Source organism: Oncorhynchus clarkii, chromosome 11, assembly GCF_045791955.1.
Source record: "Oncorhynchus clarkii lewisi isolate Uvic-CL-2024 chromosome 11, UVic_Ocla_1.0, whole genome shotgun sequence".
NCBI lineage: Eukaryota > Metazoa > Chordata > Actinopteri > Salmoniformes > Salmonidae > Oncorhynchus > Oncorhynchus clarkii.
Genome location: NC_092157.1, coordinates 12,725,445 through 12,869,623, shown reverse-complemented (window position 1 = coordinate 12,869,623; position 144,179 = coordinate 12,725,445). Strand labels below are relative to the sequence as shown.

Here is a 144,179-nt window from a genome sequence, read left to right as displayed (position 1 = left end):
GCGCAGAGAGCATCATGAAGAACAAGGAACACACCAGGCAGGTCCGAGATACTGTTGTGAAGAAGTTTAAAGCCGTATTTGGATACAAAAATATTTCCCAAGCTTTAAACATCCCAAGGAGCACTGTGCAAGCGATAATATTGAAATGGAAGGAGTATCAGACCACTGCAAATCTACCAAGACCTGGCCGTCCCTCTAAACTTTCAGCTCATACAAGGAGAAGACTGATCAGAGATGCAGCCAAGAGGCCCACGATCACTCTGGATGAACTGCAGAGATCTACAGCTGAGGTGAGAGACTCTGTCCATAGGACAACAATCAGTCGTATATTGCACAAATCTGGCCTTTATGGAAGAGTGGCAAGAAGAAAGCCATTTCTTAAAGATATCCATAAAAAGTGTTGTTTAAAGTTTGCCACAAGCCACCTGGGAGACACACCAAACATGTGGAAGAAGGTGCTCTGGTCAGATGAAACCAAAATTGAACTTTTTGGCAACAATGCAAAACGTTATGTTTGGCGTAAAAGCAACACAGCTCATCACCCTGAACACACCATCCCCACTGTCAAACATGGTGGTGGCAGCATCATGGTTTGGGCCTGCTTTTCTTCAGCAGGGACAGGGAAGATGGTTAAAATTGATGGGAAGATGGATGGAGCCAAATACAGGACCATTCTTGAAGAAAACCTGATGGAGTCTGCAAAAGACCTGAGACTGGGACGGAGATTTGTCTTCCAACAAGACAATGATCCAAAACATAAAGCAAAATCTACAATGGAATGGTTCAAAAATAAACATATCCAGGTGTTAGAATGGCCAAGTCAAAGTCCAGACCTGAATCCAATCGAGAATCTGTGGAAAGAACTGAAAACTGCTGTTCACAAATGCTCTCCATCCAACCTCACTGAGCTCGAGCTGTTTTGCAAGGAGGAATGGGAAAACATTTCAGTCTCTCGATGTGCAAAACTGATAGAGACATACCCCAAGCGACTTACAGCTGTAATCGCAGCAAAAGGTGGCGCTACAAAGTATTAACTTAAGGGGGCTGAATAATTTTGCACGCCCAATTTTTCAGTTTTTGATTTGTTAAAAAAGTTTGAAATATCCAATAAATGTTGTTCTACTTCATGATTGTGTCCCACTTGTTGTTGATTCTTCACAAAAAAAATACAGTTTTATATCTTTATGTTTGAAGCCTGAAATGTGGCAAAAGGTCGCAAAGTTCAAGGGGGCCGAATACTTTCGCAAGGCACTGTAATTCAATCAGTTATCGGTTATTCAATCTATAATCTCCATCAGTTTGATATAACAATTGATCAGTTAATGACGTTTCATATTTGATCCTTTCAGGTTTGTCTTCATATGTACATGTCATTTCATTACATATTAACCATATATCAATTGCATAATTGGCCTGTGATGATCTGTATGGCCGGGATCTGTCACGCCCTGACCTTAGAAAGCCTTTTTATGTCTCTTTTTGGTTTGGTCAGGGTGTAATTTGGGTGGGCATTCTATGTCCTTTATTTCTATTTGTGTTACTATGTGTTGGCCGGGTATGGTTCTCAATCAGGGACAGCTGTCTATCATTGTCTCTGATTGGGAATCATACTTAGGTAGCCCTTTCCTTTCAGTGTGGGTAGCTAACTTTGTTTGTGGGACTTCGCCCGGTTAAGCTTCACGGTTGTTTTGTTATTTCTTGTTTTGTTGACGACATTTTAATTAAATAAAATAAAATGTACGCTCACCACGCTGCACCTTGGTCTACTTCCAACGACATCCGTGACAGAACTACCCACCACCAAGGGACCAAGCAGCATGGTAAGGGGGACTCATGGACTTGGGAGGAAATCCTGGACAGTAAGGGACCCTGGAGGCAGGCTGGGGAATATCGCCGTCCCAAGGAGGAGCTGGAGGCAGCAAAGGCGGAACGGCGGCGATATGAGGAGGCAAGTCAGCAAAGCAGGCACGAGAGGCAGCCCCAAACATTTTGGGGGGGGGGAGCACACGGGGAGATTGGCGGAGTCAGGTTATAGACCTGAGCCAACTCCCGTGCTTACCGTGGGGAGAGAGTGACTAGTCAGGCACCAGGTTATGCGGCTCTGCGCCGTGTGTCTCCAGTGCGCTCTCATAGCCCGGTGCGCTCTCTGCAAGCTCCCCGCAGTTGACATGCTAGAGTTGGCATTCAGCCAGGAGGGATTGTGCCGGCTCAGCGCTCCTGGTCTCCGGTGCGTCTCTTCGGCCCAGGTTATACTGCGCTAGCTCTGCACACGGTATCCCCAGTTCGCCAGGAGAACCCAGTGCGGCCTGTTCCAGCTCCCTGCACGTGCCGGACTAGAGTGGGCATGCAGCCAAGAGGAGCTGGGCATGCAGCCACAGCCCGGTTCGACCTGTGCCTGCGCTCTGGAGGTGCCAGGCTAGAGTGGGCATTCCGCCTGGAAGAGTTGTGCCAAGGCTACGCACCAGATCTCCAGTACTCCCCCACAGCCCGGTTCATCCTGTGCCTCCTCCAATGACCAGGCCTCCAGTAGGTCTCCCCAGCCTGGTTCATCCTGTGCCTCCTCCACGGACCAGGCCTCCAGTAGGTCTCCCCAGCCTGGTTCATCCTGTGCCTCCTCCACGGACCAGGCCTCCAGTAGGTCTCCCCAGCCTGGTTCATCCTGTGCCTCCTCCACAGACCAGGCCTCCAGTAGGTCTCCCCAGCCTGGTTCATCCTGTGCCTCCTCCACGGGCCAGGTCTCCAGTAGGTCTCCCCAGCCTGGTTCATCCTGTGCCTCCTCCACGGGCCAGGTCTCCAGTAGGTCTCCCCAGCCTGGTTCATCCCGTGCCTCCTCCACGGACCAGGCTTCCAGTAGGTCTCCCCAGCCTGGTGAGTCCGGTGCTTGCTCCACGGGCCAGTCCGGGGCCCGCAGCGAGGGTGCCCAGTCCGGGGCCGCAGCGAGGATCCCCAGTCCGGGGCCCGCAGCGAGGGTCCCCACACCAGAGGCGCCACCAAAGTGGGGTGAGCTAGAGGTGGAGCACCAGAGCCGCCTCCACGGATAGATGCCCACCCGGACCCTCCCCTATAGGTTCAGGTTTTGCGGCCTGAGTCCGCATCTTTGTCACGCCCTGACCTGAGAGAGCCTTTTTATGTCTCTATTTTGGTTTGGACAGGGTGTGATTTGGGTGGGCATTCTATGTTTTGTTTTCTATGATTCTTTATTTCTATGTTTTGGCCGGGTATGGTTCTCAATCAGGGACAGCTGTCTATCGTTACTTCTGATTGAGAATCACACTTAGGTAGCCCTTTTTCCTTCCTTCAGTGTGGGTAGTTGACTTGTGTTAGTGGCACTTTGCCCTCGTAAGCTTCACGGTTGTTCATTATGTTGGCGTCATTATAATAAAAATAAAATGTACGCTCACCACCCTGCACTTTGGTCTACTTCCAATAACAGCCGTGACATGATCATTTTCCATTTACATTACACAATAGGTTTGAAACATGCGCTCCGCGGTAATAACTATGAACAATAACTGATGGCCCACTCTCAAGAACGCAACAGATAGTTCAGATGAAAGGGAACAGCTTCAGTGGATTTACGTTGATTCAGAATGTTTGGATTAGACAGAGCTAAGGAAGAGAATGCAGCGAGGCCGGGCGACAGCGATTTCCTCCTTTTAATGAGTTGAGATCTGTCGGACATTTCCACCTGACCTAATTAAAGCGCCCCTGGCCCAGCTGAGCAAGTGGCCATGAATTAAAGGATGATTCCACCAACTCCACGGGCCTTTTCTACAATAATAATAATACATGCCATTTAGCAGACGCTTTTATCCAAATTGACTTACATGTCATGCGTGCGTGCGTGCATACATACATGTTACGCACAGGTGGTCCCAGGAATGGAATCCACTATCCTGGTGTTGCAAGAGCCATGCTCTACCAACTGAGCTACAGAGGAGCACATTTTTAGTTTGGTTCACTTTCAATGGAGTAGATGGTTGTGTCACTTCTGGAGTTTGGCCTTGTGACCCCAATGCTGTGCTCCAATGAGCAAACCACTACTCCACCCTAATCCTACCTAATCCTATCATTTATAATAAAAAAGCATTTGTCTGAATCTACTAATCCAAGGTGAGTAGAGTGTGGAATGGAACGGTATAATAATTTTTACTTTATTCAGTCATGAGTGACAAATGGGAAGGTTTTGCATTTGAGACTTACATTGGTTCCATTTTGCAAGCAACTCAATCAAACGCAACTGAAGTAGGCTATTTGAAAGAAAACAAACACTATTTTAATTCCAGTGTGAAGGAGAGTGAACAAGGGCAGAAGGAAGAGAATACTTTTTGGAAGGGAATGCAGCCCATGACTGGTACAACAAGTCCACCACAAGTCACTATGTCTATGACTAGCCACTTAAAAGTCTGGTGAAGTGCCTAGAGGATTGTATTGATTCTGCTTGGGCTCATCAAGGAAGATGTACTCCATCGTCTGCATGTCAATAAGGTCTGCGATTAGAACCTCTGGGAGTGAGCGCTGATTAGTGATACCTACTCACTGTGATCTTCTTGCTTTGTTGGATAGCCAGAAAGGAGGATGTGTGTATGCCATGCATTGGATGAAAAGGTACTAACTAGTATAACAGTAGCTCATTAGTATAACGTGGACTTTTGGTTCTCAGTTGACTGTTTGAATGGTGTGTCTGTCATTTATTTTGAAACCTCTTCTTGAACATCTCTAAGGGCTATGTTGTTATAAATGAAGATGTATGTTGATCTAGCTAGGTCCTTTTCAAACTCAGATTTGAAAGGTCGTCTCTCCTGTCTTTGTAGCAGTGTTCAGATGCTTACTACAACAATAAAGGATTATCTTTGTTTTAAAACAAATAACTTTCCAGCTATACCTATCCTCCTAACTCCATTACTGCTGATTCAGACTTACACAATCATCTCTTAATCATCTGAATAACCTACTGTGTTAAATGAGGCCTCTCCTCCTGGTTACCCTAGTGACCATATCCCTCGTGCATCCCGCAAAGGCGGAGGTGTTGCTAACATGGCAAATTTCAATTTAGAAAAAACAAAATCACTGCGTTTTCGTCTTTTGAGTTTCTAGTCATGAAACCTGAAATCTATGCAGCCTACTCAATCACTTTTTATAGCTACTGTTTACAGGCCTACTGGACCGTATACAGCGTTCCTCACTGAGTTCCCTGAATTCCTATCGGACCTTGTAGTCATGGCAGATAATATTCACATTTTTGGTGACTTTAATATTCACATGGAAAAGTCCACAGACCCACTCCAAAAGGCTTTCGGAGCCATCATCGACTCAGTGGGTTTTGTCCAACATGCCACAGTCTGGACCAAGTTTTGTCCCGTGGAATAAAGACTGTAGATCTTAATGTTTTTCCTCATAATCCTGGACTATCGGACCACCATTTTATTATGTTTGCAATTGCAACAAATAATCTGCTCAGACCCCAACCAAGGATCATCAAAAGCCGTGCAATAAATTCTCAGACAACCCAAAGATTCCTAGATATACCTTCCAGACTCCCTCCACCTACCCAAGGACGTCAGAGTACAAAAATTGGTTATCCACCTAACTGAGGAACTAAATGTAACCTTGCGTAATACCCTAGATGCAGTCGCACCCGTAAAAACAAAAAACATTTGTCATAAGAATCTAGCTCCCTGGTATACAGAAAATACCCGAGCCCTGAAGCAAGCTTCCAGACAATTGGAATGGAAATGGCGCTACACCAAACTGGAAGTCTTCCAACTAACTTGGAAAGACAGTACTGTGCAGTATCGAAGAGCCCTCACTGCTGCTCAATCAACTTAATTGAGGAGAATATGAACAATCCAAAATGTATTTTTGATACTGTTGCAAAGCTAACTAAAAAGCAGCATTCCCCAAGAGAGGATGGCTTTCACTTCAGCAGTGATAAATTCATGAACTTCTTTGACGAAAAAGATCATGATCATTAGAAAGCAAATTACGGACTCTTTAAATCTGCGTATTTCTCCAAAGCTCAGTTGTCCTGAGTCTGCACAACACTGCCAGGACCTAGGATCAAGGGAGACACTCAAGTGTTTTAATACTATATCTCTTGACACATTGATGAAAATAGTCTTGGCCTCTAAACCTTCAAGTTGCATACTGGACCCTATTCCAACTGATCTACTGAAAGAGCTGCTTCCTGTACTTGGCCCTCCTATGATGAATATAATAAACAGCTCCCTATCCACTTGATGTTGAAAAAGCCAAACCTTGACCCAGAAAATATTTTAAAAACTATTGGCCTATATCGAATCTCCCATTCCGCTCAATGTTTTTTGTAATAGATGTTGCACAGCAACTCATTGCCTTCCTGAAGACAAACAATGTATGCAAAACGCTTCAGTCTGGTTTTATACCCCATCATAGCACTGAGACTGCACTCGTGAAGGTGGTAAATTACCTTTTAATGGCGTCAGACCAAGGCTCTGCATTTGTCCTTGTGCTCCTAGACCTTAGTGTTGCTTTTGATACCATCGATCGCCACATATTTTTGGAGAGATTGGAAACCCAAATTGGTCTACACGGACAAGTTCTGGCCTGGTTTAGATCTTATCTGTCGGAAAGATATCAGTTTGTCTCTGTGGATGGTTTGTCTTCTGACAAATCAACTGTAATTGTTGGTGTTCCTCAAGGTTCCCTTTTAGGACCACTATTGTTTTGACCTCTTGGTGATGTCATTCGGAAACATAATGTTAACTTTCACTGCTATGCGGACAATACAAGGCTGTACATTTCGATGAAACATGGAAAAGCCCCATAATTGCCCTCCCCGGAAGCCTGTGTTTCAGACACAAGGAAGTGGATGGCGGCAAATGTTTTAATTTTAAACTCAGACAAAACAGAGATGCTAGTTCTAGGTCCCAAGAAACAAAGAGATATTATATTGGATCTGACAATTAATCATGATGGTTGTACAATAATCTCAAATAAAACTGTGAAGGACCTCAGCGTTACTCTGGACCATGATCTCTCTTTTGATGAACATATCAAGAATATTTCAAGAACAGCTTTTTTCCATCATCGTAACATTGGAAAAATAATAAACTTTCTGCTAAAATCTTGACTAGAACCAAAAACTTTGATCATAGTACTCCAGTGCTAGCCTGTCTACACTGGCTTCCTGTAAAGGCTGGGGCTGATTTCAAGGTTTTATTGCTAACCTACCTATTTTTCCAATTTGGTCCTGCCGTACATACCTACTCGTACGCTATGGTCACAAGACGCAGGCCTCCTTACTGTCCCTAGACTTTCTAAGCAAACAGCTTGAGGCAGGACTCAATTTTTATAGAATGGTCTGCCTATCTATGTGAGAGACGCAGACTTGGTCTCGACCTTTAACCTTTCTGGCGGATGTTCCGCTAGTGACCCACCTCGACAACATCCGGTTGAAATACAGAAATTGAAATACAGAAATAGTCATAATAAACATTCATAAAAAATACAAGTGTTATACATCGGTTTAAAGATTAACCTTTTGTTAATCCAGCCGCTTTGTCAGATTTCAAAATGGCTTTAAGGCGAAAGCATACCATGCGATTATCTGAGGACAGCGCCTCGCTTACAAAAGCATACAAACATTTTACAACCAAGTAAAGGAATTACAAAAGTCAGAAATAGCGCTAAAATTAATCACTTATCTTTGAAGATCTTCATATGGTTGCAGTGACAAGAGTCCCAGCTCCACAATAAATGTTTGTTTTGTTCGATAAAGTCCCTCTTTAAAACCCCAAAACTCTATTTGTTGGCGCTTTTTGTTCAGTAATCCACTGGCTCCAAGGCGGTCAAAACATGCAGACAAATACATCCTAATAGTACCGGTAAAGTTTGTCGAAACATGTCAAACGATGTTTAGAATTAATCCTCAGGTTGTCAATTGTCTAAATAATCGATAATATTTCAACTGGACAATAGCGTATTTAATAGAAAGGAAAAACAACGAAGGGCGCGCAATCGTTCACGCGGGCAAACCAGCTCTGCATTCTTCCTCAGTCCACTGACAAAAAGGGTCTCATTCTTCTTTATTTTTCAGAAAATAAGCCTGAAACAATGTCTAAAGACTGTTGACATCTAGTGGAAGTCATAGGAACTGCAATCTGGGTCCTAACCCATTAGATACTGTATAGGCATTCAATTGAAAATACCCACATCAAAACAATCCCACTTCCTGGATGGATTTTCCTCAGGTTTTTGCCTGTCATATCAGTTCTGTTATACTCACAGACATTATTTTAACAGTTTTGCATATTCTAGCTTCTGGGCCTGAGTAACAGGCAGTTTACTTTGGGCACGCTTCTCATCCAGACGTCGAAATACTGCCCCCAAGCCATAAGAAGTTTTCAGTCTTTCAGTAGGTCCTATAATTGAGTGTAGTCTGGCCCAGGGGTGTGAAGGTGAACGGAAAGGTACTGTAGCGACGAACCGCCCTTGTTGTCTCTGTCTGGCCAGTTCCCCTCTCTCCACTGGGATTCTCTGCCTCTACCCTATTACGGGGGCTGAGTCACTGGCTTACTGGTGCTCTTCCATGCCGTCCCTAGGAGGGGTGCGTCACTTGAGTGGGTTGAGTCACTGACGTGTCCTTCCTGTCTGGGTTGGCGCCCCCCTCGGGTTCGTGCCGTAGAGGAGTTCTTTGTGGGCTAGACTCGGCCTTGTCTAAGGGTAGTAAGTTGGTGGTTGAAGATATCCCTCTAGTGGTGTGGGGGCTGTGCTTTGGCAAAGTGGGTGGAGTTATATCCTGCCTGTTTGGCCCTGTCCGGGGTTATTGCCGGACAGGGCCACAGTGTCTCCCGGCCCCTCCTGTCTCAGCCTCCAGTATTTATGCTGCAATAGTTTGTGTCGGGGGGCGAGGGTCAGTCTGTTATATCTGGAGTATTTCTCCTTTCTCATCCAGTGTCCTGTGTGAATTTAAGTATGCTCCCTCTAATTCTCTCTCTTTCTCTTTCTCGCTTTCTTGTCTCGGGGGACGTGACCCCTAGGACCATGCCCCGGGACTACCTGGCCTGATGACTCCTTGCTATCCCCAGTCCACCTGGTCATGCTGCTGCTCCAGTTTCAACTGTTCTGCCTGGACTCTCTCTACTGCACCTGCTGTCTCTAATTCTGAATGATCGGCTATGTAAAGCTAACTTACATTTACTCCTTAGGTGCTTACCTGTTGCACCCTCTACAACCACTGTTATTATTATTTTTATCTGACTCTGCTGGTCATCTATACACATTTGAACATCTTGGCCATATTCTGTTATAATCCCCACACGGCACAGCCAGAAGAGGACTGGCCACCCCTCAGAGCCTGGTTCCTCTCTAGGTTTCTTCCTAGGTTCTAGCCTTTCTAGGGAGTAATTCCTAGCCACCGTGCTTCTACATCTGCATTGCTTGCTGTTTAGGCTTTTAGGCTGGGTTTCTGTACAGCACTTTGTGACATTGGCTGATGTAAAAAAACAAAGGCTTTATAAATAAATGTGATTGATTGATTGATTGATACTGGCTGTCTTTGACAGTATTGGTTGAATTAGTTCACAGTCTTGTTGTGCATACCAGAATATGTTTTATCACTGACAGTTCCAGAAGAATCTGATTAACATCAGATTCAGAATATTTCCCACACCTCCAAGCTCTGTCCACATGGCACCAAAATAATGTTGTCTCAACTGGAAAAAAGGCAGCACTACAGATTGATTGCCTATCTATCTGGAGCTCCAGCTCATTCTCAATCCTTGCTGGAAGTTCGATCAGATAGCACCCCATCTGTGGCTCCTTGCCTAGAGGTACTCTGTATTTTCAGCCCAATGATGCCCATCACCCTTAGACATGTCTTAGATTACAGCAAAAAGAGCCTCAGGCCTTTTTCATACTGAAAGTCTAATCCACCACCCCTTGTTTTCTATTTCTCCTTAGCCTCTGGGATCTCCTCGCCCCCCTCAACTCCTCCAACACAGTCCGTCAAGCAGCCGCCGGCGTTCCTGCTGGAGGCCTATCGGAGCGAGCCGGAGAGGCCGGAGGCACGGATGCGCTCCTACTCTTCCCCGCCAGACACCGGGCAACGCTTCAGTCTACCCTGCATCAAACCACCCATGACTCCCTCCGCCCCCATTGCTACCTCACAATCACAACCAGTGAGTACTACCCCACTGCTAAAACACCCCTAAAGGGTTTCCATTGAAATAGGGTGCAACTGAACAGTCTAACTCATATTCCTCTTCTTCAACTGCACTGATCTGACAACACAGGATAGTTGAAAGCAATACGGCAATGGTTGGTTTTCACTTCTCCTCTCAGATGAGTGCAGATGAGGATAGGAAGCCAACTGAAGACTATTGATTCACCTATGAAGTCAGCCCTGGTGGTTGTCCCCTCCTGTTATGCATGGATGGAAAGCAACAACTCACGGCACAATGCATTTTTCCCCGCATGTGACCTAATTTTCTGTGTAGGCCTATGTACTGACATGTACAGTGCATTCGGAAAGTATTGAGACAACTTCCCTTTTATCACATTTTGTTATGTTACAACCTTAATTCTAAAATGCATTTACATGCAATCTACACACAATAGCCCATAATGACAAAGCGAAAACAGGTTTTTAGAAATGTCTGAATACCTTATTTACATAAGTATTCAGGCACCTATGAGACTCGAAATTGAGCTCAGGTGCATCCTGTTCCCATTGATCTTCCTTGAAAGGTTTCTACACCTTGACTGGAGTCTAACTGTGGTAAATTCAATTGGTTAGACAGGATTTGGAAAGGCACCTGTCTATATAAGGTCCCGCAGATCTGACAGTGCATGTCAGAGCAAAAACCAAGCCATGAGGTCGAAGGAATTTTCTGTAGAGCTCCGAGACAGGATTGTTTCGAGGCACAGATCTGGGTACCAAATAGGGCTATCTTCTGTATACCACCGCTACCTTGTCACAACACAACTGATTGTCTCAAACACACTAAGAAGGAAAGAAATTCCACAAATTAACTTAATGCACATCTGTTAATTGAAATGCATTCCAGGTGAGAGAATGCCAAGAGTGTGCAAAGCTGTGAAGGCAAAGGGTGGCTACTTTGAAGAATCTCAAATATATTTTGATTTGTTTACATGATTCCATATGATTTATTTCATAATTTTGAAATCTTCACTATTCTACTATTCTACTATTCTATTCTTCTAATAGTAAAAATAAAGAAAAACTCTGAAATGTGTAGGTGTGTCCAAACTTGACTGGTACAATATATACAAAATAAAATTTACACACAAAAAAAGAATGGCAAAATAATTGTTGTGTGTGTGTGCGCACCTCTATCAGTTAGTTACACATACAGTGCATTCATAAAGTTTTCAGACATCTTGACTTTTTCCACATTTTGTTACGTTACTCATTTCAATATTGATTAAAATGTTGATTTTTTCACATCTACACAAAATACCATAATCACAAAGTAAAAGCAGGTTTTTCGAAATTTATGCAAATGTACTTTTAAATCACATAACTATTCAGACCCTTTACTCAGTACTTTGTTGAAGCACCTTTGGGCGATTACAGCCTTGATTCTACTTGGGTATGAAGCTACAAGCTTGGCACACCTGTATTTTCTCCCATTCTTCTCTGCAGATCCTCTCAAGCTTTTTCAGGTTGAATGGGGAGCGTCGCTGCACAGCTATTTTTAGGTCTCTCCAGAGATGTTTGATCAGGTTCAAGTCCGGGCTCTGGCTGGACCACTCAAGGACATTCAGAGACATGTCCCAAAGCTACTGTGTTGTCTTGGCCGTGTGCTTAGGGTTGTTGTCCTGTTGGATGGTGAACCTTCGCTCTAGTCTGAGGTCCTGAGAAGGTTTTCATCAAGGAACTCTCTGTTCATCTTTCCCTCGATCCTGACTAGTCTCCCCGTCCCTGCCGCTGAAAAACATCCCCACAGCATGATGCTGCCACCACCATGCTTCACCGTAGGGATATTGCCTAGTTTCCTCCAGATGTGACGCTTGACATTCAGGCCGAGGAGTTCAATCTTGGTTTCAGCAGACTAGAGAATCTTGTTTCTCATGGTCGGAGAGTCCTTTGGGTGCCTTTTGGCAAACTCCAAGTGGGCTGTCATGTGCCTTATTCGTAAAAGACCAAGTCCATATTATGGCAAGGACAGCTCAAATAAGCAAAGAGAAAAAACAGTCCATCATTACTTTAAGACATGAAGGTCAGTCAGTCCAGAAAATTTCAAGAACTTTGACGGTTTCCTCAAGTGCAGTCGCAAAAACCATCGAGCGCTATGATGAAATTGGCTCTCATGAGGACAACCACAGGAAAGGAAGACCCAGAGTTACCTCTGCTGCAGGGGATAAGTTAATTATCCTCAGTTACCTGACTGAGGATACCAGAAATTGCAGCACAATAAATGCTTCAGAGTTCAAGTAACAGACACATCTCAACATGAACTGTTCAGAGGAGACTACCTGAATTAGGCCTCCATGGTCAAATTGCTGGACATTAGACTAGTGGAAATCTGTCATTTGGTCTGATGAGGCCCAATTGGAGATGTTTGGTTCCAACCACCTTGCCTTTGTGAGACGCCGAGTAGGTGAACCGAGGATCTCCCCATGTGTGGTTCCCACCGTGAAGCATGGAGGAAGAGATGTGATGGTGTGGGGGTGGTGCTGGTGACACTGTCAGTGATTTATTTTGAATTCAAGGCCGACTTAAACCAGCATGACTACCACAGTATTCTGCAGTGATACGCCATCCCATCTGGTTTGCACTTAGTGGGACTATCATTTGTTTTTCAAAAGGACAATGACCCAACACACCTCCAGGCTGTGTAAGGGCTATTTGACCAAGAAGGGGAGTGATTGAGTGCTGCATCAGTCAACCAGGCCTCCACAATCACCCGACCTTAACCCAATTGAGATGGTTTGGGATGAGTTGGACCGCAGAGTGAAGGAAAAGCAGCCAACAAGTGCTCAGCATATGTGGGAACTCCCCCAAGACTGTTGGAAAAGCATTCTAGGTGAAGCTGGTTGAGAGAATGCCAAGAGTGTGCAAAGCTGTCAACAACTTTGAAGAATCTGAAATCTAAAATATATTTTGATTCATCACTTTTTTGTTTACCTCATGATTCCATATTTCATAGTTTTGATGTCTTCACTATTATTCTAGAATGTAGAAAATAATGTTTTTAAATGTAAATTGTAAAGTATTTTTGTCAGTAATGCATTTTTTGTTATGTATCAGACAGGAAGACTAGCTGCCGCCTTATTGTGCATCCCATCTGTGAATGCAGTATAGTGGCAAGACCTGGGTCAAATATGGAGGTCAAATTCTTTCAACCTAGAGTTGCCTTGGAATTTGAAAAACTGTCAATGGAAACCTGTTAGCTTCTATAGTGGCAGGAAGATGCTGAATTGTATTCAGAATGGTTTGGGCAAACCTCCTAAGGAACTGAAAGCAGGGGGTATCTAATACATACAGTCTAGTCCATAGCTAGGTTAAGACAGGTTAAACCAGGGGTACTCAACTCTTACCCTATGAGGTCTGGAGCCTGCTGGTTTTCTGTTCTACCTGATAATTAATTGGACACACCATGTGTCCCTGGTCCAAATCAGTCCCTGATTAGAGGGAAACAATGAAAAATGCAGTGGAACTGGCTTAGAGGTCCAGAGTTCAGTTTGAGGGGGTTAAACTCTGCTCAATAGTCCTAATCTGATTTGTGCTGCTGGCTTTCTCTCACTCTCATTTATTTATTCACTCACCCCTCTCTATCTTTCAAATGTGCTGTTTTCACGTTTGGTCCCTTGAGAAAGTCAGAATGTCCAAGGGCAAAATTTACTTGTCGTCTCCCGCATAGGCCATCTCTGCAGGGTTTAATGGCTTTACTCAGCAGATGTTAATGGCAAGCCAACATCACTCCTCAGAGGGCTGAAGACTGTGGTCTCAGTTTCATGACAAGTTTATCATCTCAGTTTCCCCCAATTTACACACACGTGCGCACAGGCACACAGACATTGGTTTCTGAGCGCAGAGTGCTTGTTGTATGATGGCGCCCATATAGGGTTAAAACTTGCTACAGCTGTACAATATGACTTCAGAAATGTTTATTCTGGACTGTGTAGTGAAGTCGTTTGTGCTTTGTACAGTTAGGCTAAGCACTGGAGTTGTGTGCGGGCATGACTCCATAGAAAGCTGAGGCTCAGTAAGGTACAAAGAGCATTTTGTTCATCCTCCAGCAGTTTTAATTGGTTATTTAACTTGAATTAAATTGTTTTGTCCCCGTGAAATTGCCTCTCAGAAATCCTCACAAGGGTTTGGTGTCCCTCTATCTCTGCCAAGTGATTCACCGGTTTTACATAGCCAGTGGAGAGACACTAGCCTGCTCCCAGATCAGTTTGTACTATCTTGCAAACTTCTATGGTCATTGTCATGCTGTTTGCCGTGGCAATGACAATGGCAGTTGGCTCAAACAGATCTGGGACCAGGCTAGAGAGACTAGATGACAACCACAATGCTCAACACCTTCTAGAGATATCTGAAAAGTCTCATCTCTATCTTTCTCTCCTCCTATAGATAACTTTCCACATTCCACACATCACTGTTTTAATATTACACTGACAGGTCCAGCACCAAAGTTTTGATTGATCATGGCACATTCTACATCGTGAAGTGTGAGTCTGAAGAATGTGTTGTCATCTACATACAATTTAATGAATCGCTGCATTAACATTGCCTCCTTGGTAGATTCATTTGTAAACGGGAAGACACTCCGTTCAGCTTTGCCTTGAAATTAAACAAGAACGTGAAAAATGTAAACAATGTGAAATGTTTTCAATCATTTCCACATATCATTTGATTTGGGTGAAACACTGGAGATGAGTACAAGTAAATGACTCATGCTCCACATCCACACCTTTACTCTGAGCTGTTCAAAAATAACTACAAGAGACATAATTTGTTCTGATAGACATAACCAAACATTTCAAAAGCAGTTACAGCTCTTACTAAATATTCACATCAAAGTTTGACTTCTTACGATGTTAAATGTTTTAGGTCATTTGTTTTCCTCTAAAACAGTTCTCATGGTTTGTTCTCCAATGAGTTCTGGTGAAGTTGGGGCAGTTTGTTTTGCTCACCAGAGCTTCTGTTTGTCTGCCACGCCCAATGAGTCATCCCAGAGGAATTTGGTTATGATGGCCTAACCCCCCCTCTCCTCCAACCCAGATGTTCCGCACATTTCTGCATGCCACCTACTGCACCTCTGCCAAAACAAACCAGACTAATCAGAATTGACTGGCCCTCTAATGTATAATTGTTCCTTCATACATCCACTCTCGCCTAGCGCTTTTCAGCTTCCTATGATAGCTGCAGACCATGGGCTGTTCATGTTCATAGGATAAATCGTTTTGGAGCACTAATATTAATATTTTGAAGCATTTTTTGTCCCTCTAACATGAACAGTGTGCAATGAGCTTAGATTGTGTTTGAAAAAGTTTGTTCCCATTTGGAGATAATGAACTTGACCCATTGAACACCTGTGAAGCCATAAGGTTGTACTTCCCACAATGCCCTCTGTTGGGTATGCTTCAGGTGAGAGCAATGATTGTGTGTAGTCCTGTGTTGTTTTTACAGGGGTTTCACAGAGCCACACATGAAAGGATCCACTGCGTGTATGAGTTCAGCCAGGCATGTTCACTTGCAGACACAAATCCCTACCTCGTCCTCTGTGTAAATCATACAAGACATTTAAGAGGTGTGGCTCTTCCAGCTTCTGCATTTGATCACATATAGAGGTATGCAAAGCTATAGTTTTTAGCATATACAAAGAGTTCTGAATGTCTGTATAGTAACTGATGGTTATCTTGCCCTGGTTGGCAGTACTCAACACTGCAAATTCATCCATTTAGTATGCACAGTTTTCCAACTTTTTAAAACATTACAAAGCACTATGGTGGTATTTCTGGAGACATATGGGCATGCCATGTAAACTAGTACAATTGAGTGTCCTAATTGTGGATCACAGTTGCTTTGGATTCATCACATGGGCCCATATACAGCCTGGTCGTCATCATTATAATCATCAATCGCTACCTGAGAAGTCAGGACACTTACGACTTTGCGCCGCTAAGCAACATCTGGTGTCAGCAAATGTCTTTAAAAAAATAAAGAAATATTATGGGTAATACAATGACTGATTGTGAACCAATTGCAGTGGCAAAATAAATATTCAGAACATGACAAAATTAACCATCTAATGATCCTTCAGTGTATTTAAATCAATAGACTTTATAGTGTAGCCTACGCATCACTAAAATGCAGAGTATATCATTGTTAAACTGATAACCCCGGAAACATATTTAGCATTATTTTGTAGTGTACGTACAGTGTAGCTTGTCTCTCCAATTAGGCAGTTTGGATTCGATGGATACACTCAGAGGCTTTTTGGAGTACCGGCGTGACGCGGCTTACAGAGCTTTACAACATCTTTCATCCCCCAAACACAAATGTGGAGCTCATTTAGAACATCCACTAATTTAAAGTTCTCTAAAATGTTGCAGGCGAGCACACTGTGTAGAAGCGTAAGCGCAAACCGGAACAAACGTGTCGTTCACTGCAATTGCAGCAAATTGGAATGTTCCACTTTTACCTGAATAGGGGATTGGTATTTTCCTCTCATATTTTACGTCTCGGGCTCAGGACTAAAGTACTGGATGTAGGCTACCTGAGAATGCGGTCTAGTTTAGTAAAATACGGCTACGCTAATATTTTTACCAACACAGAGCAAGAAAGGAAATACACGCTTTAGGAAAATTACAGGAGCCTTTTGTGCGATCAACGTTTGTACTGTGTTTCTCGTTTTCGTGTTGGCACCCCACTGCACAAGAGGGGAGTTTCTCACACCCAGCGACTGTCAAATCAGTAGCAGTTGGGAAGTCTAGTTGCAACGTGGGAAGGCTACATTTTAGGAGCAGCTAATTGACTATCCTTTACTTCTTGTCTACAGGTCGACAGTTTAGTTGAAACCATGCTGAAGAAACTTGAGCTAGAAGATGAAGGTAAGCTCTTTGGAACTGTTTTTTTAACTAGTAGACGTGCAAATCCATTCGTAACCTTTTGCCAGCTGACAAGGTAATGCATCGGCCAAATAGTTATCAGAATGATGTATGATATACTGAACAAAAATATTCACGCAACATGTAAAGTGTTTCTCCCATGTTTCATGAGCTGAAACTGAAACTATCCTATATATTTTCCAAACGCACAAAAAGTTTCTCTCAAATTGTGAACAAATTTGACAATAAAAGGCCACTCTAAAATGTACAGTTTTGTCAAACAACACAATGCCACAGATGTCTCAAGTTGAGGGAGCATGCAATTGGCATGTTGACTGCTGTCAACCAGAGCTGTTGCCAGATCATTTAATGTTAATTTCTTCACCATAAGGTGCCTCCAATGTTGTTTTAGAGAATTTGGCAGTATATCCAACCGGCCTCATAACTGCAGACCACGTATGGCGTTGTGTGTGTGTGTGCGAGTGGTGGGGTTATGGTGTGGGCAGGCATAAAATACGGACAAGAAACGCAATTGCCTTTTATCAATGGCAATTTGAATGCACAGAGATACCGTGACGAGATCCTGAGACCCATTATCGTTTGCCATTCATCCGCCACCATCACCTCATGTTTCAGCATAATAATGCATGGCCCCATTTCGCAAGGTTCTGTAGACAATTCCTGGAAGCTGAAAAGGTCCCATTTATTTCCATGGCCTGCATACTCACCAGACATGTCACCCAATGAGCATGTTTGGGATGCTCTGGATCGACGTGTTCAACAGCGTGTTTCAGTTCCCGCCAATATCCAGCAACTTCGCACAGCCATTGAAAAGGAGTGAGACAACATTCCACAGGTATCTGTGACCAACAGATGCACATCTGCATTCAGTCATGTGCAATACATAGATTAGGGCCTAATTTATTTATCCTTGTGACTCAGTAAAATCTTTCATATTGTTGTATGTTTTTGCGTTATGTTTTTGTTCAGTGTAGATTTGATGATTTCTATGTAATTAGCCCTAAACTATAGTTTACCTATTCAAGTTTAGCCCATTGATGATTGAATCTTCCAATCACTTTAAAAGTAGGCCTTTAAGTCACGTCATCTACGCATTTAGTGGTCAATTAATTTTCCGGCAGCCCATGGATCATATTTTATTCTTGTGGTGTAGCCTAATATTAAAACCATATAATGTTAACCCATTTTTTTGTGCATGCATAGGCTACATGTGCTGCATTGTGAATATATCAAAGGTGGAACCGAGCTGTATACCAGCTATGTAGCCCATATTTATATCCATGTATAGAAGCTTTACTGGATGGGCAGGGACGTCATTGTGATCATGAAGGGGATTCCGTCCCTGGTGGGTGGGTGGGGCCTAGTTCGCTGTCATCCCTGCTAATCTGTTGGCTGCCTCCAGCCACAATGTGATGTTCAGCTTTGCAGCAATCTCAAATACAGCGCTGCAGCATGCATAGACCAGTGTTTCCTCATTTGTCCACTGGATGGCGAGTCATGCCCGTTCTATACTTCACGTCTCTATCTGCAACTGTTCTGAACTAAGAACAATCCATGGATTTTTCACGATTTGCCTTCATGAACTCTGGAGGAGTGCTTAGAATAGCCTGTCTTACATTATGCAGGATCATGTTCATTGACGTGGTTGTCTTCATACAGGGTGCCCTGTGTAGTGTTCTATGTGATCCGGATACGTCAGCGCTGAGGGTTTATCCTGTGCCAGCAGCTCTCATTCTGTGTTGCGTCACATTGCACAGCATGCATCGTACATGCAGCGCAGTCAGTAAACATGCTGTTTGCTTCACAGATCATGGTGTGTGGGGGGAGGGGGGTTGAGTTGACAGGTTGCGATATAGGAAATTATTGGATGAAAGTTCTGCTTGCTGGGCCCATTCATAGAGGTGCTGTTTAGTGGATGATTGCCTTAGTATAACTAAATTTCATACTAAATATACATTTCTGAAAAGAATACTTACATCAGAAAGAGATTGATAAACTTTGTCATTGTTCTCAAGTTTATCACGTTTCTGTAGATATGTGGCCAGAGTTTTAATATTTTACAGTGACAGTTGCAAAATAAACATACCAAGTTCTTAATAGACCATTCTAATGGAAATAGACTTGATATCTGACTCCATAAATGGATCAACATCAGACATCTCTCTCAATCCTATTTATACTGTATGTTTTTCCTCCCCGTGTTATATAAATTAAGCCACAAATATTAGCCTACCGGATGATTGGCTATGTGGGATAATAGGCAGACTACTACCTTTTTTCCACATTGGTCAAATATTAATCATTGAGGCTCTTCAAAATGGCTGATGGCTGGAGTGTCATTCCTGTGCTCAGTGGTTAATCTAAATGCTCAGAGCAGTTTTACTGGGAGATTGTTTGGGCCGCTTATTCGGTGTGTGTGATTGTGAGGCAATGGCTTTGGGCAGCAGCCATTTATATTTCAAAGCCTACCTTCAAACTCAGTGCCTCTTTGCTTGACATCATGGGAAAATCAAAAGAAATCAGCAAGACCTCAGAAATAAAAATTGTAGACCTCCACAAGTCTGTTTCATCCTTGGGAGCAATTTCCAAAAGCATGAAGGTACCACGTTCATCTGTACAAACAATAGTACGCAAGTATAAACACCATTGGACCATGCAGCCGTCATACCGCTCAGGAAGGAGACGCCTAGAGATTAAAGTACTTTGGTGCGAAAAGTGCAAATCAATCCCAGAACAACAGCAAAGGACCTTGTGAAGATGCTGTGGGAAACGGGTACAAAAGTATCTATAACCACAGGAAAACGTGTCCTATATCGACATAACCTGAAAGGCCGCTCAGCAAGGAAGAATCCACTGCTCCAAAACCTGCATAAAAAGCCAGACTACGTTTTGCAACTGCACATGGGAACAACGATTGTGCTTTTTGGAGAAATGTCCTCTGGTCTGATGAAACAAAAATAGAACTGTTTGGCCATAATGTCCATTGTTATGTTTGGAGGAAAAAGGGGAGGCTTGCAAGCTGAAGGACACCATCCCAACCGTGACGCATGGGGGTGGCAGTGTCATGTTGTGGGGGTGCTTTGCTGCAGGAGGGACTGGTGCATTTCACAAAATAGATGGCATCATGAGGGAGGAAAATTGTCGATATATTGAAGCAACATCTCAAGACATCAGTCAGGAAGTTAAAGCTTGGTCATAAATGGGTCTTCCAAATGGACAATGACCACAAGCATACTTCCAAAGTTGTCAAAATGGCTTAAGGACAACAATGTCAAGGTATTGGAGTGGCCATCACAAAGCCCTGACCTCAATCCTACAGAATTTGTAGGCAGAACTGCAAGCGTGTGCGAGCAAGGCCTACAAACCTGACTCGGTTACACCAGCTGTCAGGAGGAATGGGCCAAAATTCATCCAACTTATTTTGGGAAGCTTGTAGAAGGCCACCCAAAACGTTTGACCCAAGTTAAACAATTTAAAGGCAATGCTACCAAATACCAAGTGAGTGTATGTAACCTTCTGACCCACTGGGAATGTGATGAAAGAAATAAAAGCTGAAATAAATCATTCTCTCTACAATTATTCTGACATGTCACATTCTTAAAATCAAGCGGTGACCCTAACTGACCTAAGACAGGGAATTTTTACTAGGATTAAATGCCAGGAATTGTGAAATACCGAGTTTAAATGTATGTGACTAAGGTGTATGTAAACTTCTGACTTCAACTGTATACACCTGGGCTTTGACTATTGGCTAAGGTGTCGGCACAGTCCACGGAACTGATGGGGCTAAAGCCATGGGAGTGGAGCTGTCATTTGTATGCATTTACCCGATACACAGACCGGGAGTTGCAGCAGACGCAGGTGTACAGACAGTGCAGAAGTAAGATGGCAGCGTCGGTACAAATCACAGGCAGAATGTCTGGCAAAGTCCAGACGATGTAGACCAGAGTCTAGACTCATTACGGAGATATGTTGGTGTGGGGAGCATGGTTGCTCCATCCAACCACAGAATAAATGACTGCTCTGTTGTCTTGAGGGCTTAACAAAAGGCTGTTTTAGTTTATTTTTTACGGTGAGAATTAGCAGAGAGATTGAGTTTGAATAGTCAGTGTTTGAGACACCAGCTTTCTTAGTTTATTGAATATAACTTTTTAAATTCAAGTCCTTTTGAGAAGAAAGGTGATATCAGGCACTAAGGATATCACGCACAACGATGTGGAGGTTTTGAGAGATTTTGTATGAAAATGCTTGGGACTACTTCCCCATGTATACTGAAAGATAAACGCAACAATTTCGATGATTTTAGTGAGTTACAGTTCTTTGAAGAAAATCAGTCAATTGAAATAAATTCATTTGGCCCTAATCGATGGATTTCACATGACTGGGCAAGGGTGCAGCCATGGGTGTGCCTGGGAGGGCTGGCCCAGCCAATCATATTTTGTTTTTGTGTTTTCCCACGAAAGGGCTTTATTACAGAGAGAAATAATTATGTTTCATCATCTGTCTGGTAGGCTGGTCTCAGACGATCCTGCAGGTGAAGAAGCCGACAGGAGGTCCTGGGCTGGTGTGGTTACACATGATCTGCGGTTGTGAGGCCGGGTGGACAGCAACCTTGGTGGACATTCCTGCAGTCAGCATGCCAATTGCACGCTCCCTCAACTTGAGACATCTGTGGCGTTGTGTGACACAGATGCACATTTTAGTGGCTTTTTATTGTCCCCAGCATAAGGTGCACCTGTGTAATGATGATGCTGTTTAATCAGCTTCTTGGTATGCCACACCTCTCAGGTGGATTGATTATCTTGGCAAAGGAGAAATGCTCACTTACAGGGATGTAAACACATTTTGTGCAGAATATTTTTAGAGAAATACTCACAAAGCTTACGAGACACTTCTGGGGTCTTATTTCAGCTCATGAAACATGGGACCAACACTTTACATGTTGCGTTTTATATATGTTGTTTCAAAGAGATTATGCCAACAGATGTGCATAGGGCAAATCATGACTCAGTGAACCCCTTTTACCTTCTCATTACAGGTCAAAGCACAAATTGTTGTATGACTATTCCTGTTTTGGATACTTTTTGAATATTTTCCCGTAAGAAAGTATAATATATGCTTTACTTTCAGCTGTTGAAGAATCCGAAAGGGATATCTACATGCGCTTTATGAAGTCACACAAGTGCTACGACATTGTTCCTACCAGCTCCAAGCTCGTTGTTTTTGACACTACTCTGCAAGTAAGTGCTCCGTCTATTAAACATCTCATACTGCATAAAGACGTCTGACACAAGAAGTCACGCAACATTGTGCTGTAGTCCTTACTGACATAATGTTCCATCTACACAAGTGGTCAGTAGGAAACGTATGCGTTGGTTGTTTTATCGACTGCAGTAACTTCAAACACAATTGCGTTTTGGCTTTAGCCATGATACCTATGTCTGGTTACTAATTGATCTGCTTTGTTAAACAGGTGATCTCTTATGGCCTTGGTTTGAAAAGTTATACACATGTCTCTATGCAGTATTTAACTGCAGCCCAAACATTAGCTGGATACTTAAACATTTTTTTAAATATTAAACATAAGCTGGAGACTGACTACTCTAGTCAGAATAGACTATGATATCCTCTCTTTTTAAAAAGTCTATTTCAGATCCTCTCTCTTGAAGCTTGTAACACTTTAAAACCCATAGTAACCCCATCCCACTGTCTTTAGAAAAAAATGTTTTTGTGTGACCTCGATTTTAAAAAGCTCTACATTTTAATCTGGGGAAGAGGGTTCTCTCAGGGGTCTCATCCTGCCACGGGACATGCAACACTTCATCCTACACCAAATAAACATTATTTAAAAATTCATCACCCAACTACAACCAGTGAAAACAAGCAGCTGTTAAAAGGCTTTAATAAAACCGCTACAGTCGTGGCCAAAGGTTTTGAGAATGACACAAATATTAATTTTCAGTCTGCTGCCTCAGTTTGTATGACAATTTGCATATACTCCAGATTGTTATGAAGAGTGATCAGATGAATTGCACAGTCCCTATTTGCCACTCAAATTAACTTAATCCCCAAAAACATTTTCACTGCATTTCAGCCCTGCCACAAAAGGACCAGCTGACATGTCAGTGATTCTCTCGTTAACACAGGTGTGAGTGTTGACGAGGGCAAGGCTGGAGATCACGCTCACGCTGATTGAGTTCGAATAACAGACTGGAAGCTTCAAAAGGAGTGTGTTTGTGTTCATTGTTCTTCCTCTGTCAACCATGGTTACCTGCATGGAAACACGTGCCATCATGGCTTTGTATAAAAAGGGCTTCACAGGCAAGGATATTGCTGCCAGTAGATTGCACCTAAATCAATCATTTATCGGATCTTCAAGGAGAGCGGTTCAATTGCGGTGAAGAAGGCTTCAAGGCGCCCAAGAAAGTTCAGCAAGCGCCAGGACCATCTCCTGAAGTTGATTTAGCTTCGAGATCGGGGCACCACCAGTACAGAGCTTGCTTAGGAATGGCAGCAGGCAGGTGTGAGTGCATCTGCACGCACAGTGAGGTGAAGACTTTTGGAGGATGGCCTGGTGTCAAGAAGGGCAGCAAAGAAGCCACTTCTCTCCAGGAAAAACATCAGGGACAAACTGATATTATGCAAAAGGTACAGGGATGGGACTGCTGAGGACTGGGGTAAAGTCATTTTCTGATTGTTTAGGGCATCCGGAAAAAAGCTTGTCCGGAGAAGACCAGGTGAGCAGTACCATCAGTCCTGTGTCATGCCAACAGTAAAGCATCCTGAGACCATTCATGTGTGGGGTTGCTTCTCAGCAAAGGGAGTGGGCTCACTCACAATTTTGCCTTGGAACACAGCCATGAATAAAGAATGGTACCAACACATCCTCCGAGAGCAACTTCTCCCAACCATCCAGGAACAGTTTGGTGACGAAACAGTGCCTTTTCCACCAAAGATGATTTGAGATGTGTTGACTCGGGGTTGATTACTTACAGTTGAAGTCGGAAGTTTACATACACTTAGGTTGGAGTCATTAGAACTCATTTTTCAACGACTCCACAAATTTCTTGTTAACCTCTCTGGGATATATGAGACGCTAGCGTTGCCAACAGCCAGTGAAAGTGCAGGGCGCCAAATTCAAAACAACAAATCTAATAATTAAAATTCCTCAAGCATACAAGTATTTTACACCATTTTAAAGGTAGTTCTCGTTAATCGAGCCACAGTGTCTGATTTAAAAAATGCTTTACAGCGAAAGCACCACAAATGATTGTTAGGTCACCACCAACTCACAGAAAAACCCAGCCATTTTTCCAGCCAAAGAGAGGAACCACAAAGAGCACAAATAGAGAAAATTAATCACTAACCTTTGATCTTCATCAGATGACACTCATAGGACTTCATGTTACACAATACATGTATGTTTTGTTCGATTAAAGTGCATATTTACATAAAAAAATCTCATTTTTACATTGGCGCGGTACGTTCAGTAGTTCTAAAACATGCTGTGATTGTGCAGAGAGCCACATGAATTCACAGAAATACTCATTATAAATGTTGATAAATTCAAGTGTTATGCATGGAACTTTAGATACACTTCTTCTTAATGCAACCAATGTGTCAGATTGAAAAAAAACTTAACGGAAAAAGCATAATCTGAGTATGGCGCTCAGAGCCCAAACCAGCCAAAATAAATATCCGCCATGTTGCGCAGTTAACATTTAGTCAAAAATAGTATTATAAATATTCACTTACCTTTGATCTTCATCAGAATGCACTCCCAGGAATCGCAGTTCCACAAATGTTTATTTTGTTCGATAATGTCCATAATTTATGTCCAAATAGCTTCTTTTGTTAGGGCGTTTGGTAAACAAATTCAAAAGCGTGTTCAGGTCCAGCCAAACGTCGGACAAAAAGTTCTGTTACAGTGCGTAGAAACTTGTCAAAATAAGTATAGAATCAATCTTTAGGAAGTTATCATTAATCTTCAATAATGTTCCAACCGGAGAATTCCTATGTCTGTAGAAAAGCAATTGAACGAGAGCTAACTCTCTCGTGACGGCGCCTCAGAGCCTGTGGCACTCTGCCAGACACCTGACTCATTCCTCTCTCATTTGGTCCCACTTCACAGTAGAAGCCTGAAACAAGGTTCTTAAGACCGTTGACATCTAGTGGAAGCCTTAGGAAGACCACCAATATCCCACTGTATCTACAATAGGGGCTGAGTTAAACTACAAGCCTCAGATTTCCTACTTCCTGGTTGGATTTTTCTCAGGTTTTCGCCTGCCATATGAGTTCTGTTATACTCACAGACATCATTCAAACAGTTTTAGAAACTTCAGTGTTTTCTATTCAATACTACTAATGATATGCATATATTAGCATCTGGGACAGAGTATCAGGCAGTTTACTCTGGGCACCTTATTCATCCAAGCTACTCAATACTGCCCCCTGTCACCAAGAAGTTAATGAACTATAGTTTTGGCAAGTTGGTTAGGACTCTTTGGCAAGTTGGTTATCTCTTTTGTGCATGAAGTAATTTTTGTTCAACAATTGATTAGACAGTGAATTATAAATCAAATAATCTATTACAATTCCACTGGGTCAGAAGTTTAATATACACTAAGTTTCCTGTGCCTTTTTAAACCGCTTGGAAAATCCCAGAGACTGTCATGGCTTTTGAAGCTTCTGGTTGACATCATTTGAGTCAATTGGAGGTGTTCCTGTGGATGTATTTTCAAGGCCTACCTCCAAACTGTGCCTTTTTGCTTTACATCATGTGAAAATCAAAATAAAGCAGCCAAGACCTCAGAAAAACAATTGTAGACCTCCACAAGTCTGGTTTATCCTTGGGAGCAATTTCCAAATACCTGAAGTTACCACGTTCATCTGTACAAACAATAGTACGCAGGTATAAACACCATGGGACCACACAGCCGTCATACTGCTCAGGAAGGAGATGCGTTCTGTCTCCTAGAGATGAACGTACTTTGGTGCAAATCAATCCCAGAACAACAGCAAAGGACCTTGTGAAGATCCTGGAGGAAACGGGTACAAAAATATCTATATCTACAGTAAAACGAGTCCTATATCGACAACTTGAGGCCGCTCAGCAAAGAAGCCACTGCTCCAAAACCTGCATAAAAAAACAGACTACGGTTTGCAACTGCACATGGGGACTAAGATCGTACTTTTTGGAGAAATGTCCTCTGGTCTGATGAAACAAAAATAGATCTGTTTGGCCATAATGTCCATTGTTATGTTTGGAGGAAAAAGGGGAGGCTTGCAAGCTGAAGGACACCATCCCAACCGTGACGCATGGGGGTGGCAGCATCATGTTGTGGGGTGCTTTGCTGCAGGAGGGACTGGTGCACTTCACAAAATAGATGGCATCATGAGGTAGGAAAATTGTGTAGATCTATTGAAGCAACATTTTAAGACATGAGTAAGGGAGTTAAAGCTTGGTTAAAATGAAAAAGCTTGGTTCCAAATGGGTCTTCCAAATGAACAATGACCCCAAGCATACTTTCAAAGTAGTGGAAAAATGTCTCCAGGACAACACAGTCAAGGTATTGGAGTGGCAATCACAAAGCCCTGACCTCAATCCTACAGAGAATTTGTGGGCAGATTTGAAAAAGTGTGTGTGAGCAAGGAGGCCTACAAACCTGACTCAGTTACACCTCTATCAGGAGGAATGGGCCAAAGTTCACCCAGCTTATTGTGGGAAGCTTGTGGAAGGCTGCCCAAAACATTTGAACCAAGTTAAACAGTTTAAAGGCAATGCTGCCAAATACTAATTGCGTGTATGTAGACTTCTGACCCACTGGGAATGTGATGAAACAAATAAAAGCTGCAATTAATCATTCTCTCTACTATTATTCTGACATTTCACATTCTTAAAATAATGTGGTGATCTTCACTGACCTAAGACGGGGAATTTTTACTAGGATTAAATGTAGGGAATTGTGAAACTGAGTTTAAATGTATTTGGCTTAGTTGTATGTAAACTTCTGACTTCAACTGTACATATCCCAACCAGCCATGGATCTAAACGCTAGAGCTGCAGCTTTCAAGGAGCCGGACACTAATCTGGACGCTTATAAGAAATCTCGCAATGCCTTCAGACGAACCATCAAACAAGCAAAGTGTCAATACAGGATTAAGATTAAATCTTACTACACCGGCTTTGACGCTCATCCGATGTGGCTTGAACTATTAGGGACTACAAAGGGAAACCCAGAAGTGAGCTGCCAATTGATGCGAGCCTACCAGACGAGCTAAATGCCTTTTTATGCTCGCTTCAATGCAAGCAACACTGAAGCATGCACGAGAGCACCAGCTGTTCTGGATGACTGATAACGCTCTCGGTTACCGATGTGAGTAAGACCTTTAAACAGGTCAACATTCACAAAGCCGTGGGGCCAGACGGATTACCAGGACGTGTACTCATAGCATGTGCGGACCAACTGGCAAGTCTTCACTGACATTTTTCAACCTCTCCCTGACCAAGTCTGTAATACCTACATGTTTCAAGCAGACCACCATAGTTTCTGTGGAAGCGACGGTAACCTGCCTAAATGATTACTGCCCGTAGCACTCACGTTGGTAGCCATGAAGTGCTTTGTTAGGCTGGTCATGGCTCACATCAACAGAATTTTCCCGGATACCCTAGACATACTCCAATTCGCATACAGCCCCAACAGATCCACAGATGACTCATCGCACTTCACACTGCCCTTTCCCACTTGGACAAAAGGAACACCTATGTAAGAATGCTGTTCATTGACTACAGCTCAGCGTTCAACACCATCGTACCCTCGAAGCTCATCACTAAGCTAAGGACCCTGGGACTAAACACCTCCCTCTGCAACTGGATCCTGGACTTAGCACCTGGGCTGCCCCCAGGTGCTAAGTGTAGGCAACAACACATCTGCCACGCTGATCCTCAACACTGGGACCCATCATGGGTGTGTACTTAGGCCCCTACTGTACTCCTTGTTCACCCACGACTGTGTGGCCAAACACGACTCCAACACAATTAAGTTTGCTGACAACACAACAGTGATAGGCCTGATCAAAGATGAGACCGCCTTTAGGGAGGAGGTCAGAGAACTGGCTGTGTGGTGCCAGAACAACAACCTCTCCCTGAATGTGAGCAAGCTAAAGGAGCTGATCGTGGACTACAGGAAAAGGCGGGCCGAACAGGCCCCCATTAACATTGACAGGGCTGTAGTGGAGCATGTTGATCTTCAAGTTCCTTGCTGTCCACATCACCAACGAACTATCATGGTCCAAGCAAACCAAGACAGTTGTGAAGAGGGCACAACAACACCTTTTCCCTCTCAGGAGACTGAAAAGATTTGGCATGAGTCCCCAGAACCTCAAGAAGTTCTATAGCTTCACCATCAAGAGCATCCTGACCGGTTGCATCACCGCCTGGTATGGCAACTGGTCGGCATCTGACTGTAAGGCGCTACAGAGGGTAGGGTGTACGGCCAGTAGATCACTGGGGCCAAGCTGCCTGCCATCAGGACCTATAAGATGGGCGGTGTCAGAGGAAAGCCCATAAAATTGTCAGATTCCACTCACTCAAGTTATAGACTGTTTCCTCTGCTACCACACGGCAAGCGGTACCGGAGCGCCATGTGTATGACTATTAGGCTCCTTAACATCTTCTACCCCCGATCATTGCCCCAGATCAAATAGTTAATTCTCGTAGTAACACATATGCCGCCTGAAACACCTTAGCTAGAGGTGCTGCGTAGCCAAACACAAACAGGTGTTAGTGGGGATGCTGCCAGAAAATGGCTAGAGTAGGAGTGTGTGTGTTGTAGAGATGGTGGTGATACAGCACATAATCCCAGCAGAGGGTAGCTGTTCCCAGCAGAGGGTAGCTGGTTCCTTTCAGTCTTTCTGGATGGTGATGTATTTATTAGACGTGTCACTAATCCCTATGAAGGACTTCGTGGCAGAAGAGGTTACTCGACCAGTCAGCAGCCGATATGCCAGTTAAATAATTTTTTTGATTATCAATTATGGTTAATATCAGTAGTGGATAGGTGCTCAATATATACAATCAGCATCCTATAACGATATTTATCATCAGCGCGATGGTAACACACTTACCTTTTAGATTAGACGACCGGAGACCGGAGTTCGAATCACAGACAGCATCATGATTCATGAAAGCTCATTTATAATACATTGATTTTGTTTCGGTATCAGTCTGACTTTTCTTATGATTTTGTTTACAGAGCATACAGGCTGGCAGTTTATCGCCAGTTCACCCTTTGGGCACGAGGGAGAATAGGACTAGGTGTGTGTCATTTCTTCCATAAAGCGCGCATACCCAGAAGCAAAGGCATTGAATAAAACCAGTTTATTTAGTAAATCTAGCCTAACTGAAGTCCTAGACATAATGCATGCGCCTTATATAAAAATAGTATATGTTAGCTTGTCCACTATAACAACAGGTTCAAGTGTAACCAGAAACTTGCTTTGAAGATATAACTATTTTCAGTGTGCACTAATCCCATGTCCCTGTCGTTAAAGTAGTGACTTCAACTAGATTTGGCTGCCATCTATTGGAATGGAATGGTAACTACACTGTGCAGGTAGTTGGAGTCAAAGTAGACTAATAATATATGCCATTTTAGCAGACACCTTTATCCAACGTGAACTGGGTACATGGTAGTGGAAGCAGATCATAGAAACAGGATTACAGTTCTGATATCATGGATTGTCAGTCCTTGCATTTACATCCCTCAGTTTTTCACCAAAAGAGGAGCGGGGAGACACTTTGTTTCGACTGCTGATTGTCACTTTAAGAAGTTAAGATGCAGATTAAATCCACACCAAAATATGTTACAGATACTATAAATGTCCCATCACTCAGACAGTTAGTGAATACACAGCATCCAGCACAGCAAACAATCAATGAAATGTATTTTACAAAAGCCCTTTTTACATCAAAATAATAACCACAGTGGTTATAGAGGGTACAAAAGTTCAACACATCAGGCGCAAATGTCAGTTGACTTTTCATCGCTGAGCATTCATGGGTTGAGAGAGTCGAAACAGAAGGACCGCGACAAGGTAGCACATCCATTTGAAACGGGTAAAAAAATATACGGAAAAACAAATCCCTTTTATGGATGGCTGATCTCACTCTCCGTCAGCTCCCTCTGTGGCATATAGGGGCAGGACTAGGTTGTATACTTATGGTTGTGAGCAGAATGTATCTGGGCCCCTGGCTCTTTAGTGATGGTCCCGGTGGACCTCTTCTCCAACGCAGCACAGGAACACTCTGGCACCCAGGGGTCAGTTTAGCATGCTGTACTAACCATTCTTTCCTGTTGGTAGAAAACAATTGAGGCATCAATTGAGGCATCTGTAAGGTTATAGTTTAGAGACACTCTAGACCCGAACTGCTACAGACCTATATCTATCATACCCTGCATCTCTAAGGTCTTCGAAAGCCAAGTTAACAAACAGATTACTGACCATTTTGAATCACATCGTACCTTCTCCGCTATGCAATCTGGTTTCCGAGCTGGTCGTGGGTGCAGCTCAGCCACGCTCAAGGGCCTTAACGATATCATAACAGCCATCGATAAGAGACATTACTGTGCAGCCATATTCATCGACCTGGCCAAGGCTTTCGACTCTGTCAATCACCACATTCTTATTGGCAGACTCAACAGCTTTGGTTTCTCAAATGATTGCCTCGCCTGGTTTACCAACTACTTCTCTGATGGAGCTCAGTGTCAAATTGGAGGGCCTGTTGTCCGGACCTCTGGCAGTCTCTATGGGGGTGCCACATGGTTCAATTCTCGGACCGACTCTCTTCTCTGTATACATCAATGATGTCGCTCTTGCTGCTGGTGAGTCTCTGATCCACCTCTACGCAGATGACACCATTCTGTATACTTCTGGCCCTTCTTTGGACACAGTGTTAACTAACCTCCAGACCAGCTTCAATGCCATACAACTCTCCTTCCGTGGCCTCCAATTGCTCTTAAACGCAAATAAAACTAAATGTTCAACACGTTTCATTATTTATTTGAGACTACATTGATTTTATTGATGTGTTAAAATAAGTGTTCATTCAGAATTGTTGTAATTGTCATTATTAAAAATATATAAAAATCGAAAGATTAATCGTTATCGGATTTTTTTTGGTACTCCAATAATCGGTATCAGGGTTACAAAATCATAATCGGTCGACCGACCTCTACCATCTACTGCATCTTGCCTATGCCGTTTGACCATTGCTCATCCATATATGTACATATTCCTTTACACTTTTGTGTGTGTGTATAAGTTAGTTGTTGTGAAATTGTTAGATTACTTGTTAGATATTACTGCATGGTCGGCACTAGAAGCACAAGCATTTCGCTACACTCGCATTAACATCTGTTAACCATGTGTATGTGACAATCAGATTTGATTTGAAATTCTTAACTTTTTTTTTTTTTTATTTATTATTTTTAAGATTTTCTGTGCCCCTGAAATCACTTTGCACCCTGTTAGTGTTTAATTCTCATTTTAATAAAACCCCTTCTTTAATGTGGTGTCGTTGTAGGAAGTGTCATCATTTATTCGGTGGTAAAACAATGGTGCAAATCTAAATAAATATAAACACCCCTCACAAATTGCCACCCTGTTACTCTAAATTAGAGAATCTTTAATATGTTGCTAGTTGAATCTTGCTCACTCGCAGGGATATGGCTCATTTATACTTCAAATCTCAACCGTGTTAGGTTTATTCACAAGAAATGTGGAAAATTTGCTCACTTAGCGGGAGTGATGGGGGCAGCATCTTGTCGCATGTGTTGTTCAATATCAGAATGGCTGTCAGTCAACCTGTGAAGAGCCTGAGCTCTGTCATCATGTATAGAATGTTGCTGTACAGCCACTGCATTCCAATTTAGGTTCAGTGCCTGAAATCTGCCATTTTTAACCCGGGTACGAGTGTGAAGGGTTAACCCAAATCACAACTGCTACAGTAGACCATGACTTTTGATCAGGGCACCAGTCACAATGATGCAAGAAATATGTTTGTCAAATACACCCAGCCCAGTGTCAACAGTACAGTTCAAAGAGTGCAACTAGACTTTATTTTTTATTTTTTTACTTTCATAGTTGTGATAGAATTTCTTAAAACACTTCTGTTTACAGCCAAATGAAATGTAAACTTGTTGTTAATATTAGTTGATGAAGAGCAGAAAACCACTGAAGGTGTTGTAGTTTCCACCATCATCGTAGACTCTCCTGTTAGCTGAGAGCCGGGCGAAGACATTGTCTCCCACCTCCAGCTGCACTATGACAGCATTGCTGGCGGAATCTTCATTACTTCCTGACGTAGCATCCCATGTGGACACAAGAAATTCCTCGTTCTTCATCAAAGCCACAACAGCGTTGGCGTTTCCATTGTAGAACATGGTGTAGCGGAAGTAATACACTCCTTTGACCATGGCTGTGAAGACCCCTGTAGCAGCGTTGTATCCACTGCCGAAGTTGGAGAAGACTCTTTTGTACTGCAAGGGGGTGTGAGTGTTGAAGGGTCCTATGTAACCAGAACCAGATGTTCTTAGAGCTGCGGAGAAGGCCACCTTTGGCTGACCAGCGGCTATGTCCTTCTTTAATGTTTTCAGTTCTTCTTCTTGAGCTTTGTTCACACTTTTCAGTTCTTCCACCTGGCTCTCACTGACTTGTAGCCTGGTCTCCACAGCTCCTAGCTTCTGATCCATGGTGTTCAGTTTTTCCTTCAGCACAGCCAGCTCACTGATGAAGGAGAAGGTTTCAACCTGACTGTTAGATAAACTGGTCCCCTCACCTTGTGCCCCAGACAGTGTTAGGCACAAAGACAGCATTAGTAGGACAACTTTCATTCTTAAAACCTTGTCTTTTTGCATGTCGTTCTCTTATGTCAAGTGTTCATCAGCTAGTTGAAGTCTTCAGGAACTATGTGCAGTCAATGAGGGGGATTTTTCTCTTATATATAGGGAGGGTCTTTGGCAGGTGGATGAGGAAAGTTAAGATAAGAGAGAGCGAGGTTGTCCCTCCCAATTACTGGAATATACTAGAATTAATTTAAAGCGGTCAGTCCTCACCAGTTGCAAAATATCACATTTCCAGAATTTGCATTATTACATTTATCTATGAAAACTCTGAATTCATTTTATTTTTCAGGACTTTATTAGGCTATTTATCTAAAAAAGATATATGCATGTCATGTTTTAACGTGGATGAGGAACTGTGATATGAAAATAAGTTGTCCCTTAACCTTTTACCGCGGTGGCAGTGGTCCACACAGAGCGTTTATTGGTAGTCTTAAACAATTGTACTTTGAGACAAAAGTATACACTTTACACACATTATGGGCTTAAATTGAAGAAGGTACCTGTACAATGTCTGATATAGAGTTTACACTTTATTATATACATCACAGAAAACGGAAATATAACACAATGCCTAGTTTGTTTATTGAGCTGTACACTCAGGTGACTATTCAAAGATGCTCAGCTGGTCAATATTCCCATCCAGTGATTCCCCAACATCTTGCTAACATGTGCTCTGAAAATGGAGCAGATATCTTATACCAATCTGACTGTATATGCTTCTATCCATAACAAGGTTTAGACGTCTAAGGTTTCAACCTCCCAAATGTCACATTGTGTAAAATCATTCTATTCATTCCTGTAACTTATGAGACTGCATTTTTATGGCCAAAATAACCAGCGGCTATGTTCTCCTTTTAATGTCTTCAGTTCTTATTCTTTCGAGGGGGACCAGGGGCGTTTCGGGAACGGGTACATATTTTTGGACCCTGGAAGAACTCTATCCTGGAAACGGGGAAACTTCTTGTCGCGTGGCGGTGTTCAATTTCAGAATGGCTGTCAGTCAACCTGTGAAGAGCCTGAGCTCTGACGTTACTGTATAGCCACTGCATTCCAATTTAGGTTCAGTGCCTAAATTTGCCATTTTTAACCCGGGTACGAGTGTGAAGGGTTAACCCAAACCACCACTACTACAGTAGACCATGACCTTTTGATCAGTGCACCAGTCACAATGATGCAATAAATATGTTTGTCAAATACACCCAGCCCAGTGTCAACATCGAAGTTCAATCAAAGATCGCAACTAGACTTTATTTAATTTTACTTTCATACAGTTGAGAGAATTTCTGAAAACCCTTCTTGTATACAGCCAAATGGACTGTAAACTTGTTAATAATAGTTGAAGAGTAGAAACTCACGGAAGGTGTTGTAGTTTCCAGAATCTTCGTAGACTCTCCTGTTAGCCAAGAGCCTGGCCTAGACATTGTCTCCCACCTCCAGCTGCACTATGGCAGCATTGCTGTTTGAAGAGCATGCATCCTCTCGTAGCACGACGGGTGATATCCCCCCCCCCCCCCCCCCCCCCCCAACTCTATGCCTGGGCTCTCCAACCTGGTTTGTGCAGCTACCCAGTGCTTTATTTGGGAAACTAAGGTAAATCTGTTCGGGAACCTTGATAGTGAAACATATTTAAACTCTTGAAAGCCCCTCTCTGTGCGCTTGAGAAAGGAATGGAGAGAGGGGGTGGAGATGGAAATGCATGGTGGTGAAGATATTCTGTAGCTCAGGGTAATGTATCAGCCTATTAATAATGAAAATGTAAAAAATGCCCTAATACTAAGCAATTGAAGTAACAATTCACTATAATTATAGGCTAATTCTGGAAGCTGCCCTGCACAATCAATGAACCAACAGCATCGTCTAGGCCTATATGTTCTCTTCCAGACTCATGGATAGAAAGTTTGGAGCGTAGCATAAGGTAACCAGTCCATCCAGTATGCATAATAGTACAATCCACACTCAAAGACGATTTACTAGAATTTGTTTAATTTGAGTGTAGGTTAGAGCAATTATGTACCAAAGACATCTTAAATCAGGTAATAATGTTTGCCTGCGTAATATACGGTAGGCAATGTATACGGTAGGCAATGTATTGTATTATTTTATTTTAATTTATTTTAATTCTGTGTTTTTTTTCAGGCTTGGGCTCATACTGTATGCATAATCTCTGTGTATGGGTGTTTAGAGTGAATCATCACCTTACAAAGCGCTGTCCATTTCGTTGTTAGGCTTTGAAACATCCACAACGACCATGCTTTCCACTGTTTCAACCTGTTTGAATTTCTTTCTTCAAATTTATCAATCACAGTGAGGTGAGTTTTAAAAGCAAGATACTATTTTGATAAGTGTTAGAATTTGTTTTGACGTTAGAGGGACAGTAGAGCACGGAGTACCAGGCTATTAGCGACCTGATGGTCATTAACGAGTTGGGGACAAACAAGCATGTCCAGAGTGCATAAGAGGAGATTACCGTGACACAACGGTCACATGGAATTTTACTGTTATGAAGACTCATGGGTGCTGGTGTGGCGGTAAACGGTCACCACAAGAGACCATAGGTGGAAAACGCTGCTCTATTCCACCCACATAAAATACATGTTTAGAAAGTCTTTGTAAATGCATTGTTTGTGTACTTCTCGCCTGTAGGTAAAGAAGGCTTTCTTTGCCTTGGTTGCCAACGGGGTGCGGGCAGCACCGCTATGGGAGACGAAGAAGCAGAGCTTTGTCGGTAAGTGGGAATGTCTCTGCTCTATCATTATTCTCTCCCATCCTTAACCTTCCACTTCTCCACATTAGAGGTCGACTGATTGGGATTTTTCAACGCCCATACCAATTATTCATGGACCAAAAAAAAGCGATACCGATTAATCGGCCAATTTTTTTAAGTTTTTATATATATAGTGGTAATAATGACAATTACCACAATACTGACTGAACAATTAACCTTTTTTTTAAATTTGACCTTAATATGATAAATAAAATCTATTTAGTCTCAAATAATGAAACATGTTAAATTTGATTTAAATAATGCAAAAACAGTGTTGGAGAAGAAAGTAAAAGTGCAATATTTGCCATGTAAAAAAGCTATCGTTTAAGTTCCTTGCTCAGAACATGAGATATATGAAAGCTGGTGGTTCAATGTTCACAGGTAAGAAGTTATTATAGTAATTATGACGCGTCAACTATTTCTCGCTATACCATTTGCATTTCATATACAGTTGAAGTCTGAAGTTTACATACTTAGGTTGGAGTCATTAACTCGTTTTTCAGCCACTCCACAAATGTCTTGTTAACAAACTATAGTTTTGGCAAGTCGGTTAGGACATCTATTTTGTACATGAAGTAATTTTTACAATTGTTTTCAGACAGAATATTTGACTAATAATTCACTGAAGTCAGAAGTTTACATACACCTTAGCCTAATACATGTAAACTCAGTTTTTCACATTTTCTGACATTTTATCCTAGTAACAATTCCCTGTCTTAGGTCAGTTAGGATCACCACTTTATTTTAAGAATGTGAAATGTCAGAATAATAGTAGAGAATGATTTATTTCTGCTTTTATTTATTTCATCACATTCCCAGTGGGTCAGAAGTTTACACACACTCAATTAGTATTTGGTAGCATTGCCTTTATATTGTTTAACTTGGGTCAAATGTTTTGGGCAGCCTTCCACAAGCTTCCCACAATAAGTTGGGTGAATTTTGGCCCATTCATCCTTACAGAGCTGGTGTAACTGAGTCAGGTTTGTAGGCCTCCTTGCTCGCACATGCTTTTTCAGTTCTGCCGACAAATGGTCTATGGGATTGAGGTAAGGGCTTTGTGATGGCCACTCCAATACCTTGACATTGTTGTCCTTAAGCCATTTTGCCACAACTTTGGAAATATGCTTGGGGTCATTGTCCATTTGGAAGACCCATTTGCGACCAAGCTTTAACTTCCTGACTGCTGTCTTGAGATGTTGCTTCAATATATCCACATAATTTTCCTTTCTAAGGATGCCATGTATTTTGTGAAGTGCACCAGTCCCTCCTGCAGCAAAGCACCCCCATAACATGATCCTGCCACCCCCATGCTTCACGATTGGGATGATGTTCTTTGGCTTGCAAGCCTCCCCTTTTTCTTCCAAACATAACGATGGTCATTATGGCCAAACAGTTCTATTTTTGTATCAGATCAGAGGATATTTCTCCAAAAAGTACGATCTTTGTCCCCATGTGCAGTTGCAAACCATAGTCTGGCTTTTTTATGGCAGTTTTGGAGCAGTGGCTTCTTCCTTGCTGAGCGGCCTTTCAGGTTATGTCAATATAGGACTCGTTTTACTTTGGAAATAGTTACCAGCATCTTCACAAGGTCCTTTGCTGTTCTGGGATTGATTTGCACTTTTCGCACAAGTACGTTCATCTCTAGGAGACAGAACACGTCTCCTTCCTGAGCGGTATGACGACTGCGTGATCCCATGGTGTTTATACTTGCGTACTATTGTTTATACATATGAACGTGGTACCTTCAGGCATTTGGAAATTGCTTCCAAGGATGAACCAGACTTGTGGAGGTGTACAATTTTTTTTTTTCCTGAGGTCTTGGCTGATTTCTTTTGAATTTCCCATGTCAAGCAAAGAGGCACTGAGTTTGAAAGTAGGCCTTGAAATACATCCACAGGTACACCTCCAATTGACTCAAATGATGCCAATTAGCCTATCAGAAGCTTCTAAAGCCATGACATTTTCTGGAATTTTCCAAGCTGTTTAAAGGCACAGTCAACTTAGTGAATGTAAACTTCTGACCCACTGGAATTGTGATACAGTGAAATAATCTGTCTGAAAACAATTGTTGGAAAAATGACTTGTGTCATGGACAAAGTAGATGTTCTAACCGACTTGCCAAAACTATAGTTTGTTAACAAGAAATTTGTGGAGTGGTTGAATAATGAGTTTTTATGACTCCAACCTAAGTGTATGTAAACTGTATTGTAAACAGCTTTCCAATATTTTGGAATCTCAGACGATACGAAAGAGATTGAACAGGCTGATAATAGGGGTTGCAACAATTTCGGCAGATCATTTTAGAGAGGGTCTAGATTGTTAATTCTGGCTGATTTGTAGGTGTCCAGAATTTGCAGATCTTTCAGAACATCAGCTATCTGGATTTAGGTGAAGGAGAAATGGCGAAGGTATGTTTAACTAAATATGCAGTTTAAAAAATATATATACTTGTGTATTGATTTTAAAGGCATTGATGTTAATGGTTAGGCACATTTGTGCTTTTTTCACGAATGCGCTTTTGTTAAATCACCCCCGTTTGGCGAAGTTGAAGTAGGCTGTGATTCGATGATACATTTATATGCAACGCAGGACAAGCTAGTTACCCTAGTAATATCATCAACCATGTGTAGTTAACTAGTGATTTGTGAAGATTGTTTATTTATAAGATAAGTTTAGTGCTAGCTAGCAGCTTACCTTGGCTCATTGCAGCCACAAGTATATTTTGACGCTGCACTTGCGTAACAGGTCAGCCTGCCACGCAGTTTTCTCACGGATTGCAATGTAATCGGTGTCCAAAAAGGCAGAATACCGATTGTTATGAGAACTTTAAGTCGGCCCTGATTTAATTGGTCAACCTCTACTCCACATCCTTAACCTTCTTTAAACAATGCATTGCTTCCTTTCTCTCCATCCTTTCTGTCGGCTCTCTTCCCTCCTTCATCCGGTCTTTCCCTCGCTCCCCCTTGAAACCGGCCAGCGTAATGCAGACAGATATAATACTGTTCTCGTATCTGGGCCAGGGTAATGGAGACAGATATAATACTGTTCTCTCCTCTACTCTCCTCGTACCTGGGCCAGGGTAATGGAGACAGATATAATACTGTTCTCTCCTCTACTCTCCTCGTATCTGGGCCAGGGTAATGGAGACAGATATAATACTGTTCTCTCCTCGTATCTGGGCCATGGTAATGGAGACAGATATAATACTGTTCTCTCCTCTACTCTCCTCGTATCTGGGCCAGGGTAATGAAGACAGATATAATACTGTACTCTCCTCGTATCTGGGCCAGGGTAATGGAGACAGATATAATACTGTTCTCTCCTCTACTCTCCTCGTATCTGGGCCAGGGTAATGGAGACAGATATAATACTGTTCTCTCCTCTACTCTCCTCGTATCTGGGCCAGGGTAATGGAGACAGATATAATACTGTTCTCTCCTCTACTCTCCTCGTATCTGGGCCAGGGTAATGGAGACAGATATAATACTGTTCTCTCCTCGTATCTGGGCCAGGGTAATGGAGACGGATATAATACTGTACTCTCCTCTACTCTCCTCGTATCTGGGCCAGGGTAATGGGGACGGATATAATACTGTTCTCTCCTCTACTCTCCTCGTATCTGGGCCAGGGTAATGGAGACAGATATAATACTGTACTCTCCTCGTATCTGGGCCAGGGTAATGGAGACGGATATAATACTGTTCTCTCCTCTACTCTCCTCGTATCTGGGCCAGGGTAATGGAGACAGATATAATACTGTACTCTCCTCGTATCTGGGCCAGGGTAATGGAGACTGATATAATACTGTTCTCTCCTCTACTCTCCTCGTATCTGGGCCAGGGTAATGGAGACAGATATAATACTGTTCTCTCGCCTTCTGAGGACAGAAATACAGACCCAAAAGTGTATTTTTACTGTAATTGCTCTGTTTTTCAACAATTGGTTGAACAATATAGCAATGTGCCCACCTATGGTTAGGGACACCCATCTTGTGTAGCTGTCCCGGCTGCAACAAAATGTGAGTGTAGAGCCTGACGTCTCCCTGCAACCTTCCACGCATCAGAAATCAAGCCCACTTGTCCAATAGAGCGAGACGCACAGATGGGCTTTACTGAGAATCAAGCCCTTCCACTACTGTTCCTTCTCACCTCTAGGCGATACTGATGTCAATGAGGAGTGAGTGTGTGATATAGTGTCACAGAAATAGGCCCTGGTCTGGTATCTCCCAAATGTCTCTTCTACCTGTACCCACCTCCCTCCCTCCCCCTGCTCCTTCTGTTCTACCTGTACCCACCACCTCCCTGCCCGCTGCTCCTTCTGTTCTACCTGTACCCACCACCTCCCTCCCTCCCCGCTGCTCCTTCTGTTCTACCTGTACCCACCACCTCCCTCCCTCCCTGCTGCTCCTTCTGTTCTACCTGTACCCACCTCCCTCCCCCTGCTCCTTCTGTTCTACCTGTACCCACCTCCCTCCCTCCCCGCTGCTCCTTCTGTTCTACCTGTACCCACCTCCCTCCCTCCCCGCTGCTCCTTCTGTTCTACCTGTACCCACCACCTCCCTCCCCGCTGCTCCTTCTGTTCTACCTGTACCCACCACCTACCTCCCCCGCTGCTCCTTCTGTTCTACCTGTACCCACCTCCCTCCCCGCTGCTCCTTCTGTTTTACCTGTACCCACCTCCCTCCCTCCCCGCTGCTCCTTCTGTTCTACCTGTACCCACCTCCCTCCACGCTGCTCCTTCTGTTCTACCTGTACCCACCACCTCCCTCCCTCCCCGCTGCTCCTTCTGTTCTACCTGTACCTCCCACCTCCACGCTGCTCCTATCTTATTTTTTAGTACTATCCTCAGTAGCAGTGTGTATGTGCTAGGTCAAATCCAACACCTATGCAATGTGAATAATCACTCAACAAGACCTTTCTCTCTGTCTGTCTCTAGGAATGTTAACCATCACAGACTTCATCAACATCCTCCACAGATATTACAAGTCTCCCATGGTACGTGACCTCTCATCAAACAGATACAAATGAGTCCTGGGTTGTGTTCATTAGGGCTTGCATTAGAAAAAAATATTTAGCCATGGTAAACTAAAATGAGTCTCCAATTGAAGAAGTCCAAGTTGTTCCTCCCCTGATTCAGTCCATAATATTGAACACGACCCTAGTTTGAAATGGTTTGGCTATATGGCTTCAGCTTCCTATTGTCACCAAGGCCAGTGATGTGGACTGACTGTAAACTGCAGCGATATATATAGTGGGAGACTTATCCAGCCTCCATCTCAGGCACCGTATGTGCTGTGTCATGGAGCACCGTATGTGCTGTGTCATGGAGCACCGCGTATGTGCTGTGTCATTTATTATGTAACAACAACCATACCCAAAAGCCACAATATCCACAAACAAGGGAAGGTAGTGTAGTAGGGGGGGGTGTTTTTAGAATCAATACCCAAACTCACAAGGGGCCCAAGGGCAGTACGGGGGGACAGCCTGTCACTTCGCACACAGGGCCCTTGCCCGGAATGTGGCGCGTGTGAATTCTGGGGCAGGACGTTTGACTAGTATCCACCTGGTGGTAGTGTGGTATAAGAAATACATACTAATAAATATTACATATTTAACTTTCATACATTCACAAGTACAACACACAACATTTAAGCTTAACTTCTCGTTAATCTAGCCACCGTGTCAGATTTCAAAAAGGCTTTATGGCGAAAGCAAACCATGCAGTTATCTTAGGACAGTACCAACACATGGAAATCAGATTTCCTCCCGCCAGGCGGGAGTCAGAAATAACAATTTAATTCATGCCTTACTTTTGAAGAACTTCTTCAGTTGGCACTCCAATATGTCCAATAAACATCACAAATGGTCCTTTTGGTTCGATTAATTCCGGCGTTATCTCCAAAATGTCCATTTATTTGGCGCGATTGTTTCAGAAAAACACCGGTTCCAACTGGCCCAGCATGACTACAAAATATCTAAGTTACCTGTAAACGCTGTCCAAACATTTGAAACAACTTTCCTAATACAACTTTAGGTATTTTTTAACGTAAATAATTTATACAATTTAAGAAGGGATAAACTGTGTTCAATACCCAAAATAAACAATGTGAAGCGTGTGACCTGGAGCGCACATCAAAACATTAGTGCACTAGGAGAGACCCTCGTTCTAAACTGCCATACTTCTTAATTTCTAAAGAGAAACATCAACCAATTTCCAAAGACTGTTGACATCCAGTGGAAGCAATAGGAACTGCAAGCAAGTGCCTTATAAATCTAGATACACATTGAAAACCCTGTCACCTAATAAAAAATCAAAAAAAATCTGGATGGTTTGTCCTCGGGTTCGCCTGCCAAATAGTTTCTGTTATACTCACATACCACGGGTATGTATGACAATACATTTATTTGTGCTGTTTAATTACATTGGTAACCAGTTTATAATAGCAATAAGGCACCTCTGGATTGTGGTATATGGCCAATATACCACACCCCCTCGGGCCTTATTGCTTAAGTATAACACACACACTGATTTATAGTCAAGTATAACACGCACTCACCACAGCAGATGTGCCAGCCAGCAGACTACAGTAGTCTGTAGTGTATAATATAATAGCCTGCTCTGCTGTTGTGTGATGCGAGCCACTTCCGTGTAGGCTGTTTTCTAGAAGTCCTCCCTGATACAGTAGGTTATACAAAACATTTGAAAATAAAAACCTCAATCATAATCTCATTTGACTCAGTGGAAGTGTTGTCAGTGGTGAGTTACGGTGTCCCATTGTTACCGGAGTAGTCACACCTGTATGCTACACCCATCATAGAGAGCCAAGCTAGTGAGGCTAGCCCTCTTGGGATTTCCACTGGCCCAAATACACATGGGTATTTATTAGGTCAGGAGACAGTGACATAGTTTGTTGTTATCCTAATGCCTGTTAGTTTATCCATCGTCTAGAGAACCACCAGAGCAGTGAAAGCGTTCGCTAATCCTTCCATATCAGACTCCTGTATAGTCATGCAGAACCGGAGTCGGTGCCTTTAATCTCGGGAGTTAAGTTCTGGTCACTTTCCCCAAATTCACAGGTTTTTCAGAGATCCCGGTTGGAAGATTCAATATGCTGCAAATCTGGAATCCTTCAACTGGGATTTCTGGAAAACTTCGACATTACAGAACGATACTTGTATTTTGCAACCTTAGTTGCTCTTCCTTTAGTTTGGACTGACTATGATGAGTGGGCTAGCCAAAAAACCTTGAATTTTTATCCAACACACTCACTCACTCACTCACTCACTCACTCACTCACTCACTCACTCACTCCTGGATCAGTAATTTAATGATTGATGTAGCTTCTGTTTACAGGAAACTGGAAAAGGCCTCCGATGTTTGCTATTGTATTATCGGAGGGGGGGGGGGGGGTCCTTTCTGGGGCATACATCTACATTATCATTGTTTTAGCAGCGGTGGTGCTTACTGTGTATAGGGGAAACACTGCAACCACTCTACAGGGAAAAAAGGTCCTTCAACACACATGACCTAGGAAATGGCACGTCCCCAGTCCTTCAACACACATGACCTAGGAAATGGCACGTCCCCAGTCCTTCAACACACATGACCTAGGAAATGGCACGTCCCCAGTCCTTCAACACACATGACCTAGGAAATGGCACGTCCCCAGTCCTTCAACACACATGACCTAGGAAATGGCACGTCCCCAGTCCTTCAACACACATGACCTAGGAAATGGCACGTCCCCAGCTGTTCATGATAATGAGCTCAATGTAGCCGTGGGTGCTATAGAAATGGGCTTTTTTCCGTTTTTGTAATGAATTCGAGGACCTACTACTCTGTCCTTTCCTCGTGCTGTGGTTATTTATTAGCAGCGGTTCTCATAACTCATGTCGGAGAGGGCTGACGTGGACCTGATTGAGACCCTCTAGGGAACCGGTTAGATTTTTCATGATGCCAGCACTTACATGTAGTTTGTTTTTCTTCTCCAGAGAGAATTGCTGTGATTTAATATATTTTTCTGATTCATGAAGTTGCTATTTCTATCACTCTTCTTTTTACAAAATAAAACGTTGCAAATGTAATGTCTACTACGTTCAAATCATGGAATGAATGTTAAATATCACTAATTGTTGAATGTTCTGTCTATTTTAGGTACAAATATATGAGCTGGAGGAGCATAAAATTGAAACGTGGAGAGGTATGGGGACTTTCCCGCTATTTTACAGCAACTTTCCCATTTCAAAACCAACATTTTTATCAGTTCAACAAATAATAAAGCAATTTATTTTGTAGTTTGATGATGTTGTTTTTTTGAAGAGCTCTACCTACAAGAAACCTTTAAGCCGTTAGTGAACATATCACCTGATGCAAGGTAAGCCTGTTATACATGACACCTGCATTTCCTATTTGTCTTTATTTTATGTCGTTTGAATAACAGTTATGATGCAGGGAAATGAAACTGCAGACCATGAATAGGATAATGATCCAGTCATGATTGACTTACAGTGTGCGACCCATTCAGAGCTCCTTGCTCATTATTACGTAGAGGAGCTTCCTTTGGGTTTAATCAGTCTGTTTATACGAACAATCTATAATCATCTCATAGTTGATTGAGAATTAAAATGTTAAATCTAATTGTCCCTACTTCCCACCCCACATATAAATATAATTATATGGTCATAAACACAGTAAATAAGTCTCACTCCACTTGAATTTATAGGTAGAGTAATTTACTGTCAATACACTCTCCCATGTGGAGTTTTATATTTGTTGTTCATTCCCTACATTTCCCCTGGGAAGGTCTGGTACTGAAGGTCTGGTACTTTCCCCTTGTATTTCTGCACCCTTTTCCATGTTCTTTTGATTGGAGCATAGTTTATTTTCCTCAATCTGAATCATTTAAGGTCCATTTTGTGAAAAGACGTATTAGCCAGACAAAAAACTAAAAAATACTTTGCTTAAAATACTACTCAACTTCTCCATCATCCCAGGTTAATCAACTCAAGCCTCTGGTTTGGTTATGGGCATTTTCTGGCTCCTTTTGGTAGAACACCAGCATCATTTAATTGCTTAGTGACTGATTCAGCTGTCCATTGCCAGGTTTTCTGATTATGTACTCTAGTGTATTTTGTTTTAAGGGAGAGATAAACAGACTGACTGTTGGGCCATCCCAGATAGTCCCTTGTTTCTGATGACTTCCTGTATGGTTTCTGGTTTAACACGCATGGATGCTTTGTGTGCGCGCTTCAGCTCTTTACTAAATCAAGAGTATTCTCACTTTATTGGTCAATTGCCAGCCAAAATGTGACATTTGAACCCAAACCCTCTGAAAGACACATAGTGCCTTGCAAAAGTTTTCATTCCCCTTGGTGTTTTTCCTATTTTGTTGCATTACAACCTGTCATTTTAAATGTATTTTTCATGTATTGGACATGCACAAAATAGTCCAAATTGGTGAAGTGAGGAAAAAATAAACTTGTTTCAAAGAATGCTAACAAATAAAAAAACTGAAAAGTGGTGCGTGCATATGTATTCACCCCCTTTGCTATGAAGCCCCTAAATAAGATCTGGTGCAAAATGACTAAAATGTCATCTTTGATTCCATGGAGATTGGCCGTCAAACATCGGTTTTAGAGTTGTTACTCTCTCATGGCTATCTGCCAGGGTTGTTCGGAGAAATAATGTGCTATGTTAGCTATGAGGCTTTCTGAAAACTCACCATAGTTTAGTTATGGTCAGACCTTCAGGATATACACTCAGTGTACCAAACATTAGGAACATCTTCCTAATATTGAGTTGTGCCCCCTTTGGCACTCCGAACAGCCTCAATTCTTTGGGGCATGAACTACAAGGTGTCAAGTGTTCCACAGGGATGCTGGCCCATGTTGACTCATACTTCCCACAGTTGTCAAGTTGGCTGGATGTCCTTTGGGTGGTGGACCATTCTTTGATACACACAGGAAAATGTTGAGCGTGAAAAACCCTGCAGCGTTGCAGTTCTTGACACACTCAAACCGTGTGCCTGGCACCTACTACTATACCCCGTTCAAAGGAACTTAAATATTTTCTTTACCATTCACCTTCTGAATGGCACACACAATCTGTCAAGGATGAAAAATAATTTTAACCTTTCTCCTCCACTTTATCTACACTGATTTGAAGTGGATTTAACAGGTGACATCAATAAGGGATCATAGCTTTCACCTTGAGTCACCTGACCAGACTGTCATGGAAAGAGCTGTTCTTAATGTTTTGTATACTCAGAGTAAATCTATGCTTTTTCTCAACTATTCACTATCACTTTAATTCAGTAGAAGAGCTCTCTTGCAGCACACTCACTGTTATTGTTCTATGCTCTTAACATCAGATTGACTAAGTAGGATGAATGATGGCACTTAAAGGTAACTTGGACTTTGAACCTGTTCTTTTGTAGAAGACTCCACCATGGCATGTGCTGTTTTAAAGATGGAGACTATTGATTGATGAAGTGGCAATGTATCAACACCCTCTGTCTCTAGTGCTTTATTGGCAACAAGTTGTCTGTTATTTTAACTTGATCTTCTATCTTACCCCCCCCCCCCCCCCCTCCTCTCTCAGTATATTTGACGCGGTATACTCGCTCATCAAGAACAAGATCCACCGGCTGCCCGTCATCGACCCAGTCAGCGGAAACGCACTTTATATCCTCACACACAAGAGAATCCTCAAGTTCCTCCAGCTCTTTGTAAGTAGGCCTAGCACTGGATTGATGAAGCATGGGCTCTCTCATGTAAGCAAACAGTGGATTGGAATGTAAGAGCATGCTGCCCCCTGTTGGATCTCCATGGAATTAAAGATTACATTTTAGTCATTTAGCAGACACTCTTATCCGGAGCGACTTACATGATCAATTAGGGGTTAAGTGCCTTGCTCAAGGGCACCTAGACTGCTCTGGGATTCAAAACAGTGACCTTTCGATTACTGGCCCAATGCTCGCAACCGCTAGGCTACCTGCCGCCCCATCTGACAAAAGGGAAACAGAAAGGCAGGGTGATGAAAGGATGGCAACAGAGCCTAGAGAGCTGTCCTGATTCAGTAGAGGATTAGTTTAATCTATCTGATCGTCTGGGATGACGACCTCACCAGTCTAGAGGAGAGAATATGGTGACTATACATTGTAGTTCACCCGTTTCAAATCCATTCATTCAGGAGATGAATTTGGGAGTTGGAGTTCAATGAGGATTCCTTGAATTCCTGTGAACTATATTCCATTGTGTTAGATTTCCTGAGTTGACCGTATTAACAGGTAGGTACTGTAGCATTCTGCCGGCTAGAGAAGCAGTATTGTCTAAATATAAGGTGTCTTACGTGTTGAAGTGAGTGTGAAATGTAAACCACCTCTGCATAATGAAATAGACAGCAGGAAAGAAGTTTGGAAACATGAACCCACTTGACCAAAGGACATCCGTCTGTCCTGGGCTAGACGAAATGATAGACCATAGGTGACTGCACACCCGGACAGATAGACGGACAGAGAGAAAATGAGACGGATTGGAAAAAAGACATCTCTCTTCTGAATATATGTCTGTTTTACTGTTTTATTTCTTTACTTACCTACACACACACACCTTTTTTTCACACTATTGGTTTGAGCCTGTAAGTAAGCATTTCACTGTAAGGTTTACACCTGTTGTATTCAGCATTTCACTGTAAGGTTTACACCTGTTGTATTCGTCGCACGTGACAAACTTTGATTTGATATCCCAGGTGTGTGAGATGCCAAAGCCTGCCTTTATGAAGCAGACCCTGGAGGAGCTGACCATCGGCACCTACCACAACATCGCCTTCATCCACCCCGACACACCCATCATCAAGGCCCTGAACATCTTCGTGGTCCGGAGGGTGTCCGCTCTGCCAGTGGTGGACGAGTCAGGTATGTGTGTGTGTGTCAGACTGTATGTCTCTGCCAGTGGTGGATGAGTCAGGTATGTGTGTGTGTGTTCAGACTATATGTCTCTGCCAGTGGTGGACGAGTCAGGTATGTGTGTGTGTGTCAGACTATATGTCTCTGACAGTGGTGGACGAGTCAGGTGTGTGTGTGTGTGTGTGTGTGTCAGACTGTATGTCTCTGACAGTGGTGGACGAGTCAGGTATGTGTGTGTGTGTGTGTGTGTTCAGACTATATGTCTCTGCCAGTGGTGGACGAGTCAGGTATGTGTGTGTGTGTGTGTCAGACTGTATGTCTCTGACAGTGGTGGACGAGTCAGGTATGCGTGTGTGTGTGTGTCAGACTGTATGTCTCTGACAGTGGTGGACGAGTCAGGTATGTGTGTGTGTGTGTGTTCAGACTATATGTCTCTGCCAGTGGTGGACGAGTCAGGTATGTGTGTGTGTCAGACTGTATGTCTCTGACAGTGGTGGACGAGTCAGGCGTGTGTGTGTGTGTGTGTTCAGACTATATGTCTCTGCCAGTGGTGGACGAGTCAGGTATGTGTGTGTGTCAGACTGTATGTCTCTGCCAGTGGTGGACGAGTCAGGTATGTGTGTGTGTCAGACTGTATGTCTCTGACAGTGGTGGACGAGTCAGGTATGTGTGTGTGTTCAGACTATATGTCTCTGCCAGTGGTGGACGAGTCAGGTATGTGTGTGTGTCAGACTGTATGTCTCTGACAGTGGTGGACGAGTCAGGTATGTGTGTGTGTGTGTGTGTGTGTTCAGACTATATGTCTCTGACAGTGGTGGACGAGTCAGGTATGTGTGTGTGTGTGTGTGTTCAGACTATATGTCTCTGACAGTGGTGGACGAGTCAGGTATGTGTGTGTGTCAGACTGTATGTCTCTGACAGTGGTGGACGAGTCAGGTATGTGTGTGTGTGTGTGTGTTCAGACTATATGTCTCTGCCAGTGGTGGACGAGTCAGGTATGTGTGTGTGTGTCAGACTGTATGTCTCTGACAGTGGTGGACGAGTCAGGTATGCGTGTGTGTGTGTGTGTCAGACTGTATGTCTCTGACAGTGGTGGACGAGTCAGGTATGCGTGTGTGTCAGACTGTACGTCTCTGACAGTGGTGGACGAGTCAGGTATGTGTGTGTGTGTGTGTCAGACTATATGTCTCTGCCAGTGGTGGACGAGTCAGGTATGTGTGTGTGTCAGACTGTATGTCTCTGACAGTGGTGGACGAGTCAGGCGTGTGTGTGTGTGTGTGTTCAGACTATATGTCTCTGCCAGTGGTGGACGAGTCAGGTATGTGTGTGTGTCAGACTGTATGTCTCTGACAGTGGTGGACGAGTCAGGTATGTGTGTGTGTGTGTGTGTGTGTTCAGACTATATGTCTCTGCCAGTGGTGGACGAGTCAGGTATGTGTGTGTGTCAGACTGTATGTCTCTGCCAGTGGTGGACGAGTCAGGTATGTGTGTGTGTGTCAGACTATATGTCTCTGACAGTGGTGGACGAGTCAGGTATGCGTGTGTGTGTGTCAGACTGTATGTCTCTGACAGTGGTGGACGAGTCAGGTATGTGTGTGTGTCAGACTATATGTCTCTGCCAGTGGTGGACGAGTCAGGTATGTGTGTGTGTCAGACTGTATGTCTCTGCCAGTGGTGGATGAGTCAGGTATGTGTGTGTGTCAGACTGTATGTCTCTGCCAGTGGTGGACGAGTCAGGTATGTGTGTGTGTGTCAGACTATATGTCTCTGACAGTGGTGGACGAGTCAGGTATGTGTGTGTGTGTGTCAGACTATATGTCTCTGACAGTGGTGGATGAGTCAGGTATGTGTGTGTGTCAGACTGTCTCTGCCGATGTATTATTTTTGTGAAGTTGGATTCTGAATTTCTTTGGATTTTGCTCTTTTCAGGGAAAGTCGTGGATATTTATTCCAAGTTTGATGTCATTGTAAGTAATCCCTTTAGTTAACACTTCATGGGGTACACTTTTAGGAATATTACTAATTTGTTGTTAATGAATATTCCTCTTCATAAGTGTACAGTGAACATTCCAAGATGGACCAACTAGTTGTTTGTCTTTGCTGTGTGTAGAACCTTGCTGCTGAGAAGACCTACAACAACCTGGACATCACGGTGACCCAGGCTCTGAGGCATCGCTCGCAGTACTTTGAGGGCGTGATGAAGTGCAACCGCCTCGAGACACTGGAGACTATCGTGGACAGAATAGTCAAAGCAGAGGTGAGATTGAGACACACACCTGACCTGAACCCTCTCCTGTCAGTCTGACATGATAGCTAATAACATCTTTCTTTTTTTTCTCTCCCATTTCCATTAAATCCTCTTCTTCTTCCCCACTCCTCTTCCCTCTTTCTCCCCTCTCTCGTCTCCAGGTCCACAGGCTGGTGGTGGTGGGCGACAACGCCCACATTGTGGGCATCGTTTCCCTGTCGGACATCCTGCAGGCCCTGGTGCTCACCCCTGCAGGTATAAACACCCAGTGTTCCTCCTAACCCCCCCCCTCCCCACTCCACCCTGCCCTGTTCTGTCTCCACCCCCCACAATGGGACTGGCTCCCATCCCCTCTCACCCCCAACAATAGACACCAAAAGGTAGGCCACTGTAGACCGGCATGGTATGGCTTGGGCTAGTCTGGGTCAGCAAGCTTGTGTGTATTTAGTATCGTTTGTGGCTAAGGCTGTGTCTGTTTCTGTTGTATTCAAATACATGTTCTAGCAAGAGTGACAATGTTCCTTCAGTGTGTGTGTGTGTGTGTATGCCACGTCATGAAGGCTAATAATGATGAATGAGGAGCAGGCCCCTCTATTTATCCTGACACTACATGAGTTCATGCCCCACCCTCTCCTCTCTGATGGATTGCTTCTCTACTACTTCCCCTCATCTCTCCTCTTTCCCTCTTTCCTCTTTTTCTCCTCCTCGTTTCCTCCTCCCCGTTCCCCGTTTCCTCCTCCCCGTTCCCCGTTTCCTCCTCCCCGTTCCCCGTTTCCTCCTCCCCGTTCCCCGTTTCCTCCTCCCCGTTCCTCCTCCCCGTTCCCCGTTTCCTCCTCCTCGTTTCCCGTTTCCTCCTCCTCGTTTCCCGTTTCCTCCTCCTCGTTTCCCGTTTCCTCCTCCCCGTTTCCCGTTTCCTCCTCCCCGTTTCCCGTTTCCTCCTCCCCGTTTCCCGTTTCCTCCTCCCCGTTTCCCGTTTCCTCCTCCCCGTTTCCCGTTTCCTCCTCCCCGTTTCCCGTTTCCTCCTCCCCGTTCCCCGTTTCCTCCTCCCCGTTCCTCCTCCCCGTTCCCCGTTCCCTCCTCCCCGTTCCCCGTTTCCTCCTCCCCGTTTCCTCCTCCCCGTTTCCTCCTCCCCGTTCCCCGTTTCCTCCTCCCCGTTCCCCGTTTCCTCCTCCCCGTTCCCCGTTTCCTCCTCCCCGTTTCCCGTTTCCTCCTCCCCGTTTCCCGTTTCCTCCTCTCCGTTTCCCGTTTCCTCCTCCCCGTTTCCCGTTTCTCGTTTCCTCTTCCCCATTCCCTCCTCTCTCTCTCCTCCATCCATCAGACAGGCTCTCTCATTTCTACATGTCAACAACTCCCCCCTGCGATAACCATCCAGCATTGGTTTAAATAGTAATTTTCTTTAAAATAATCAGCTTTGCTTGATTGAGCTTGCCTGGCGCTTGAGGAAGTGTGGTGAATGTTAAGTCTTAAAACAGAAAAACCTCACATTTCTGAGGATAAGACTTTTTTTCTAAATAGAAGAACACACACAGAGATTGCACCAACAAACCAGCAGGTGGCCTCTACTGAGCAGCAGCAATAATTGAATCACAAATATTTTTACTTGATTAGAGACACGATGAGAGATCAGCCATTTATGGACAAATAGATTTCACCTCATGCTTAATTTAGGTTATCTTATCTAATCAGGAAACCCAAGACTTAAGTTTGAATGGGTATGCAGCTAATTACACTTAATGAGAACAACAAAAATAGATTTCCACTGCTAACGGGTCATTTCCACATCTCTGAATGCAGCTGCATGGACAAGAGCCTCTGAGACACTTCCATACCAACCAAACTTCTCGCTCTTTCTCTCTCCAGGCATCGGCAGGAAGAGCAGCCAAGCACAATCAAAAGCAGAGGTAGAGGCACCACCAGAAACATTGGTAGAGGCACCACCAGAAACATTGGTAGAGGCACCACCAGAAACATTGGTAGAGGCACCACCAGAAACATTGGTAGAGGCACCAGTAGTAGGGGCTGGAAACTGAAGCTGAGACCGAGAATGAGGTAGTGGGGGTTAAGTCTGAAGTAGAGGTAGTGGGGGTTAAGTCTGAAGTAGAGGTAGTGGGGGTTAAGTCTGAAGTAGAGGTAGTGGGGGTTAAGTCTGAAGTAGAGGTAGTGGGGGTTAAGTCTGAAGTAGAGGTAGTGGGGGTTAAGTCTGAAGTTGAGACTGAGATGGAGAACGCTGAAGCCGTGGCAAAGACTGAGGCAGTAGTGAAGGTAGAGACTGAAGCTGGACCAAAAGATGCTGAGGGAAAGGCGGAGTATGTGCTGTGTGTGACTGACCTGCTGTGACACGGGACATTGCTGTGAGAGGAAGTTGACTCGGAAGACTGATGGAAGTTGAACCCCCAGACTGATGCAGCATTGTCTGGGCTGAGAAAAGGGTTGGATCGGACTGGTGGGATGGGTGGTACAGTCAAAGTGACCAGGGCCCTGATGGGTAATTTGCTGTGATAGGGGAGATGTGGTCACATGGGTGACTGACTCGGGCTGACCAACCTGGGATTATTTTACTAGAGGGTCTGGCGGTGGTGCCTCCTCTTCTCCCCCCTCAAGATTGTGCATCATCACTCCCCTCTACTTTTACCCCCTGGATGTTCCAGAAATAACCCCTACCCCCTAGGCCCTCATTTAGACTTGACATGAGTGGAAAGGTATTAGCAACATGGCTAGTATTCCAGCTAGCCTATCAGAAGCCCTCAAGGTGGTTTGAGTTATTATAAGGTTGTTTTTAGTTGCAGGTTATTTTCCATTTGAATCATAATCGTGTCTGCTCTCCTTCAGGGACAGAGTATTGAGTTGTTTTTAGTTGCAGGTTATTTTCCATTTGAATCATAATCGTGTCTGCTCTCCTTCAGGGAAAGAGTATTGAGTTGTTTTTAGTTGCAGGTTATTTTCCATTTGAATCATAATCGTGTCTGCTCTCCTTCAGGGAAAGAGTATTGAGTTGTTTTTTTCTTTATTTGCACAAGGTTTTGTGAATGGAAACAAGGGATGTCGGTGGCTCTCCGAAAACTACACCCATTCCCCCTGCTACTTATGATGTCCCTGTGACAGTGGGCGGAGCTTGCTGTCCTGTCTTTAACGTCATTGGTGCCTTTCGAGAGATTTTATTCTTTATTTTTGAAAGAGAGCGTAAGAGGTGATGGTATGACGACCTTGTTGCTCAATGCAATTCAAGAAACAGCAGCTGCCTATATACAATATACCCAATATGTATTTATATTTCTCCAGTTACTTAGAGGCATGCAAGATACATCTTGTACTCTGTATCGATCATACTGGATATATAGAGAAACCTTTTGTACTGAGGAAACTTTAAGTGCCAGAGAAAGGACAGGTATATTTTTTTCTCTTTAGTCAATATTGTAAGATCATGTTCTTTTTGTAATATTTACTGATCATTTTCTTGTCATTCAGATTTTGAAGTTATATTGTTGATAGTTTCAGATGAGTGGTTTATCTATTGAAAATGAACAGATGTGTCATGAGTGCCACATAATACATGTTTCTGTTATTTAAGTTTTCTTTTGCTGTTGAAAAAAAGTAATAAAACATACTACTGAAATCTTTTTGTCTTGTGTGCATGATAGTGGTATTTAATTTAAGTATTATGACACCACCTAGTGGCACAATTGTGCAAATGACACATTGAACTCGGCTACACATTTAGCAATTTACAGGAGCAATTCGGTTTAAGTGCCTTGCTCAAGGGCACATCAACAGATTGTTTTACCTGTTTGGCTCAGGGATTTGAACCAGAAACCTTTTGGTTACTGGCCCAATACTCTTAACCGCTAGGCTACCTGCCACAAACCAAGAGAAGATCCAGATCTTCAGAGCCCAGTTGCTATAAAAATAATTCTGGATTTTGTAATCCTCTTTTGCAATCCAGGATCAGATCCATTTAGCTGTTTATATTTCAACTTTATTTTCAACAAAAAAATCTGGAATATTTTGATCTAGATACCACAGTATCAAAATCAAAGAATGTTTATTTTCAGTGTTTTAAACACTGATAACCTTGCCATCTACTGGACAGGTTATGCTACTACTGCTACACTGAGGGAAACAGGCTTTGTAAGAATTTCCCTCTCGGATTCTAAAAATATCAACATGTAGGCTCAGAATTCCAGAACAGTCCCTTTACAAGTCAGAAAGTTGAATGAACTTAATTTCAAATTACTTTACCTGTTGTCTGCTGATTTTGGCCCATGTTGGAGGTAATCTGAGACTAAATATCCACAGGAAAGCATTCTCGACCTGACCTTCAGTCGAGGGTCTGTTATATATTTTTTCCGCACACAAAAAAACACTTCCAAAATATAGCAAAGCCAAACCACAGACAGAATATTGTCCCACGCGATCAGCTGGCATATTCCACAAACCCTTCCAGCTGATTGCGAGAACTCGCCTCAGTCGACTATGTTGGGTTAAATTTGGCTATTGTTTCCATATTGTGCATCAAGTTCAATGCCTCAGGAGATTGAAAATACAAGCGACCGAACCATCAATGCTGCAAAAATGCAAAAAACACTTTCCTGCGATTACCCTATCTCCGCCTCCTACCGCCAAAAAGACCAACAAAACAGACAACCGGTAAAGTAAGAGTGTGTATAATTTTTACTTGAATCTTTTTTAAGCAGACTTCTTTCAGACTGAATATCCATTAGGTAACCAAAGTAAGTCTTAAGGAAACAGATGCGTAAACTATATAAAGGTAAGAGCCTGCATATCACTTAAGTACACACATTTACAGTGGGGAGAACAAGTAGTTGATACACTGCCGATTCTGCATGTTTTCCTACTTACAAAGCATGTAGAGGTCTGTAATTTGTATCATAGGTACACTTCAATTGTGAGAGACGGTATCTAAAACAAAAATGCAGAAAATCACATGATTTTTTAAAGTAATTAATTTGCATTTTATTGCATGACATAAGTATTTATGTCATGCAAAAAAATGCAAATTAATTACTTTAAAAAATCATGTGATTTTCTGCATTTTTGTTTTAGATACCGTCTCTCACAATTGAAGTGTACCTATGATACAAATTACAGACCAACCAGTAAGAATTATGGCTCTCACAGACCTGTTAGTTTTTTTTTACGAAGTCCTCCTGTTCTCCACTCATTACCTGTATTAACTGCACCTGTTTGAACTCGTTACCTGTATAAAAGACACCTGTCCACACACTCAATCAAACAGACGCCAACCTCTCCACAATGGCCAAGACCAGAGAGCTGTGTAAGGACATCAGGGGTAAAATTGTAGACCTGCACAAGGCTGGGATGGGCTACAGGACAATAGGCAAGCAGCTTGGTGAGAAGGCAACAACTGTTGGCGCAATTATTAGAAAATGGAAGAAGTTCAAGATGACGGTCAATCACCCTCGGTCTGGGGCTCCATGCAAGATCTCACCTCGTGGGGCATCAATGATCATGAGGAAGGTGAGGGCTCAGCCCAGAACTACACGGCAGGACCTGGTCAATGACCTGAAGAGAGCTGGGACCACAGTCTCAAAGAAAACCATTAGTAACACACTACGCCGTCATGGATTAAAATCCTGCAGCGCACGCAAGGTCCCCCTGCTCAAGCCAGCGCATGTCCAGGCCCGTCTGAAGTTTGCCAATGACCATCTGGATGATCCAGAGGAGGAATGGGAGAAGTTAATGTGGTCTGATGAGACAAAAATAGAGCTTTTTGGTCTAAACTCCACTCACTGTGTTTGGAGGAAGAAGAAGGATGAGTACAACCCCAAGAACACCATCCCAACCGTGAAGCATGGAGGTGGAAACATTATTCTTTGGGGAAGCTTTTCTGCAAAGGGGACAGGATGACTGCACCGTATTGAGGGGAGGATGGATGGGGCCATGTATCGCGAGATCTTGGCCAACAACCTCCTTCCCTCAGTAAGAGCATTGAAGATGGGTCATGGCTGGGTCTTCCAGCATGACCACGACCCAAAACACACAGCCAGGGCAACTAAGGAGTGGCTCCGTAAGAAGCATCTCAAGGTCCTGGAGTGGCCTAGCCAGTCTCCAGACCTGAATCCAATATAAAATCTTTGGAGGGAGCTGAAAGTCCCGAAACCTGAAGGATCTGGAGAAGGTCTGTATGGAGTAGTGGGCCAAAATCCCTGCTGCAGTGTGTGCAAACCTGGTCAAGAACTACAGGAAACGTGTGATCTCTGTAATTGCAAACAAAAGTTTCTGTACCAAATATTAAGTTCTGCTTTTCTGATGTATCAAATACTTATGTCATGCAATAAAATGCAAATTAATTACTTAAAAATCATGTGATTTTCTGGATTTTTGTTTTAGATTCCGTCTCTCACAGTTGAAGTGTATCTGATAAAAATTACAGACCTACATGCTTTGTAAGTGGGAAACACTGCCGAGTTTGCAGGTTATCAAATACTTGTTCTCCCCACTGTATTTGACACAATATAACTGAGCCCATCTATAGCCTACTGCTGTCAATTTAACATAATGAAGCTTTGGTTGTCAGATGTAAGAACGTTTTTTTTAAACCTTGTCACTCACCTTAGGTATATTGACATTTCTTGTTTGTAGTGCCATTCACCATCCTAATTCCACCCCGAATCAACCATTCCAGTGGGATCAATGCTATCCTAATCACCTTTGAAAAATACCAATCTGAATCCCTATCTGGAGGATCAGAAACACATTTTTCAGGTTTGCAAAACCCAATTGTTACATTTAATCCTATCTGATTGCTAAAATCCGATATAACTTTTGAAAAACTGGGGTCAGGGAAATTGATGGGTTTTCAAATCTGCCTGACCATTCAAACAAAAGGAAACTCAGACACATTTAAAAGAGTGGGAGAAAGGTCAGGCTATGCCTAGTTATGTAAATGAATAAGCTACTAGAATACAAGATGGGTTAATGCTATTAAGTGCCACTGAAAACAAAGTAAGCTTACTGCTCCACTTTAAACACAGCCTAATGTCAATGTTAGTTGCAATGAAAATATCCATGGTGATTGGAACGCATAATGGCCAAGCTGATTGGCAAAATGGTTCTTATCAATAACAGATAATTCAGTTGTTGAATTCTGTATGGTAGTTCTGTATGGCAAATCAATGTAAGAAAGTTATTTTGAACAAATTCAAAATGAAAGCGTGAGAGAAATGTGCAGGAAGTATCACTTCCGAAAGTGGTTTGTGAGCGCGCGCGCTGTCTTTCCGAACACATATGTGTGCGTATTAGCCTATGATATGTGCTAAAAACTACACTAGATATACTTTGCAGTACACAGCCTATTGATATGAGCTATTGGAATGTGATTCTGATCAACCTCACGTAAACCTCACGTAAACACAATCCTGGTATGGTTCAAGTGACTGTCACACGGCAGGCGCTTCACGCTTGGAATCAAGTAGAATAACTTCAGTTGGAGCGCTTCCTGAAAGCATCTCATTGGTTGTTTCTACTGATAGTGAGGGACACCTGACTAAAAACTCTACATAGACATTATAAATTGTCCATACACTCCCATAGAGATAGCACGTAGGCACATCGGACAGACAGAGGGAGCTGAATAAAATCCCTATTTAAAGGTAATTATTTTAGAAATTATGATTTCTTATAAAGCCTTCTATTGTTATTCATGGCACATGAATGTACACTCACGTTTACGCAACAAGTGTGCAACATTCAGATATATCTATATCTATAGACCACCTGTAATACTTGGATAATATTTTGTTCTTTGTCTTAAAACCCAAATAGTTGGATTTATTGGCTACCTTGATTCATTAATTAATTACATGTAGCCTACGAATTGTTTGTCGCTATGAATAGATTTCAATAAATTACAAGTGCAAGCGTGTGAAGTCGTTTTTGAATGCATAGGCTATTTTATTGTCAGCAAAATTATTCTAACATAGGAGATTGTTGGCTCTTTTTGTTATAGATGATTTATCGTAGGCTATTGGGCAAATGTCTGGCATTATAAGACGTGCAAATGCACAATAAAAGGCCTTTTGGTTTGCAGAATTGACAATAAAACATCATACAGTATCTCATGCACGCGCCCCCTTGTTGTAAATGTAGCAACTCCTTAGCACCCAAAGCACTACGTGACAGTCGGTGCGCACACATTCACACTCGAGTTAGCAGCATTCTTTAGTTTTCCCGACACCTGCTCAATACGAGGCACAGTCGCCTGGACGCTATTTTCGAATCAACTTCTGCTGTCTTTGACTTCTTGTAGTGTATTGATTTACTCAACAGACCCAAATACTGTATATGCGCTCCATTGGTGTTGCATAGGAAACATTCATTTAGGAAATCCATCCATAATGTGATTTTGACAACGTCCAAATCAACTTTAAAATTATATTTGAATATTTTACCATTTCACCCCAAATTAATACCGTACGTGGAAACTGGGTTTATGTATTTTATGCAACTGTTAAGAGTAAAATGTCCTTCCATAACTGCAACTGCTTTGTATAAAGTGACCTTACCATAGCTTTGTATCTGTCCAGATGTTGACCTCTCGAGCACTCGTGCGCGGGCTGAAGAGCGGGTTTTGGAGATCACTTTCATCTACCAGCAGCGTGCAGGCTGCTCATGGAAAAGGTAAACTCTTCCTATAAATCTCATGTCCCACAGTTTAGGCTACATTAGAGAGTGGTAATCTCCCGAGGTCTGATTTGATAGGTTACCCCTAAGCAAATACCTTTGTAAATACGCGCGTTCATACTTTTACACGTGCTTGCCTAAACCGCTACACAATGCACATTGGCCACATTTTAAAAGTGTTTGGTTTTCATGATATAAGCAGGGTGGAAATTGGTAAGTGCAAGGGTGTCCTCGCAAATTGAGTTTAGGACAAGACTGGCATAGTATAATGATTAAACTGTCAATCCGCGCAAATTGTGCTTCAGACAAGACTGGCATAGTGTAATGATTAAGCTGTCAAGTGCCACTTGCTTTGGAGCCACTCAGACAGTTAAGGCACACAATATGGATATCACATTCCACAAGGTCTGGTCTTTGCGCCAACCATGTCACAAGGTCATCGGGAGTGCTGTATGGCGCTGGACTACGCACTATTCTGCCAGTAGAGGGAGTGATAACATCATTGACTGTCCTGTGTGAGTTAACGTAGGCTAAATTTGATTGGATCTTTGAAATACATTATATAACATTACAAATAAAGACAGTTTCCAATCAGTTTACCAAACACCATTGATGTCACTGTCTATCTCTGTTTTTGTGTCCGAATATATAGATATGAGCCCTGATGTGCTTGACCCCTCAGTGCCACAGTACAACAACCGCCTAGACACTCCTCTCTCTGACGTTCCATTCGTTAGGAACCTCAACTCAGAGCAGAGGCAGCTCAAGGAGAAGGAGAAGGGACCCTGGACCAAGCTCACCAAGGAGGAGAAAATTGCATGTAAATCCTAGTGATCAAATCACATTCAAAACTGGATTATGTTCATCAGGGCACACAACAGAAACTGTTTTAAATAGTTTTGTAATGGAAAATGACAATTGCAGTTTCTTGTTGGGCAAGTCCAGGTAGTTACCCCCTGTTTCAGTTAGTTTGCTTCCGTTTGGTGCCTCATGGAAATGACCTCGGTGGGTCAACAAATATCCATTCATATGAAAACAAAGACGAAGGAATTGAACTATTTCTAAATGTTTGACAGTGTCAAATACAAATTACAATCACATTTCCTCATGCAATACAATGAGGGACTTTGGCCCCAGGTGTTTGGTACATGATAAGAAAGCTCTCCCTTTATGTTGGAAAGGGCTGTATACAGTTCTTTTGAAGCCCTCACTGGGTAATAGTGCATCTTTAGTTCAGAGACACACCTACAGTATGGTGTACTGGGCTACACTGGATTTATAGCAGGTGAATGGGTAGGAATAATCTTTTGAAAAACATATTCTGGAAGTGCTTCAAAGGTAGAATAGTTTCAGCCGTCAATATATTCAGCTGTCAATAGATTCATCTCTCAATAGATTCAGCTGTCAATAGATTCATCTCTCAATAGATTCAGCTGTCAATAGATTCAGCCGTCAATAGATTCAGCCGTCAATAGATTCATCTCAATAGATTCAGCTCTCAATAGATCCAGCTCTCAATAGATTCATCTCTCAATAGATTCATCTCAATAGATTCAGCTCTCAATAGATCCAGCTCTCAAAAGATTCAACTCTCAATAGATTCATCTCAATAGATTCAACTCTCAATAGATTCATCTCAATAGATTCAGCTCTCAATAGATTCAGCCGTCAATAGATTCAACTCTCAATAGATTCATCTCAATAGATTCAGCTCTCAATAGATTCAGTCGGAGCGTTTAACGTTGGAATCTTGTTTTATGACCACATTGGTTTGATTAGATTTGGAATTTTATTTTTTTCGTAGGATTAGGACGTTATGTGTGAAGGTGTCATACTGACCACTAACATTCAGAAATAGGTGAAAGATCACTGTTACTGTTGAATCTGCATGAACATCACTTGAATATTGACAATGTCTAGTTCAAACACAAGGTGGCAATATAAACTCACTTTATGCAAGAGTTATTTCTCATGGTGCATTGTTCTGAACAGATTCTAGGCTGCCCATATGAGATGACAACTCAAAGAGATATTATTTACCAGTTTGATAATAAGCTACAATAATATTGCATATAATATTGTAATCAAAAGAGATATTGTCTTCTCACAATAAAGACAGTGACTCCTGAATTTTGATCAGAATTAAATATGAAATATGATTTGGATCAAGCAATTATGCAAATAAATATTTTGAATTACATAATGTATCAAACCCTCTTCATTTTCAATCAGATAGTTACAAAAAAATATTTCAACATTGATATGCAATCCTGATGAACTCTCTCTCTTTCTCTGTCTCTCTCGTTCTCTCTTCGTGTCCCTCCCTCCCTCCATCCCTCCTGTTGTCTGACAGTGTACCGTCTGACCCATGAGCTGACCTACCCTGAGATGAGGAGAGGCTCCAGTGAGTGGAAGACGGTACTGGGTGGGGTCTTCATCTTCCTGGGCTTCTCTGGCATGCTGGTCTGGTGGCAGAGGATCTTTGGTGGGTCTCCCTGTAACTTTGTCATTATTTCAGTTGTTGTTATATAGTGGGTAAAGAATGGATCGGGAGAGCTGAACCTAGGCCAGTTAAAAGTCCATTGTAGTTGTTTTTTTGTTTTTTTTTATATCAAAGTCAAATCATTTATCAATATCAAATAATTCCTTTGTTACAATTAAGTACCTTACTGTAATAGATAAAAAAAAAAAAAAAAAGCTGTACTGTAATAGATTAAAAAAACAAAAAAGCTGTACTGTAATAGATTAAAAAAACAAAAAAGCTGTACTGTAATAGATTAAAAAAACAAAAAAGCTGTACTGTAATAGATAAAAATTAAAAAAAAGCTTTACTGTAATAGATAAAAAAAAAAAAAGCTGTACTGTAATAGATTTCCATTAAAATGGTCAAAAGTAGCTTTTTAGCAAAAAAAAAAGAATTTATTTAGCTCGGACTGTCTGGGAGTGGTCTAAGTGCGGAGAGGAAACCTGTTATTAGCAGAGAGGTTTGTAACGCTCTTTGTTGTTGGTCTATTAACCAATTTACCGCATGGTGATGTCACCATGGAAAGCCGACACTCCTGCCCATGCAAACCTGCTGATTAGAAGGTCTTGTGTAGATTGTATTTTCAACCAGTAACTATCAGGAAATATCACTGATTAAACGTTTATCAGCTGTTGTACAATTAAGCAATAAGGCCTGAAGGGCTGTGGTATATTGCCAATATACCACGGCTAAGGGCTGTTCTTATGCACGATGCAACGTGGAGTGCTAGGACACAGCCATTAGCTCTGGTATATTGGCCATATACCACAAACATCTAAGGTGCCTTATTGCTATTATAAACTGGTTACCAACGTAATTAGAACAATAAAAAATAATGTTTTGTCATACCTGTGGTATACGGTCTGGTATACCACGACTTTCAGCCAATCAGCATTCAGGGCTTGATCCACACATTTTATAATATGATATGAAACACAGGGCACAGAATTGTGACTGCACTGGGCCTTTAAAGGTAGACTCACTTGAGTGTCCCTGTAATACACACTCGATGCTGTATTGTTGTATTTCTAGACCAGTCTTATTTTATTAATGTATTATAAATTGTTTTCTGCTTTCATTATGATGACATAACATGATAAGCATGAATAATAATAACTGATATCAGATTATGCCAACTGACTTTACTTAGACCTGGTTTAATGGTCAGCTAGCTAAAGAGTAAGGCCTGGTTAGATTGCATACAGCTGATTTCTGTAATTTTATACATTTGGTCTTAATGACTTCTTCTGACATCTCACACTAATACTGTGGAAATAATGCAGAGGAAATGGAACGGGTTTAAGCTAAGTGTTACTAGACGTTACTTCACTAGACAGTTTGGTGAAGTGTTGGGTTGTTACAGAGAATGGTCTCGGTACAAGTGATTCTGATTGAATTATCATAACATTAGCATTGTATCACAAAATATATATATATATATATTTTATTATAGACCGATAGGCCATGTGCTAAAGAAAAAAAACAACATATTATGGCTTGGCTGAAATCCAAAATGTTATACTTTATATTAGGGATTATTAAATAAGTGTATATTCAGTCAACCAGGAAGAAAATGCTCAACTCTGGTATTCTATTAGCCTACTGTAGTGCAGATCTCAGATTCACAGTGTCAGACTGTAGACACAGCCTCTTCACCTGCAGCACCCGCTCCCTGTTTAACAGAGTTCACTCAATCTCTCCACAAGCTAGAATAATTGGATCATGCTGAGAGAGATAGAGAGAGAGAGAGAGAGAGAGAGAGAGAGAGCACACACAACACACAACACACAACACACTCTGGTGTTTGAGCCAGGGCTTCAGTTGAGGAATCCCCCTAGACACACCCTGTTAACAATGATGGTGATGAGCACCTGGTCTAGTTTCAAGGTTGTGCGTGTGTCTATCTGTTGGCACAAATTCCCTCTCTTTCTCTCCATCTCCTCCTTGAGAAACCCCATAGCGTTCAGGGAGGAAGTAAAATGCTATATCAGGAGAAAGCCAGCCTGTAAATGAATAGGACCACAACACAGAGAAAGAGGCAGAGAACAGAGAGAGAGACACACACGGGACAAGAGTGAGGAACAAAGGTAGGGAGAGGGAAAGAGATGGAGTTAGAAGCAAAGCAAGGGAGAAAAAGGGCAAGTGAAATAAGGAGAAATGAAAGAAAAGAGAGAGTGCAAAAGAAAAATAGGTTGACGTGAAGTGTGTCAATGAGTAAATGAGATAAAGGGAATTGAAAGGGAAGAGGAATTAAGAGACTGATACACGGATAGAGAGAGAGACCCACAGACAGACGGGAAGCCAATTCAGTTAAGGATGGGGTATTTCCCTTAGTTTGGAGTTCAGGTTGGGACTTGAAAAGCAGGGTGCATGCAACGCTGAGGGGGCTCCCTCCACCTAATTAGGGAAAAAAAATAGTTGCTTCCTGGATAGACTGTACTACTCGCTACTCTTCTAAGAGAGCGGATAAAGATCAAGGGTGATTTTCCCAATCTCTCTCTTCCCCTCAGGATACAGGTTCACTCCCGCCCGCCTCCGGCACATTCCGACACACAAGTGGCTTTCACCGTTCCCACAGAATTCCCATTTTGGGAATGCTCCCTTAAATAATGTTTGGTATTCCTTGTAGTTGATGGTTTTGTGTGCCTTTGAGTGCCTCAGCACAATAGCATCACTTTGTCACAAAGGTTGGTTTTGATATTGGAGCGTTGTGATGTTAGAGTAGCTCTCTAGGCATTGGAATATTGAAGGTTGAAATTCTCCCATGGGTATAGGTGCTTTACTTCTCAGTTGGCACAGTACAGTAGTACCCTCCTCACTGTGTAGTGTATTTACAGCACAGTAAGCTGCTGAGGGGTGGACAGCTCCCCTTTGCCGGAACAGAGCAAATGGAATGGCACCTGGAAACCAATGTGTTTGATGTATTTGATACCATTCCACTGATTCTGCTCCAGTCCTTACCACAAGCCCGTTCTGCCCACTTAAGGTGCCACCAACCTCCTGTGATTTACAGTAGCATTGTTAACAGTTGATAGGGATCATCTGTTTCATAACATAATAATATATTAATTTCACACTCAATTTCTCCACTACACCTGTCATCTATAGACAAATGTGATAAAAGGTTGATACTGCTGTAGGTAGGCTAGGGCTAACTAACTGTTGTTTGATGCTATGTAGGCTAGGGCTAGCTAACTGTTGGTTGATGCATGGTAGGCTAGAGCTAGCTAACTGTTGCTTAATGCTACGTAGACTAGGGCTAGCGAACTGTTGGTTGATACAAGGTAGGCTAAGGCTTGCTTACTGTCGGTTGATGCTTGGCAGGCTAGGGCTAGCTAACTGTTGGTTGTTGCTAGGTAGGTTAAGGCTTGCTAACTGTTGTTTAATGCTACGTAGGCTAGGGCTAGCTAACTGTTGGTTGATGTTACACTCTTAGAAAAAAGGGTCCCAAAAGGGTTCTTCAGCTGTCCTCATAAGAGAAGCCTTTTTGGTTCCAGGTAAAATTATTTTTGGTTTCTTTTTGGTTCTTAAAGGTTTCTACCTGGAACCAACAAGGGTTCTTCAAAGGGTTCTCCTATGTGGACAGCCAAAGAACCCTTTTCAGTTTTCTGAGTTTAGGCAGGCTAGCTTGCTAACCAACTGTTGGTTGTATGTTTTGCACTCTCTCTGGGCTCACTCTCAGACAATATGCTGCCCCTGGAATTCACTAACACTCATTTATTTATTGTGTAATCACTCTACTACTGAAGATAACGTGACAGAAGGGCATTTGGCACTTTTCTGTCTGCTGTACGCTCTGGTGCCATGATTAATTACTACCTTCCCTTTTTCCTCCAGTGTAGCGGCAGTAAGAAGACTAGATTGGGGGGGGGGCTATCAAGGGGGATTTTGTACAATCAACTGTTTTACATTTGTTTATGCCATTATTTAATGTGTGAAGTTAACTGTCTTGTGGCTGAGTGAGTGTCCGTTAGTTAGTAACTGAATGGAATGAACATTTGTTTGATGTAGAAATAACAATCCCCTTTAAGGCGAATGGGATCATTGAGTTGGTCAAATTGTCATGGTTCATGGTTGAACCACCTTGCACCTTCTGTAAAATTATTTAAGCAGAATGACTTCATAGCTTCATGCATGCAGACTCAAAACATAAGTGCTTTTAATATCGAACCTAAAATAATAGATTCTTTACTTCAGCTCGAGTGAAGCTGAGTTCACTTCTGCTTATGCACGGACTGGTGTACATGGCCTGACACTCAAGACGAACTACCTCAAGATGACTATATATCTGTGGAAAGTGATATGAATGGTTTCTCACAAAACTCAGACCCTAATGCCTTTTTGGTCTCATGCAATGTCTCATCCAATGCACTGAGGAAGACAACACAAAACACCTGACTGTGGACCGGTTTTCCAGGATACAGTTTAATGATACTAGTCCTCGGCTAAAAAGTGGAGAACCTCCATTGATGCCAGTTGTATTGCCCTGGACTAGGCTTAATCTCTGTCCAGGAAACAAGCCCAAACTGTTTGCCTCACTGAGACAATGTTTTTACAAGAAGAGTGTCCTGGAAGATTCTTGAAACAATAAACAATTGATTCTTATAAATGATGTTTACCCATTCTGTGTCCTTGTATGATCCACAAAAACATCTTGCAACACAGTTTTGCCATTGTGTGGAGACAGTCACGTTTTATCTCTTGAGACTGACATTGTCTAATGCAACAGTCATGTCTTTCTCTCTCTCTCCCCTTTCCCTCTCCTTTTCTCTCTACTTTTTTCTCTCTCCCTTTCCCTATCTCTCTCTCACTCTCTCTCTCCTTCTCTCTCCCTCTCTCTCCCTCTCTCTCCCTCTCACTTTCTCTCATTCTCTCTCTCTTTCTCAGTGTTTGGCGAGGTTCCTCACACTCTGTCTGATGAATGGGTGGAGAAGCAGACCCAGAGAATGATTGACATGAGGATAAACCCCGTCGGTGGGTTCGCCTATCACTGGGACTACGTGAAGAAGCAGTGGAAATAGGACCTTGTGTGTATATGAGCCGTTTTTGTCGCGTTAGTTCACTCTAAATACAAATGAACATGATTTTGCCAGTTCCCTTGGTTGTCGTTAAAAGGTAAGTGGGAAATCATGTTCATTTGTATTTCGAGTGAACTATCCCTTTAAGTGCCTCAGTAACATTGCTTTCACTTTCAGGGCTGAACATCTATTCTTATTTTAAGATGGATTCATTCTATAAACCAAATAAACATATACTGTGACCAATTTCCTTTAAAGGTCAGATTTTGTTCATCTTGCAAAATCTCTGTGGAACTGATGATAAGCTGCTGCAAAATTTCTGAGTTTTTAAGCACATGTTTCTGGAATTGCATTCCTTTTTGTCTCTGAAAAAGCTAAACTAAACATACTCGTGTTCGCCACATTCAGTTCCAACCCTGAAATTAAACACAGTCTTAAATTCTGCGATCGTCATCATTTTTGATGCCCAAAAAATTAGCAAAAAACAGGCCTCGATGCCAGCAATTATCTTGCTATCCACACAACTAACTACCCCGCAAGCGAAACTGCTAACTAAAAAAAACACAATTTATTTTTTCCACATGATTTTAAATTCTCTTTCTTCTCCTCCTATGTAGCTCAAGTGTTACATACAGTTTCTTCTTAACAGTGATAGCTCTGGACTCAAATTAAATTAATTCCCAAGTTCTTGGCAGGAAGTAGCTCCCACACCAGAATTCTGAGGACGGGGTTAAGTCCTGTGGGTGTGGGATGCTGAGACGGGTCAAAGCAGCCTTCATTTGGAGCCAGAAGCTGGTTATCCAGGGAGACATAGTAATTAAACTGTGCCTTGCCCTGGCACAGTTGGATGAATACAGATCATCATCTTAATCATAGGGCTGATCATAGTGTAATCAACGATGACTACCATCATCATCATCATCATCACCATCGTCCTCTGTAGCAGCTGCAACAGCAGTAGATAGGCAGGTAAAATAGATAGCAGAGGTTGCCATTTGGTACAGGCATAAACCTGGGTGCATTTTGATGCCAGCGACCTCCCGACGAGTCATTGTCACACTTCACAGCTTTGTTCCTTCCCTCAGGTGACTATTACTGTAATACTGCAATGGGGAAGCTATGATAAATACCACCCTGAAGTGTGTCTGTGTGCGCACAGAAGCTTTAGTAGCCAGTGGTATCCCCCCCCCCACACACACACACACACACACACACACACACACACACACACACACACACACACACACACACACACACACACACACACACACACACACACACACACACACACACACACACACACACACACACACACACACACAGTTGTCTAACCAACAACCGATGCAAGTCAATGTACCGGATATTAGCATGTTTTTAAATTTCATGCCCAACTCGTCTCAAAGGCTGTGTTAAACCCAGGCAGGCCAATACTGCTATTTTTGCCCAATTACTGGAAAAAGATCTGACTGATCAAAAGAACAAGAACTGGGCAAAAGATCGGAATTGGTCTGTCTGTGTAAACAAAGCCAAAGTACTTTCAACCAAGTCAGTGAGATAGGCTACCAATTCCTTTCAAAGCATACATATCAAACAGATATTTTAGTCAGAAGAACACAAAATATTGAAAAAATACCCATGAATGCTTGTGTCATGCATGGCATACTCCGATCCCAAGCGTTGCTTTTTTCTTCAAAACCGTTTAAAAAAAAAATAACCAGATAGTCATGCTTGAACTACTATCAAAGATATGACAAGTTTAAAAGAGTGAGAGATTAAAGTGTTATCGTCATTCATAATGAAAATTGCATGGCTATACAATTTGATACTACCATGGAGACTAGAGGCGTAGCCTAAATACAGAATTATCATTAAAATAACTTAATTGTAAACCTTTTTATGTGTGCATCTATTTAGATTTCACTGAGAAAGTTGGTTTGCTAAGAAGTCAACAACAGAAGGTCAAAAAAGATACAGAACTATCTTCTTTTCTTCTGTTTGTCCTGCGTGTTTCAGTTTTAGTCAACAACAGATGCAAAACAGGTCCTTCGACTCCAAGAATACACAAAACAAGATAACATTTTCTCTTGTTTATTTCCATATCTGACTCTCTTTAATTTCATCTCACCTCAGTAATTCTCATGTGGCTTCTTCAACATAGACATAATACAATGTGGAACAATCAAATACTAGCAGCTCTGTGTACAGATGATCAAAACTACTCCTGCCTTGGCAGTGAAATATCAATTAAACACGTAAATATCAATTAAACAGAAACCGTGGTTTATAGACCTAGCCCTCACTCATGTTTTGGTACGATTGGTAGGCTGACTATCACCTCTTCATGTTTTTTGTTCAGATCAATATCCAGTAACTAATCAATCCCTATGTGCTGTTCAAATCTTATTTTGTTTCCTTCTGAAGAGAGGAAAAAGTTTAAAAAACGTTAGTTCAATAACATATTTGTGATCTTCAGTGCAGTTGGAGATCTTGATGGATCTCATCACACCACTCTGCATTGCAGACATTTTCCTGATGATACAAGACCATGAACTGCAGTATAGTATTGCTATCACTGATACTGCCCTACTCGAGACGCATGTGCATCGTATTTAAGTCTGTCTTTATATATTTTGATATTTCCACATGGAAATCATGATTCATCAATTATTTTGTGCCTGTTATATTTTTGCTATTTTTACTCACTCCAATCTCAGCTTTAGGAAGACGTCTCATGGACCTCTGTGGTCTAATGAGTAAAAGCAAATTAAAATGTAGCTATGATCAGTGTTATAGGATTTCCCCAGCTTTGCAATTTTATCACGTAGCCTACAGAGTAGCAAAGGTAAACTGTGAAAGCTGAGGATCGAAACAAAAAAAAAGACAATGGAAGTTGAAATGAAAATGAATGACCTGATCTGTCTGGCCAGATAAGAGAGGGAGCAGTGGGAAAATGAATGACCTGATATGTCTGGCCAGATAAGAGAGGGAGCAGTGGGAAAATGAATGACCTGATCTGTCGAGCCAGATAAGAGAGGGAGCAGTGGGAAAATGAATGACCTGATCTGTCTGGCCAGATAAGAGAGGGAGCAGTGGGAAAATTAATGACCTGATCTGTCAAGCCAGATAAGAGAGGGAGCAGTGGGAAAATGAATGACCTGATCTGTCTGGCCAGATAAGAGAGGGAGCAGTGGGAAAATGAACAACCTGATCTGTCGGGCCAGATAAGAGAGGGAGCAGTGGGAAAATGAATGACCTGATCTGTCTGGCCAGATAAGAGAGGGAGCAGTGGGAAAATGAATGACCTGATCTGTCTGGCTAGATAAGAGAGGGAGCAGTGGGAAAACAAAAAGCTGCTTCAACAAAAACAAAAAGTTCAGCTTCAACAGTCTTATCACACAATCGTCAGAAACAGTCAAAAAGATTTACCCTATGGTGTATCCTACAACCTTTAGTTAATATACTATATGCAAACTACACAGCATTATTTGTAATGACATTGCAACTGGACTTTCAGGGTTGCAGTCTAATTCATCTCAACTCAAGATACACGATACATTTCTATCTTAATCCTAGCCTTGTACCCTTCTGAACCGACCCCTGCTTTTCAGGACATAGCAATTCAGAAGGTCCAATGACAGCAGTTACAGTAGACATCGGAAGTAACCAACCAGAGGCCATGGAACACCAGCTCTGTCCAATAAGAGGCTTTAAAAATTAAATGTCTCCCTGATGGGAAGAGTGGTGCCTCAGTGTCTTTGCCTCCACTGATGGGAAATCAACCCTCCCATCATTGGGTTGTTATATGATACCAGGTGATCGATGCGTCTCTCTCTTGGGTGGAAGTGGCAGCAGACAGATTTGGTTAAAAAAAAACATTAAAAAAAAAAACATTATCACTGTACCATATGTTTGTTTGTCTGGGCTTAGCTTTAGCCAATTAAGAATTACAAGCCAGGAAACGAGGGGGTGAGAGAGTGGGATAGAGATAGTGACAAAGAGATGGAGAGAGAATGAGCCGTGTGTGTGTGTGAGAGAGAGAATGAGTCGTGTGTGTATGAGAGAGAGAATGAGCATATGTGAGAGAGAGAGAGAGAGAGAGAGAGAGAGAGAGAGAGAGATGAGTTGTGTGTGTGTGTGTGTGTGTGTGTGTGAGAGAGAGAGAATGAGCCGTGAGTGTGTGTGTCAGAGAGAGAGAATGAGCCGTGAGTGTGAGAGAGAAATAATGAGTTGTGTGTATGTATGAGAGAGAATGGGAGAGAGAGAGAATGAGAGAGAGAGAGAGACAGAGAGAATGAGCCGTGTGTGTATGAGAGAGAATGAGCCGTTAGTGTGTGCGAGAGAGAGAGAAATAATGAGTTGTGTGTATGTATGAGAGAGAATGAGAGAGAGAGAATGAGAGAGAATGAGAGAGAGAATGAGCTGTGTGTGTGAGAGAGAGAAAGAGAGAGAATGAGTTGTATGCGCGTGTGTGTGTGTGAGAGAGAGAGAGAGAGAGAGACAGAGAGAATGAGCCGTATGTGTGTGAGAGAGAAGGGAGAGAATGAGTCGTGTGTGCGTGTGTGTGTGTGTGTGTGTGTGTCTGTCTGTCTGTCTGTCTGTCTGCGTGAGTGCGTGCGCGCGCGCGTGTGTCTGTCTGTCTGTCTGTCTGTCTGTCTGCGTGCGTGCGCGTGTGCGTGTGTGTGAGAGACAGAAAAAGTGAAGAAAAGAGGGCGATAAAAAGACAATACGTTGAGAGAGAAGAGCAGATGCTGTAGCTAAGAGGGTGAGTGTAATAGCAGAATAGTAACAGCAGAAGCACACCTGTGGAATGCACCAATATGTGACCTTGGTTGGGAGGTGGAGGGGATTCCTGACCATCACTAAACCAAAGCCCTATCAACCTTGTTTTCCCATAGCAGCTTCAGTAGCTCCTCTGTTAGCGCACGCACACACACACACACACACACACACACACACACACACACACACACACACACACACACACACACACACACACACACACACACACACACACACACACACACACACACACACACACACACACACAGCTGCTTGGGATTAACAGTATTTTCTCTGTGGAGCATCCAATGGGAGAAAGGCCTTTCCCAGGTGGGTCAGCGAAAGTCATGATGCTCCACATGACGCTTATCTAGGTTCTCTCAACACCCTCTGCTCACACAGAAACAGGATGCACGGCCCATTGAAGGGTTTGGGTCAAGGGGTAGGGACCGGCTAAATACATTCAGGCGTGCTTGAAAAGGGCCTCCTACCCTCAGAACATACGTGAGAGAAACTCTGGAGAATATTCCTTCATTCCTTGTCAACATTAGTTCCACAAAGAGAGAAACAGGGAGGATGAATCAGCGCTTTAATAAGGAATTCATCTGTTGATTGAACTTCCCTTGGGGGGTTTGTGTACAGTGAGCTTTCACCAACCAAACACAGAGAAAAAACCTAGGCTGTGTTTAATATGCCGAAAAACAAAAAGGAGCATTTCTTATTGGACAAGTTTGGATTGTAACTCCTGGTTTTGGGCGGTTCTCTTCCATTTCGGGCCCACTGAACACAACCCTGACTTTGTCCGAACCAATCATTCTGCCAAACGTGCTCCATGTCATTAAAAGTCATCATGCATACATGGACACTGGCAAAAATGGCCACCTTCACCACACATGCTGGCGATGGAAGCTGGGTGTGTACTGTACATTTGGGATGTTTTTTGTTTGTTTTTGTTTTACTTTTCGGTCAGTGTCAATGTTACAATGTTACATGTACCACAGAATCATGCTGAAAACAGTTAACTAAAAAAACAGTTTGTTTTTCAGTTTATGGATAAACAATCACTTGTTGTGTTATGTTCATTACCCATACATCATACAAGTAATTTGGTTGTGAGAACGCACGCTTGAGTTTGTGTGAAAATGTTCACCTCCAAAATGCAATATTCATTGTGTCTGTTGGTGTGTGTCTATGTATGAGTGTATAATTATCTAACAAGTATGTATGCAATCTTTCCATAGATATTCCTTGTTGTTAAGCTCCTACAGTAGTATAGAATATGCATGGGTGCATCTATCTGTGTGTGTGTGCATATACAAGGCTGTACTTTTCATTTCGCAGGAGGATGGGTCATAGAGTATGAAAGAACTGTTCCGTTGGCAGTTGGGGAGTAACAGAGTTGTGCAGTTTCATTTGAAGAGCCGGGAGCTCTGGGATAGAACCAGGCTACAGGCCCAGGCTGGGCAGTGCTAAGCTGTGAGGTGCTTTCAAAGATACATGAGGAAAAAAGAAGGTGATAGGAACGAGAGACGAAATATTGTAGTCTGTCCACAGCAGAGTTATAGGCTGCCAGTTTTTTGGAAAGAAAACTTGCTGTGTGCCTTTTTGGGGGGGGGGGGGCTACTGGGTAAGGAGCCTTCATCTGGTAGCAGGCGATTGACGAGGGGGAGGGTCTTCTGGGGCCTTTTGTATCACTTCTGGGTGAACAAGGCTCCGATGGTGACTCCGGCGGCTCCCAGGGCGGCCAGGCCGAACACTGTCTTTAAGTACGGCCAGGAGTGAGAGATCCTCTGCTGCTCATAGATCTCCACAAAGGCGTCCTGAGAGAGAGAGAGACGGGGAGAGAGAGAGGTTAGTATCACCATCATCAAAGCCACCCTTTAACATTACATCTGTTCTTTTTTCTGGTTACTGAACATTCACCTGCTGTGTATGTGTCTTTGTTACATTATCAGTTTGTCCCATCAAGCCCCGAGTGTACAAGACATTAGGAACACCTTCCTAATATTGTGTTGCAACCCATTTTGCCCTCAGAATAGCCTCAATTCGTCTCCAATGCTCCCCACAGTTGTATCAAGTTGGCTGAATGTCCTTTGGGTGGGGGATCATTCTTGATACACACGGTAAACTGTTGAGCGTGAAAAACCCAGCAGCATTGCAGTTCTTGACACAAACCGGTGCGCCCGGCAACTTCTACTATACCCCATTTAAATGCACTTAAATCTTTTGTCTTGCCCATTCACCCTCTGAGTGGCACACATACACAATCCATGTCTCAATTGTCTCAAGGCTTAAAAATCCTTCTTTAACCTGTCTCCTCTTCATCTACACTGATTGAAGTGGATTTCACAAGTGACATCAATAAGGGGTCATAGCTTTCACCTGATTCACCTGGTCAGTCTATGTCATGGAAATGTTTTGTCCAGTCAGTGTATGTATAGGCACTAGGCATCAGGAAACCCAAACCCCCCTGGGCCTTGGTCCAGCAAGGTCTCAATGACAATGGCTGCATGTGGCCCAGATCTCTGTGGCTCTACTCCTGAGCCTCCTCTGTCTGTGGTACACATAGGGACAAAAGACAGGAACAGACGACCATGTCTCACAGCCAACCTCTCAGTAAGAATGAGACTCAGTTTAATGCCTCACACACACACACACACACACACACACACACACACACACACACACACACACACACACACACACACACACACACACACACACACACACACACACACACACACACACACACACACACACACACATTTACGCTCCTTCTTTGCATACCAGGCATAGTAAGACCAAAACATCAAATTCCACAAGACTATGAACCACATGTAAATGTATCTCAGCATATCTTGGTTTGCAACAGGTTCTTCCCCAAATGTGATCACTGGACCGGTTACAAGGAAATGTTCAGGTTCTTCCCCCTGCTTGTTCAGTGTAGTGTAATTGTAATATGATAAGCAAGGGGACATGAATCTCTGTTCCTGGTAATACTTAGCTTTTTATAACTAGTTGGAAAAAATGTAATTTGATGCGATATAATCCCACTGCAGCTCCTCTAGATGGAATCTTTCCAAAGTTAGTTTAAGAGGATGTAATACTGCCTCAGGTGCTAGACTGCCTCCAGTGTTTGAGGTATTTTGGTCGACATCAAAGGCTGTTTTATCACTGTAAACACTGTTACTGTGTGTGGTTGTGACCTGTGACCTGTGACCCCAGGCGGTGCAGTAAAAGCTGGGTATGTAACACTGTATTCACAAATGTGTGTGTTTCTTTTTTACAGCCAGAACTCTATGGCCAGAACCCTAGATCCTAGTGTGTGTGTGTGTGTGCGTGCGTGCGTGCGCGTGTGTGTGTGTGTGTGTGTGGTTGGTTGGTAGATTGTAAGGCATTTCACTGTACTTGTGCATGTGACATTCAAACTTGAAACTTGAAACTAGATTGAATACTAGTATGCCTTCGATTTCTTCCCCACCTCCCCATACGCAGAGGAGTAGTCTGCTTAATAAGTAAAGCCACATTGTTTTTATTGCAGCGTACTTGAACCATATTACACTTGGCACAGACTCTCATCTGCAGCTCAAACCCGTCATCTGAGTTCAGCGTTCCACAACGTGCTGCCTGGGAGGAGGGTAACAGACTGCAAAAAGGAAGCTTCCCCAACGTCCTGCATGGGAGAAGGTTAACCCACAACCACCGCACATCAAAACCAGTTAGAGCAGATGACGAGACGTGAAGGGGAGGAAAGAGAGAGAAGGGGGGTGGCGTGCTCTGGTGCTGGGAAAGAGAGAGAAGGGGGGGGGGGGCGTGCTCTGGTGCTGGGAAAGAGAGAGAAGGGGGGAGGGGGGGGGGCGTGCTCTGGTGCTGGGAAAGAGAGAGAAGGGGGGAGGGGGGGGGGGGGGGCGTGCTCTGGTGCTGGGATGTTAACCCACAGCTGCACATCAAAACCAGTCAGAGTAGACGAGACGTGGAGGGAAGAGTAGAGACAGAGAGCAAAGAAGAGCTAGCTCAAGTCAGAGCGCGGATGCAATATTCAGTACCATTTATCCAGAGGTGTAGCTCACACAAGTCGTTCTTCATAGTCCAGAATCATCCTCTAGTTAGAATGGATAGGCCAACGAAGTTGGATTTAAGTCTTGGAGTAATCACAATTTCCCATACACACATACCTTCCCTCATTCTACACTAAATGTCACTGAGGAAAAAGCACGTCATGGATCTTTTCTCTGACAGCCACGGGTCAATATCCTGTGTCTTGTATGATGAGCACTGCATCATATCATGTACTTAATCCCCTCTCTTCCAGAAAAATCATGTTTATAGCCATCCTTCCCACTTCCAATATTCACCCACGGTGCTTACTGTAGTAAAGGTGATCAATCGAAAAGTGCTTCATTCAAAGTGTTCAATTACGAGAACAATTTCTCTACATTTCCACCACTCAGCAAAAAAAGAGATTGATGACATCATGGGAAATTCCTTGATTGCTCAGTCTGGTCATACAGAGGCATGACAGCATCCCAATAGGAACTGCGTCTACTTGTCTCATTAGCTTATTCCTAAACGTGTCCTATCACGGCTAATTACATGAATCCATTCCAGCTGGGGGAACAGTTGTCCAGATGAGTACAGTTGATCATGCATATCCAGCGTTAACAAAGCAACCTTGTGCATGTACTGTAAAGAGTAGATGTCACACTGGTTCCCTGTTTTCACAGTTGTTTCCACTGTCGTGCTTCCACAGTATGGGGATATACACTAGCACTGACAAGAGAGCTGTACAAAACATAGACATACGTCAGTACAAAGATACCAACGCTGGTTTGATGTCATGGTTTATTCCATTCTCTCGAATCGTTTGTTCCCCCTCTGGCCAGATAGAGCAGACGTGCAGTGTGTATTTCATTATGACACACAAGCAAGGGCTATTAGGTGTTTACACCTGCAACAACAGCTGCTTTGTTGATCACCTGATACACACACACACTGTCCCCTCTCTCTCCTCCTCTATCTCTCTTTCCCTTCAGGTTACTTTATGGTGCTGTCCTCTCCAATGGCTTCCATTCCTCCTCGTCTAATGTTTTGCTCTCACAAATACAAGAGCAGGTCCCCAAGGAATGCAATGACTTTAATTTGGAGTAAACCTTTCTTAGCAGCTATCCTGTTTGCTAGCCAGAGGGTCGGTGACAGACAGGGCCCCTTGGATTTCCAACATGTTGACAGGTTGGGTACCTCCATCCCTGTTTGCTTTACGTTTTCCCCCCACCTCAGCAAACATTGTCACTCGGCAAGCTTCCGGCGTGTGTTTGAACAGACCGGCTCTGTTTGCCCAAGGCCAGTACTAATAGCCTCTGAACGCAGCTCTGACTTTTAAATGGAGCAGCTGAGCTAGCTAGCTGAGTCAAAGATGATCTGTTATATTGACAAGATGGACCAGTGACCGGTCTAAACAATGGAAATACATGTTCTCAAAGATGGAACGCGAGAGCAGGCGAGATCAGGTGGGGCCATTCTAGCCAATGAAAGGGCAGATACGCGTGTGAACATTTTTTGCAGAAATGCCACGTGTCCACTTATTATCAGTGCATTTGTAACAACCTAGCCATTACAAAACTTCTATTCAATCAAATAAGCCTAATGTAGCAAATTAATAATTACATTTTATGTTGACCAAATTCGACATTCTCTCATTGACCTCCATACAAAAATTCCTCACTTCCTGGTCTTATTTTGTGGACAGATTTTGGGGCAGAGTAAACCACTTGCTTCACCAGTGCTGTCATGGCCACCAGGATATACTAGCCTACTTGTTTGGGCTTACGTAATGTTAATGCTAACAGCGAGGTGAATAAAAAAAAGTGTCCACTATGTAAAGATGTCAGTAAATATTAGTAAAGGGTAAGTTGTGAATCTTCCGAATGTCACATCTGACCATTGCTATATAAACAGATGTCATTCTTGGTTATGCAGACTTTGCAGAAGCTTTATATGCATCCTAAGAAGTAGTGTTACTGACATCTCTTTACAAACAAAACGATGATATTTACTCGCCTCGCTTCTTGCTCTTAGGAAACTTAAAAAAATACAAAAAATGTATTATTTCTTACATTGTTAGCCCAGAATTGTTTTTGTGTTATTACATACACTCGGGAAGAATTATTGGATATCAGAGAGACAGTAACTCACCAGCACTACCAGCATCACGACCAGGAATAAAACTTTCCCGAAGCAAATAATTTTTTCGCACCCCCCAGGGCAATTGAACTGATTCCAGAAGCCGACCCAAAACAATGGCAGTGAAGGAGAGGTACTCGGAGTGGTCTTCTAGTCCGATTTAGGAGACGCACACAGCACCCACCGCTTCCGAGTATATTACTCGCTAATGTTCAGTCTCTGGATAATAAAGTTGATATGGGATATGTTCCGGGTAGCTTCCGAGAATAACATTGACGACTACACTGCAACTCCTCCCTGTATGCCGTTTCGTCGTTGTTGGTAAACAAGCCTACCACTGTAGTGTTGTCTGCAAACTTGATGATTGAGTTGGAGGTGTGCATGGCCACGCAGTCGTGGGTGAACAGGGAGTACAGGCTCAGAACGCACCCTTGTGGGACCCCAGTGTTGAGGATCAGCGGGGTGTAGATGTTGTTATCTACCCTCACCACCCGAGCCACTGCCTGTTATCATCCAGAAGGCGAGGTCAGTACAAGAGCATCAAAGCTGGGACCGAGAGACTGAAAAACAGCTTTTATCTCAAGGCCATCAGACTGTTAAATAGCCATCACAAGCACATAAAGGCTGCTGCCTAGACATGAAATCACTGGCCACTTTAATAAATGGAACACTAGTCACTTTAATAATGTCTACATATCTTGCATTACACATCTCACATGTATAAACTGTTTCCTATACTATTCTACTGTATCTTATTCTATGCTGCTCTGACATTGCTCGTCCATATATTTTTATATTCTTAATTCCATTCAGTTACTAGATTTGTGTTTATTGGGTATATGTTGAGTAATTGTTAGATATTACTTGTTAGATATTACTGCACTGTCAGAGCTAGAAGCACAAGCATTTCGCTACACCCGCAATAACATCTGCCAAACACCTGTATGTGAACAATAATTATTTTGATTTGACCCATCAGTGTACCTTCTTCAACAACCTGATTAGCGCAATGATAACTGACTTCCTTGGAATATCAATAGCAATACTACCTAAAAACAGCCAACCAAGCCCTTTCCCAGAGTTTTTCCTAATGGATTGGATCAGAGCCCAGGTAATGTAACAAAGCCAGCCAAATGTGACAGGCTCTCACTGTACCCACACATGGGTTATTAGGGTTTGAGGTCGTTTAATCCAGGGGGATTAGCCAAATGGATGGGATTTAGACGGATTTGAATGAGATGCTGATTAGGGCATCAGACTGGGTAATGGAGGAATGCTTCATCTGGGGAGTTTCCTCTGCCGGTTCACTGGGGGTTCAGCATGATGGGATGGCTCACTGTGGAGAGACGATCAAACTCATAAGTGCTCTCTTTCTCTTTCCTCTCTCTCATTTCCTTATTCCCGGGTCTCTTTTCTCTCTCATTTCCTTATCTCTGGGTCTCTTTCCTCTCTCTCATTTCCTTATCCCTGGGTCTCTATCCTCTCTCTCATTTCCTTATTCCCGGGTCTCTTTTCTCTCTCATTTCCTTATCCCTGGGTCTCTTTCCTCTCTCTCATTTCCTTATCCCTGGGTCTCTTTCCTCTCTCTCGTTTCCTTATCCCTGGGTCTCTTTTCTCTCTCATTTCCTTATCCCTGGGTCTCTTTCATCTCTCTCACATCTCATTCCTCTCTCTCATAACCATATCCCTGGGTCTCTCACCTCTATCATACACATCCCTCTCTGTTTGTTCTTTATCTTTGTCTCTGGGCTTGATTCAATCCATAGCGCTGAAGTTCTGCGCTGCAGCGCGGTTGAAATTTAAAGTGAATTTCCAATTGAGCCAACATACGCAGCGTTTAGTGTGAATGCAGTCTCCGCGGGAACATTGCTTTTAAATTTATTGCGTTGTAGTACAGGTCTTCAGCGCTATGGATTTAATTGAGCCCTCTGTCTCTCACTCCACCTCTCTCTACTTACATACACTAACTAGTACATATAAATATACATATATATATATACATATATTTACAGTGCATTCAGAAAGTATTCAGACCCCTTAACTTTTACCACATTTTGTTACGTTACATCCTTATTCCAAATAGGGCTCTCTTCTTTATTCCACCCCTACCTTGTCACAACACAACTGATTGGCTCTAACTCATTAAGAAGGAAAGAAATTCCACAAATTAACTTTTAACAAAGAACACCTGTTAATTGAAATGCATTCCAGGTGACTAGCTCATGAAGCTGGTTGAGAGAATAGCAAGAGTGTGCAAAGCTGTCATCAAGGCAAATTATTTTGACTTGTTTTGGTTACCACAATTCCATATGTTTTATTTCATAGTTTTGATGTCTTCACTATTATTCTGTAATGTATAAAATAGTAAAAATAAAGAAAAACCCTTGAATGAGTAGGTGTTCTAAAACTTTGGACCGGTAGTGTATACCAGGTAATCAATCGTCTTTGATCAAATGACGTAGGTGCTCCAATTCCAGGTGAGGTAGTCTTCTTAATGTGTAAGGACTCAGAAAAATCCCTTGTTGTTCTTCGTGTAAAACAAAAAGAGATTGGTTATTCCCAAAGCTCCAACAAAGGACTACCTCTTGGATTCTTGTCAGGCAGGGAGTTGAGAATGAGAATAGGAACGTTGAGGGCTTTGCCCTGCTCAGGCACCTGTCACATGTTGGCAACAACACATCCCCCCCTGCCTCTCATTTGTGCTGAAAAACCTCCACTGACCCCAACCTCCTCCCCTCAACTCCTCCCCTCAACCCCTCACACAGATTTTATTAAGAGGGCCTCTTTTCTCGCAGGCATAAAGAAAATAGTTTAACGGTTTTAGATTGCCAGAAGGATGTCGCAATAGAGGAGAAAGGAAGCAAAACTCTCTGAAAAAGGGGAGGCTTCCGATTCAGGCCTACCCACTGTGTCAGATGACAGTTGACCTGTTATTTGCGTCAAAAGCCAGACCCTTTGATTCATTGTTGTAAGTTCAAGGAAAGAATGTAAATCGTATTGCCTTGGAGCCTTTGGTTGTGGCCTCAATTGACAATGCTGGGATTGTACACATAATAACATTGACTGTGTGTGTGTGTGTTTCTGTTCATTTGAGTCTCTTACAGAGAAAACAAGGCCTTAGTTCATGTCATGGCCTCCAGGTCTTTGGCTTTGTCACGTCACATGTCAAGTGTAGTCAGTCCTGGACAATTATGAGCTCAGACAATCACACACTCCTGAATTCAAGAATGCAATTATTTGCTGATCTACTTGCTGCCTATCCCATGATGCACTGTGTGTTTGGCTCACAGGCCTCCTATGAACCTTACCTTAACACATTATGACATCCTTTCACACAGCCATTTAACCTGAGTCAACCCGTCCCAACTGACAACTGTACCATACAGCTAAGGAGGCCTCAGGTCTCACATAACCCCAGAGCTGAACACGAATGTCTCCATCCATCCAATCACGTGGAAGCATGACTCTGGGTAAGGTTTTTCCCCGTCATGTTTTCAGCCATCAGAGCTGATTAATTAGCTGGCCACAGATATAAATGCACCATGGGAAAGGGAACAAGGCACGATTAACACTGCACTGCCTAAGAAGAGGAGTGTGTAGAGCTGTGGCGGCGATCTTCATGCAAATATCTGCCAGTCTCACTTTAATTGACCGTTAATTAACATAAAACACATTTAGCATCGCGTGGCTTCCACGCATAGCCTACAAGCCACTGATGCGGACCCTTGGAACATCTACATTCTAAAAAGGTTGAATAAATCAACGTAATAGCCTACACCATCACGATAACTCCATTATTTATTTTAGACAGGTCTAAAGAAACATGACATGAAGAAAATGTTGCCTAAAGAAACATAATATGAAGAAAATGTTGCCTCAGAAGTACAGAATAGCATATTCTGAGTTGTCCTCATGTTAGGCCCTGATCTGGCTATGCCAAATGTCTGTGTCTTTTAGTTATCCAAATTCTAAACTTAATTGAGCGGACAACAGTAGGCCTATAACCTATTTTTTGGCACCAGCGGAGAGCATCGGCAATATCTCCGGTGAGGGCGCACTTTGCATATTCACTATTTATCATTGTTGGGTCAGTACCACTTAAAAGGGTTTTGGACACTCTACGTTATATGCGCTCAGCCATTGAACAGCCATTTTGCAGTTATATTATCAGCCAAAATTACGACTATCCAATCATCACATAAGGTATAGTATGGTATTTTACATAAGTCTGTAAATGCAATGATGCATGGAATTCTTTATTGTATATTGTCAGATGAGAGTTGACCTGTTATTTGCATCAAAAGCCAGGCCCTTTGATTCGTTATTGTAAATTCAAGGAAAGATAGTAAATCGTATTGCCTTGGAGCTTTTGGTTGTGACCTCAATTGACGAAACTGGGATTGTACACAGAACAAAATTGACTGTGTGTGTGTGTGCTTCTGTAAATAATAATTTGTTCTTAATTAACTGACTTGCCTTGTTAAAAAAAAAAAAAAGATTTTTTTTTAAAGGTTAATTTTTATGGAGAAAATTAGCTTCCACAAACCTGAAACACACGTGCCACCTATGTATGCTACACTGGTTGTAAAGCGAATTAATGTGCTTCATTTTAAGAATTAAGCAAGAAATATCGTAGCACGAAACAAACTGTGCCAGTCAAAACTTTGTTTTCATACATGATTGCGCAATGACTGGGCTTATAAGAACACGTGTCACTAGGCTCTGTAGGCTATGTGCTCTCCAACTATGTTCCAGGGGTCCGAGGATTATAGGCTCAGTTTGGAGTTATTTGGACACTTTAGTTGTGATCCAAACCTTATCAAAACATATAGGCCTATGGACAAGGCTACATGATGTGTGTGACTATGATTTGAAAAAGTCCAAATAAAGGCATGTGCTGTTTCTTGCCTTAGACTGCACACGCTGGACATCATTCACAGGTGGTAATAATGCATCAGTCACATGTGACAATATTGTCACCCATTAGACTATTCTCAATTCTCAATCTTGTTTTTACATATACTAAATAATATACGTGTGAAATTAGTTTTGATTGAGAATGGACCATTATCATGCACCTGTCGGTACAGGGGTATATTTGCATTGATGTCAGAGTGATTAGAGGGACAATAGAGCGCTGAGTACCAAGCCATTAGTGACTGGCACTTTCGTAGGCTACTAATGACCATCAGTGGCATCAGAGTACAGTCTTGGAGAAGACTAGTTACCATGACTAAACGGTCAAGTGGAATTTGATTGCAATCATGACTCGGTAACTAGGTCATGGTGTGTTACTGTTGGAACAGATGCATGCTGGGATTTACAAACAACAACGTTTCAATGTTTTAGAACGATTCATACACATCAAACACAGAAATAACTACACCAGTGTTGTGTTATACATGTACTGTTCAGTGTATCACGTCGACTTTAAATTCAAACAACGTAGAGTGACTACCGGGGGAAATTGATATCTGACACAAAAAAACTATGCCCCTAGTGCCCCAGACCACGACACTAAAACGAAATGTGTTTATTTCTCAGAACTTTCCTTTTAGCTGTTACCCTAGTAACACTTCCTCTTCTTACAGCTCACTATCATGGACCCGCTGGGGACTAATGAGGTCTTACAAGCATTTTTTTCTCCTTGAGATAACGAGATTCCAGTCATTAAGGCAATGCAGTGGAGGTGAAGACAGACCCCCTACTGTGCACAGGTTGACACACCCCTGACTTCAGGGGCCCCTGTGGCCCTTCCCAGGGTACCTTCCATCAGGGGGCCACCATCACAGATAAAAACGGAAATTAAAAAGCACACATCCTCCCAGTTCTATCCAATCAGTGTGTAGACCAGGGTGTGTGTGTGAGCATGTGAATGTGTGTGTGGTAGAGAGAGAGAGTAGCGGTGGGGAAAGGGGATTGTGTCCGCTTTGATGTAGTAACCACAGGGCCTGAACGTTAGCTCCAGATGCACCTTCCACTGTATGCACCCCACGGCCGGGCAAGCGTAACGCAGAAAGCAGGAAATAATTTTGTTTAGATGAAGTAGCTTGGGGCAGATGTTGTCCCTTTGTGATGTTTTTTATTTTCCATAGAGGAAACATTAACTTGTCTAGAAAATGTCTTTGCTCTTAGCGTCTTGTCGACCCAGTTTCATATATTTTATTTTGTTATGTTATCGTGTGTTTAATGCAAAAAGCATACGGTGACATTCTCATGAAGCGGTAACTAACTTGCGGTAGCACATAGAAATCTGCAGCTTAGTCAAGACCTAATATCATTATTTTCTCACACTTTATACCTCTGATAATATCCTTAATTGAATGATGAAACACAATTTCAGTGTTGTGCTTTAAGGCCTAACAATACTTTTGGCAAGAGTAAGAGGCATGAGACATGGATAATGTTGTTAAATGTACGAAGCCTGGAGAGAGATTTATATTTTGTCTGTTGCTCTGTACCAGAGTCAGGAGTTTAAACTGAAAACAATTACCTTTTTTTTTTAGGATGCATTGGATTGCGAGGTCAAGGTTCAATCCCCCCCCCCCCCCCCCCTTCTGTGCTTTCCCACTCTGCTTCTATTTCTTCTTTTATGGCATTGACCCCTGTGACCCATGGCAGGCAGCGCCACACTGACATGAGAGGATTGAGGTTTAGGAGGGTTCGAAGTGTGTAACATGGCACCAGAAACTGAACCAAGAGGAGGGTCACACTGTTGCTCTTTCGGGAGAGCCTTATGGGTAATGAGATTGGCCACCTTGGAAAGTCCTCTTTCTTGGAGGGTTAGGGCATGTCCCCCCACCCCATCTCCACTTTACTTAATGGGGTTTTATTTAGTCCCTTTGTCCTCTCATCCCCTTGACCGTATTTTGGTTTGGAATCATTCTCTAGGGGACAGTAGGGTAAGTTGAGCCATTTTTTTACATTCAATATCACTCCTTCAAGGGAAATGTAGTATTATTTCTATCAAAGATATCTACATATACACTGAGTGTACAAAACATTTAAAACACCTGCTCTTTCCATGACACAGACTGACCAGGTGAATCCAGGTGAAAACTATGATCACTTATTGACATCACTTGATAAATCCACTTCAATCAGTGTAGATGAAGGGGAGGAGACAGGTTAAAGAAGGATTTTTAAGCCTTGAGATAACTGAGTCAACGATTGTGTATGTGTGCCGCTCAGAGAGAAATGGGCTAGACAAAAAATGTCAGTGCCTTTGAACGGGTTATGGTAGTAGTTGCCAGTTCGTGTCAAGAACTGCAACGCTGCTGCGTTTTTCACAATCAACAGTTCATCCAGCCAACTTGACACTACTGTGGGAAGCATTGGAGTCAACATGGGCCAGCAATGGGGTATGTTGAGCCGCGGGACATGGTGAGTTTAGCCACCTACAAACGTCTATACTGAATGAAATATTACCACTACCTTTTCATAACCATGTATCTTCATTTCCCAAACACAATCACAATCACTTTTTTGTATTTGAATCATTTTATTCATATTTTAACACAGGCTTAACACCTAACAAACACTTTGTACTGTTTTAAAGACTTTCAAATCAAATTCTATTAACATAGGTCAGGCCCTGTTGTTACCTCATATCCCAGCGATAATGCCTTGCATTACACCTGGGAAGAAAACACTTAATTGTGCTCAACTTGCCATTGGCTCAACTATTAGCTTAACTTATGCTAGGTTTCAGACTTCATATTGAAGCTTATAGAGACCCCAACTGATGTATATAACAATCTTTAAATTATCTACTTTGGTTTAGATACAAGCATCATGAAACCTCTAACACAATAAACAAATTTGACCTGGTGAAAATCTGTTTTTAGGATCTAACTTGCTTTCCATTTTTTCTTCCTTCACAGACTCCATGAAATGATGACCTCAACCTAAATATTTGGTCAAATTATTCATTTTGTGCATGGTTTCCTAGAAACAAGGGTGGCTCAACTTACCCCACTCTCCCCCATTGTATGTTGTTGTAATAGGGAATAAAGCTTAGATCTGCTTACAATGGCATCTTAGGGGAGATTGACAGTGCATGATCATGGTATCACACACATCCCTAGTAACCTATGTCCTAATTTGTAAGGAAGACAAAGAGATACTGTATCTTACTGTATCTTTCATCTGTCACTATGCATGTTTGTTTGTTTCTGCTAAAAACAGCCATGTTGAATGTGTTATTCCTCAACGCATGCTTTTGGGTTTGGTCTAAATTGACCGTCACAATGGTCATTTGAGTGTGCAATAATATTTACAATAAAAAAACCTGACCCACGAAAGCCAGATGGAGATGGGTGAATTAGACACGCATTCGGTCTTTATATTACTGTAGCAGAGGCTATGCTGCAGCAAGTGAAGACCTACCTGTCACAAGAAAAAAAGTTACCATGATGAGATGATATGTCTACATGCATTGTGAACTGCACTCCATATTGAGATGGGCTGTCTGGGCTGTCCCTGAGCGTTGATTCATCATGCAGAGGCTGTAGAGAAGCCAGATTTAGCCAGATTTAATCACATATAATTTAGCAGTTCCATTTCACGCCATGCTATTCATATAAATAATTTATTATAATTTACATTTTTCTCAGTTATTTTGTCACGGGAAAGGGGAGTGTTTTTGGTTGGCAAATCCCGGCCAATCTTGGTAACCGGGTTCCCGCCATTCAACCCTAGTGCATGTCCTGTTCATGGCTGAGCATAGCTATCTTCAACAGATGCACTGGACAGAAAGTGGAAATAGAGGGATGTAGGGGGTGAAACTACTCCCGGCCAATGGGGTCCACCGATCTGGTTTCATTCACCATTCTGCCAAAGGATCCTAGAGAGCCAATTAGGGTACAAGAAGAGTGGGGGAAAAGAAATAGAATTACCCCCCGTCCCCCCCGTCCAGCTGTCTCCCCTTCCCCTTGTCTCTCTGTCCCCATATCCAATGCCCAAAATGTAAGGCAACAGGGATTTACGCAAAAAATCCCTCCCAGGAAGAGTATAAATTGTGTCACACGCAGAAACTTATATTAGCTAATGAAAAAAAAAAGAGTTTATTATTTAGTGACGAAATGCTTGTTCTTGAACAGAGGCAGATGAAGTGAGAATGAACACATTGAATAATAGTTCAAAGCTGTAAGAACCTTAAGTAACCTTTAGTTTGTAAAATCCCCACCATTGTTGGAACATTACTGTATGGTAATGAGTGGGCGTGGGTGTGTTCTGTGTGTACGCTAGTCAAAGTGAATGATGTATGAGGGAGGAAGCAAAGACAGAGGGGGTTGGGGGCACATCTAAAATGTATGAAACAAGGCGTTGATTAAGATCAGAGAAAGCATGTCACCGGTGTACTTTGATGAAACAAATCAACACATATTAAAAATGAACCTTTAGCGTGAACAGACATGTCCCATCCTCAACATCAACCCCGTTCTCTTTTAGACAAAGATTTTAAATATGACTAAGGACGAAGAGTGTCTCAGTTCCTAGTCTAGAGTTGCTGTGTTCATACTGTTAACTCTGAGGGGGAGGTTAGGTGAGGTCATCTCTTGGCTTAGCGCCAAGCAAGGCCGCCCAGGACATCCGAGGAAACGATGAATCTGTCACTCAGAAATCCAACCCTCTGTCACTGACAACTGTCACCGTCCTTATTAGGATGGAACACACTGACCACAACAGAGTCAGGAGGCCATTCAGTCTGTGGAGGCATTGAGTCTCCCCCTTCACCAGGACTCTTTCTTTCTTCTCTAAAAGGTGCTGGAGGTTATTTATAATCTGATGTATTAATGGCTGAAGGAACCGTTGGCCCCTTCCACCACAGAGCCATCCCAGATTTACAGGCTGTTCTGTATGTTTGACACCACTACACCAGAGAGCAGTGAAGACCTGCTTGGCCTTTAGCGTCTGTGGTAAGTGCAGTTAGCTGTTGTTAATGTGGCCTGATAATTAATCTGCTCTGACTGTTTAAAACATGTCAGGGGAAAGAAACTGATCTATAGGCATGTTTCCTCATGATTGGGATGGAAAAGCCTTGCGAAACAGTCCATGAGCTTGGATACAGACTTGAGGCTGCCTTGGCTTGGTAACTTAGGCATTATATTTTTCAGAATGAACAGTTGCAGTACACTAAATCACAGGAAGTCATAAGAAGCTGACTATGATTAGGAAGCTTTAGTATTTAGGAAAACCATTTTTTTTTTTTTAAATGTTCCTGTATATGTGTGTGTGTATGTGTTTGTTTGTGTGTGTAAAGGGCCGCAGCAGTAGAGAATCTGACTCACATTTAAAGCTCGCTATTCATTAGCATGAGGTGAAATCCCTGCAGTGTCTAGAAGTGAGACAGACTCTACCGCCCGCCCAGTACCTGCAAACCTGTGAAAAAACATGGTGTTCCAAGAAGAATCTATCAACGGGATGGCAAAGGTTGACGCACCCATTTTCTTTGTCATGGGGCGAGGTGTAAAGTGCTGACTCTGATACACACGGCCAAGGTCATGTCCCCATAGGATAACCCTTTTTGGTTCCAGAACCCTTTGGTGGTGAAAAAGGTGCTACTTAAAACCTTGTATTAGTGAAAGGGTTCCAAATACAGGATAAATACAATAAAAATTGATTTTCATAACTCAGCTGCTAACTTTCAGTTGGGTCTTTGGAAGGCGGGACATTCTCAACCTCACCATCCTCCTCCCGTACCGTATCCCTCAACCTGACCTTTCTGTCCACTGATGATGTGTGTAACGTACCGTATCACTCAACCTGCCCTTTCTGTTCCACTGATGATGTGGGGTACATACCGTATCCCTCAACCTGCCCTTTCTGTTCCACTGATGATGTGGGGTACATACCGTATCCCTCAACCTGCCCTTTCTGTTCCACTGATGATGTGGGGTACATACCGTATCCCTCAACCTGCCCTTTCTGTTCCACTGATGATGTGGGGTACATACTGTATCCCTCAACCTGCCCTTTCTGTTCCCCTGATGATGTGGGGTACATACCGTATCCCTCAACGTGCCCTTTCTGTTCCACTGATGATGTGGGGTACATACCGTATCCCTCAACCTGCCCTTTCTGTTCCACTGATGATGTGGGGTACATACCGTATCCCTCAACCTGCCCTTTCTGTTCCCCTGATGATGTGGGGTACATACTGTATCCCTTAACCTGCCCTTTCTGTTCCCCTGATGATGTGGGGTACATACCGTATCCCTCAACCTGCCCTTTCTGTTCCACTGATGATGTGGGGTACATACCGTATCCCTCAACCTGCCCTTTCTGTTCCCCTGATGATGTGGGGTACATACTGTATCCCTTAACCTGCCCTTTCTGTTCCCCTGATGATGTGGGGTACATACCGTATCCCTCAACCTGCCCTTTCTGTTCCACTGATGATGTGGGGTACATACCGTATCCCTCAACCTGCCCTTTCTGTTCCCTTGATGATGTGGGGTACGTACCGTATCTCTCAACCTGCCCTTTCTGTTCCCCTGTTGATGTGGGGTACGTACCGTATCCCTCAACCTGACCTTTCTGTTCCCCTGATGATGTGTGTAACGTACCGTATCCCTCAACCTGCCCTTTCTGTTCCACTGATGATGTGGGGTACATACCGTATCACTCAACCTGCCCTTTCTGTTCCCCTGATGATGTGGGGTACGTACCGTATCCCTCAACCTGACCTTTCTGTTCCCCTGATGATGTGTGTAACGTACCGTATCCCTCAACCTGACCTTTCTGTTCCCCTGATGATGTGTGTAACGTACCGTATCACTCAACCTGCCCTTTCTGTTCCACTGATGATGTGTGTAACCTGTTCCCCTGATGATGTGGGGTACGTACCGTATCCCTCAACCTGCCCTTTATGTTCCCCTGATGATGTGGGGTACGTACCGTATTCCTCAATCTGCCCTTTCTGTTCCACTGATGATGTGTGGTACATTATATATCCCTTCCTCAGTCCATTCTCTCTTCAACCTCTCCTTCACATTTCAACCACACACATCCAGCTTGCTGGCTTTAAACAGGGGTAGGATTTTGTATCAGCTTTCTGAACAGCAAGACACGATCACAGGGGGGAATGTGTGTGTGTGTGCGTGTGTGTGTGGCTGGTCATACAATGGCACTGAGGTTGTTTGATGTTGGAGCCACAGAATCTAGTCCCCCCACCAGTGCCCTGCGTTCCCATGGCAGCTCAAGTTCGCTGTGAGAGCAGCAACTCGATCTCTACCCAAAAGTAGAGGCAAAAAGAGATTAAAAGAACCTAAAACTAAACCCCAAATTATTTGGTGAGGTATAATGTACATATTGACACTGCCTTATTGCATGACAGAGACCATAGCATTACGTCACATGACATGATAGTGTTGCTCGATGAGGCATCTACAGATTGATTGTAGTGGTTGGATTGTTGAAGCACTGATATCAGGTAAATCCTTCGGATTCATAGGTCAATGTCAGAGGATGTTCAAGGTTCTTCCGAAATGTTATCAGAAGCAACAATAAATATTTTCTTCAGCAAGACTGCCTTAACTGAAGAATAACCCTGTTGCACACTGTTAAGTATCTTAACAAGAAAAGTGCTAACAAACACTTAGTATTAGCATCGAAATGACAAAGTTGGTTATTTTTCGGTTAGTTACGAAACAAAAAATTGATCTACACTACCGGTCAAAAGTTTGGACACTGCTACTCATTCCAGGGTTTTTCTTTATTTTACTATTTTCTGCATTGTAGAATAATAGTGAAGACATCAAAACTATGAAATAACAAATATGGAATCCTAAGATTCTTCAAATAGCCACCCTTTATCATGATGACAGCTTTGCACACTCTTGGCATTCTCTCAACCAGCTTCATCTGGAATGCATTCCCAACAGTCTTGATGGAGTTTCCACATATGCTGAGCACTTGTTGGCTGCTTTTCCTTCAATCTGTGGTCCGACTCATCCCATACCATCTCAGTTTGGTTGAAGTCGGGTGATTGTGGAGTCCAGGTCATCTGATGCAACACTCCATCACGCTCCTTCTTGGTAAAATAGCCCTTACACAGCCTGGAGGTGTGTTGAGTCATTGTCCTGTTGAAAAACAAATGATAGTCCCACTAAGCACAAACCAGATGGGATGGCATATCGCTGCAGAATGCTGTGGTAGCCATGCTGATTAAGTGTGCCTTGAATTCTAAATAAATCACAGACAGTCTCACCAGCAAAGCACCCCCACACCATAACACCACCTCCTCCATGCTTTACGGTGAGAAATATACTTTCAGATATCATCCATTCACCCACACTGTCTCACAAAGACACCGCGGTTGGAGTCAAAAATCTCCAATTTGGACTCCAGACCAAAGGATACATTTCCACCGGTCTAATGTCCATTGCTCGTGTTTCTTGGCCCAACAAGGTCTCTTCTTAATATTTATGTCCTTTAGTAGTGGTTTCTTTGCAGCAATTCGACCATGAAGGCCTGATTCACACAGTCTCCTCTGAACAGTTGATGTTGAGATGTGTCTTTGACTTGAACTCTGTGAAGCATTTATTTGGGCTGCAATTTCAGAGGCTGGTAACTAATGAACTTATCCTCTGCAGCAGTGGTAACTCTGGGTCTTCCATTCCTGTGGTTGTCCTCAAGAGAGCCAGTTTCATTATAGCGCTTGATGGTTTTTGCGACTGCACTTGAAGAAACTTTCAATGGTCTTGAAATGTTCTGTATTGACTAACCTTCATGTCTTAAAGTGATGATGGACTGTGATTTCTCTTTGATTATTTGAGCTGTTCTTGCCATAATATGTACTTGGTCTTTTACCAGATAGGGCTATCTTCTGTATACCCCCCCACCCTCCCCCAACCTTGTCACAGCACAACTGATTGGCTCAAACACATTAAGAAAATACATTCCAGAAATGTACTTTTAAGAAGGCAGACCTGTTAATTAAAATGCATTCCAGGTGACTACCTCATGAAGCTGGTTGAGAGAATGCCAAGACTGTGCAAAGCTGCCATCAAAGCAAATGGTGGCTATTTGAAGAATCTCAAATATAAAATATATTTTGATTTGTTTAACACTTTTTTGGTTACTACATGATTACATGTGTTATTTCATAGTTTTGATGTCTTCACTACTGTTCTACAATGTAGAAAATAGTAAAAATAATGAAAAACTCTTGAATGAGTAGGTGTTCTAAAACTTTTGACCGGTAGTGTATGTTTGTTCAAATATTTTAATTTCATTTTATTTATTTTTTTGTGAGCTTGATGCTCAATGCAGTTTTTCTAGAGATAACTGTGCAATGCAGTAGGGAGTTATAGCTTCCAACTATTCAACATAGTTTAGCGCAGAAAACGTGGTAATTAACTACAATGACCATAATCCATTGTGTGCCTACTTGTCCGGTCTGTGTGTTTCTCTTACGCCTGCTATATTAGGTTAGTGTGAGGCAGACATGTCTAGGGGAAAAAGAGACAAGAATGTGTGATCAAGAGGGATAGAGAGAAGTTTATTCCTAAGGTATCACTACTTGAAAATACCTGATCTAAGTGATTGATTATTGGTATTCAGCAGTCATAAAAGTATGCCTTATTTACTTTGAAGAACTACTAAAATAGTGATTTTGTCAGAAAACATAGGCAGCAGTTGTATAGAGATGAGGTGATGACTTGGAATTAAATAATTTAGTCATCAAATAAAACAAATGTAATATACACAACAACTGAAATATTTTAGTAAAGTAATGTGTATAAATGATGGTTAATAAGTGATAAGCAGTAATGGGCAGTCACTACCATCATGGGACTTTTATTAATTGTTATATTCTGTGTTGTTACAGCATTCCACCCACATAATGCATATTGCATTTAATGGTTACAAAAATTCTCAAAATCAAAAACCGTGATTATTTTTTAATAATCTAACCGGAACTGAACCGACCTCAAAAATCACTAATCGCTCAGTACTCCAAACCAGGACTTGATTAAATGATTGAATATCCTGATTTTTATCTCCTTGATTTCTGTTATCCCATTATAAACAACAGTTTATTACCATCTGTTAACATGAGCATTACTGGTATTAGTAGTTTATTACAGAGAGTGAAACTAGGTAATTTGGGATAGAGAGGTGGGCCTATCAGGTATGAGGAGACATTCACCCAGAAGTCTTTATTTAAGGCTTTTAAACTTTTTGTCACATCGCTCTTCATTATTACAATTTGAGAGTATCCAAGGGAACATTATCCCGAGCACCCACACACACCTACCCACACACACCCACCCACCCACCCACCCACCCACACACACACCCACCCACCCACACACACACAATGAGACTTACACATTGATTCTGTTTCCACATTAGGATAGACATTGCAGTATCCTGGCTCACTCTTTCCAGATGCTCCACGGTACCATAACCTTGATGGTTTAGGAGGAATAATCAAAGCATCCAATTCAATAATCTGCCATAAAGTAACTTCCATCCTGCAGAGAAGCTGAGAAAGAATCATCCTCTAAAGTTTTCCCTGGAAGATTATTGGTCTCTCTAAAAGCCCTGACTGTCCATTCACAAAACCATACCTGATGTCTATCAACTCAATGTTCATGCATAATTTAGCAGCTTGATGCCTGTTGTAAATACATAGTCCTTTATTATGACTGGGGCATCAAATATTCATCCAACAAGGGATTAAGATGGTGTTACATGCAATACATCATATGTATCAGGCAGAACCCACTCAAGGCTCGTCTTCCGGTAAGGCAGAATGCACACTTACTGAATTAATGATACTCCTGGACATAACAAAAATGACTATTTTTCCAGACAGCGATCCATAATGTGGAAATTGCACATCTATGCATAGATAATGACTCTCTGATTTTGGGAAAATAAATAGGTGGGAGAGTTGCACCCCCTTGTGCGCTAAGAAGAGCCTCAATGGTCGAAAGTGTTCCACAGGGATGCTGGCCAATGTTGACTCCAATGCTTCTCACAGTTGTGTCAAGTTGGCTGGATGTCCTTTGGTTGGGGGACCATTGTTGATACACACGGGAAACTGTTGAGCGTGAAAAACCCAGCAGTGTTGCAGTTCTTGACACAAACCGGCACTTCAATCTTTTGTCTTGCCCATTCACCCTCTGAATGACACACACATAATCCATGTCTCAATTGTCTCAAGGCTTAAAATTCCTTATTTATACCTGTCTCCTCCTTCTTCATCTACACTGATTGAAGTCGATTTAACAAGTGACATCAATAAGGGATCATAGTTTTTCCTGGATTCACCTGGCCAGTCTACGTCATGGAAAGTACAATTATTACACAGTACAATTATTGAACAATTGTTTATATAAGGTGTCAAAGAAAGAGTCTTTGAGTCCTGGTCTTCAACGCTATCAAAGACCTCTAGTGTACAATAGGTGCTGCTAATGCTAAAAAAATAAACAGACCCATAGCAGAGTGTGGGACGCTCTATAAAAGTACTTCATCTTTAAACAAAGATGGCCCATTAAGGGGAAAAGGGGGTGACACTGTAGAGTAACTGGCAGACTGAGTCATCACTGAATGACTGGCACCAGCAGACAGGATGTGCTAGCTAGTAAGTTCCACCCCAGCAGCCCACCTGGGCCGCCTTGCTCAGGGTTACGATCAGTAACCACCATCCTTCCCCATACCACCCACCCATCTCATGCTAAGAGAGCACACACACCACACGGACTGTCTGTTAACCATTCATCTCCTGTTCATCTTCTGTTCATCTGCCGTTCATTCGGCGCGTTCATCTATCGTTCGTCGGTTCAACCATCCGGCGGTTGCATTTGACTGCCGTCATCTTCAGAAGTTTCTACATGTTGGTTTGCCAGTCGGTAGAGACATCCCAGCAGGCATGGAGGGTAGGGGCTTTAGAGAGCAAAATACATTATTGTGTTATTAGCATTGCTAATGCTAATTTCAAGGAAATTGGTAATGCAATAGATCTAGGCCCTCTAACTCTAATGGCTTAGCATTGCTTACATGTTTAAGGGGCCCAAGGCCTACGAGACCAGTGGTATTTATACAGTACATACTAGTGATACACCAATATGACATTTATGTCCGATACCGATATCTGATATTTCCGTGCCCCAAAAAAAGATACCGATAACCGATGGTAACGGAGAAGAAAGCAGATGTTTTACGTGCCTCCAGTCAATTGTGTTTTTGGTTCGTTACTTTGCGTTGTTTGTAACTTATTTTTGTACTTATTTCATACATAATGTTGCCGCTATTGTCTCTTGTGACCAAAAATAGCTTCTAGACATCAGGACTGAGAGTACTCATCACGGACTAGCAGAATCCTTTCATGACTCTGATGGGCCCGACGCGAAGGATATACTGCTTCTTCGGGAACAGGCCCTGATCCCCATGATCTGCGTGAAGAGTTGGCGGAGAAAGAGGGGCCGAAGGGCAGGCTGCCTTTTGAGAATTGGTAGGCGATCAAATAAACCCCCACTTCCCTCCATTCTGCTAGCAAACATGCAATATCAACATACACCTTGCTGGTTATACAATGTACCAGCAGGTAAGACAATGGGCAGCGGACTATGTATTTTTGTAAATAACAGCTGATGCACAATATCTAAGGAAATCCCTGAGGTAGAGTATCTCATGATAAGCTGTAGACCACTCTACCTACGAGAGAGTTTTAATTTCTATTCTTCGTAGCTGTTTACATACCACCACAGTCAGAGGCTGGCACTAAGACAGCATTGAATGAGCTGTATTCTGCCATAAGCAAACAAGAAAATGCTCACCCAGAGGCGGCACTCCTAGTAGCCAGGGACTTTAATGCAGTGAAACTTACATCGGTTTTACCAAATTTCTATCAGCATGTTAAATGTGCAACCAGAGGATAAAGAACTCTGGACCACCTATACTCCACACACAGAGATGCATACAAAGCTCTCCCTCGCCCCCCATTTGGCAAATCTGACCATAATTCTATCTTCCCGATTCCAGCTTACAAGCTAAAATAAAAGCAGGAAGCACCTGTGACTAGATCAAAAATTGGTCAGATGAAACAGATGCTAAGCTACAGGACTATTTTGCTAGCACAGACTGGAATAAGTTCCGGGATTCCTCCGATGGAATTGAGGAGTACACCACATAAGTCATTGGCTTCATCAATAAGTGCATTGATGACGTCGTCTCCACAGTGACCGTACAGGCAAAGCTTCAAACAGGCAAAGCATCAATACAGGACTAAGATCGAATCGTACTACACCGGCTCTGACGCTCGTCAGATGTGGCAGGGCTTGCAAACCATTACAGACCTCAAAGGGAAGCACAGGCGAGAGCTGCCCAGTGACAAGCCTACCAGATGAGCTAAATAACTTTTATACTCACTTCGAGGAAAATAACACTGAAACATGCATGAGACCACCAGCTGTTCCAGGAAGACTGTGATCACGCTCTCCGCAGCCGATATGAGTAAGACCTTTAAACAGGTCAACATTCACAAGGCCATAGGGCCAGACGTATTACCAGGATGTGTACTGCGAGCATGTGCTGACCAGCCGGCAAGTGTCTTTACTGACATTTTCAACCTCTCCCTGTCCGAGTCTGTAATACCAACATGTTTTAAACAGACCACCATAGTGCATGTACCCAAGAACACTAAGGTAACCTGCCTAAATGACTACCGACGCGTAGCACTCAAGTCTGTAGCCATGAAGTGCTTTGAAAGGCATCAACACCATCATCCCAGAAACACTAGACCCACTCCAATTAGCATACCGCCCCAACAGATCCACAAATGATGCAATCTCTATTGCACTCCACACTGCCCTTTTCCACATGGACAAAAGGAACACCTATGTATGAATGCTATTCATTGACTACAGCTCAGCATTCAACATCATAGTGCCCTCAAAGCTCATCAATAATCTAAGGACCCTGGATCTAAACACCTCCCTCTGCAACTGGATCCTGGACTTTCTGACGGGCCGCCCCCAGGTGGTAAGTGTAGGTAACAACACATCCGCCACGCTGATCCTCAACACAGGGGCCCCTCAGGTGTGCGTGCTCAGTCCCCTCCTGAACTCCCTGTTCACTCATGACTGCACGGCCAGGCACGACTCCAACACCATCATTAAATTTGCTGATGACACAACAGTGGCAGGCCTGATCACAAAGAACAACGAGACAGCCTATAGGGAGGATGTCAGAAACCTGGCCATGTGGTGCCAGGACAACAACCTCTCCCTCAACGTGATCAAGACAAAGGAGATGATTGTGGACTACAGGAAAAAGAGGACCGAGTAAGGTCACATTCTCATTGACGGGGCTGCAGTAGAGCAGGTTGAGAGCTTCAAGTTCCTTGGTGTGCTGGTCATAAAAAAAAGCTAGCCAGCTCATGGATGCAAACAATGTTCTTCCCCAAAAACATAGCAAAACAACATAACCTGTTTCAGTAGCTATAGTTAGCTAGCTAACTTTACAGCTAGGTGTCATCATCTTAAATAACCCTAATTTATAACACTGTTCTTATTTGATTAATGGTGGCCGGACCCATCTATGTGAAGCTAGCCACAACAGCGGACTTTGCGGTTAGCCTTCAAAATAAAAGTATGGCATAATTCTACTAATTGTATTAATTTGCATCACTGTCAATGACATACTTTTATTTTGAAGGCAAACCACAAATTCCACTATTGTGCCTTATCCTTATTGTGGCTAGCTTCACACACACAACCCGGTCCTGTCGAGCCTCACAAGCCAGATGAAGCTAGCTGGCTGCTTATAACATTAGCTTTGGGCAACAGGTTTAAGTAGCTGGCTAGCTATTACGTCACGTACCTACGTTATATAGGTATGCACGTCAGCTTTGACATCGGTTTTGCACATCGATACCGATACTGATGTTGGCATTTTTATCTAATATCGTCCGATTCCGATATGTTCACCAATAAATCGTGCATCCCTAATATAGACACGATATCACACAGGAGGTTGGCGGCACCTTTATTGGGAGAACGGGTTCGTGGTAATGGCTGGAGCGGAATCAGTGGAATGGTATCAAATACATCAAACACACTGGTTTCCAGGTTCTCCCATCAGCAGCCTCCACTGCTATACCATACAGAAAACTGAACAGTATAGAAGCCTTTGCCATCCTTGATTATGACATGACTGATCCTTGATCAGAATGGTAGAGGACATCAGTAATCCGCACGTTGACATATTTGCTCAACAACAGACAAGGGCTTTTTGATCTAATGGACTATTTATTGTAATTACAGTCATTTCTAGTTAGATGTGCTTGCTAGAGCACGACAACGGTATCAATTTGACATGTCAATGACTAACCTCTCTAGCATCAACTCATTCCCCAAATTGAAACAATGCCAAACAAATGTCTTTCAACAAATAACAACATAAAACTGCTGAAAATAGCAATTAATCTCTTGTTCGCATTTCCCTGAAATGATGAATCAGCGATAGCCTATGTGTGGACTGCCCAGAAATGAGAGCGACAAGAAGAGAATCTCTCACTGGAACAAAGAGGCTAGGGGGGACCGAACACAGAGGGGCATACAATTACATACAGATACACTTCCCCATAGACAGTTAAAAGGGCAAAAAGAGACAAAAACAGCCGCAGCTGGTTGACTGTACATGACACACAATCTCCAGTATGACATTTCCAGCCGGACTTCATCCACCTCCAGTTTAACAGTTTGTACTTCTTCTGAGGAACAGAATATCCCCATCGATAATGTGTTATCCTCTCTCAAAAGGAGAAATCTGCGGTTCAAACTATATAAAATACTACACCCCGACACTGTTTCAGTGAACAGCTGAGGGACAGGGCTTGAGAAGTGTAACCACTCTCAAAATCATAAACAAAGGTATTGATGTAAGGACTGGCCATCCAGGAGATCAATATGATAGTTTGAACCATGTGTTGAGGCTATACAGCATTTGTTTACAATGACGTTGTTCACAAAATGGATTAAAACAAGTTTTATTTTTGGGGTTCTGTTGGGCTATGACAGTTGAACTAAGATCATGAGGCATTTGTAAGTTATATTCTTCAAGAATCTATGAGTATATTGCGTTTAAAAAATACAAATAAAAGTTGTTAATTTAATTAAGTCGATATTTGTAATATTTTCCTGGACTCTCATTATTGCTCTTAAATACACACAAGAAAACATCAGATCAGACTGGAAAATGTGCTTCTAACAAACAAATAATTCACTTCACGATAGAACTTCAAACAATGACTATTGTTCCGGAACATTCAGGCTACAGTTGGGCAACAAAGTTGAGTGACGTCTAAAGACAGGGAGATGTTACGTTAGCATTGAAGAAGTAATATACCCAAAATACAAACATACTGCAGAAACATTTAGTCTATAATAATGCTGTCTCTGCTTCGGCTACATGGCCTCTTTCACTGGCAGTAGAGCTGTTTTGAATGTGCAGTCAATGTGTGACATTGGAATGCATGAGAGAGAGTCGTGATGGCGGTAAGAGGCGGTGGTGCGAAGGCGATTTTGGCTGCAGTCTCTCTGGGATTGGCACATGTACATATCTCTCACGTACAGTGGAAAGGAAACAAGTGCTTTGCCTCCATCCTGAGAGTCACGATGTGCCCTTCCAAATCTCCCAGTAGTAGTCAACATACAGAGTTTCTCTTGGTGTTCCTTCTCATTGCTTTAAAGGTTGGTATAAACCAGTTTAACTCAACTCAACCCCCCCCCTGAGATCTGTTAAGACCTGTTAGGACCGAAAAGTCTCTACGACACAAAGTTCTACCACACTTTCACTGGTCTCTCTGCCACTGATCTTGATCCATCTGAATCCCAAGTCAAATATATTGAATTCAACAACTAATTGATGGGCAAAATGTCCACTTTCAAGTGAGAATATGTAATAATGGATGAGGAATCCGGATGGATGAGTACTGTAATTCATAAATAATGCAATGTAAGGACCCTGCAGGCTAAGGGCTACGCTAACCATTTAGCCTCTGAAACCAGTGAAAGTGTTTGCATTACTTTAGCTCAGAATCTCGGGAGCCAACCCAGGCTTGGAAGAAACCATTTCTTAAGGAGAAGAGGGGGAACCAGTGGGCGACTGAAGATTCCAAGCATTCAAAGGGGAGAAGCCATTGACCCGAGGATGCACAGCGTTGCTGTGGGTTTAACAACCTCCAACTAGCTCAGGCCGCAGGGTCATAGTCAGCAGACTGAATCTTTTAAAAAGCCCTTAGGTGTGGCATTTGGTGAGAGTTCTCACACGGAACCCAAACCGGCTGCGTGCGTGCGCCATCGTGCGCTATCGTGCATAAATGTATTTTGTCCCCCTACACCAAACGCGATCACGACATGCAGGTTAAAATATCAAAACAAACTCTGAACCAATGACATTCATTTGGGGACAGGTCGAAAAGCATTAAACATGTATGGCAATTTAGCTAGTTAGCTTGCACTTACTAGCTAATTTGTCCTATTTAGCTAGCTTGCTGTTGCTACCTTGAGTTGTTATTTTACCTGAAATGCACAAGGTCCTCCACTCCGAAAATTAATCCAGACATAAAACGGTCAACCGAATCGTTTCTAGTCATCTCGTCTCCTTCCAGACTTTTTCATCTTTGAACGTATATGCTGATTGGCATCTACACATTCATAGTATTACCACGACAGCCGGCAAAACAGTTCATCTTTCAATCACCCACGTGGGTATAACCAATGAAGAGATGGCACTTGGGTACCTGCTTCTATAAACCAGTGAGGAGATAGGAGAGGCAGGACTTGCCGCGCGATCTGCGTCAGAAATAGGAATGACTTCTATTTTAGCCCTTGGCAACGCAGACGTTCGTTGGCGCACGCGACGCGAGCGGTGTAGTCAGGGTATCAGGCTTAGCCCCAAGGGTTACGAGGCTACATGTTTCAATAGCAAGAAAGGGTGATGACACTTAACATACAACTATTCTATCTCTCACAACATTGAGATATGTAATAACAATTGTTATAAAAGTAGAAACACCACCCGGCCCCGCACCTCTGGAAAGTCTCTTTCACAAAGCTACGGATTCTGATCACGTTCTGCACATGTAATTTTACGCACACGTTTGGTTCTAAGTAGCTGTTGCTCACCCTCTTCTGAACCATGATGATGTAGCCTACGTCTCTGCTTCATATTTCCGAATAGCTGAAATAAAAACCCAGCAGCGATTTGAATGAACATTCAAGGCCTTTCTGAAGGCTACAATCCTTCTCTGCACTTCTCTGTCTGTTGTTGCCATATCTTAGCCACTAGTCAGAGTTGCTGAAAAAGAACACTACTACTTTGATTGCCTGTCTGCTAGAGACGTGATACCAGTATCGTGATACTCATTATTATTGTGGCAAGGAAACAAAACATGAAGCGGATTTAACTTCTTTAGGTAAACAGCCCTGATGTTGGAAACAATCATCATTAGGTTGTCCTCCAGAGTCACATGTATTTATTTTCCAAGCTATAGCACACAACATTTTACAAACAGCAGGTTTTTAAAGGACCCATAGAAGTAGGTCTTGTTTGCGTTTTTATTTTTGCCATTGAAAAAATACTGGTATCGTCACTGCCCTACTACTGTCTGGCTCCTGCTTAGTCAATGTTTGCAACTGCCCTACTACTGTCTGGCTCCTGCTTAGTCAATGTTTGCAATGATGAGTAAAAAATAACATTAAATTGTGAATAAGACTGTGTGTCTGTGTCTTGCTTGTATTGATCATGTCTTTAGTGTACAACATGTAAACAGCTGCATGTAGCCTAACTCTCCTCCTGAAAAAAGAACATGAAATCGTGCTTATGCTTAATAACCTTCTGAGGCATGCAATGCAGTAGTTAAAACATGTCAACCATGTCCTTTGTGTACAACATGCCGTTTGTAGGCTACCCTAGACAAAGTGGCATTGGAGCACTGGGCAGCAGCTGTGTCAAAAAAATGCAGCACATGCACAGAAATCTCTGTATCTTATTAACAAATCGGGCTTCCAGAAAATCCGGAACCGCAGTCACTCCGTATCAAATACTATGGTACAATATTACTGCTTTCTTTGTCATGACACATGGAAGTCTAAATCTATCAATTTTCTAACACATTTATTGAGATGCTTCTTTGTGAAAGATGAGTTGGGTTGCTCATGAGATTTACCAGTATTTACCAGTACGACAGAAGTATGTATGTAAGTTCACATTTTCTGCATCTCTCTTTATAGATCAAGATGCTTTTATTGAAATGGGAGACTGAGTTAAATCTGTGAAAGATTGACTGTTGCATTTAACCCGTATAGGTAAGAGGTAGATTGCTTTAAAACTATCCTGATGGAACAAAGGCTTGCAGGCAATTAAAAAACATTACATTTGGTGACCAGGATAACTCTTGTGTGTGTTTTCTAAGGTACTCTAAGTGCCTGCCAACAAGTGCCTACCACTCCCCCAGTGCTCGCTCTATCTCTCTCTCTGTGTGTGTGTGTGTGTGTGTGTGTGTGTGTGTGTGTGTGTGTGTGTGTGTGTGTGTGTGTGTGTGTGTGTGTGTGTGTGTGTGTGTGTGTGTGTGTGTGTTGGAGTCAGAGCAGATCCCCACCAGCTGAAATCTGTTCCATAATCAAGACCTCTACATATACTCAGTCCTGCCAGATCGTAATCTCTGCTCAGTCAGACCATGTTTCTAGCCGTTTGTTCCCGTTGTGCCTGTTTTCCCTTGCCTGACGCTGTTTTCCTCTCCCCTACAATTCTGCCCGCTATGACTCTGGTCCCTGTGTCCAGTCTTACTTCTTGTCAGTCCTGCTACTCTGTCCTGGATTCCCCACTCTACGCTCCCTTGGATTCCCCTCCAGACTTGCTTACCCTGTCCCAACACCTGGTTTCTGGCAACCCGCCCAAACTTCCCAGTCTCCTTGTCTGAGTTTACTCTTGGGTTCAGCTGTTCCGCTCCGCGTGATCTGGCCAAAGACATGAACCCAGCAGACTCAGATCCTCTCCACCAAACCCTCGCTGGCCAATGCGCCCTGCTCGAGCAACATGACCAAGCCCTGAAAACCCTTCTGGTGCACATCAAGGAGATGTCACGGAGCCTGTCTGACCTACAGGGCCGAACCGTCGCCCAGAGCTCGCAACCAGCCCATAGTTCGCCTCCTCTGCTCCGTGAGCCGTTTGTTCCAGCCCCTGAGAGTTACGACGGCAACCTCGGAGCTTGCAGAGCCTTTTTGTTACAATGTTCGCTGGTAAACGAGCAAAAGCCCTACGCTTATGCTAGCGAACGGGCCAAGATTTCCTTCCTGATTGGCAGCCTCTGTGGAGCAGCGCTTTCTTGGGCCACGGCTGTGTGGGAGAAACAGTCCCCTGTCTGCTCCTCCTTCTCCAGCTTCACGGAGGAGAGGAGGAGAGTCTTTGACCACCCTGTCTGCGGTAAGGATGCCGCCAAGGGACTCCTGTCCCTCCGTCAAGGCTCCCATAGTGTCGCTTAGATGGCGATCGAGTTTCGCACCCTTGCCGCTGAGGATGGCTGAAATGAGGAGGCCCTTCAGGGAGCATTTAAGCTCTAGAGCAGTGATGTTTTGGGGCTGTTGCTGGGAAACACGGACTTTCAACTCCCTCCAAAGATTTTCTATGGGGTTGAGATCTGGAGACTGGCTAGGCCACTCCAGGACCTTGAAATGCTTCTTACAAAGCCACTCCTTCGTTGCACGGACGGTGTGTTTGAGATCATTGTCATGCTAAAAGACCCAGCCACGTTTCATCTTCAATGCCCTTGCTGATGGAAGGAGGTTTTCACTCAAAATCTCACGATACATGGCCCCATTCATTCTTTCCTTTACATGGATCAGTCGTCCTGGTCCCTTTGCAGAAAAACAGCCCCAAAGCATGATGTTTCCACCCCCATGCTTCACAGTAGGTATGGTGGTCTTTGGATGCAACTCAGCATTCTTTGTCCTCCAAACACGACGAGTTGAGTTTTTACCAAAAAGTTATATTTTGGTTTCATCTGACCATATGACATTCTCCCAATCTTCTTCTGGATCATCCAAATGCTCTCTAGCAAACTTCAGACGGGTCTGGACATGTACTGGCTTAAGCAGGGGGACACGTGGCACTGCAGGATTTGAGTCCCTGGCGGCGTAGTGTGCTATTGATGGTAGGCTTTGTTACTTTGGTCCTAGCTCTCTGCAGGTCATTCACTAGATCCCCCCGTGTGGTTCTGGGATTTTTGCTCACCTTTCTTGTGATCATTTTGACCCCACGGGGTGAGATCTTGCGTGGAGCCCCAGATCGAGGGAGATTATCAATGGTCTTGTATGTCTTCCATTTCCTAATAATTGCTCCCACAGTGGATTTCTTCAAACCAAGCTGCTTACCTATTGCAGATTCAGTCTCCCCAGCCTGGTGCAGGTCTACAATTTTGTTTCTGGTGTCCTTTGACAGCTCTTTGGTCTTGGCCATAGTGGAGTTTGGTGTATAACTGTTTGAGGTTGTGGACAGGTGTATTTTATACTGATAACAAGTTCAAACAGGTGCCATTAATACAGGTAACGAGTGGAGGACAGAGGAGCCTCTTAAAGAAGAAGTTACAGGTCTGTGAGAGTCAGAAATCTTGCTTGTTTGTAGGTGACCAAATACTTATTTTCCACCATAATTTGCAAATAAATTTATAAAAAATCCTACAATGTGATTTTCTTGATTTTTTTTCTCAATTTGTCTGTCATAGTTTAAGTGTACCTATGATGAAAATTACAGGCCTCTCATCTTTTTAAGTGGGAGAACTTGCACATTTGGTGGCTGACTAAATACTTTTTTTACCCACTGTATATATATAGAGAGAGAGAGGGGAGAGAGAGGGGAGAGAGAGAGAGGGAACCTGAATGTAACTACATAAGGTCCCATGAATGATTTCAGCACTCGTGCATATTCAGCAGAGTGCACTTTAATCTAGGTAAACGGTACAAAATAACACATTGCTGTTTTGGTAGCATTCCATGCTTTACCAAGGCTGCCGACTCAATGCTGGGGCCCACATTGCAGTTGTAAGTACCGTAATTGCACTGTTGTGGTTAAGTTTTATGGTGCTTTCCCCCTTTTTCTGAGTCCAAGTAACTATGGTAACCAACAAACAAATGTATGGATGAAAGGATTTGGAAAAATGTGGTCTAGTCATATCTTTAGATCATAATTGCATGTTATTATAGGTCTTAAAAAGCTCCTTTCTGGAATATCTAAACACCAAACATGGAATTCGTTCCCATCAGATTCATTTTCTCAAAAACCATACGGGGGCATTCCGTGTCATCTTTGTGCAGTCGCCCTGCAGATCTCAGGGGATTACTCTATCATATTAAAGAAAGGTGGGCGGATGCAATACTGCTCCTGACACTTGTGTCCTTTTTCTCTCCAGATAAAAAAAGTCTGTTCACCTGAAAACCATGAAATAATCATCAGAGCCTTGTCACAAGTGTTGCCATGTTAATGGTAGTACACTGTAAGCGAGGTGGCCAAATCTACATGACATAGTAATTTATGTTACTATCATTCGGAATAGCTGTACATTACCTAAATTTGATTTGAACCAAAACTGCCAATGCCTGCACAATACTCAAAATTAAATTTAGCGCTAAGGTTAAATCTATAAAATAAGTCACATTTAATTAATAGAACAGTGAGCTGCAATGTACAGAGGCTACCATTTCTGTGAGCCTGGGAGGTTTTTTGACACCACACCATTAACACGTCAACTCCCTTTGGTTTGGATCTGTCTTTATCTTCACAAAAGTCATCCTCCTCTATTCTGTAGCAAGCCTCACCCCAGTTCTGAGAATGGAAGAGATTCACCACAACCGGTATTCTTAGAGTTAGGGCAAATACCAGGCCCTATGGACTGAATATATCGCTTGGTATAAATTTGGAATGCAGTGCAAGCTCTGTGCACTAATTTCTTTCTGCTATGTCTTTTTATAGTGTAGCAGAAAGATGCAGAGATGCATTTCATACAATGTACCCTAAAGGCTGTGGCTTTGTTGCCCTACAAGCCAAGCAGATGTAGACATACATACAGCTAAAGTGTCGTAATCATTTCTCAAGAAATTCTCTGATAGAGGTGTTTGAGGTTGGGGGAGTATAAAGTCGTGAATCAACTGGTTCCTTCTCTCTCTCAAGCACTCGCTCGCACGCACGCACGCACGCACGCACACGCACACACACACATTTACATACAAGTATTTAGGCTGCTGATATGCTACGGCCTTTGGCATTCTTGTTGATTCATATCCATCCGCCATTCAGCCTTTTTCTATTCCCCTGGTGCCAGTTGTCCAGTAATAATTTCCTGAAATGAAATGGCATTGAGAAACTGCTTCCTAAAATGGCGTTTACATTGTTTTGTGAATGGCCTGCACTACTTAAATCAAGTGGTCAAAACAAGTTCATTTTCAAACTCATACTGACAAACACATTTAATTTATTCAAACACAACATATGATACACACTTAAACGACCCCTACATGAACACTTTAATCTTTCAGAATTCACTCAACCTTTGTTTATGTGCTCAATAGCAAAGACATACAAGCACGTGATTTCAACAGAACTAAGCAGGTAAAAACTTGGGAATCATTGTATCAGCAATCCTGTGACTTGACCTTTTGAAGAGGCATTCACACCACAGCTCAGCTGATTGAAGCTCGAAGCCGGAAATGGAAGCTCAGCTCTTACCTGGAAAGGGTTTTCTGGGTATTACCAAATACACACAGAGTTCTAATTAAGATAAAACTGGGCTGAACCACAAACCAAGAGAGAGAGAGAAAAAAAGAATGAGAAAAGAAAGCAAAAGTTTTTGACTTCCTTTTAATTCGATTTGGTCTATACAGTTTTACAGTTGTTCCATTTGGTCTGCAAAGTGATCCCAAGGTTTAGTAAAATGTTATTTCTGGTCGCTAAGTCAACTACTACTTAGCTAAATGGTTATTTATTGAAATGTGACACATCCATGCCCAGAAATAAAATAATTTCAAAACAATATCAATATGATCTGTTGTAGGCCTATGAAGCTTCATAATACATGTGTTTAATCATTCAGTTGAAGATGGACGTTCCATCACAATACATGTAATCAGGTTTCAGTCGCTGGTCGACCAAAGTGTTGAATAGTAAGGAGCTATTTCCAGCAGTCAAAAGCCCAAATCTCCCTCTAGTGGCCTCATGGGTGGAAGGTTATTCATTTTTTTATTTTTATAATTTCATTATAAATAAATATTATTTTTTAAACTGCTGAAAAACAGATGTTTTTTTTTATATGTCTTCTGTGATGTATATAAAGCATAATATTGGGATGCAAACTCAAACTTTAATACATTTAAACTCCTAATCTGACATGGTACAGGTGTCTTATTTTTTTAAACCCATAACCATGTGTGTGAGGTGTATACTTTGTTTCAAAGTAGATCTGTTTCAGACTACCAAGAAGCACTCTGTGTGACTCTGATTTAGCCCACTGCAATAAAAGGTGTTAAGACAGTACAGTACAAATCAATCTGAAAATACTTAAAACTTTTCCCTCATGTTAGTCTGCAATAATATAAAAAACCTAACCATGACACTTCCCTAACCATGACACTTATGTAATATCTACCTAAGCAGACCGGATTCCCTTCCTGCTACTTTAAAACATCTAATGACTTCAAAGCAGTCTTCGCCCTCGCATTCAAGTCTTCATGATATAGAACGCATTATCTCCACAACCTTTTGACGTTTGATTTGCTCACATTGAGATTTTAGCTAATTAAAAAGCCACAAATGGAGGGGCCGAGCAGTTTAATACACTGTGGTTGAGTAGTTTGTGAAACGGTAACAATTATGTGTTTCAGGAGAACTATGGGCCTGGCTTTGAAGTGGGTAGACTGATTCACTCCAAAATACATATTTTCACAGCGTGAGCAGCAGGTGAACAAAGCATTCTGGATCCGCCCAGACTTTGACCAATAAAGCGATGCGTGTTGCGCCAGCTCAGCTAAGATACATTATCATCACTTTTAACACCTTGACTTCAAAGGGGGTATTTTCTCATTCAAGTAATTTGGCTCGAATAAACCAGTTTCATATTCACTATAATGGCAAACCCCACTGAGTGAAACTCAGAGTTAGCATTGTGGTATCATGTAAAGTTCACAGTGAACCCACAGCGACGAGAAGACTGCGTCATACCGATAGACCATAATGCTTAGGGGAAAAGAATACAAAAACACAAACACACGCTTCAAAACATATGTTTTCCGCTTTCCCCCTCCTTTTAAATCATATGCTCCAGAAATGGCAACCTTATCCCCTAGTGTGTTGCTATGAGTCAGCCAGTGCAAATAAGGGGAATGTCCCCTTCACCGAGCCACATAAATAGAGACATGTCTTTTCATCTTAAACAGGAGAGCATGATTAGTAATGAATAACCACTAGTGATAGGGGAAAACATCGATACAGTTACATATCGCAAAATTATTTTGGAAGATATTATATCGATACTTTGACTCCAAGTAACAATTAAATGAAAAAGTAGGTAGCGTTAGCTAGCGCTAGACGGCTGTACTTGCGCCAAAATGCCGGTATTGTTCATCCTATAGCTTGTTCTCCATCTTCTTTTTAAATAGTGAGCCAACATGTTTTCAGCACTTTTATTTCCATGACTGATCAAAACACATTTTCGCAGGATCACACGTCTCTCTGCAGTAGACATGTAGTGAGCAATATGTTTGGAACATCAAATCACAAAAAAAATTGGTGTATCGAATTGCAATACATATAGAATTGTGAGAATCATGAGTATCGCAATACATGTCGTATCGGCACCTAAGTATCATGATAATATCGTATCGTGAGGCCCCAGGTAATTCCAAGAACTCAACCAGTTCATTCTAAGAATGGAAGTGTCCTTAAGTGGATGTTGATGTTATCTTGGTGCTTGAACACGTTGCAGTGCTGGGACGTCCAGTTTCATACCATGTTACCCACTAATGCATCCATCTATGGTTATGTTTCTACGCAGACATGCGCTCACACACACTGAGCAGAGATTACGATCTGGCAGGACTGAGTATATGTAGAGGTCTTGATTATGGAACAGATTGCAGCTGGTGGGGATCTGCTCCAGCACACACACACACACACAAGCGCGTGGGCAGACTATTGCGAAATGCTGTGTTTTTACCTCTTGGTTTAACATATTTTCATTATATAGAGATTTATGTAATAGCCAGCAATGTAGGATGAGCATATTTCTGTCCCATTTGTTATGGGAAAGGGAGGGGTTTACATCACTGATAATGAAAACAATGCAGGGGAATGCTGTTGTGCTTTTCAAGGTTAATGGACTTCAGATGAGGCTCGAATTGGACAGTACAGGAAAAATTTAACAAGGACCAATATTTAAATACATTTGCCTTAATATGATAATATAGCTATGATAATATAATCAACTTCTGTAGACATTACTTTGCAGGCATTTCAATTAGTGAAGATGATCCCAAATGCACAGAAAAAGGCATTTTCTCTCAGCAGAGTCTACTCTATTCTATAGGATCAAGGATACAAATAATCACCCAAAAAATAAACGAAGACAGACTGTTATGTTGAAAACAAAAAAGGAACTTTTGCTTTTACCACCAGGGAAGTCCACTTCCTGCCTACACTCACCACCATAGCCTTTTCCTCAAGCCTGGGAATACACACGCCTGCACAGGGTTACATTCTTTCATGTTGTTTCACATTCATCTGATTTTATACATCTCTGTGGTGAACAGCAACTTACAACTGCGAAATAGACAAAAAATACATGGAGGATAGTAAAGAAAGAAAGAAAGAAAGAAAGAAAGAAAGAAATAAAAAAGAAAGAAAGAAAAAAGAAAGAAAGAAAAAAAAGAGAGGAAGGAAGAGAGAGAAAGAAAAGAAAGAAAGAAAGTGCGAGAGAGAAAACAAAGACAGAGAGAAAGAAAATAAAAAAATGAAAGAAAGAGAGAGAAAGAAAGAGAGAGGGAGAAGGAAAGAGAAAAAAGAAAGAAAAAAGAAAGAGAAGAGCAAACGGAAGAAGAGGAACGGAAGACAGAACGAGAGATGGAAAGAGACAACTAGAAAGAACAATTATGAAAGCGAGAGAAAGACTCTGTGGGGGAGGTGACCAGACCACGTGGAGGCCCAGATAGGATGGAAAGAGAGAAAGACTCTGTGGGGGCGGTGACCAGACCACGTGGAGGCCCAGATAGGATGGAAAGAGAGAAAGACTGTGGAGGGCGATGACCAGACCATGTGGAGGCCCAGATAGGATGGAAAGAGAGAAAGACTGTGTGGGGGCGGTGACCAGACCGCGTGGAGGCCCAGATAGGATGGAAAGAGAGAAAGACTATGGGGGCGGTGACCAGACCACGTGGAGGCCCAGATAGGATGGAAAGAGAGAAAGACTGTGTGGGGGCGGTGACCAGACCACGTGGAGGCCCAGATAGGATGGAAAGAGAGAAAGACTCTGTGGGGGCGGTGACCAGACCACGTGGAGGCCCAGATAGGATGGAAAGAGAGAAAGACTCTGTGGGGGCGGTGACCAGACCACGTGGAGGCCCAGATAGGATGGAAAGATTCCCCTAGCCAGTAGAAAGAGAAAACATTTTTCCAGCATTAGCTCGGTAAAGAGGGATTGTTAGGGGGCTGCTGCTGGAAATGCTTCAATCTGGGACCTCATCTCATGTTTTCCCCCAACCATAGGCTGTGCGTGAGTTTCAAGTTTGGGGAAGCTCATTTTCACCATAAAAACACACCATCATCGCATGTGCAGACTTATTATAATTTTTTTAATGTAACCTTTATGTAACCTTTATGTAACCTTTATGTAACCTTTATGTAACAAGGCAAGTCAGTTAAGAACAAATTCTTATTTACAATGGCCTACATCGTCCAAACCCGGACGACGCTGGGCCAATTGTGCAACGCCCTATGGGACGCCCAATCACAGCCGGTCGTGATACAACTTATGTGAGCCTACTGTACTATGTGATGAGTTGATTGGATAGTCCTAATTTAAGCTAATAATGTAACTCAATGACTGTTCGCAAAAAAAGACTGTTCAATGCATGGCTGAGCGCGTATAGCGTAGAGTAGACCTTGGCTATAAGCCAAAGGCCAGGGATCATCAACTACATTCAGCCACAGTCCGATTCTTTCTTGAATGGATGGTCAGGGGGCTGCAAAATAATTACAAATAATTGTTTCTTCTCCTTTCTTTGCATGGGAAGAATTTGGCCTTTTATAAACACATTTAATGCAATTCTACTACACTTTATAAACTTAGAAAAAAAAGAATAGTCCTCTCACTGTCAACTGCGTTTATTTTCAGCAAACTTAACATGTGTAAATATTTGTATGAACATAAACCTACAAGCCTTCAGTCCAGCCTCTCTCAGCCTATTGTGGACAGTCTGAGCACTGATGGAGGGATTGTGCATTCCTGGTGTAACTCGAGCAGTTGTTGTTGCCATCCTGTACCTGTCCCGTAGGTGTGATGTTCGGGTGTACCGATCCTGTGCAGGTGTTGTTACACGTGGTCTGCCACTGCGAGGATGATCAGCTGTCCGTTCTGTCTCCCTGTAGCGCTGTCTTAGGTGTCTCACAGTACGGACATTGCAATTTATTGCTTTGGCCACATCTGCAGTCCCCATGCCTCCTTGCTGCATGCCTAAGGCACGTTCACGCAGATGAGCAGGGACCCTGGGCCTTAATTGCCTACCGTATGTACGCTGTTAGTGTCTTAACGACCATTCCACAGGTGCATGTTCATTAATTGTTTATGGTTCATTGAACAAGCATGGGAAACACTGTTTAAACCATTTACAATGAAGATCTGTAAAGTTATTTGGATTTTTACGAATGATCTTTGAAAGACAGGGTCCTGAAAAAGGGACGTTTCTTTTTTTGCTGAGTTTATGACTGGAGACATTAGCAGAATCTTTTTTAATACGACAAATTACAGGGTAGCCTACTCTGCTGACACTGACAAGCAGATAAATGAAAATAACGTTGTCTGGTGCATATATTAGGCCTACGAGAAGTGGAGACACAATTACAATATGATATCCTTCTAACCTGGAGGAGGAAATTATTGTCCAAAAACAAACTTTCAAGTGGCACTGACCTAAAAATGATAAAGAGTGACTATGCTCACTCACCGGGGATATTACCGATGCTCTCTCCATTGTTGCTCTCCATAAGGCTATAGACCTACAATTAAGTTGAGAATTTGGATTACTAAAAGACAGATGAGAGTCTTTTCATTGTCTTCTCCTTACAGCAATAGCCATTTTCTTTCCAAACTATGTTTTCCCTCGATTGAATTTTGAAATATTGCGATATGCCTGGCTTGGCCTCTCTACTTTTCACTGACAGTCGCATCTGAACAATCATCTATTTGGTATTTGCAGTGAGCGCTGCTCAAATGGCCATCTTTAGGCAATGTGATGGAAAACAATCCACAGATGACTTTTTTTAAGAAGCTCATGATCCGTTGTGGCCAAATCATGCTTTCTGGTGTAGGTGCCTATTTTGAATGATTTTTTTGTGTATAGATTGAGTAGGCTAATGAGGCTATATAATTTTGGCAATTTAATTCAATTTACTTTAAGGGAAGCTTTATGGACGCGCCACCTATGAACCCAACCACGATGTAAGCAGAGCTCACAACCAGACTGGAGTCATCCACCCCCGCCACCCCCAACTTCCCCTGACACCCACGCACACCTCCCACTGACTGACTCCACCACTCCGTCAACACCCACTCCTTCCTCCCTCTTTGTCTGGGGCTGGAAACCAAGGAAAAGTTCAATGACCTCTCTTAACTCTCTCTTAACTCTCTCTTATTCGTTCTGCGTGTTTTTGGGTATCAGCTGAGCTCATTCTGGCCATGTAAAGGAATGAGAGGAAAGCATTGATGTAAGGGTGAGTGAGACAATCTGTCTTTGTTTTGCTTTCTGTGCAATAAGCTTGTAGCTGAGTACCAGTCTGCTTAACTAACACTCCTTGTACTCTGTTTCATTATGACATGACAGGAGTGGCAAGGAGTGGAATGACTGGTACTCAGGCTAATAGGCTTGGGTAGCACATAGAGAGATGAAGAAAGTGAGCGCAAGAAGAGAATCTGAGATGATCCTCACCCACTACATCATCCTCTCCTCAAGCTCTTCAGCACCAAATCTCTTCTAGCGTACATAAGAGGCTTCCCTGATCAACGGAACAATGGATACCCAAAACAGGGGCCGTCCATTATTGAACCAAAAGAGCAACACTACTCAATCAACAGTACGGACTGAATACCGACTGGGATACCACAACTCTCAAATCAGACACCAAGATGCTGTCACTGTCGAACGTTGAGCTTTTTCAGACACCTGAACAATTGCTTCAAACTCTACGAAATGTAGAACTTTGGGATTCTTGAGTATGTGAAATAACTTTTGAGGATCCCTTGATCTTCAATGCTTCAGAGAAGTTTCTCTTCTACTTGAAATGCAAGGTGAATCACAACTTTGCATTTAATTAGTCATCACCTTAACTCCTCTTCTATTGTCCTCATTAGAGGCAAGATCTTCTCTATCAATACTGTATCAAGCGTTGAGAAAACATGGCCAGCATGGGCTCCACCTCCATCTGGACCTTCAAACAAAAGTTGACAGAAAGCCAGAGTTGCCAATTAGCACAGAATTATGTTATTTTCTCCCCAGTTATCGCTCTCCAAACAGAACAATGAGGATCAGCGGTTCAGGCCGACCCACGCTCCGGTTACATGTTTCTACTGCGAGGCCCAGTTTGTGTGAGCGTAATCCTTGAGAAAGCAGCTTTTTACAAAACACAAAGAGCAATGCTGGAGCCAGGGACCTCATCACCAGATAAAAGTGTGGAACAAACTATTTCCCCCTATGAGGCAAACTGTCTGGTGTTATATCAGGGAGAGGTTTTTCCATGCGATGAGTGCTGTGAAAACATGACTTCACCTGAGAGTCAAATGGGACTATCATATCTTGGATGTAGGATTGGTGTATACTGTTGGTTTGAATGACTGTTGCTTGTTGAAGAGATGTTTCTGTTCAAAGGCTGCATTCAAAAACACGCATTGTATTAAGATCCAATAAAAAAATACATTTCACAATATAATTATGTCTTTTTTTGTGCATAATATTTCAGCGTTTACTGACATGTACCATTTGCAACAATGAGAATGTCCATTTGAAATGTGGAAATATTGTAACACTTTATTAGTGGTGTCATAACATTTTTAATTCATATTCAAAATAATATTAAAGCTTCTTCACACATGTCTTATAGCTTTATAGCGGCTTAATGACCTATTGCCAGCTTTATGGCACTTAGAACTGAGCATCTTAACCCCCAGGGTTTCTATTATGATGTTTGAGTTTGTTCTCCTTTTGCAGGGGGGAATACCAAGGGGACTTTCAATTTCTGTCAGGTGAACAAGATGGTAAACAGAACAGAGATAATGCCTGATAAAATGGGGATTTTCCACCTTTGCATATATTTGCATTCGCGTCAAAACAGGATAGTTGGGCCCTTTCTCTGTGTTTCAATTTGAAATACAGTTTTGAGACTCAAAACTTGTTTTCGAATCACCGCAAGAGCCAACTGGTTCTTTCAAACGGAGGCAATTAAAGAAAAAAAAACAAGAGAAAAAAACAAATCAAAATCATCTCTGTCGCATTGTACCGTGCTAATATTTGGTTAGCATTTGATGACATCTCATTCACAATGCATTGTACCGTGCTAATATTTGGTTAGCATTTGATGACCTCTCATTCACAATGCATTGTACCGTGCTAATATTTGGTTAGCATTTGATGACCTCTCATTCACAATGCATTGTACCGTGCTAATATTTGTTTAGCATCTGATGACCTCTCATTCACAATGCATTGTACCGTGCTAATATTTGGTTAGCATTTGATGACCTCTCATTCACAATGCATTGTACTGTGCTAATATTTGGTTAGCATCTGATGACCTCTCATTCACAATGCATTGTATCGTGCTAATATTTGGTTAGCATCTGATGACCTCTCATTCACAATGCATTGGACCGTGCTTAATATTTGGTTAGCATCTGATGACCTCTCATTCACAATGCTGTGATTGGGATTGGGGGTCCCATAGGGCGGCGCACAATTGGCCCAATGTCATCCAGGTTTGGCCGGGGTAGGCCGTCACTATAAATAAGAATTTGTTCTTAACTGACTTGTCTCGTTAAATAAAGGTAAAACAAATTGTACCGTGCTAATAATCCTTCACAATGCATTGTACATCTGCTAGGAAAGGTTGACATGGACAATGTGGTCCAGCCAAAGCAATGTGATGCCCGCAGATATCCTGCCAAAGCCACAATAGTCCGTCTGGTGTGTTTAATACAAGGAATCAGGGTGGAACCACAGGTACCGTTAACGTCTGAGGGGTCAAGGTCTCCAAACTGATGTCAGCTCTCCATTCTCAAGGTCTCTCTCTCCATCTCTGTGTGTATAGCACTGTCACTGAAGCATAGTGCTAATGCAACCTCTATCCTGCCGTCAAATATCCAATATCCATTGCGTTTTTAGCCTTTTAGTCTGGTCTTCTTCAGTGGCAGCCCTGGGGGCATCAAGTCACGGCGCTGACGCTCATTACTTAGACACCCACACTCCACAATCTCTCCCCTCTCTGAACCATATAATCACCCCCAAACTACCCAGCACCCCCCAAACTAACCAGTTATCTATTGGAGCTCCCAAAGCGCTTTGTAAACCAACCCCAGAAAAGCACATATTCCAAAGCGTAGTATGACAGATTGGACCTCCAGGGTCTAATGAGGGGGATCACAGAGCAATGTGATGAAAACAACAACCCTTGAAAGGAATACAAACAAAAACACAGACGATGGTGTATTAAGTAGAGAGGAGAGAGTGTGTTGCTATGCATCTCGTCTGTATCCAGTCTTAGGTTGTAGGGCGCCCCTCTGGGCTCCCTGAATGCTAAATCACCCATCTGCCACTGTGTTCCCCTTATGTCCGTCCCCTTGCCCCTGTGGAGCTACAGGTAACTGCCAGAATAAAGGAAACGCTTGAGTAAATGAGGGATACAAAGTATATTGAAAGCAGTGGCTTCCACACAGGTGTGGTTCCTGACTTAATTAAGCAATTAACATCCCATCATGCTTAGGGTCATGTATAAATCGCCCAGTTACCCATTATTTTGGCTACCATGGCTAGAAGAAGAGATCTCAGTGGTTTTGACAGAGAGGTTTCAAAGGAGCAGAGGGGGCCAAACGGGTGTGTGTGTGTGTGTGTGTGTGTGTGTGTGCGTGTCTCAGTCACCAGATCTCAACCCAATTGAACACTCATGGGAGATTCTGGTGCGATGCCTGAAACAGTGTTTTCTACCACCATCAGCAAAACACAAAATTATGGAAATTTCTTGATGAAGAATGGTGTCGCATCCCTCCAATAGATTTCCAGACACTTGTAGAATCTATGTCAAGGTGCATTGAAGCTGTTCTGGCTCGTGGTTGTCCAACACCCTATTAAGACACTTTATGTTGGTGTTTCCTTTATTTAGGCAGCTACTGTACCTGTACAATCTCCTCTACAGAATATGTGTGTGTGTGTTTGAGTTTGAATAAAACAAGTCAGTTTGCATGAGAGAGGATGTGTAAGCAGCATACAAAACGAAGCATTAAGAACATCTTCCTAATATTGAGTTGCACCCCCTTTTGTCCTCAGAACAGCCTCAATTCATCAGGGCATTGACTCTACAAGGTGTCGAAAGCGTTCCACAGGGATGCTGACCCATGTTGACTCCAATGCTTCCCACAGTCCTTTGGGTGGTGGATCATTCTTGATACACATGGGAAACCGTTGAGTGTGAAAAACCCAGCAGCGTTGCAGTTCTTGACACAAACCGGTGCGCCTGGCACCTACTACTATACCCCGTTCAAAAGCACTTCAATCTTTTGTCTTGCCCATTCACCCTCGGAATGGCACACATCCATGTCTCAACTGTCTCAAGGCTTAAAAATACTTCTTTAACCTTCTTAAACCTTCTTTAACCTCACTGATTCAAGTGGATTTAACAAGTGACATCAATAAGGGATCAATAGCTTTCACCTGGATTCACTTCGTCGGTCTATGTCATGGAAAGAGCAGGTGTCCTTAATGTTTTGTACACTAGGTGTATGTGTGCACTGGTATTTTGTGTGTGTGTGTCGGCATATTATGCCCAGCTTGTATTGTGCCGTTGTCAACAGCATCAATAGTTCTAGCCACTTGTGATTGACTGTTACTTTCCATCACTCTCACAGAGGTGTTGAACTTCATGTGCCAATGTCCAGTCTCTTGACAACAAGGTTGATGAAATCCGAGCAAGGGTAGCATTCCAGAGGGACATCAGAGACTGTAACGTTCTTTGCTTCACGGAAACGTGGCTTACTGGAGAGACGCTATCCGAAGCGGTGCAGCCAACAGGTTTCTCCACGCATCGCGCAGACAGGAAAAAACATATTTCTGGTAAAAAGAGGGGCGGGGGCGTATGCCTTATGACTAACGTGACATGGTGTGATGAAAGAAACATACAGGAACTCAAATCCTTCTGTTCACCTGATTTAGAATTCCTCACAATCAAATGTAGACCGCATTATCTACCAAGAGAATTCTCTTCGATTATAATCACAGCCGTATATATCCCCCCCCAAGCAGACACATCGTTGGCTCTGAATGAACTTTATTTGACTCTTTGCAAACTGGAAACCATTTATCCGGAGGCTGCATTCATTGTAGCTGGGGATTTTAACAAGGCTAATCTGAAAACAAGACTCCCCAAATTTTATCAGCATATCGATTGCGCAACCAGGGGTGGAAAGACCTTGGATCATTGTTACTCTAACTTCCGCGACGCATATAAGGCCCTGCCCCGCCCCCCTTTCGGAAAAGCTGACCACGACTCCATTTTGTTGATCCCTGCCTACAGACAGAAACTAAAACAAGAGGCTCCCACGCTGAGGTCTGTCCAACGCTGGTCCAACCAAGCTGACTCCACACTCCAAGACTGCTTCCATCACGTGGACTGGGACATGTTTCGTATTGCGTCAGACAACAACATTGACGAATACGCTGATTCGGTGTGCGAGTTCATTAGAACGTGCGTTGAAGATGTCGTTCCCATAGCAACGATTAAAACATTCCCTAACCAGAAACCGTGGATTGATGGCAGCATTCATGTGAAACTGAAAACGCGAACCACTGCTTTTAATCAGGGCAAGGTGTCTGGTAACATGACCGAATACAAACAGTGCAGCTATTCCCTCCGCAAGGCTATCAAACAAGCTAAGCGTCAGTACAGAGACAAAGTAGAATCTCAATTCAACGGCTCAGACACAAGAGGCATGTGGCAGGGTCTAAAGTCAATCACGGACTACAGGAAGAAATCCAGCCCAGTCACGGACCAGGATGTCCTGCTCCCAGGCAGACTAAATAACTTTTTTGCCCGCTTTGAGGACAATACAGTGCCACTGACACGGCCTGCAACGAAAACTTGCGGTCTCTCCTTCACTGCAGCCGAGGTGAGTAAGACATTTAAACGTGTTAACCCTCGCAAGGCTGCAGGCCCAGACGGCATCCCCAGCCGCGCCCTCAGAGCATGCGCAGACCAGCTGGCCGGTGTGTTTACGGACATATTCAATCAATCCCTATACCAGTCTGCTGTTCCCACATGCTTCAAGAGGGCCACCATTGTTCCTGTTCCCAAGAAAGCTAAGGTAACTGAGCTAAACGACTACCGCCCCGTAGCACTCACTTCCGTCATCATGAAGTGCTTTGAGAGACTAGTCAAGGACCATATCACCTCCACCCTACCTGACACCCTAGACCCACTCCAATTTGCTTACCGCCCAAATAGGTCCACAGACGATGCAATCTCAACCACACTGCACACTGCCCTAACCCATCTGGAGAAGAGGAATACCTATGTGAGAATGCTGTTCATTGACTACAGCTCGGCATTCAACACCATAGTACCCTCCAAGCTCGTCATCAAGCTCGAGACCCTGGGTCTCGACCCCGCCCTGTGCAACTGGGTACTGGACTTCCTGACGGGCCGCCCCCAGGTGGTGAGGGTAGGCAACAACATCTCCTCCCCGCTGATCCTCAACACTGGGGCCCCACAAGGGTGCGTTCTGAGCCCTCTCCTGTACTCCCTGTTCACCCACGACTGCGTGGCCACGCACGCCTCCAACTCAATCATCAAGTTTGCGGACGACACAACAGTGGTAGGCTTGATTACCAACAACGACGAGACGGCCTACAGGGAGGAGGTGAGGGCCCTCGGAGTGTGGTGTCAGGAAAATAACCTCACACTCAACGTCAACAAAACTAAGGAGATGATTGTGGACTTCAGGAAACAGCAGAGGGAACACCCCCCTATCCACATCGATGGAACAGTAGTGGAGAGGGTAGCAAGTTTTAAGTTCCTCGGCATACACATCACAGACAAACTGAATTGGTCCACTCACACAGACAGCATTGTGAAGAAGGCGCAGCAGCGCCTCTTCAACCTCAGGAGGCTGAAGAAATTCGGCTTGTCACCAAAAGCACTCACAAACTTCTACAGATGCACAATCGAGAGCATCCTGGCGGGCTGTATCACCGCCTGGTACGGCAACTGCTCCGCCCTCAACCATAAGGCTCTCCAGAGGGTAGTGAGGTCTGCACAACGCATCACCGGGGGCAAACTACCTGCCCTCCAGGACACCTACACCACCCGATGTCACAGGAAGGCCATAAAGATCATCAAGGACATCAACCACCCGAGCCACTGCCTGTTCACCCCGCTATCATCCAGAAGGCGAGGTCAGTACAGGTGCATCAAAGCTGGGACCGAGAGACTGAAAAACAGCTTCTATCTCAAGGCTATCAGACTGTTAAACAGCCACCACTAACATTGAGTGGCTGCTGCCAACACACTGACACTGACTCAACTCCAGCCACTTTAATAATGGGAATTGATGGGAAATGATGTAAATATATCACTAGCCACTTTAAACAATGCTACCTTATATAATGTTACTTACCCTACATTATTCATCTCATATGCATACGTATATACTGTACTCTATATCATCGACTGTATCCTTATGTAATACATGTATCACTAGCCACTTTAACTATGCCACTTTGTTTACATACTCATCTCATATTTATATACTGTACTCGATACAATCTACTGTATCTGCCTATGCTGCTCTGTACCATCACTCATTCATATATTCTTATGTACATATTCTTTATCCCCTCACACTGTGTACAAGACAGTAGTTTTGGAATTGCTAGTTAGATTACTTGTTGGTTATTACTGCATTGTCGGAACTAGAAGCACAAGCATTTCGCTACACTCGCATTAACATCTGCTAACCATGTGTATGTGACAAATAAAATTTGATTTGATTTGATTTGATTTGACTGTGTGCTTCACTCTTAGAAAAAAAGGTGCTATCTAGAACCTTAAAGGGTTCTTCGGCTGTCCTTATAGAATAATCTTTTTCTAAGAGTGTATGCCAGTGAAATTAATAGACTATCAAAACAAACAGAAACACTTGCACACAAAATGTCTCCACCACACAGTCTGTGGTTAAAACGCAGACATTTGCCTCCACCGATCCATCCTACACGTTGAAGTTAATGCTATAATGTCACCCAATGACAAAACGTTATAGGTCCCATTTAAAACACCATGGATACATTTTTAATTCCACCTTGCCCTGGTCTTTATTATACCATGGAACCATGTCTCGACAACTCTATGCTTCATTTTCCCAGAATGCACTCGCTCGAGGAAAATCCCAGGAAGTGAACCCGAAACACACCACATGAGTTAAATCTTCAGATTGAAGGCGTGCCCCTCCATAAAAATGCTGATACTTTAATATGTCGACCTAACCACTGTAGTTTGGCTCACGCTCGCTGTTGGTATTCACTGTATACTTTTCAGCTCAAGTAGAATGGCATTCAAACAAGAAATATATGTTTTTTAAATTTAACCTTCATTTAATTAGGCAAGTAAGTTAAGGACAAATTCTTATTTACAATGACGTCCTACCCCAGCCAAACCCTCCACTAACCCGTACGACGTTGGGCCAATTGTAGGCCGCCCTATGGGACTCCCAATCACAGCCGGTTGTGATACAGCCCAGGATCAAACCAGGGTCTTTAGTGACACTTCTAGCACAGAGATGCAGTGCCTTCGAACGCTGCGCCATTCGGGAGCAACTCCTGGGGACCAGTATACAGCATTTTATTACATACTGTTGGGCCTGAATCATAACTTGAAATGTGTACACACATCTTCCATTGAAATCACTGCATGAGTTAAATGCGCACATTTCCAGTAAGGATTCAGGCCCTCTGTGCATTATGACAGTCCATGAAAAACATAAAAGCTATCGCTACATTCATAATGCATTAGTGCAATTAGGCCTAGGGTACAGCCAGCTCACTAGAAGCCAATAGCATCAGGGATGGTGAAGTTTATCCAGACAGATTTTGTTTCTGAAGCTAAGCTGGGCAGAACAACCAGAAAGCAGCTAGTGGGAGGAATTGATTTCTCAACGATTCCAAACAATCACAAGGATGAGTGTGAGGTGTCCGCTTGACAGCAAAGTACAAATGTGTATGAGTGTATGTGTGAGTACATACAGTTGAAGTTTACATACACCTTAGCCAAATACATTTAAACTCAGTTTTTCACAAATCCTGACATTTAATCCTAGTAAAAATGCCCTGTCTTAGGTCAGTTAGGATCACCACTTTATTTTAAGAATGTGAAATGTCAGAATAATAGTAGAGAGAATGATTTATTTAAGCTTTTATTTCTTTCATCACATTCCCAGTGGGTCAGAAGTTTACACAAACTCAATTAGTATTTGATAGCATTGCCTTTAAATTGTTTAATTTGGGTCAAACGTTTCGTGTAGCCTTCCACAATAAGTTGGGTGAATTTTGAGCCACTCCTCCTGACAGAGCTGATGTAACTGAGTCAGGTTTGTAGGCCTCTTTGCTCACACACGCTTTTTCAGTTCTGCCCACACATTTTCTATAGGATTGAGGTCAGGGCTTTGTGATGGCCACTCCAATACCTTGACTTTGTTGTCCTTAAGCCATTTTGCCACAACTTTGGAAGTATGCTTGGGGTCATTGTCCATTTGGAAGACCCATTTGCGACCAAGCTTTAACTTCCTGACTGATGTCTTGAGATGTTGCTTCAATATATCCACATAATTTTCCTCCCTCATGATGCCATCTATTTTGTGAAGTGCACCAGTCCCTCCTGCAGTAAAGCATCCCCACAACATGATGCTGCCAGCCCCGTGATTCACGGTTGGGATGGTGTTCTTCAGCTTGCAAGCCTCCCCGTTTTTCCTCCAAACATAACAATGGTAATTATGGCCAAACAGTTCTATTTTTTTTTTTTTTTTACATCAGACCAGAGGACATTTCTCCAAAAAGTACGATCTTTGTTCCCATGTGCAGTTGCAAACCATAGTCTGGCCTTTTTATGGCGGTTTTGGAGTAGTGGCTTCTTCCTTGCTGAGCGGCCTTTCAGGTTATGTAGATATAGGACTCGTTTTACTGTGAATATATATACTTTTGTACCTGTTTCCTCCAGCATCTTCACAAGGTCCTTTGCTGTTGTTCTGGGATTGATTTGCACTTTTCGCACCAAATTACATTCATCTCCAGGAGACAGAACGTGTCTCCTTCCTGAGCGGTATGACGGCTGTGTGTTCCCATGGTGTTTATACTTGCATACTACTGTTTGTACAGATGAACGTGGTACCTTCAGGCATTTAGAAATGATGAACCAGACTTGTGGAGTTCTACAAAAAAAATTCTGAGGTCTTGGCTGATTTATTTTGATTTTCCCATGATGCCAAGCAAAGAGGCACTGAGTTTGAAGATTGGCCTTGAAATACATCCACATGTACACCTCCAATTGACTCAAATTATGTCAATTAGCCTATTGGAAGCTTCTAAAGCCATGACATCATTTTCTGGAATTTTCTAAGCCGTGCTTCTACACCTGCATTGCTTGCTGTTTGGGGTTTTAGGCTGGGTTTCTGTACAGCACTTTGAGATATCAGCTGATGTACGAAGGGCTATATAAATACATTTGATTTGATTTGGTTTAAAGGCACAGTCAACTTAGTGAATGTAAACTTCTGACCCACTGGGTTTGTGATACAGTGAATTATAAGTGAAATAATATGTTTGTAAACAATTGTTGGAAAAATGAATTGTGTCATGCACAAAGTAGATGTCCTAACTGACGTGCCAAGACTATAGTTAACAAGAAATGTGTGGAGTGGTTGAAAAACAAGTTTTAATGAGTCCAACCTAAGTGTATGTAAACTTCCGACTTGAACTGTACATGTTCTTGTATCTTGTTATACGCACCTATACGTGTATTTGGGTGCATGCAAGGATGTGTGTCATGTTAATGATACATGCTCCATCATTGTGTGTGTGTGTGTTTATGTTTGCAAGCCTGTGAGAAAGTTTGTCTTCCCTCAACTACATCCCAATACATTGGAATGTGACAGTTCCCTTGCTTTCATCTCTCTTCATCACTCTGGTATACCCCCTTCTCCCCATCCCCATCCCCGCCCCCCCCCCCCCCCCGGCACTTCAAACCCCATCAGCTTCCAACAAAAGCCGTGGGGGGAGCCCAAGTCAGCCTCTGAGAGAACGTCCAATCTGCTGCCACCACCTCCACTGCCATCAGCATCACCACCACCTGCACTATTAGCCAACTTAAAAGGAGAAGGTAGATCCTGCCTTCCTCCTCTCTCTCTAGAAAGCTCTTGTCTGACTGAATACCGACTGTAATACCTCTACTCTCAAAGATGCCCGCTGCAGAATAAATATGGCATGGACAATGTTTTGCTTCACGCTCTTCCAGTACATGACCAAAAGTATGTGGACACCTGATCGTTGAACATCTCACTCCAAAATCATGGGCATTAATATGGAGTTGGTCCATCCTTTGCTGCTGTCACAGTCGGTGTCCCAATTCTTCCCAAAGTTGTTTGATGGGATTGAGGTCAGGGCTCTGTTCAGGCCAGTCAAGTTCTTCCACACCAATCTCAGCAAAAAATGTCTGTATGGACCTCACTTTGTGCACTGGGGCATTGTCATGCTGAAACAGGAAATGGCCTCCCCCAAACTGTTGCCACAAAGTTGGAAGCACAGAAACGTCTAGAATAAGTTTAAGTTTAACGTCTAAGTTTTCCCTTCAATGGAACTAAGGTGCCTAGCCGGAACCATGAAAAACAGCCACAGACCATTATTCCTCATCCACCAAACTTTACAGTTGACGCTATGCATTGGGGCAGGTAGGCATTGGCATTGCGCATGGTGATCTTATGCTTGTGTACGGCTGCTCGGCCATGGAAACCCATTTCATGAAGCTCCCGACGAACAGTTATTGTGCTGACGTTCCTTCCAGAGGCAGTTTGGAACTCGGTTAGTGAATGTTACAACCGAGGACAGACAATATTTACACACTACGCGCTTTAGCACTCGGCGGCCCCGTTCTGTGAGCTTGTGTGGCTGAGCTGTTGTTGCTCCTAGAAATTTCCGATTTGCAATAACAGCACTTACACTACAGTTGACGGGGGCAGCACTAGCAGGGCAGAAATTTGACGAACTGACTTGTTGGAAAGGTGGCATCCTATGACGGTGCCACGTTGAATGCCACTGAGCTCTTCAGTAAGGCCATTCTACTGCCAAAATTTGTCTATGGAGATTGTATGGCCGTGTGTTCGATTTTATACACCTGTCAGCAACGTGTGTGGCTGAAATGGCTGAATCCACTAATTTGAAGGGGTGTCCACATACTTTTGTATATATACAGTAGTGTATTTGACAGAGGCATTGAATGAGAATGGTCTTTTTTAGTAGCCATAATGAATCTTGATCATCATTTTTATTTGATCATACCAGCATCTTTATGAAGTCACTTGTCTCTTGGTGATGATGTCATTGCTTAAAAAAATATACCAAACAGGACGGGGGAAACACTTTAATTGAAGCTGCCGACACTAGTCATGTCTATTTTTAGACGGCCTACTGTAGCCTTTCTGAAGCCTCAGCTGTGGCATGGATGGTGAAAATGTGTTGCCCAAGGCGGGGGTAACCTGGAGGCTATAGGAGGAAGACATAGTGGCGCCCCATACAGCCTCTTCCTATTACATTCTACTTGTGGCCGAAGCTTGACCCCATTACGACACAGTTTCCAAATTGTTGGGATAATACCCATGGTGGTACGCGAATGCAGCCGGGGCCAACTAACGACCCTGGCGAGCGCCTCTCACTAATCCAGCAGACGGCAATAACCATGGCTTCAGCATGATCCAGGAAATCCCTCTATAATCCCCTGACACAATGAAGATTGAGGGTAGGGTGAGGTTGGGTTGGCATGTCCTCAGTCTTACGAGTGGACACTACTTATAGACCAGAGGTGTCAAACAAATTTCCCTGTGGGCCGAATTCGGTCTTCACCAAGGTCTGTAGGGCTGCACTTAAAATGTATACTTTGTCAAAATTTGCTTTCGAAAATGTTCGATGCTCAGCAAGCTGGACAGAGTGAAGAGACTATAAATGTAGGTTCATTATAATTTCTACCCAGTTTCGAATTTGATTTTAGTAACGTCAATGTCGATTGAGATCACCCCCCCAAAAACAACTCAAATGAAATTCTTAAAACCCTGCGGGCCTTGAGTTTCACATGTGTGATAGAGCTTGGTGGTCGCTGAGGTTGAGTAACAAAGTTTTAAGCCAGGATTTAAAATAGTGTATTTTCACTTCCGATTCCTATGGAAGATACAATTGAGTCCATTAAGTCAAAGTATTCAACATTTCCCCTAAAGCTCTGTAACATTACCACATCAACGGAGCATTACCAGATGCTTCCTCATTAGCCTATATTTACAGACAGACAATAAGAGCAAAGCAGGAGGCCTTCTGTACATTGCATGTTAATACATTCATGAATGGGACCTGCGTGATGTGTACACTGCACTGCTGGGGTTTTCGATGTTCAGCAACCACCGACTCACACGCCCCGCCAAAAAAAATCCCAGCATATCAACCCCTCCGCATGACGTCTTGTGATGACACGTATCTGTGAGGAGTGGACACATCCTCGCTCCAGCTGCGTCCTCATGTAAGAACATGACCGTGTGGCAGAAAGTAGGACATGGCCCTCTTGTTGTGAGGGTGGCCCGTTTAGGGTTGGATGTTAGCATCACTATGAATTATTAATTTACAGGAAAGGGTTGAGGGAAGTAAAAAGGGAGGAGACAGACAGACAGACAGACAGACAGACAGTGCAAGAGAGTAGTGATGCAATATTTACAAGACCGAAGCCTGCAAGTGATCTTGTACTTCCCCCAGCTTTCATGGAAACTTTAGTATCATTCATTTAAATCAATTACTGATTACATGCAGCTAATAGATTCATCATGATGCATCCATGTGCCGAAGAGCAGGTCAGTGGAGGGTAGATGAGTAAAAACTCCAAGGCTGTGTTTCAAATGCACCTGTTGATTTGTGGAGCTTTTACTGGAATGTTCTAGTTTGGGACACAACCTAAATGTGTGCTTTAAATCGCTCAAACTCAAAGCACCACTTTCTTTTATCCCCCCGTCCCCCCCAAAAAATAAAACACCATTGAAGCACCGAGTAATATCTCAGCCCTATTGACTGACCAGAGGCATTACCCAGTCAAGAGAGACTTGATCAAGGGGGAAAATAATTGTAATCATTGCTAGTTAATGAGCGACTTCAAATTTCAAAAGACAGTATGTTTAATGTTAACAGGAAAAGACTGCCTCCTTCGCCGGCATGATGAATAATTCATTGCACATCGGAGGGAACCTAAAATACATAATTACTGGTTGACTTATCTAAGCTTTGATTCTGCCATATCTGACATCAGTGCTGCTTAAACTTTGCCATATCTTTTTAATAACGGCTTATTAGCATTCAACAGGGGCAGTGAGCAATGGCTCCTGGGTAGAATATTGTTTTTTTTTTAGTATTGCCCTCTGCGTTTTACAGAGGGTACAACAGTGTAAAGCGCACACAAAATTACGTCAAAACCACAATGAGGAAACAGACCTATTATTGTCCAAAATAATTTCAGTTGTGAATGGGAGCCGAGTTTCTGGTCTTCTGGCTATCTCTAGTCCAGAGGGAGAAGCTTACTGTGGACATATGAAAGAGGGGGATTCATGTTTTGAGGACTGTACTGAGCTCCAGTTGGACCGCCTGTAGGAAATGTCATTTTTTGTGTGCATGCTTTTTTTGGGATCACAGGCCCTGCGGTGGCGGGTGCAAACGGTACACCAGATGGCGAGCGACAGAGCCAGAACCCAACCCGGCGGTACCGGAGAGGAGGAACACGTGGCTTCAGCCCCTCTACACTGTTTTAAGGGCACCCAGAATCTGTTTCCTTTAGACAACATAAGCCAAGGGAATAACGGACTTGGAATGGGTGCTTGTGCTCCACCACACTTTTGACAAGACTTCCACTGTGACAAATTGGTCTGTAATGACATGTTCATGAAAACAGTAGGTAGTTCGATTTATAAGGAGAGTTTCTTGTTTCTTCCTGACTGGTGCAGAGCAAAGTTGAGAAATCCTATTATATTTTCCATAATTGCAATATACAGGTGCATTCCATTTCCAGCAACTAGCACACCTCCTTGTCTTTAAAAAGATCAAAAGACAAGATAACATTGACATGGATAATAAATCAAATGAGTGCTTCTGCCCAGAGAGAAACAGAGAGACAAAGGAAGCACACAATACTGTAGCCTATAGCACAAAATGAAAACAAGCACAAAAAAACAACAAATGTGGTGGATAACCAGTATTTACATGAACAAGTAAGAGAGACTTTTATATTGGTTGTATATTGAGGAAATAAACAAATCACAGAATCGAGACTGAGGCAATTGCAGAACAGTAGGGAGAGAGAGAGACTGTTTAAAAGCAACACATCTAAGGGAACAAGGCAATCTGTACCCTGCTCCCAGACTAATTCCATTACAGGAAGCCACACAAACCTGCCCACACACCCTCCCACATGTAAAACCGTGGTGCAGAATGCACACCAAACACAGTGTTTATATTCGTCTGAACATCTGAGTGTGTCTTTTTCCCATTTCTATTTTCAATGTGTGGACCTGTTCAACTCTGTGTGTGTGTATTCAGTATTCGATGTTAAATCCCTGTTCTTATGCAAGTCTGTGTACTTTTCATGTGTGTATGTCCTTTTGTGTAAATACCAGTCGGTTGAGTCTTTGTACTTGTTTGTTTATATGTATGTGTGTGTACCGTCTGCATCTGTCCCTCTTTGAGCGGGAGACATGGATTTACAGTTAAATGCTCCTATGTGCCAACTGTCAGCGTTGACAACTTTTGTGTGGGTGGTTGAATGAACCGTGTTTTGACGGGAAGCGGGGTGGATTGCATGGTACTGGCATGGGTTTTTTTTGTCAAACAAAAACGGATTTCCCTTTGTGCAGGGGACAGACGACTCCACAGCTACAGGAGGAAGAAAACATGTACTTGACAGGGTGCTTTGTCCCTATCTCCGTGCAAGATGGAGACAGTTGTTGAATACCTTAGTGCTGCCGAAATACATAACACTCTACGAAATGAAACTGACATCTTCAGTTAACCCTAAAAACGCCAATAGGGGTAATTTTTGTATTAATTAATGATTGCAAAGAGACACTGTCTGTCAAGCATTAACACTTTATTTTATTAACCTTTTGTAACACAAGTAAATTGTTTAAATTACCCTAAAATAAACATATTTTTGAACAAATTCACACATTTTAGTCAAATTTGATCGATATGCGCGATATGGGCACCGGTGCCATCAGACTTTTAGCTCGAACTCCGGAACGCTATGGGATATCAACTCAGTTCCAATTGCATCTGAAATATGACACTCAACTTGGTATAAAGACATTGACTGGAAGCTAAATATGTATTTACAATTTGTATTTTTCAGTTATAGTGGCTGCCATGCCCCCCCCAATGGCCAAATCTGGGGTGGCTCCATATCTATATTTTTTCAGGGTACATACATCTCTACCTCTGTGCCAAATTTGGTGCTTTATCACAAAGTTTACTATTGAGTCCACGTTTTCAGTTTAGTATACAACTAGTATACAAAAGATAGATTATTTTTCATTTAAAAATAGGTTTCAAAATGATGGTTTCAAAATTATTTAACCCTTGTGGTCAAAATGTACCCCTGTTTATCTTCAGGCTACATTCCAAACAATAGTTGATGATGGGCAAAGGGTTTGATGTTGATGTCCCATATAGCATGGGTTAAACCGGAGCAAAGACTTCTAGTTTGGTCCCCAATGGCAAGGTGGATGATGGTTTGTCATTAATCTAATGAGTCTGGAAATGTGTAGAGTTTGAAAAACAAATGTTTTCGTAAACATTTTCTGAATCCTAACACAGTCCCAGCAACTGTAATTATGGCTTTGTACAGTATGTTGACAACCCTTGTGAGGTATGTTGTTGTACATATCCTCTCTCTTAATCTCTCACTTTTAGTCTCTTTCCCATTCACTACATTTTCAATTTTGGTATGAACCTAACACATGCTGGACACCTTTTGTCATACATGCTTAGAAAAATGGGTTCCAAAAGGGTTCTTCGGCTGTCCCCATAGGAGAACCCATGTTGGTTCCAGGTAGAACCATTTTGGTTCCAGATAGAACCCTTTTGAGTCCCACGTAGAATCCTCTGTGGAAAGAGTTCTACATGGAACCCAAACAAAAAGGGTTCTACCTGGAAACAAAAAGGGTTCTCATATGGGGAAAGCCGAAGAACCCTTTTGGAAACCTTTTTCCGAAGAGTTTACCAGCTGACACAACCAGGCAGATAACCAACTGAGGAAGAAAACCAACCAATTGTAAGCTGGTGTGGAGCCACAGCAGATGGACAAAAGTCTTGTAACACCCATACGACTAGCCCATTACTTTAAAATGGGATATAAATCAATTCTGACCAGATTACAGATATCCACAGTCCTCACAAAAGGCAAATCTGCTTTGGCCAACAAAGGATCCCTGAGCCAGTCTGGAGCTGTGACAGGGGCCCAACCTGCTGTATACTACAGTATACAGACCTTTATTGGACTTGGAATCGTATCTGGGTTCAAATACTATTTGAAATCATTGCAAATACTTTAGCTGGATTTGATTCAGCTTGCCTGGCAAAATGGAACTAATACAATCGTCCCAAAAGTGTAAGCACCACCCATCTTGCACTTCAGGCAGGCTTTAACAAATGCTGAAATAGTATTTGAACCAAGATCTGCTTGGCCTTTTACATCAATAGTAATTTGGGGTGTGTGCAGATCATTGTGTATTTGTATGTGTTAGGGGCTTACCCAGACACAAAACTTTCTTAAACAAAATGTGACCACATTTACATTTAGCAGAAAAGGGCGGCTCTGCAGAACGACCGATTAATAAAAACACAAAGAACTTGGTGGCAACAATAAGGTTTTTAGGGTATTTTCTGACTCAAAGCTAAAAAGTGAAATGTTCTGTTAATCTCTAGATGTGTGTTCAAGGTTACTCTGGTATTTCCCCTACGGTTTTAACTTTCTACTGAGACCTCCTACTGTAGCGCACAGTTCCACAGTTCCTCCCTCTCTGTGATCTTGAAAAGTAGGTACTCTGAATTCTTTTAGAAATGCTTTCTTTAAAATAAATATCAGAGCTTCTCTGTGATTAATTCTGTCAGATGTTTGTGATTTGTGCTTTTCATCTTTTTTTTCTCTCATCTCCATAACGATGTCATGCAGATACAATTCCCCAAAATATTATAAAGGTGTCTGTTCCTTGTATTCCATTAAAATCCTGGTATTATCTAGGTTAATGGGTCCCGTACATTGCAGCCTGCATCGTAAGCCGGACACACAGCGACGGCTGACCCACGGATCTCCTCCATCCGTCTACACTTCCCTTTCTCATCCTTTCCTCGTCTCCCTCTACCTCTGCAATCAGCTTTGCTCTCTTCTCCGTTCAAACTGCTCCTGGTTCTCTTCTCTTCGGCCCACACCCCTTTCTTACCACTGCCGTCCCTCTGTTCTCTCATCTCTTCTCTCTCCTCTGCCCTGATAGCCTGAGGGGTGAGGGTAGATACGCCAACTGCACAATATGCAGTGGGTTCGTTTGAAGCCATTATTTCGTAGGAAACATCAGAAAGAGAAAAGCTCCTGCTTGGTCTTTCTTGTCTATATCTCTGGGGATTTTCACATACTGCTCTGTGTCGAGTTCGCTTATATAAACAATATCAGTTGAAAGCTCTTGGTAAGAGGCACATATACAGGGAAATGAATACCTGAGTGACGTTCCACTGATTGAAGCACTTTTCATTTTCTTTCCCTTTCAACGCCCCTTCCTCTACTACCACCACAGTAATACCAAGCAGGTCAAACATGCCTCATTGAGCTCCACCTGACAGTAAACATAGCCAATCAGCGTCCTTCATCGAGACAAACAAATGCCAAGAGCCACAGGTATGCACTGCGTGGGTTGAGCACCTGAATGACTCTAGCCTACTCACACAAACTAAAGAGCAAAATGATGAAAGGTTGGTAACTTATTGATACAGAGAATGTAACCCAGAGTGATTAAATGAGAATACAAAATACATTTGCTATTAAATTTGCAGAGACATTTGTGCCCTGCGAACACAGTCATTTGTTATCACTCGTTATATTTGATTGAGCTCAAATGCCCTGTCCAGACAAATGAATGGACATTATTTCAAATGTTTTTAATAGCAACAGGCTAACCGCAATCCTCTCACTGAGCCAAAAGGGATGAGCTGCGGAGTACATTAACAAGCAGCTCAATCCCCTAAATTCATGTAATTCCTCCCTCCTCCACATGATAGGCAGTTAGGAACATGTACAGTGACTATGATAACCAACAACTATAATTTGTAGCATGACAAAAACACATTAAATTAGTTAGAGATTAGCAGTAAGCAGACAATGAAAACCTTGTTAGGCAAGCTGCAATCCGGCAACTGCAAACGACACACTTCACCTGTCCTCATTTGCATACCCTAAAAAAGTGCACACCCTAAAAAAGTGTAAAAATCAAGTTGGTGTTACTGAAATTTCCAGTTTGCTGATTTTAACCATTGGACCATTTTGGGTAAACTACAGTATGATGTCGTATAGTGATCATCTTCATGCCAGGCATGTCCTACCTTGACACAATCCTAACTACAGAGTACGAAAGAGTGAGTGACTTTAAATTTGAGAAGGCTTTTGTTCGTTTAAAAAAAAAACATTTCGACATGAAAGAGCAACGTCGGCTCCCTACACCCTCACGTCAACAAAGAACAAAGCTTGAATCCAAGACCTAAAGAATGTCAAAGTCTTCCAATTAATTGGAGGCAACTATATGCAGCTCTTATTGTGATTAAAAGTTTTCCTGACACACAAAGCAGAAGTGGAAAATCTTCCCAACATAGAAGAAGTTGGTCAAAAAGAGACAGTAATGGGCCCCCAGAGCATACTCTGGCTATTCTGCAATAACAGAGAAAGGGAATCGAAGTTCATAATTGTGGCCCATACTAGGCCTTACTTACAGTATAAAACATATGTTGTTATTATAACTAGAATGTAACTCTGGACAATTTTTTGTAAAGGGGGTCATAGAAATTAACAAACTGGACCGCAAGCCACCCACAAGGCAAAGCATGCCCCCTTTACCATGGTGTCAAGTGACCTTTTCCTGTCTGTAAACATTCCCATCCTTTCCCCACCTTATTTACTAAGGATGTCATCAGCACTGACTTGTTTGGGCTGGAATCCCCCAGACAAAAAGGCTCTCAAAACAAAAACAAAAATAGCATTCAAAGTCAAACTCTTCTTTGGGTAATAAACAATAAATGCAGGTTAGCGTTTTTCATCATGAATCTTGTTCTGGAGGCAGCTCTGCAGGGTGGTCACGAGCTCACACATTTTAAACCTAACTTTCACCCTAACCACACTGCTAAACGTAATGCCTAACCCTAGCCTTAAATTAGACCAAAATGCACATTTTTTTCATAAAATAATATTTAGCCAATTCTGACTTTGCCCTATCTAATCGCTCAGTTCTGCCTCCAGGCCAAGACTCATGGGACTAAACGTCAACCTGCAGAATAAACAACAAAATAAGTCACCACAAACAGTTACCTGTAGACGAAATACAAAAGAAGATTTGAAGGCAATTCTTCAGAAACTCTAAATAAAACACAAATTGAATTGGGCTAATACAAGACAAAGGGTGTTGATCACAGGCTGGTAAACTAGGGTTGTCCCAGCAGGGGATCTGAAATAACAGTAGTACTGAAAAGGCACAGGGTAGCGAAGCTGAATCATGTATTCTCCACAGACGGCGCAATTATTCGGCAGGCTTTATCCGAGGATTAATGAATCACATGGATTCAAAAGAAAGGATAATAAGTACAGCTTAACCATAAGGGGGAAAGGGCAATTCTTCTTGACAAATAAGCTAAGCCATCTGACCAATTTAGAGGATGCATCTGACTGACATGGACATTCTTTGGTTGTAACGCATCGTTTCAAGATTTCTTTGTGCCAGGAGGACACATCAGATGAATTGTGGGAAAGACCATCATCAGCTCAAAATGTGATAGTGAACAACCTTTCTCTATTACCTGACCTGTACATCGATGGCGAGAACGGCGCAAACAGAATGGCATCAAACACCTGGAAACCATGTGTTTGATGTATTTGATACCATTCCACTGACTCGTTCCAGTCCTTACCACAAGCCCGTTCTCCCCAATGAAGGTGCCACCAACCTCCTGTGCTGTACATACAGTGAAACAGACAAGATATAAGGAACACCCCCAAGTACGTTCCTCATCCTCGCAATTGGATAACAAGATTTAAAGGTCCAGTGTAGTCAAACATGTAATTTGCCTGGGTTTTGTATATATCAAAACAAATTGTATGTCACGTGCGCCGAATACAACAGGTTACTGTGAAATGCTTAATTACAAGCCTTTAAAACCAACAATGCAGTTCAAGAATTAGAGTTAAGAAAACATTTACTTAATAAACTAAAGTAAAAAAATAAAACGTATATTACCACACTATGAGGTTGGGATACTACTGTGAAATTGTGAAAATTATGTTAATCAGTAGAGGCTGCTGAGGGGAGGATGGCTCATAATAATGGCTGGAACGGAGCAAATGGAATGGCATCAAACATAGAAACCATGTATTTCATACCATTCCACTTATTCTTCTCCAGCCATTACCATGAGCCCGTCCTCCCCAATTAAGGTGCCACCAACCTCCTGTGATGTTAATGCCTTTTTAGTATAAGAGCTGTTTGAAAAGACCACCTGAAATTTGAACCTGTTGTGGTGGGATGGAGTTTTGGCCTGCCCGGTGATATCACCAGGCGGTAAATAAGTTCATAGACCAATAAGAAAGAGAGTTCCAAACCTCTCTGCCAATAACAGCTAGTTTTCAGATTCCCCATCCCCACTCAGACAGTTTGAGCAAAAATGTTGCTTGAGAAATTGCTCTTTGTTTATTTTTGACCATTTTAATTTGAAAACCATCACAGTAAGGTACTTAACTGTTACCCAGAAATGATTTGATATTGAGATAAAAACGGCTGCATTGGACCTTTAAAGCTTCAACGGTGGCCGTGCCAGAGCATAGAAAAACTCAGTTGTCTCATTTACTGTCACATCCATACATACACTAGTGGAATGATGCAGGCCTGTCTTCGCATGACAACAAGCTGTACCTGTACGTTGTGTGCAGAATCTGATGTAACTGACACCACACAGGCAAAATCTATGAATAGACGGCCAGTGGCCAGATGCCCATTTGGACAAATCTCCTTCATCGCCAATGTACTGATTTACCAACCAGACTGAGACAAGACTCACCCAACATATTTGAACAGGTGTCAAATATAGAAAATGAAATTTAACAACCAGCTCTCTCAACCAGCTCTCTCAGCAATACAATATACAGTATATTGTATACAGGCATTAGTAATAACTATAATAAATCTACTTATAAAATCTGGTCTTGCTGGAACAATGCTAATGATAATGAATAGCTAACGTAAACTCACCACATTCCGTACAAATGTGCTCAACCGCGACATTCAAACGAGGCTACAAAGAAAAGAATGGGACTGTAGCGACTGTGTTGACTTCAAAATCAAATCAAATTTATTTGTCACATACACATGGTTAGCAGATGTTAATGTGAGTGTAGCGAAATGCTTGTGCTTCTAGTTCCGACATTGCAGTAATAACCAATGAGTAATCTAACCTAACAATTCCAAAACTACTACCTTATACACACAAGTGTAAAGGGATAAAGAATATGTACATAAAGATATATGAATGAGTGATGGTCCAGAACGGCATAGGCAAGATGCAGTAGAAGGTATCGAGTACAGTATATACATATGAGATGAGTAATGTAGGGTATGTAAACAAAGTGGCATAGTTTAAAATGGCTAGTGATACATGTATTACATAAAGATGCAGTAGATGATATAGAGTACAGTATATACATATACATACGAGATGAATAATGTAGGGTATGTAAACATGATATTAAGTACCATTGTTTACAGTGGCTAGTGATATATTTTACATCAATTTCCATTATAAAAGTGGCTGGAGTTGAGTCAGTGTGTTGGCAGCAGCCACTCAATGTTAGTGGTGGCTGTTTAACAGTCTGATGGCCTTGAGATAGAAGCTGTTTTTCAGTCTCTCTGTCCCTGCTTTGATGCACCTGTACTGACCTCGCCTTCTGGATGATAGCGGGGTGAACAGGCAGTGGCTCGGGTGGTTGTTGTCCTTGATGATCTTTATGGCCTTCCTGTGACATCGGGTGGTGTAGGTGTCCTGGAGGGCAGGTAGTTTGCCCCCGTTGATGCATTGTGCAGACCTCACTTACCCTCTGGAGAGCCTTACGGTTGTGGGCGGAGCAGTTGCCGTACCAGGCGGGGATACAGCCCGACAGGATGCTCTCAATTGTGCATCTGTAGAAGTTTGTGAGTACTTTTGGTGACAAGCCGAATTTCTTCAGCCTCCTGAGGTTGAAGAGGTGCTGCTGCGCCATCTTCACGATGCTGTCTGTGTGGGTGGACCAATTCAGTTTGTCTGTGATGTGTACGCCGAGGAATTTAAAACTTACTACCCTCTCCACTACTGTCCCATCGATGTGGATAGGGGGGTGCTCCCTCTGCTGTTTCCTGAAGTCCACAATCATCTCCTTAGTTGTGTTGACGTTGAGTGTCAGGTTATTTTCCTGACACCACACTCCGAGGGCCCTCGCCTCCTACCTGTAGGCCGTCTTGTCCCACCCTTGTGGGGCCCCAGTGTTGAGGATCAGCGGGGTGGAGATGTTGTTACCTACCCTCACCACCTGGGGGAGGCACGTCAGGAAGTCCAGTACCCAGTTGCACAGGGCGGGGTCGAGACCCAAGGTCTCGAACTTGATGACGAGTTTGGAGGGTACTATGGTGTTAAATGATGAGCTGTAGTCGATGAACAGCATTCTCACATAGGTATTCCTCTTGTCCAGATGGGTTAGGGCAGTGTGCAGTGTGGTTGAGATTGCATCGTCTGTGGACCTATTTGGGCGGTAAGCAAATTGGAGTGGGTCTAGGATGTCAGGTAGGGTGGAGGTGATATGGTCCTTGACTAGTCTCTCAAAGCACTTCATGAAGTGAGTGCTACGGGGCGGTAGTCGTTTAGCTCCGTTACCTTAGCTTTCTTGGGAACAGGAACAATGGTGGCCCTCTTGAAGCATGTGGGAACAGCAGACTGGGATAAGGATTGATTGAATATGTCCCTAAACACACCAGCCAGCTGGTCTGCGCACGCTCTGAGGGCACGGCTGGGGATGCCGTCTGGGCCTGCAGCCTTGCGAGGGTTAACACGTTTAAATGTTTTACTCACGTCGGCTGCAGTGAAGGAGAGTCCGCATGTTTTGGTTGCAGGCCGTGTTAGTGGCACTGTATTGTCCTCAAAGCGGGCCCAAAAATTATTTAGTCTACCTAGGAGCAAGACATCCTGGTCCGTGATGGGGCTGGTTTTCTTTTTGTAATCCGTGATTGACTGTAGACCCTGCCACATACCACTTGTGTCTGAGCCGTTGAATTGCGATTCTACTTTGTCTCTATACTGACTCTTAGCTTGTTTGATTGCCTTGCGGAGGGAATAGCTACACTGTTTGTATTCGGTCATGTTTCCGGTCACCTTGCCCTGGTTAAAAGCAGTGGTTCGCGCGTTCAGTTTCACGCGAATGCTGCCATCAATCCACGGTTTCTGGTTTGGGAATGTTTTAATCGTTGCTATGGGAACAACATCTTCAATGCACTTTCTAATGAACTCACTCACCGAATCAGCGTATTCGTCAATGTTGTTGTTGGACGCAGTGCGGAACATATCCCAGTTCACGTGATGGAAGCAGTCTTGGAGCGTGGAATCAGATTGGTCGGACCAGCGTTGAACAGATCTGAGCGTGGGAGCTTCTTGTTTTAGCTTCTGTCTGTAGGCAGGGAGCAACAAAATGGAGTCGTGGTCAGCTTTTCCGAAAGAAGGGTGGGGGAGGGCCTTATATGCGTCGCGGAAGTTAGAATAGCAATGATCCAAGGTTTTACCAGCCCTGGTTGCGCAATCGATATACAATTTAGGGAGTCTTGTTTTCAGATTAGCCTTGTTAAAATCCCCAGCTACAATGAATGCAGCCTCAGGATATGTGGTTTCCAGTTTACATAGAGTCAAATAAAGTTCGTTCAGAGCCATCGATGTGTCTGCTTGGGGGGGAATATATACGGCTGTGATTATAATCGAAGAGAATTCCCTTGGTAGATAATGCGGTCGACATTTGATTGTGAGGAATTCTAAATCAGGTGAACAGAAGGACTTGAGTTCCTGTATGTTGTTGTGACCACACCACGTCTCGTTAATCATAAGGCATACGCCTCCGTCCCTCTTCTTACCAGAAAGATGTTTGTCGGCGCGATGCGTGAAGAAACCAGCTGGCTGCACCGATTCCGGGGGTGTGAACTACGTTTCTATTCAAGCGTTGATCGACATGGTAAGGGCTCTATAGTGTTGGAGAAAAGTTGAAAAAACTGACCCTCCGTTACATCGTGACGTGTCATGCCATAACGTACAGCACGCATAAAGCAACTATTTCCGTCTTACAATCTCTCTCTACCAGTTGTAGCACTTCTCTCATCGTTTAAAAACAAGAAATGGACAGTGACGAGGGTAAGGGGGGGATACCTAGTCATATTTTGCTTTGTCACTGCAAGCGATCACGACTCTCAAAAAAACTGTTCACTTCTGAAAATCACTTTAGCACCGTCCTAAAAACCTGATTCAAATTTGACACAAACCTTCAAATAGGAACGCAATCACACATTATATAAACTCGTTATAGTGTTTTATTTACATTTTAGAGGCGATAAGGTGATAAGTTGGACAGATCAAGTGAAAAAATGCAGTTTTCCCACACAACATCTCTCCTTCTCACTATCACGCATTAGTTTCGCTTCCCCGCCCGCCATTTTTAAGCAGACCCGACGGGGCTCATTGCCTGCTTGAATCATGCAGAAACGGGCAGCGTTTAGGTCATGTCATTTATTTTGTTGGAAAGGGGAGAAAGTGTGCTTTACAATGGTATTTACATTACAGTTGATCTGGAAGTATTACGTTTTTGGGGCGCTAAAATAAGGTCAATTGTATGGACCAAGGCGATGTACAAAAGTGAGTGAGTTTACGTTACTGGAAAGAGTAATTAATGGATAAAATTCAAAGAGTGTAAATGCTATTTTAACTGGAACTTGTCTTCCTCTGTGAACATAGTCATAATACAAATGCAAAATGGTTATTTTGATGACAAAATTAATTAAATGAATCAATCATTGGCTCGAGATGGGAGAGCTGGAACCTTCTGAATAATACAAACCAATGAAAAGTACCTCAGTGTTGATTGCTTCCTAATTTCCCTCTGATGGAACAAGTAGAAATTATCACTGCTATGCAAAAATATTATATAAACACATGCACACGCACGCACGCACACGCACACACACACACACACATACACACACACACACACAGGGAAACAGTTATTGTTTTGCGGAGCAAAGACATCTTCAATAAAGCCAAGAAACTGCCAAAATAACACGTAACTTTATAATGAAAATGTGATTTCCCTAGCAGCCCTGGTGATGGTGGTTGTATTGTGTGGCCCCTGCTATTTATTCTGCTCCAGTTGTTGCTCTGTCCAGGCAGCTACCACCTCCACTCTCCTTTTCCACAGCAGTCTATGCATACACACAGCAGTCTATGTGTGTTGGGAACCACACATGCCACATTAATCATGACGACGGGTCAAGTAAAGAGGTCATGAAAGATATTGCCTCATCAATATGATGACATTTAAATAAACGTAGTTCTCAATCAAATGTAAACATGCTGACCAAACTAAATGTACACATACATGTTATTCAATAAATTAATTGAAACAAGCGCGCGCCAACAGGCGACTGCACAGCCAGACGCTAAAATAGAGTTATATTTTAGACGCACTGCAAGTCCCACCTCTCCCATCTACTCATTGGTTTAAACCAGCATATACACACGTGGGTGATTGAAAGATGAACTGAGGTCCCCACTCTAGTCCAGTTGGTGGCGGTTATGCACCTTAAAGTTGGTTGCCAACCCCCATATAAAATCCATAGAATAAGAATGTACAAGGCAATATTAATCAAAGAAAACTAAATAAAAACTAACTAGGTTTGCACTTTTATACGTGGATTAATTGTCGGAGTAGAAAACACACATTTTGTGTGACTCAAAATTGGTCAACATTCTACAAAGATCCAGGAAAAAAAAGGACCATATGCATTTCAGGTAAAATAACAACCCGAAACAAATTAGCTAGCAACAGCAAGCTAGCTAAATGTTAGCTAATTGTACATGGATGTTTCATATGTGTTTTGACATCTCCCTTAATTAATATTGTTGGTTCATAGTTGGTCTTGGTATTTTAATCTGCGTGTCATGAATGCGTCTGGTGAGGATAGATAAAATCAGCATGCGCATGATGGCGCACGGGGACGCAGCCATGGAACTGATTTGGTCATCATGTCCCTGTAACCATTGCTTCTCTATTTGAGCAGTTAATTTGCTCATACGTGATTATGCAAATTATCAATCAAAGAAGAAGAGGGTGAATTAACTACCAATTGAGGAGTGCATTCGTGATTATGGTAACCTAGACATAGATTCTACTACACCAAGATGGGAGTGTATGAAAGCATGGTGTGCCTGTTCTAATTTCAGCCATAAATTATTCAATGCTTGAGCGATGCAGTAAAACAGACGGACAGGATGTAAAGAACTAAGAGGAGAGACTGAAACAGAGGAGGCTTTTTTTCTCCATTTGAAGTGGAAGCTAAATAGGGAAACGCTCTGTTCATTCATTCAAACTGGAATGGTGGAAACACGCCAAGTTTCTATTTGAAGACATCATGCTGTGTAGTAGTTCAACTCAAAGCACACATGTTGGGGGAGAGAAATTATGTCAGCCGTTTCCAAACATCTGGCAAACAAATTACAGAGTAAAATGCAGTCAAGCTCATTCAGTGTGTGATTGACCTTCAGTCAGACTAGGTGTAGGGTTTCCCTTGACTGACTGAAATATCGGCCAGGAGAATAGGGACAGCAAAAACAGACAATTATCAATCCATGTAGACCTATACTGTCCCCATCGTGATAACAGGGTTGGCTGACATTGGAACCCAAATGTTAGACAATGGTAGTAGTCTGATTTGTTGACGAGACAGAGGTAATGGCAGGGTCAGGTGCATGCTCCCCTGAAGGAATTGATCCACTGTAAGTTTATGTGCTTACTACTGATGCATTTGCAACTGATGCATATATGCCTATAGGTGTAATAGAGGCTGAGCAAATGCGGAATGATTTATTAACAAACATACCCAGCCACCATTCTCCTGGATCCAGTTCTGTAGGGGTCCGTTCAAGTACTCCGTCATCCAACGAGCGATGTTGTCTACCTGGGACGTCATCTCCCGGTTGACGCTCTCCACGCACATTGTCCCTCCAAACTCAAAGAAAGCCACAATCCGACCCCAGTTTACCCCGTCGCTGAAGAGCTCATCTATTACAGCGGTAAACCTTCTCTGTGCCGTGCTGGGTGTAAAATGCAACTGCCCCGACATCTCTGCAAAGTCCCGCTGATACATTATTTCAATCTCGCCACCCGCCTCGCGCAGGACCCTGTGGAGCCTGGCATGTGGGTCAGGTTGCGGACTCCTGTTTTGGTAAGGAGAGTCGGTGTCCTCTCCCGCGGCAGTGGGCTGGGACCTCCGTGCAAAAACTTCGGGGGAGTTGGGTGTAGAGGGGTCCCCAAAGCCATTATTTGGAGAATCGTTTTCTCCTTGAAATTTCCATACAAATCCCATGTTCAACAGTTTGTGATAGATGTATTTTTCGACAATAAAGCGACTGTTATAAGGATTCTCGTTTGCCATCATGGTTTTGTAATATCCAAAAAGCTGTTTACGCAAAATACATTTCCAATAGTTGGTTGAGACAGCCTAAAAGATATCCCCTAAAATGAGATATGGTGTCAGACGATCAAATGTATCGCTAACATTGGCCAACAGTGCATGATGATCTGCATAGCAACGCTTGTTCCACCCGTGGTAGAAAATAATACAAAGTAATCAAATCGTATTTCCAAAAGACATAGCCTATTCCAATAAGAGCGTGTGGAAACACTGTTTTCTTTTAAAAACATGCGCATTCAAATATTGAATCGGGTCAAAGAAATGGTGCTATTCTAACATACATTTCTAGTTCCAGCAGCCAGTCAACTTTACAGTACAGAATGTAGTAGAATGATCTGCCCGCAATGTCTGGTTCTTGCATATGGTACGCCCCTTTTCAGGAATCCATTGGAACAGTAATGCGTTTTGGATATGCTTTGAGCTGATCCTCACTTGGAACACGAGCGTATGACTGTCTCAATCGGTTGCTTCAATCAACACTGTGTAGCTAGGCCTATTTGTCCCGAAAAAAATAAGTCTTTGATTCAGTTACATTATTGCGTTCTGGGGTTGAATCCTCAGACATTAACTACAAAGTCCCAGAAAGACGGAAGAGAAATTATTTGCAAGGCAGCTCTCGAAATAGCCTACTCTTATTTCACAGAGAAATGCACAAAAAACTCAAACAGAAGCACCAGACAGAAGGTCCAATATTTATAAGGATAGAAAAGCGCAGGTTACTTGTGTATTGTATTCAGACGATTTCAGCGACGCTCTTCTCATGCAGTGAGTTACAGTAGTAGCCCTCAGCTTTCCCCTCGTCCACTCCCTCGTAGGCGAGCCACTCACTCCCACTCAGGGAGGTACTTCCTTCTAGCTACGTCACTCTCATTCAAGCTTTTCTTGTATTATGTTAATTAAGTGAAGGCATATGGCCATAGGATGATATGATGGTCATCTGTTTATGTTGCACAATTTAACACATTACATATGTGATAACAGAGTAGCTAGCCCATAAAGTGGAATAACTAGGGACAGTAGGCCTACGTACTACATTATTACCATGTAGTTACAGGATAAGCCTATGATAAGACATTATAAACATCAAAATGTTTAGAACAAATAGACATCCAAATGTATGGTAACAATTTTAAAGTAAGGGTGTACTGCCCTTACTCTCATATGGTAGATGTATTATCAATATGATGGTTACAAAGAACTCATATTTCCAGAACAAAATCAGAACTCATACTATAAAATCCCCTACTGTACCTCCAGTTCACTGACCCATATCAAACGACAGACCCTCACTACTGTCCTCTCCTGACCTCTTGGTTTGGGCTATAGCTCCTCACATGAAGAGAATCCTTCAAACATATTTTTTTCTGTCTTACACCACACATGTTCATAATTTTTCTACACTGTTGAGATGGATGTGTGTGTATGTGTGTGTGCACATACACACACACGCGCACGCTAGTAGTGGATGGTGACTTAGAAAGCCTAAAAGAAACCTAACAGAAAGAGTCATGTTTCAGAATACTAAATAACATGACACAACAAAGCTATTGTGTGCTCTCGAGCGGCCCAGCAGTCTAAGGCACTACATCTCAGTGCTAGAGGCATCACTACAGACACCCTGGTTGTATCAGAACCGGCCGTGATTGGGAGTCCCATAGGGCGGCGCACAATACGCCCAGTGTTGTCCGGGTTTGGCCGGTGTAGGCCGTCATTGGAAATAAGAATTTGTTCTTAACTGACTTGCCTAGTTAAATAAAGGTTAAATATTTTTTTTTTTAAATAATCTAACATCGACTGAATGAGAACCCCTGTCTCACTTGAAAACATGAATGCAATTACATGAAGCATTGGGGTGCGCCATTGCAATAGTGATGTAATCCTCTTCTGTCCCCAAGCCTTCTCTGCACTGGCAGTTACTTTAATAGGCAACTGGCATAGTGGAAAGGAATGTACTGAATGTGTCCAGAGAGACAAGTGACAACATTTGGGGTCCTATGGAATTGAGGCAAGCATGGCTGCTGCTACTACATACCATATGGTTTGTAGTCATTGTTGTGTTAACTTGTCATGCTTTACAATATATTTACATTTCAGTCAATCTTATCCAGAGCAACTGGAGATAAGTGCCTTGCTCAAGGGCACATTCATAGTTTTTTCAACTTGTCGGCTTGGGGATTCAAACAAGCAACCTTTTGATTTCTGGCTCAATGCTATTAACCACTATGTTGCCTGCGTTGTTCCCTGTGTTTCCTGTAGTCAGGTAAGGGAATGTGATGTAGAAGTATTCAGTGAAAGAAGATACTCTAAGCAGGTTTGGATATGTTAGGTTTGTCGTACTGACACTTGTATGTGAATCTCTGATCAGTTATTATGAAATGTTGATCAATCAAGTTGCCCCTAAAATTATATGATTATGGATTATAGACCCTTCAACATTTCCTTTTCACTCATTATATCAGTTCAGATAAAATCATATCGTGCCAACATGGAATGCACCTCTTAATTCAAATTATTATGATTTTTCATTTTAGTCTGTTTTTCACCATAGTGCATTTCTGAAATTCTGGTTTTATTAATTAAATTAATGTGACTTATTCATATAGGAGACCAAGAGACCAAGCCATGCAGTTAGTATGTACAGAAGGATGTCATATAAAGTTTGAACTTATAAAGAAAGGGTCAGTGGGTGCAAATCAGTAGCCATTTGTACATTGGAGAGCCATTTCATAACATTGATGAGTGGACAATTGTCTCTTCTAAACATCATTTTGAAAACACTATTTGTCACCACTTCCGCCGAAATTGGTCCCTCTCCTTGTTTGGGCGGCGTTCAGCGGTCGACTTCACTGGCCTTCTAGCCATCGCCGATCCACTTTTCATTTTCCATTTGTTTTGTCTTTGTCTTACACACCTGGTTTCAATTTCCCAATTACTCGTTCATTATTTAAACCTCTGTTCCCCCATGTTTGTTTGGGAGTAATTGTTTGTATGTAATACGGTCTGTTATGTGGGCTCGCTTTATTGTAGTGTATTTGTCTATTTTGAGTAAATTACGTTTATTTACTCATATCTGCTGTCCTGCGCCTGACTCCTCTACACAAGCTACACACAAACCTCATTACACTATTATCTTCACAAGTGTCAACAAGTGTCAATAGTTGTACCTTCAAGTTCATAAAAAAACTAGCTACCATTATATATTATTTTCTTCAAATAATCACTTATAAATTCTAATCACAGTTTCAACCACTTATCTTTTTTAAATTAAGCTACAGCTATCTAGTGTATCTTACTGCTCAGAATTTATA

The 144,179-nt window shown here is 42.7% G+C and overlaps 4 protein-coding genes and 1 long non-coding RNA gene across 7 annotated transcripts in view; 2 read left to right on the top strand and 3 right to left on the bottom strand.

Annotated features, from left to right (window-relative positions):
- LOC139420215 (protein kinase, AMP-activated, gamma 2 non-catalytic subunit a) overlaps nt 1-53,524 on the top strand; it is a 67,161-nt gene extending 13,637 nt beyond the window's left edge. The window contains exons 2-16 of one of the 3 annotated variants that reach the window (XR_011635478.1): nt 9,943-10,160; nt 17,016-17,067; nt 22,216-22,325; nt 35,634-35,715; nt 40,690-40,748; nt 43,909-43,954; nt 44,074-44,128; nt 46,354-46,480; nt 47,503-47,668; nt 49,589-49,626; nt 49,770-49,916; nt 50,069-50,162; nt 51,768-52,010; nt 52,092-52,693; nt 52,842-53,511. Coding sequence is in view for 2 of the 3 variants with exons in the window: in XM_071170060.1 (XP_071026161.1) it covers nt 9,943-10,160; nt 17,016-17,067; nt 22,216-22,325; nt 35,634-35,715; nt 40,690-40,748; nt 43,909-43,954; nt 44,074-44,128; nt 46,354-46,480; nt 47,503-47,668; nt 49,589-49,626; nt 49,770-49,916; nt 50,069-50,162; nt 51,768-51,937 (1,364 nt within the window). In the remaining variant the exon portion in view is untranslated. Of the gene's footprint in view, nt 1-9,942; nt 10,161-17,015; nt 17,068-22,215; nt 22,326-35,633; nt 35,716-40,689; nt 40,749-43,908; nt 43,955-44,073; nt 44,129-46,353; nt 46,481-47,502; nt 47,669-49,588; nt 49,627-49,769; nt 49,917-50,068; nt 50,163-51,767; nt 52,011-52,091; nt 52,694-52,841 lie in introns of all 3 variants that reach the window. The other 2 variants (XM_071170061.1, XM_071170060.1) reach the window with 2 other exon arrangements.
- On the bottom strand, nt 29,453-34,496 carry LOC139420217 (uncharacterized). Its single transcript, XR_011635479.1, has 2 exons — nt 34,346-34,496; nt 29,453-30,437 (listed from the first exon to the last, which is right to left on the bottom strand). It is a non-coding gene; the product is annotated as an uncharacterized lncRNA (long non-coding RNA).
- LOC139420216 (complement C1q-like protein 4) lies at nt 32,202-34,426 on the bottom strand. The gene has a single exon (XM_071170062.1). The coding sequence runs from the start codon at nt 33,000-33,002 to the stop codon at nt 32,295-32,297; it is 708 nt and encodes a 235-aa protein (XP_071026163.1). The 5' UTR covers nt 33,003-34,426; the 3' UTR covers nt 32,202-32,294.
- A 3,937-nt stretch (nt 53,525-57,461) lies between the features above and the next one.
- On the top strand, nt 57,462-66,356 carry LOC139420616 (cytochrome c oxidase subunit 4I1, like). The gene is made up of 5 exons (XM_071170814.1): nt 57,462-57,538; nt 58,472-58,565; nt 59,221-59,388; nt 60,922-61,053; nt 65,980-66,356. Exons 2-5 carry the CDS (start codon nt 58,472-58,474, stop codon nt 66,111-66,113), a joined length of 528 nt encoding a protein of 175 aa, XP_071026915.1. The 5' UTR covers nt 57,462-57,538; the 3' UTR covers nt 66,114-66,356.
- A 5,469-nt stretch (nt 66,357-71,825) lies between these two features.
- Nucleotides 71,826-141,688, bottom strand: LOC139420213 (apoptosis regulator Bcl-2-like). Its single transcript, XM_071170059.1, has 2 exons — nt 140,278-141,688; nt 71,826-72,709 (listed from the first exon to the last, which is right to left on the bottom strand). Exons 1-2 carry the CDS (start codon nt 140,833-140,835, stop codon nt 72,581-72,583), a joined length of 687 nt encoding a protein of 228 aa, XP_071026160.1. The 5' UTR covers nt 140,836-141,688; the 3' UTR covers nt 71,826-72,580.
- Nucleotides 141,689-144,179: the final 2,491 nt, after the last annotated feature.

Excerpts from the sequence above, each read along its gene's own strand:
- LOC139420616 (XM_071170814.1), top strand. The coding sequence starts at position 58,472 with ATGTTGACCTCTCGAGCACTCGTGCGCGGGCTGAAGAGCGGGTTTTGG. Across the intron at positions 59,389-60,921 it reads CAAGGAGGAGAAAATTGCAT|TGTACCGTCTGACCCATGAG; the intron begins GTAAATCCTAGT and ends GTTGTCTGACAG. Across the intron at positions 61,054-65,979 it reads CTGGTGGCAGAGGATCTTTG|TGTTTGGCGAGGTTCCTCAC; the intron begins GTGGGTCTCCCT and ends TCTCTTTCTCAG.
- LOC139420213 (XM_071170059.1), bottom strand. The coding sequence starts at position 140,835 with ATGATGGCAAACGAGAATCCTTATAACAGTCGCTTTATTGTCGAAAAA. Across the intron at positions 72,710-140,277 it reads TCCAGGAGAATGGTGGCTGG|GACGCCTTTGTGGAGATCTA; the intron begins GTATGTTTGTTA and ends TCTCTCTCTCAG.
- LOC139420216 (XM_071170062.1), bottom strand. The coding sequence starts at position 33,002 with ATGCAAAAAGACAAGGTTTTAAGAATGAAAGTTGTCCTACTAATGCTG.